Source organism: Lepidochelys kempii, chromosome 13 (assembly GCF_965140265.1).
Source record: "Lepidochelys kempii isolate rLepKem1 chromosome 13, rLepKem1.hap2, whole genome shotgun sequence".
Classification (NCBI taxonomy): Eukaryota; Metazoa; Chordata; order Testudines; family Cheloniidae; genus Lepidochelys; species Lepidochelys kempii.
Genome location: NC_133268.1, coordinates 4271999 through 4389684, shown reverse-complemented (window position 1 = coordinate 4389684; position 117686 = coordinate 4271999). Strand labels below are relative to the sequence as shown.

The window sequence follows — 117686 nt, the reverse complement described above, 5'->3', positions numbered from 1 at the left end:
AGTGTAGACACTGCTAGGTCGCCGGAAGAACGCTTCCATCAACCTAGCCCCTGCCTTGTGGAGCGGTGGCTGAACTCCAGTGATGAACAGTTGACTCAAGTTGCAGTGGGGGAGGTTTAGATTGGATATTAGGAAAAACTTTTTCACTAAGAGGGTAGTGAAACACTGGAATGCGTTACCTAGGGAGGTGGTAGAATCTCCTTCCTTAGAGGTTTTTAAGGTCAGGCTTGACAAAGCCCTGGCTGGGATTATTTAACTGGGAATTGGTCCTGCTTTGAGCAGGGGGTTGGACTAGATGACCTTCTGGGGTCCCTTCCAACCCTGATATTCTATGATTCTATGACTCAGGCTTGAGGGGCTAAAGATAGCAACACAGATGTTTCCAGCTGGGCTGGAGCCTGGGCTCTGAAGGCCAGTGAGGATGTGAGAGCCCAGGCTCCCACCCAAGCTATTTTTAGCCCAGCAGTGCAAGCCTGAGTCAATTGCCTTGGGTGCTGAGACTCGGTGCCGTGGGTTTTTCTTTGCAGTGGCGTGTTTGGAAATGGGATTTAGGCTGCTAAGTCACTGAGGCACGTTGGACAACCTTGCCCCTCCTTAATAATAGATGTAGCCCTCATCTAGCCCTCAGCCCAAGGGCTCTCCCAGTTTGGCGCTGGTTCGCTTACAGACACCCCCAGCACTCCGGCTGCAGGGGAGCCATTATTCCATTTGGTGACCAGCAGCTCTGCCCAGCTGGCAGCTGCGAGACCCCAACTGCTCCCTGGCAAATTGTTCATTTGAAATAAAAGGGGCTGGAGGCCCAGCCTTCAGCTGCAAGAGCTTTGCTGGCCTGCAGCAGCTGCACCATTGTGCAATTCGGAGTCACAGTGACCCCCAAGCTGCAATGCACCCTGCTGCTGAATGGGGGCTAAGCACAGCAAATGGTGGGCGTCACAGCTGGTGGAAGAGCAAGGCAGCACTTAGCACTGCCATAGCGGGCTCTCAGGTCTAGATCGCAACATGCGGTCAGTTATGCGAGTGCGCTGTAAGAAGCGCGGCCCGTAGCACGTTAGTTAATACAAAAAGCACCATCTGCTGGCATGCAAGAATACATAGCGTTGCCCATGAGTTAGTATGATCAGTAAAGTTGTTGCTGTACATGGCAAATGCAGCTCTCTGCACTTCTCATGTGTGGGCAGGCATTGTCCCTGCTTTACATGGGTAAACTGAGGCACGATGTGTTTAGACGGCTTGCACAAGGTCACACAAACTAAACTCAGCTGGTTTGGGGAGATATGATTGGTCAAACACATCACGTGGTGGTTCGTCTGGGCACAGATTGGGTGACGAATCTGGTGCAAGCTTTTATGGCCTATGAATTTAGCATGTGTTTTCCAGAGCTACTTGTATAAGTGTCTTGAAATGCGCTTTGAAACAGGGTGGAGATCCGGGAAAGACCAAGCACTGCGGGCTCCTGAGGGCCTGGCCAGTGGGAATGCATCCCAGAATTCACGGGCCGGGCCTGTCATTTTTCATCACAATATTCCTGTCCCCAGCTTGTTGCTGATTGTACGGTACATAGGGACCTGCCCTAGCAGAACCGTCAACGTCACCATTGACCAGGCCTCTCTAACTCATCCTGACAGAGCAGGGCTTGCTTTTAAATAGACGGTCCTGCGGGAACAGCCACCAAGCCAGGTGAGTTCAGACAGGGGCATGGCAGTTGAAAGGCTGCTACATAGCACGAGGTTAGCCAAGTGAGCAGCGCTGCCCCTGCCAAGGTGGAAAGAGGCCAGAAACTTTCTCCTGATAGGCAGCCTTTTGGAGTCCTGGAATTGTCTCCTTCGCCTGCGTTTGGCCCAGGAGCAGTGAAGATTTCCCCGGGCAAGCTGGGAAAGTCGTCTCCAAAACTTCAGCACCCAGAGCCTCAAAGGTATTTAGGTTCCCAGCATGCATCGAAAGCCGTGAGAACCAGGCACCTAACTACCATTAACGAGCTGGTCCCATGGGTCTGGGTGTAGGTTTTGTGACTGCCTTTGCCCCTTTGATCATTCTACCCCTTCCCTCTCCTACTTCCAAAGTGTATAGGGTGTCCTATGTTTGGTTACTGAGGGGACCAGTGGTTTGGCCTATATTCGGAGCGCTGCCTTCTATTAGAGGGCTGACACTAGTCTATAAACCAACTCTTAGGCCTGCTCTGCACTTAAAAAGTTTTACAGTCCTAACTCATGCACGGGTACCGCTCCTCGTGTGCCCACAGCGGGAGCTAGCTGCATGTGGTTTATGCTGCTGTTTGGCTGTAGAGGAAAAGCTCTGCTAATGTAAAGCACCTTCACGCCGCTGTAACTGCAAGCCCACTAGGCAGGTCCTACCACTTTAGGTTAAAGCTGTATCACGTTCCAGTGTAGACAAGCCCTTAGTGAGGCGTGCAAGAGTGTACACACACCTTTCTCCAAGGGACAAAGAGGGAGCTACCAGCATCACTGGACACCCTCTAGGCGTTAGACAGGGACGCCATTTAACTTGGCTTCCTTTATAGGGTAAATGACGAGGCCTCAGCGATGGAACCAGTTTCCTTCTCATTTCTGCAACTGAGTGCGACTTGCTCGCTCTGGGTATATCTACACTGCACTGTAACCCTGTGCTTGAGGCCTAAGCTCAAACCTAACCCCTCTTTGTGTCTACGCTGCAACTGTGCTAACCCATGGGTTGGAGCTAGGGTCTCAGGACCCCACAGGGCTGGAGGGTCCGAACTCCAGTTCAACTGGGACCCAGGGTCCCAGCCCCATTGCTTTGCAGTGTGTAGACAGCCCCACTTGACTCGGGTCCTGGGAGTTAGCCAGAACTATCCCACAATTCCACGGGACAATTCCTTAGTCCTCTCTGTCCCAACGATATGCAAAATCCATTCTGTTGAAAAAGGATGCCAGCCACCCCCTTTTCAAATGGCAGCAGCTCAGTTTAGCATAAACCCATTCTCTTTTGATGGCTGATCTGCATGCACGCTATCAGAGAGCCTCCTGGGTTTGCAACAGAGAGCGAATCTATCAAGCCTTTTGCAAAGCGAGCTGCTTCCTGGTACCATACAGGGATGGCAGTAAAGTTTTCCCACAGTGCACCACAGTCCTAGGTCTACAGTGGCCGCATTTCGGGCTGGGTGGCACTAGGGACTCAGGGACATGGTTAATTTTCCTCGGGTCTGAGCACTGCAGGTTCAAGCCCAGGTTAGAAAAGTCTGACCACAGGGTTAAACTACAATGTAGATGCTCAAGCCCAGGGTTCCCTAACATGGGTCAGCTGACGCGAGTCCCAGTAACCCTGGCTTTACTGTGCAGTGTAGACGTACCCTCCCTTCCTCCTGGCCTCACCCAGGTGAACAGCTCCCTGAACAGGTGGGAGCTGGGGCAGTAGCGGTGACAGGAGAGGCAGGTACAGCTTAGCAGGGCTGGGGTGTTTCATAAGAAGCAAAGGAGATGGCTTGCTGAGGCTTCTGCTGCAGTTTTCAAAAGCGATGCAGGGAGGCAGGTGCCCAGCTCCTGCTTGATATAGGCACCTAACTACGCTCCTTGGAAATTCCTGGCCTTTGCCTTTTCTTAAAAAACGTAGCTAGGAAACTCACCTACCAGGCCTTGCTCCCATGGGGGGGGCCCTGCTCAATCATGAAAGCAGCCAAGGGAGCGTTCCCCAAGTTGCTTTGGTGTCAGCTAGGAGAGGTGCGAGGAGACGCCCACGCTTTGTATCAGGACCAGGGGGACGTTGGACTTGCCCCCAGCTCCCCACCGAACTCTCACACCTCTCGGTCCTCTTCCACTATCAGGCCCATGAGTCAAACTAGGCGTATGCTGAGCCAGTGCACCCCAGCTAGGAATGCCATGCTGGGCTCTGAAGGGGGCCCCCGAGGAGCATGCTGCCAAGTCACAACACAGAGTGGCCTGTAACCCTCAGGAAACAGAGAGCAAGTGGACAGTCTGCAAAGAATCCCCTTTTCCCCCAGGGCTAGCCCCAGCCCCAGGCCGGGCTCATGTGTGCCACTTATGTGAGGCCCGCCGCAATCAGCCAGAGAGCGCTGGCCCCTTCCTTCCAGCGGGCCAGCACATAGCTTGTCCCAGGCAGAGACCTCCAGGGAACCTGGGCTCACCATGTTCTCCTCTTGCTGCCCAGAGCAGCACGCCCACTGCTCAGACACCGGCAGCTCCATGCACAATGCCTGCTGTCAGCATGCCACGCGGCTCAGTTCCTTTGCTGGCACAGCGAGGGCAGGGCGGAGCTACCGCCCTGAAACCATTGCTGCCAGGAGCCCTCTCATTGTGCACGTCCCCGCCCTTCCTTTTTCAGCCTTTCAAGAGCAACTTTCTATTGTTTACAGCAAACTTCTGGCGGCAAAGCCACCACATCGGAAAAAGTGCGTGGGAGGCCGTGTTAACCCTCTGTCTCTGCTCGCTGGCCAGACACCAGCGTGCACACGCCCACCCGGCAGTGACCAGAAAGGCTGAGACACTGACAGGCTACGGCAGCGAAAACAACAACTCGGCTGTGCTGAGATACCAATCTTACAGAGCCCCACAGACCCCCTGCTTCCTTAACTAGCCTTGCAGAAAGAGCTGTGTCAAATGAACGGGCTTTAACAGCAGGGGGGCGCATGGCAAGGCAGGTGGGGCTGGTCCCAGGCCATTCGTTTAGTCTTTAAAGAGTTGAATGGGCTCCCCGGAGGAGAAATCACCTGTGCCTGCCAGCTCCAGATTGCCCTGCATAGTAAGATTGTTCCAACAACCCTAAGAGACTGGGGGGAAATGCCCTTTTCTGACCAGAAGCCTGGTCTCCTAGGTCAGGTTTGCCCACTTCCCAGTGCGCTCCTAGAGAGCCTTGGTCACTCAGAGCCACACTCTGGGTACGTATCTGTTTAGAGACAACAGTCGCAAGAGAGTAAATGTCACCCTCCCCCCATCTCATGGAAGCAGCAGCCAGTTGAGACTGGGGATCCCCTGTTTAATGCATGATGCACGCTGCCAAGGAACAAGCTTTATATCACCTTCCCCCTACCCCTTGATCTTCAGTATTGCATACGGCACGACTGTGCATTAACAGTATTATAACTACAGTGCTGCAAAGCGTGCTGGGTACGCTGCAGCCAAGCTGAAAGACGAAGCCCCTGCACCAAAGACTTTACAGTGAAATCTGTCCTTATTTCTGAGAGGGGAGGGCTGCCCTGTCCCCGGGCTGCAGAGTGAAAGTTGTCATTGTGAGATGGAGGGAGGAATATTTGAAAAGTTAGCACTGGCATCTTTTGGAGCAGTGGGCAGTGCCTGGAATGGTGATGAGATGTGTCAGGATATATTGAATCAGTGGTCCTCCTAAACCTGAGGTATGAATTAAAGAAAACAGTTGTAGTGACACACAGGCTTCCACACAGCTCCTGTTCCAGCTTTGTCTCCGTTGTTTACCAGGGACTGCACCCTACTTATTTGGGACTGAAAAAGCACACAGAGACATCCAGTGGCTGAACAACACACTGCAAGAAAATACAGTATTACAAGGTAAAAGGCTGTCAGACAGTAGTCTCCAGCGGGCCAGCAAATGCCTGCCCTGTGATTACTGTAGGCCAAGATATCCCCCCCCCCCACTTACTATATTAAATAAAGGGGTTGCAAAAAATAATCCCCTGAAAAAACTGGGATGCTCCTGGTAATGAGAAAAGCATTTACCAAACTGAAGCTACTGCCCTACTTACACACTGAGGAAATGTTACACTATTGCTTCCATGTCTCCCATCCCCCTTGCCACCTTCTACCCATTGATTAAATTAGTCCAAAGCAGCTTCAAAGCACTTGATTTATTCCCATCACCTTCTATCAAAAACCCCATCAGGCAGGGTTCAGGCTGACTGCTCCTGCTCTCTGTCCCTGAGCAGGAGACCTCCTCCCACCCCAGTAGCTTCTGCAAACTCAACCGAAGCCCAGGAACTTCTTGTCTGACTTCCTGCCCAACACCAGGAGCTAACCAAACCACAAGTAGCCTGACCAGCAACCTAAGGACTTGAACCTGGGCCCCTCGCAACTAAAAATAGACAAGAGCAGTAAAAATTAAATGTCTGCTTGAATATGAAAGACAAAGTCGCTCACGCATTTCAGGCAGCATACTCTGGAAATGGTAGTACTTTCTGATGGTAGTTTCTCATGCTACAGAGCAGGAGACAGGGCCCTCTTAAAGATGTGCAGTACTATCTTATTAGCATACTGTAAGCACCAAGCTGGGACATCTCCAATGCACTGCTTGTAGCCACTGGTGTGTGGACGGAAGCTCGGAGGGGTACGGAGACTTTTTTATAAACGCTCAGCTCAGAACAGTAAATTCATTTTCCTTTTGACCTTTCAATCCATGTGTTTTCTACTTTTTCAGAGAGAGAGGGAGCCACAGCTTTTAGCCTGAAACACGAAGGTGCTATACTGTATTCGTCTGAGAACTCGGGCAATTTACTCCAAAATTGCACGATTCTGAGGAAACAGACCAAAGCCCTGGATTTTTCCCCTTGGACGCATGGATCTGAAATAGAACGACGTGGCAAAGTCGTCCTGTCCCGGGAATCCGCTGGCCCGTAATTTCACGGGATGCAAACGCAGCCAATTAAAATGACTGCCTCACTCCTGCTGACTGCACACAATGAAACGTGTCTGAAGCAGCCACCGAAAAGGTCGGCAGTAAAAATGGTCACCTAGCAGCGACGGGTCTTTAACTAGAAGTTGATATAAAATTGTAGCGGAAAATGTGGGGATATTTTTAAAATGTCTAAGGGGAGGAGTATAGTGCAGCAATCAGTGTGTGACATGTTTACATACACAACAAGGTCAGATAAGATGCAAGATACTGAATTAGTGGAAACTATGATTCACCGATACCGAAAATTAAATTCATATTGTCTGTCATTTCGTATATTTCCCAGATTGGGATCACTTACCTGGCAGCCATTTACATAAGCCAAAGAAAGTGGAAAGAGTTTGTTCTCTCCAGCTCTCAATGGCATTATACCAGGAGAATTAATGTGGATAAAAGACATTTACCATGAGAAGAATAAAAAGCCGGTAAAAGAATTCAATAAAATAATCAAAAGAGTCAACAATTGTCCTGTGTCACCCCAGAGATGGCTACAATTCAGTGAAGTGTTTCAGGCTGTCACTTTGTAAAACAGTCGCTTTGGGATCTTTCAGGATATAAGACAATCATCTCAATACTTGGGCTGGATGAAAAAAAACCTTGAATTGTCCAAATGTTAATGAATTCTTTCTGCAGGGGAAGATCACATTTGACCATCAACCCACATAATTCCAACTTTATGCTGGGATTATTTAATTTTAAAAACCCACTGCTCTTCCACGGGGTGGGGGGGGAGAGGGTGAGTGAGACATATATATTAATTACATTGTGGGAGGTGCAGGAATTTAGTTAAAGCAATTAGATACAGTATATTATTATCCATACATTTAATATATTTGCTAACAGTATAGCCATATAGCCAGCTCAAGTGCATCCAAGTGCCTTTCTCGACATTATATTTTAGTGGTTTGTAAAGCTCATTAACTCATAACATTTTGATCTAGATTGAGATTTTACCACTTTCCCCCCGCCCCGGGGGACGGGGGGGTCTTTAAAAAAAGAAGTTATCTGGCGAATAAAAACAGTTTTCAAATTCTAGTTAGGATTTTTAAATAAAAAAAACTTGCAATATAAAATTATTTTAATAGTCCCATTTTGCTGAGCCTTAGTCCAAAAAGGTAGCACTAGTGTCTTGAGAATTACACACACACATACACGTGAAATAAGAAATAATTTGGCTGATTTTATTATATATGTACCCACCCACATAATTAGCCAGGGTTTCAGGCAGGTTCAAACACCCCAAGCTGAAGTCCATGCTGCCGTATCTTCACTATCGATCCGTGAGCTAACTAGATTAAAGTTTAGATCATAAAACTAGATTAAAGCTAGCTCAGGTATGTCTTCCCATGCTGCAATTGCATCTCCCATTGCCGTGTAAGACACACCCTGAGCGTACCCAAGTTTGCTCGACAGTGACAAAGCTATGGGTCTTTATGGCGTGTTGTGTCCATGATCTGTCTATTATGGGAGTGTCTCATGCTAAGGTTAGGATCACAATGGCTTTGAGAGAGGAATAATAGTTCTCTGAAAGGGCCTCAGAACCTTATATACTGTATACAAAGCAGGATCTAGAGGCAAAATAGGGTGAGTTCAAACTGGAAGGAGAAAGCTAAAATACTAAATATTATTTTACCATATTTGTCTGTCTTTGAAGGAGAAAAGGCATCCAAAATATACACGTATTATTCCCCAGCCCTTTCTTCATCTCCTTCCCTCTGTGATTACTGCTGCAAACAGTGAATTTAGTGTGCAATGTAATGTAAGGTGTAAACTTTGAACACCCACCATTACCAAGAAGCCCTTTGAAGCCAGGCAGTGTTAGTGTCACTAATGGACAAGCAAATACATACAACTGCTTTTACAATGGTACACTGTCTAATGCAACCCTGGACGTTTGCAGCGAAACCAACCGTCCTCTCGCATGGGGATGCAGCCGCATGGTTCAAGGTTTTTTTCATAATAATTTAACGCTTGCAAGGCACTTCGCCCAAAGAGGTTAAACCACCGTGTCCACCCCAGCCAAGGGAATGGCTTTCAAGAGCGCCTGGTCAGAATGTACCAAGCAGATAAAGAGCTTGCAGGATGCACGCTAGAAACTGGGACTATACTGAATATTCCGGGCCAGATTCTGGCACATTTGAGGGGGCGGGGGAGGATGTAATCACCTCCTCTAAATATACACTACAAAATGAGTGGCAACGTGCACCCACATCCCCATTGTGAGGAGCCCCCCCGCCCTTTCTCTTTGACAGCTGCTCCCCACTAGTACCAAGAATAGCCGCTCTGAGCTAGTGTGCGGGGTAGCTCCCCCCGGACTGTGGGGCATTCACCATGGATCACACTCTGCACGTCTCAACCCGGGGGGCCCACAAGCAGGTTTTAGAGGGTCGGCCAGCCAGAGCTGGCGTTAGACTGGCTGGGGGCCGGGGCAGAAAGCCTAAGCCCTGCTGTGTGATGCGGAGGCCTGGGGCCTGAACCCTAAGCAACTGAGGTAATTGCCCGGCTTGCGACCCCCTAACACTGGCTCTGGCTCTTATATGCAGAATAACAATTGCACAGGCGGGCACAGGCGGGCCATGGAGTTTGTATAGCAGGGGGAGGGCGGGGGGAGGAGGGGCTCCGAAGGACAAATGTTACGAACCCCCAGCTCGAGTGCCTTGCATCCAAGGATCTCAAAGCACTTTGCAAACAGTTCTCTCAAATAGGGTCTGTCAATACCAGGGACATTTGCACACCCTCGGGGCAGAGGCCCCCGCCCTGGTGCTGCCTGCGCCTTGCGGTGGTGCCGACTGGGGATGGCACCAGTGCAGACAGGGGCTAAGGCTCCCAGCACCTTTCTCCCTGTCTGGTGGGTCCTACCCCCATTCTAAAGAAGGGGAAATTGAGGCAGGAAGCGGTGACTTATCCAAGGTGTTGGGCATAGAGTCAGGAATAGAACAGCGGTGACCGAGCAGTTCTTTAACCACAAGAGCACTTCTCTTCCCCAGTAACACGTGGCCCTCACAACTCAACGCCTCGGCCACACTGTGCCCTTCTCCAGCTTCTACTGCAGAGAGTTTGCAAAAGCAGCATTTCCATGCGGTTTCACAGGAGCCAGAAAAAGGCAGGTAACATTCCCCTCCACCCCTTGCCCCATGTTTGCCCGCTCACTGCTATGCACATCACCAGCCGGAACATAGCCCAGGCGTGGAGACACAAATTAGGCAAGGAGCAGCCAGCATCTTGGTCTGGAAACCAATGTGCTCCAGGAAGCAACGTGATCTAATGTGTCCGGGACAGGCTTGGCTCTACTCCTGACTCTGCTACGGGCTAAGTCAGGCCATCTCTCGGACCATGGGCCCATCACGGATCTTCTCCGTACCACAGCATCCCCGTCTTCTCAATGGGAAAATGCTAGTCAATCTCTCTTGTAAAAAGACAAGGAGTACTTGTGGCACCTTAGAGACTAACCAATTTATTTGAGCATGAGCTTTCGTGAGCTACAGCTCACTTCATCGGATGCTTATGCTCAAATAAATTGGTTAGTCTCTAAGGTGCCACAAGTCCTCCTTTTCTTTTTGCGAATACAGACTAACACGGCTGCTACTCTGAAACCTCTCCTTTGTAAAGTACTTTCAAATCCGCTGATGCAAAGTGCTCCGTAAAAGCAGTGTCTTTTATTGCACCCCGTTTTTCACCTCTGCCCTCATTTGCTTTTTAAAGGCCCACATTTCTTTAGCAAAATGTGTTTTCTCTGCTTCTTTCAAACAACAGAGGCTCTTCTAGGCTTAGAAAGCGATGATGTAAAAATCACTTCTCACTGCACAGCCCATTCTTTGGGCATGGCCATGCCGGCTCTACTGCCCTTCGTAAGGAAAATACACTTCTGTGTCGTGGTGCTCTTCTCTGCCCTGCAGAGTCAATACAGCCCTGGGAGAGGGAGCTAGGGTCTAATCTGGATCATGCATTGTCAGAAGGGTTATTAGCTAAAATCCCACTTGCAGATCCGAGCCAGCGAGCTGGATACTGGAACCAAACCTCAGCTGGGTCAGAGGTTCCTGGTGCAGATGCAGACGCTACCTTGACTGTCAGACCCCAGGCTGAGTTTGCAGAGTTGGCAGCTAGAAAAATGCACGTTTCTTCTTGTAAACGGAGCACATTGTACCTAGGTTCCTTGAGTGGGGACGTACAGAGAACCTCCTGGTAACATTTGCACAGAGTCTCTTCTACCTGTGAAAGTTTCCATTCTAACAAATGCCCCAGTGACCCAGTATCGTGTAGAAATTAAACCCAGGGATCCATGAAGCGAACACAGATTTTCCCTGTTCCTGGGGGCACCAGACCTCTGGTCTTACCACTAAGGAAACCCTCTTTTAAGTCTATTTTAAAAGCTGAGTGGCTCAGAAATGTTCCCTTCCTTAATTTCGAGTAAGCTTAAAGAACCTCTTCATTGTAAGCCTTTTTTGTTCTTCTTCTTCTCTGAGCAATTTTGCCGCCTCGTCTGTCCAGTGGTGTAATGGAAATTTTACCACAGACGTAAGCAATGAACAAACAGGAAGCCCGCAGAATGTGTGGCAATTTGCTACTAGCTGGCTCAACTCAGCCTAGTGCCGAGGAGGGCCATAAAAGCAGGCGTGGGGGAGGCAGTGGAGGAGTGAATGTGAGAGGCGGGGACCTGAGTCTGGGGCTGGGGAAGCCAAAGAAGAGAGACCAAAAACCATCAGCTCTCCTCCCAGAAGAAGTCACAGTTTCACAGGTAAGACAAACACTGCTCTGCACCTTCTTCTCCCCCCCCCCCCACACCCTCTTTGCAGAGGTAATTTCTAAGTATCCTTTGGCGTCCTGCAATGTATTTAAATGTCAAACCATTTTTATGCAATGGCTCGTTGCTCAGGAATTTGCTCAGGAATTTGCAACTGTTTCATCAACGCTTTATAAACATATTAAAGCTTCACACTGCTGCTGCAAAGGATATGGGAGAGAAGGGCACAGGGCGTATTCTAATTGATTAAATGTACCCTTGCCTTTTGGCCTTAACAAACCAGGGCATGGGAGCTAAATCAGCCTATAGAGCTTCGTGCATTTAAAAAACTTGTTGCTTAGAGATCTGGCACCCTTCAGGATAAGCGCATGGCACAACTTGGCGATTCTCATCACCCCCGGGAGCCAGCTGTTGCTTTCATTGGCGTTGGTGTGAACCCTGAGTAACACCACTGAAATCCGTCAAGTTCACACTGGGGGAGCTGGGAGGTGAATTTGGTTCAATGCAGAGTAGAGAGTGTGAAAATAATCCAATCAGGGAAACTAACCGGTAAAACCAGTCAAGGAATTGAGGACAGACAGCAGGTTCCTTTATGCATTTTTTGAATGAGTTACTGGACCTATTGGGGTTTTTCATGAAGTATTGTCAGCCATACAAAAGAAAAAAAATCTCTCTTCTGAGATGTTTCAAATAATTCACTTTTTAAGTCTGCAAAACTTAACTAAGCAGTTCCCCTGCTTGTGACAAAGTGCCTTATGATAAGACTGTAAAATGAACAGATCAAAGAGAGCATGTCTGTGTGCTGGCCCAGGTATAACGCAGCATTGCACAGAGTTAAGAAAGTGAAAAGGAGCCTTTTGGGAAGTGTGCTGGTGAATGGATGGGTGACCTCTCAAATATGCAGGAGCTCTTGTGTGGCTGAATTTCAGACTCCAAGGAGCCCTTCTAGAAATACACTGCAGCACGTGGCAGCAGCAACCCAAATGCCCACGGCTTACAAGAGTGCCACTGTGGTGCTTTGGACCACTACTGTGCTGTTAAATATGTGATCAGGAAACCCCCAAATTTTGCTCCTTTATCCGCGCTCGATGCTGCACAAGCTCGCACCAAAGTTTGCAATTAATGGCTCAGCCCCACAAGGTGGTTGGTGGGCTCTCTGGCCCTTATCCAGCACAGACCTTGCTTAACTTTAAGCGTGAGAGTATAAATAGTCTGGTTTGATCTCAGTGCGCACACTAGTTGGCTGGAGAGCTCCATCTCTATACAAGGAGATCTTAGGCTGCTGCCCTAAATTGTTCTTAAGCACTGCCTGACACCCAGCCTCTGCAGAAATTAGCATGCTGGTTTTATGGTGTGCATTCATACATAGGCACAGAAATAGGAAGAAGAGTCTACTTCTATCTAGCCCAGATAACCATTAGTGCAATCCATGTATATCTATGTCACACACACAGAGGGAGAGTACATCTCTGTGTAAGCCATAATGCACACACCTTTATGTAAGCCATAACACATGACAGAGCACGTAGTTAATATGCAGTAAAAACCACACGGGAGACATCGTGGGCCAGAATTTCAAAGAGTCGGGCACACACCACTACCACAGTGGGAACTGGGTTCTGCAGTGCTCCCCTGAAGGTGTTGGCAAACCTCCCATTGACTTAAAATAACAGCAGATTACCCTGCAGCCCTGCTCGCCTTACCTAGAAATATCTGGCCCTGCAAGTCCATCCTGCGTGGGACAGAGCCCTCGCTGGCCTCCATTTGGATTAAAAATGCCAGCCTACCATTCCACTGTCTGCTCGCACATGGTGGGAAGCTCTGGCTTGCCCTCTTTGTGGCCCGGCTTGTAGAACCTCGTGCTAACCATGCCATTGCACCCTAACGCCCTGGGCTGACTTCCACCCTGAACCTCGGCTGGTGTCTAGCTTCTAACCCGGCACCTTGTCCTGGAAATCTGTAAGGCATATTTACAACATTTAGAAATGTATATTGTCACACGTTGCTAGAGCACGGGGGTCACAGAGTAACTCTTGCCCTTCCAACGCAAATGTCCATTAACAGCACGCCCCCTCCTCAGTAGCTATTAACAGACGACACAAAGCCTTCCTCTCCCCAGCCTACATGTGCGGGTGTGACCTACCTATCTGCACCTTAGCTTTGCCGACGCAAGCACATGTGCTTTGCAAATTTCTTGCAGGTGCAAGGACGGGTGCAAAGTCTATGGGACTGCCCATATTGCAAAGCTGCATCTGGTTTAACTTCAGGTCAGAATTTAAAACCGTGCACAGCTCTTTGTGGACACTGAGTTTGGTTTAAAAGCGGCTTTCTTTGGTTTAGCTTTAGTCAGTTGGGAACAGGCTCGACCACAATAAGTTGCTTTTAAACTGGAATAAGAGTGTCTATACAGGGGTTTGCACTGGCCTAACTAAATCAGTTTCAAAAGCGTGTGAAGTTAACCAGTTACAGTGTTCCCCTGTACAGTGGCACGGGGGCCCTTGCACCTACGGGTGGGGGCCCCAGCCGGCCACGTTTGCCAAAATCCCCAATGCACAGGCGGGTAAAGTGCTGGAAGGCCTGCAATGGCAATCACACAAACACCTTGCTGGAGCACAAACCAAACTGCCACATGCCCGTTCAGTGCTCTGCCTCGGACGCCCACGCCGGGAGCTGCCAAGCCTCTCCTGCAATCCCTGGACTCCACAGCGTTTTACATTCTGTGCTGGGTTGAAATGAGCCCCGCTGAAGGGGAGGTAGGCAGTGCTGATGTGCCATTCCCCAGCCCAGGGGCTGACCCTCTCTGCCCCTCCCCGCATTAAGACAGGGGGAAAAGGAACCTGTGGTCACAGCCCGGAAGGCCTGGGGTACTAATGGGGGGCCATTTAGGGATCTGGGGCAAAAATTGGTGATTGGTCCTGCTTTGAGCAGGGGGTTGGACTAGATACCTCCTGAGGTCCCTTCCAACCCTGATATTCTATGATTCTATGATTCTAATTCCACATGTGCAGCAGTGCACAGCCCTATCAGGGAAGCACGCGGAAGCATGGCCACTTATAAGACTGGAGTTAGGCATTAGACAAGCGCTTGCTGCCCAGGCTGGGGGCATCATGGAGCCAACGGTCGCCATCCCAACGGAGGAGGAGGAAGGGTCACTGCTCTCGACACAGTCAGCTCTGTCTCTCACAGCAGTGACAGCACATGGAAAAGCTTCCACAGGAAAGGGAGGGAGAGAGGGATAGCTCAGTGGTTGGAGCATTGGCCTGCTAAACTCAGGGTTGCGAGTTCAATCCTTGAGGGGGCCATTTAGGGAGCTGGGGCAAAAATTGGGGATTGGTCCTGCTTTGAGCAAGGGGTTGGTCCTGAGGTCCCTTCCAACCCTGATATTCTATGATTCTAAGCTACCCCAGGCCCAATCAAGCTGTTCTGCAGGCCCATTTGATGGCGATCATCAGCTGCCCCAGCCTCAAAGTGATATTTACCCTTGTATGGTCATAATGCAGGTGCCTGTTGAACGAGCGAGCAATGCTAATGTTACCAAAGGGGCCTTCCCTGGGGTGGGCAGGGTCTCCAATCGCTACGTTCGCCACTAGGCCAAACACAGTGTCGTGAGGCACTGGCCAGGCATAAGTACAAGGATGCCAGCAGCAGGAGAATCCCAGCATCCTAAGGTGTATTTTTGCTTTGCCAGATGGTACCCTCCCATCTATCTGCTTAGGCCTTGCCTGGCCCAGAAACCCACTCCCGGAAGCCAGCCCCTGCCCAGCCCTGTGAGGGCTTTAAGAAGGTGATATTTTACTGCATTACAGGCTGGTGTGGAGGTGAAGAAGCTGAAATGCCTGGCTGGGAATAGAGGGATTGTAACTAGGAACGTGGATCAAAGGAATGGTTCACGAAATGTTTCCTCAGCTCTTCCACCCCAAACTCACCACGTGCAAGAACGCAAGCACAATTGCAACTCTCTGTCAGTGCTCATGCAGTTCCCATGACTGCACACGCTGTAGCCATGGGCAGGCAAGGGAGTTGCACGTGCTCTCAGGGTAACCCTCTGCACGTTCTCTTTTGCATATGGACCTTGGGTTCTGAATCCTTGATCCCCCCACAAATGCAGGAGACCAGTCTTGTGATATTTCAACCATCATCCGCCGTGACAGCAACAAGTTGCCACTGAGTTTAGGGAAGGCCTAAGATCAATACAATACATCCACACAGGCCCCCCGCTGCAGTAGGGAGAGGTCAGTAAGGGAGCCCCTACAGCACTTACAAGGGGGAAACTTTCCAGCGCAGGTATACGACTGAATGGCTGTCACAGCAGCCACTTCTGGCCTAGACCATGGTAGACAGCTACACAATTTGCTACCATTAACTCATGCCGTTAACTCAGCTGGCTGCTGTTTCGATAACTAGCCCCCTGAATGGTTATTAATACAGCGCAGTAGCCGCAGGTGGCATTGGGGGTGAGGGCTCTAATTCACTCTCGTCCATGAAGAGCTCCGACACGGTGAGCAGACATGGTGTGTAGACATTGTTGCCGGTACGTAAAGAGGGAGGGGGAGGTATAACGCTTCTCTCTCTCATCTCTACTGCAGGGGACAGGCGGGGGAAGACGTCCCACAGGCGGAGCCTGGCCGCTGCCCAAGTGAGGGGTGTTTCGAGGACTGTCTAACCTGAGAATGGTGAAACATGAAGGTCAATCTCAGGTTCGTCAGCCCATGAGACGCCTTCTCCAGAGCTGGAGAGGCAGCACAAAACCTGCACGTCGGGCTGGCGGCTGGACCCATCCCAGGGATAAGATGTTTCCATGCGGTTTGTGGGGGGTCACCCTGTCCCTCTCAGAACGGGGCACAAAGCAGCCCCACGCGGCCTTCCAGGTGAACCACAGAAATGTTATGGGTGATGCTCAAGGCACTGGTGTTACCCTATAAAGCCCTGAGGGAACCCCTCTGCCTATGGCCTACACCACAGCGAGACCAGCACCGATTCCCTTAATATAAACCAGAGGGCACTGCTGGCAGGGTGTTCTCCGGGAGGGGGTACTGAGTTGGGGACTCACTCCCCCGCCCCCGCACACCTTGGCCCAGGTGTGTAATCTTCCCCTGCACACTGCAAGATCCATCTCTCCCCCTCGTTGCTAAGGCCGCTGATGAGGGTGTGGGCTGAGGTGGAGAGCTGGATGGGCCATCCGTGGGTGTGGGGAGGGCTGGGCTTTCTAACGTGTGGGCTGGGCACCTAGAGCACTGGCTGGCGCTCAGAGGGGGAATTTTTTTTAAAAAACGGAAAAACAAATAAATGAAACTATGCCTGTTCCACGTCCAGGCGGCTGAATTGACGCACAGGCACTCATAGAGGTGCCCCAAGCATGGGAATGCATGAATTCTAACCCCAGGGTAGCCAGCCCAACAGAGGGCATTGGAGCCAAGACGTTCAGCACGAAAAATATGAACCTGTCACACCCAAGCTAAAGGGCTAAGGCCTAGATCTGCAAATGTGACTCGTCATCTTGGGTGCTTCCGGTTTAGCTGCCCAACTTGAGGCGCCTGAAAGGACTTGATGCTTCAGAGGGTGGCTTCCCAGCAATTCCTGAACATCAAACCCTTTGACGTGCCTCGAGTCAGACACCCAAAAACAGGGGCACCTAAACGTAGCTGTCCCTTCGGAAATGCGTGGCCCGAGTCCATAAGCATTAAGCAATAACAGAGTTGGAAGCCTTCTTGGTTAACCATCCACTAGATGGGGCTAAAGACTCACATTCATCTCGTTGTGGGGGTCGCAACAACATTGCCACTAGTTTGGCATCTGACCTTGGATAAGTCATTTCACCTCTCTGTGACTCAGTTTCCCCACAGTAAAATGGGGATGACACCGCCTCTGTCCCTGGGCTGTTGTGGGGCTTACCATCAGCAAAGCCCCAATGGAAGGTGCTGTGTAAGTGCAGGAGACTCCTCCAGTTACAGTGAAGGGATGTCTGCGTCTCAGTGGCAGAGTTTCCACAAGTGCAAGTTCATTTCAGTCTCTCCCCAGAGGCTGAGAGCAGCGATAAGGGCATTGACTCATCTCTTCCTTTATATCTGGCCACCCTTCAGCACTCACCAATGTTATCAGCACCGACCGCATCTCCCCCAGGGCTCGGATGCAGTCAGTGCTGATCCTACCTGGCTCATCCCTGCCCATTGCAGAGCTTTATCTGTACTGCTTTCTGTCCAGCCATACATGCCAGGGCTTGCGCCAAGCCAGGGTGGCACCTTACCAGCTCTTCTCAGCAGGCTTCAGCTGGGAGACGGGAGAAACGCGGTCAATGCCAGCTCCACCTAGCTCCACCCTTTGGCCTAGTTTTTAATCTCAAAGGGGTGAGTGGGGTTGTTGTTCTGGGGAGCAGGGAGAGGTCTCTCATTTCTTTCTCCCCACTAACTGACCAAAACCTCCCGTGCCCTTCTCTGAAAGCAAACCTTGCTGCCGAAGGCCAAGTGCCCTGGAGTGTTCCACGCTGGTCACCCAACTCCTAGTGAAATAGAGCTGCCTCAGCCTCTCCTTTGGGCTCACTGCAGCCATGCAGATCTGGGAGAGACCAGACATAGAAATGGGTTCGGACCCTGCTGCAGGTTTAATGAGACCAGTCACAGCTGTGCCCTGTTCTGCCTCCCCTCATGCCCACAGAGAACATTCCCCTCTGTGAGAGCACCCAGACTGCCCCACAGGCAACCCATTGACCAACCCATGCCCTTGCACAATGTGGCGAACGCCAGCCTCCAGAACAGAGGCGAACCTACATGACATAAGCCAATGAGTCTGCTGGGGAATGAGTGCTACAAATTCCTGAGCCTCTGTTTCCGGATGTTCTCATTGCTCTGAATGTTACACAGCTAGTTTATTAAAACTTTCTGCGAGACAAAGTTGCGACACTATTCCCCCATATTCTTCATCGAGATGTTGTTATGGTATGATTATGGCATGACTATTATGTATTTTCTGCAAGATGAGGCATGTGAGGTGTCATTGGAAAGGTTCTGATTTACTGAAGATGAGTATCCTAGTTGTATGCATGTATCATTTTTGTAGCTGAAGTTGGGAATATTGTCTATGCATCTATTACAAATGTGTTTACACCTGAGGAACACCCACTAGACAGAAAATGAATCAATCTGGTTGGCTCACTGGGAAGGGACATTAGGGAAAATAATACATCTTTGAAGATGTCAATCTCCCACCAGGAAGCCTTCCTGAGGACACTGAAAGCAGCCCCTGAGCTATGACTGCAGGGACATATGACCAAGTCACCTGGTACTGGATTTCATGATAATACTAGTGTTTTTCCACTGACCAGGGGTGGGAATCAAACTGGGAGACAAAGGATTCCCACCATATGCAAAGACTATTTATAGCAGGGGAGTGACATCATCGTGATTCATTCTTCAGTGACTCCCTGCCCAAGAAAGAGGATTGCTGGAAACACCTAAGAACAAAAAGACTGGACTAGGGGAGAAGGGCTGAGCCCAAACTGGGAAGGTGTCTGGCCTTTGAAAGATATATCTGGAGTTTTAAGCTGCAAGCAGGTGCTGTTTGCCTTCCAGAATCTCTGCAATCTGCCTAAAATGTTTAGGGTGAGAATTTGCTACTTATAACCAGTTTCTTTAGTATATTAGCTTAGTTTGTGTGTTTGTTTCATTTGCTAGGTAATCTGCTTTGATCTCTGTTAGCCCTTATAATTACTTAAAATCTATCTTTTATAGTGAATAAATTTTCGTTTGTTTTGTCTAAAACCAGTGTGTGTGGAAACCATAACTGGGAGCAGAAAGCTGTGTGTATCCCTCTCCACATTGAGGGAGGGGGTGAATTTCATGAGCTTACACTGTACAAATCTCTGTGCAGCACAAGATGGTACAATTTTGGGTTTACCCTCGGGGGGGGTGCACCTCAGTAGTGGGCAATTCCTTAGCTGAGCCTTCCCATGCAGAGCTGATCTCAGCATCTGTGTGTATAGCTGCAGCTGGGTGTGTCCCTACCTGTTTGCATGCTGGTTAAGTGCGTCTGAAGCCTCAGGAAGGGCTTGACAGGCTGCATAGCAGTACAGTGGAAAGGGAACACAGGCTGGTGAGTTAGGCAAGCTCAGTGGTACCCCAGTCCCAGGTGGCACCCAGGGGGGGGGCATCACAAAAGTATTGTCTCTCATTTGGCTGTATGGATCAGGTCTCAGCCCGGCCCCATCATGTGTAGGAAGAATCAAAACCACTTGGAGCCTCCAGCCTAAAATGTTAGTAAGGACTAAGGAAAGGAATTCCTAGTGGAGAAAAGTTTTCAGTGCTGCTAGGAAACACACGTTTGCCAGGAGAAAGAAGTGAAAATTATCCATGCTTTGCTGGAGCTGAACTTGTCATGTTCCCTAGTTCAGAACTGCCACATCTAGCTGTTCAAGAGAGGGAAAGCTCCCATGACAAGTCATCCCTAATTGGGAGGCTCTTTGAGTCCCAAGAGCCATGGGACGGACCGCTTGGATGATCCAATGAATGGAGCTGACTGATGAGCTTGACATCACTGAAAGCTTCATGAACACTTAGCTGCCTTCTGTTTTTACTAGAGGAAAACAAAATGGCATCCTTAACAATAAAGCCATAATTAATCCCCAGGCTGCCTGTCTGCATGTGCTTTTCAGCTATGAATGTGTCATTGATTCTGTGACAGAACAAAAATGTTTAAAAAATCCTGAGACGAGATCTCTAAATACTATGCACACCACTTATTAGACTCAGCTGTTGGTAAAGTTTTAAATGTCTCTCCTATGATTAAATGACTAATCCTAAAACACCAGGGGCAAAAGAAAAATGTTCCAAAGCACTATCACGCAGGATTTGCCATAAGGGAAACAGAGATACCGAGGGACAAAACTAGCTTTACAATCCTGAGGCAGCTCTGCCTGATAAATGTAATCTGCAAAACAATCTCTACTCATCGAGTTAGGATCTGACTTTCAAATTGAGCTGAAACCACTCACACCATCACACAGAGAAGGGCAGGGACGAAGGGTCTTAGCAGCTCAGTTGCTGTGTGACAGTGAGCTAGGGGTGTTTGATCTTGCAGCTAAGGCACAGGATCAAGACTGGGTTCTGTTCTCTGTCCTGCCACAGACTCCTGGGAGACTTTAGACAAGTCTCTGAATTACTGTGGCTCAGTTTCCCCTTCTCGACCGGACTGGGGACAGACCCGGTGCTGATTTTCAGAGCTGCAGGACCCACAATTCCACTGAAAGTCGTTCAGCGCTGCAGGTGATGAGCATGATGAAAATCAGGCCCCTGGCATGTTTCTAAAACCAGGCCCTGAAAAAAGGACAGGTCTGAAACTTTGGGCCCGCGATATAAAGGTCTTATGGGGGTAGATCCTCAAATGGTGAGCTCTCTGGAAGTGCAGAGCTGTTCTTAGTGCAATGCCAAAGTAAAGAATTCCACAGCGTGCCTTTGGAAACCTTAGTGTCTCCAACAGATGAGACTAGAGAGAGCTTTACAGCGAGTATATAACAGAGCAATGCAGGTGTGACGAGCTATGGTCACAAATGAATTCTGGAGGGGACAAGAGAGGATGCTGGAGGCGGACAAGCTATTTCATGTAAATACCTTCCGGTGCAATGTGGCGTAGGCTAAGCTGATCAAACGAACACATTCAGACACTTTAACAAGACACAACCTGAGCCATTTGCTTACCCTGTAAGAGATCCGGGGTCTTCAGAGTGGGGGGAAAAAACAAATCAGCCAACCTCAGGTTGTAGCTCACTTCCTGCCCTTCAGCAGCTGGTGCTGTTTACTCCACCAGTATGGGCAGGCAGAGAAGCTTGTACTCCAGAGTGGTTAGCATTGACCCCATAGCCCCAGTAAAAGGACAGAAACCAGAGGCTTTGAATTGCTGAGACATGTAATGCTGCCAGGCCCAGGCTGAAGTGTCTGCATGAGTTAACTAAAGCAGAGGTAACAGGAAATGTAAATCAAGGGGCGTAAATGATTTAGTGCCCAAATCCCATTGAAATCCAATAGCAGTTTGCCCCCAAAGCCCCTTAGACCAGGCCTGCAGGAAAAGGGTTTCCAGCATAGTTAGCCCTTTAGACAGCAGAGCCTAGACAGGTTCCCGAAGTGACATAAGCTAGGCCAGCAAAAGCACTTGCATGCTGGGGAAGCTTCATCTACCTCAGGGCTTTTGCCAGGATAGCACTTAGGGGTGTGATTTGTAATGCCGTTGCTATACTGCTAAAAGCCCTAGTGTGGATGCAGCTATACAAGCCTAAAAGTGCTTTTGCTGGTAGATCTTATTGCACTCACTGAATCAGTATAAGCTGCACTTTTGTCTGGAATAAGCTGTTTTTACCCTCGGTGGGTTTGCTGGTATAGCTAAGCTGGCAAAGCTTTTCTAGTGTAGACCTGGCCAAACACTCCTTGCAAATCTGACACTAAATTAACAACCTTTGCACTTCCCCACAGCCTGCACACCGGATCCAAAAGGAATCCGTGCTCTCTCTACACTTTAGCACTCAAGCAGGGCTACGTCTGAGCTGATTACCTGCTCCACATGCCACCAGTGTCTCCCGCCAAATCTACGTTCTAGACAGATTTGGCTGCATCTATTCACAAAGCAGCACCAGCCAGCTGGCTCCCTTTTGAATCTGGAGCGATGCTGCAACCTGACACCCAGGAAAATTCATCCACCTCCAGAACCACCATTTAAAAGAAAAAAAAATTTTTCAACTTCCCCACTACTCACTCTGCAGGAGCTGCACTGCTTCTCATAAACAAGCATATGAATGAAACACCAGGCCTGCAGTTCGGTGACTGCCTTCACACCCCTCCATGCCAGAGCTGTTCCCCAAAGAGCCAGAACATCCTGAGGTGCAAGCTAGAGCAGGGCTGAGAACTGCTGTCACACTCAGAGGAGGACCCAGAGCCCACTGTCCCAACAGTCAGTTCCCTGCTGGTTTTAATTCCATGTGCAGTGCTCACATAAAGTGGGGAGAGAAGGAGAGATAATCACATCAAATAGGGAAATGCTCCAAAACTTTAGTCCTCCATCTCACACTTATGGTTTCAGCAGGACCATCTGTTAGGGAACTAATTTAGGGCCTGATCCTGCACAGAGGTCCACTGCTGCCCATCATCTTCTATGCAGCTACAGGGGGTCGGCCTGTCCGGTACTCATTGCTGGGCCCTTAGGCTAGCTCATTCCTCTCAAAAAGGAGGGGAAAATATGATGGTTTCATTTTAGACTCAGTTATAAAATGTTCTCATCTGGACAGCAATTTCTTTCCCACAAAGGAATTTGAATGGCAAAAAAGAAAAAAACAACCCAGTGACCCACAATTACAGAATTAGAAGATATTCTGACACTTCTTTCTCAGGATAATAGATGGTTTAATCATCATAATACTTGTTTCTTCACAGTTTTTGAGCATATACATAAAATAAAACCTAGAAAATAAACTTGGACTTCAAGTATCACTATGTACCACCCCTTGGCAAATGTAACTACATCATACAAACTAGGACCCTGAGTCTGCCAATGTTTATGCATCTGAGTAACTTTACACACACAGGTAGTGCCATTAATTTAATTGGGACTGTTCATTTGAGTAAAGTTACTCACGTGTGTGTGTGCAGAATCAACCGCTGTCTGACTGCAAGTGACTCTTGTCTATGGACATCTTCATTCATTTATGACACTAAAAACTTGTTAAATGTTATAAATCTGTCATGGGTGCATTCGCTCTCAGGAATAACCATCCATATCAATTATTTAACGTTCGGACCTCCTCTGTACCATTCTCAGAATCAGATGTCATGAAAAGAAAAAGGCAAAACATTATGAAAGACATGGGCAATCTGTACTGAACAGCGACTTGCATTTGAACCAGGAGGGAAAATGAAGATTAAAAGCGTCTATCACCAGATCTTCCTTTTCTTTAGGTAATGATAGCTGCAAGATGCCATTATGAATGATTGCTCAGTTCCATTATACTAGGAGTTACTATAGATGATGCCTTCACACAGTAGCAGTTGTTATCTGTGTCTGTTACTTGTCATCACGTCTACCTAGGGAGAATTGCATTTTATAAGGTGTAATCACTGTAGATTGGCCTTTATTATCTGAGTGAGACATGGTGCTACCCATAACCAAGTAAAATGTGTTCTCTTGTTAACATTTTCCATGTTCAGAAGATCCATCAAAGCTTTCACTTGAGTTTACAATCCTGATCACAACCCAAATGGGACTCAGCCTCTCTCTCACTTCCCCACCCCCACCCCACACACACACCATTTCTAGAGCTCTGAGCCTCACGTTCAAACAGAAAAGGGAGACATTCACTTTTTTTTTACTAAACTTACATCAGATCCTAATATTGCTTGACAGGAAAATGGATAGGGAACTGACAGGCTGTATCAGACCTACAGTCTAGCCCAGTATCCTGTCTCTGGCCAGCACCAGATGCTTCAGAGGAATACCTAAGAACCTCACAGTAGCAGTTGTGAGATAACCTGCTGGCTACATTAGGTCTCATTCTGGTCCCCTTAAATTAGAGATTGTCTTAATCCCTGAAGCACAAGGTTTAATATCCCTTCCAGAACTAAGGACTCTGTATACTATCCCTATATACCTCCAAATCAGAAAGCCACCATTTGATCACCTGGATTGTGGTCCATGGAGAGAAGGCTGGTGATACGGTCCTTGTTTCTAGCTGTTAAATGCCAAAAAGAAGCTGAAAAGACATTAAGGAGGAGATTTTTCAATGGCAGGAAGGGCAGTTCCACACCCACTCCCCCGGGAGTTGAGCGCCTCGCTCTTCTGTGTGTCTTTGAAAATCTCTCCCTAAATACTTTCTTGAAGTGACTGTGCCATGTGAGCAACTGTTGTAGTTGCCAGAGGGATGTTATTCAGCTGCCAGTGAGAGGGGAGATGGCCACAAATGGGAAGGGAGGCTTCTGTCTTCTGGCACGTGGTCCACACCAGAAAAAACATGACAATCCATGGTACATCTGACTGCCTGTCGCCCTTATAAGGCCGCCCTCTTTGGACCAGCAAACAGAGCTGCCTTTGGCCTCATCATTGTGCAAGGCCAAGATTTTCAAATGTGACTGGTAATTTTGGGTACCAGACTTGAGACACCTTAAAGGTGGGGCCTGATTCTGGGGGAAAGGGGCCATCCAGCACTTTCTGAACATCAGTCTCAAGCTGAGCACCTGAAATTACAGCCCTGGGTAATAACTGAAACCAACAAAGGAGCAGATACCAAAGAACTCCAGTAAAGGGAAAGTGGGGAAGATGAAATGTACATTGCAGTCTCAGTCCCTGGCCAATTATACTTTTTGCTGTTGCTTTAAATCAATTTTCATTTGAATGGGTTTCAGGCAGCAATGCTCAGGCTGGCTGGCAGGCAAACGCTGCTTAGAATATTTTGAATGAATAGCAAGAAAGCAGCCTCCCTTTTGTCTTCAGAACGAGCCTGCACATAGGGTCACCTAAACTAAGGATGGTGCTTCTTTCCACGCAGCCAAGCTCTGGCCTGGCAGAAATCTCTTTACCCTTGAGCTGTTTATTGAGCAGAATCTTAATTCTACAAGATCACCATAATAACTGAGCATTTCACTCCAAAACCTGAATGATGTAAGCACCAGTGGGGGGGGGGGGGAGGAGAACCACCCCGCAAGCCACAATTTGCAGTAAGAGGCATATACCTTGGTGGGTGATTAGGCAAAGAAATGTATTTACCTCTGTACTCAGCCAAAGGAGGAAAATTGCTTTCAAGAGCGTAAGTGAAGTTTTAATCTCCATGAGCTCATAAAATGAATCACTCTAAGAGGAGAATTGCAGACAGGCTAGTCAGGTAAATCACTTCGCTTCCCAACTTATGAAAGAGACACTGCCGCTCACATTTTTCACTCATATAAACCTGCAAGGCTTCATTGCTCAGGCCAGTGGTTCTGGACCCACTGGGGGGCCCCTTGCAGCCCGGTCAGCGCCCAGCTGCAGGACCATGTGACGTGCTCAGGGCCATCCAGGTGATATAGCTACTGTGTGAATAGGGCCCCCGTAACACAGAGAGAGCTGCACACGGGGCCCGCAAGGGTAAACAGGGTGAGAACCACTGGCTCCTTCCAATGCAGGCCACGTTAGTGGCCAGTCGCCAACGTCCACCGGGCACATAGGCGGAGAGAGAAATAGAAATAATATTGATCTTTTGTCCTTTCGCACAGCACCCACCCCCCCCACCCCCACCCCAGGCATACGCCACACATGCATTGGCATATATCAGCGTGTGTGTGGACCTATATAGGTACCGGGTTTTTAAAGAATGCCTAAAATAAGCCCCCACATCCTTAGCCGGGCTCCTTCGCACTAAGTGGCTCCTTTGCAAAAGCCCTGCACACCCAGCCGTGTCCACTGCGGGGCGGGAACCCGGGCCACTTTCGGGGGCCTGTGTCGGGAATTCGGGGGCTGACCTCCGGCTCTGAATTTTGAAAATCGGGGGCGGGGGGGGGAGAGGGAGAGCCGCGGGTGCCTGTGTATTTGCGAAGGAAAGAGGGCTACACAGCCGGCTGCTGGGCGTGTCAGACAGAGGGAGCCTGCCCCCCCCACCCCCCTCCCCAGCCATACCGGCCGAGACAACAAAAACAAAGGGCCAAGTCCTGTCTTTTCGGCTACCGCCGGTTTGCTCGGGTGGGACAGGCGGCCCTGGCCCCGCGCCCCCGCCTGTCCCTGCCCTGGAAGCGCCCGCACCAGGCTCCTCCCGGGAGCAAGCCCCGCGGCGTTTCAGCACCTTGGGCAGCTCCGGCGCCCGAGGCCGGCCCCAGCCTGGCTGCGCCCGCAGGGATGGGCGCGCTAACGAACCCCCAGCCCCGGCTCCCCTGTGCGCAGCCCAGCGACCCAGCCCCGCTCCGCGGGGAGCCCAGCTCCCCTTCCCCAGCTGGTCTCTAGCGCGTCACGATTCCAGCAGCTCCCCGATCCGGGGCGCTGATCTGTGCCCCCCCCCAGCACACGCCCGAGCAGCCCGTCACGTGGTGGGGTGCCTGGCAGGCTGCCGGGGGTATATAAAGCCCTGCCTGTATGGCTCGCCATGGTGCTCATGTGTGAGGGGCTCCTGCCACCTGCTGCGCTTGGGACCAGCGGCTGAATTCTCCAGAGAACCGCAACTGTGAGTCCCCCCCCAGCGCTGCGCCCGGGGCGAGGGTCCTTGGCGGGGCTGCAGCCGTCCGGCCTCTCCAAGGGCGATGCGGGGCGCTCCTTGGCTTCCCCTCCGCTCCCGGGGCCCCTAGTCCAGCGGCTGCCGCTCAGCAAACTTGAAAGCCAAGCGGCACCGCTCTCCGGCAGATGTAACTGAAGCTCCGGGGTGGCTGGTACCCCCCTCCCTCCGCCCCCGGAGCAGGGCTGGGGATCGGGCGGGGACAGCTCCTTTGCCCTGGCTGGGGCGAGCCTTAGGAGCCTGGCTTGGAGGGCGGAGAACGGGGGGAGTTTCTATCGCCTCCCTGCCATGTGTTCAGGGGACAGGGCTGGCTCCTGGTAACCGCCCCGCGGATGGATCCGGCGGGGTGGGGTGGGGGGCTCGATGCTGCTCGCCCCGGGAAGGTGCCTGGGTCGGGGCTGCCCGCGGCGGAGGCTTGCAGCGCCCCGCTGGCTTTGGGTAACCCCTCCCGGGCTCTCTTTGCAGGCGCCCAGCCCCAGAAGCAGAAGCTATGAGGATCCGGATGATGTCGGCTGCCTTCGTCCTCGTCCTGCTGTTTCTCCCGTCGGAGAACGGCTCCCCGCTGGAGCTGCCCCGGGGAGCTGCCCCGCAGTTCGCTCTGGTCCCCGGTCCAGCCTGGGAACTGTGGCCGAGGAGACCGGGGCTGGGGGCCAAGCCCCCGCTGCCTTCAGCGGGCACAGAAGCGGGGCTCCCCTCTCTCCACAGACTGCTCGGTCCCTGCGAGGCCGGGGGCGCGGAGAGCACCCCGGAGCTGCGAAGGAAGGAGCGGTCGCCCTACTCCTCGCGGCGGAAAGACGGCAGACCCAACTCCCTCGACCTGACCTTCCACCTCCTGCGGGAGTTCCTGGAGATGTCCCGGGAGGAGAGACTGGCCCAGAAAGCCCTGAGCAATCAGCTGCTGCTGCAGAACATCGGGAAGTGAGGGCGGGCTGGGGGGGGCGTTTTTAGGTTGAACATTTAAATATATTCTTGTAACAAGTGTCAATGGGGGGATCGGCCCGGCGCCCCTGAATCGCTGGGGCGCGAAGCGGACCCGGAGCGCGGGGCAGGAAGGGAGATAAACACCCCGCTCTTGGGGCAAGGGGAGGGGGAGGGCAGGGGGGGCGCTGCCAGGTATGCGTCCCACGGGGCCAGGTGTGTTCTCGCTCCGTCCCGCGCCGCTGTTGCCTGTGTTCTGTGTGTGCCGTGGAGTAAAGCATGGCAATGCCCGAGCTCGCAATAAACTCTATTTTAACAAGCCTGCTTCTCTTAACGCCCGCCGGCCCCTTCCTGGCCCCGGCTGGAGCCTCCGGGCTGGCGCTACCCGGCCTGCTGCAGGCACGATGCCAGGGGGATGGCCGGGTTCTCACAGCGGCGCCCTGATGGGCTGGGGACGCACGGAGGGGGGGGCGCCCCAGAGCTGCCCCCCCCAAGGAGGTCAAAGACCGAGGGAGGCCTTTCCCGAGAGGGACAGGTTCGAACCTGCTACAGGGGCTGGATTTACACAAACTTGTTTGTTGGCATTTCGGACCCGGCTTGACTCCGGTGTTCCATTGGCTCCACACGACGCTTGTTCAGAACCAGAGTGAGACGAGTCCCCGAATGCATCCCAAGCAGGCAGCGCTGGCCGGGGCACGGATCCCCCTGGGTCCCCGTTGGCAAGCTGGGACTCAAAGGGCTTTTCAATCAGCATCTTATTCCATCTGATCCCCCTGAGCTTTCAGGTAAAATCCTGGAGGTGATGCCAGAGGCTCATGCCTTGCTGAAACCCAGGGGCTGCCAGCAAAGCCACCTTACAGTGGCAACATATCTTCCCTCCCCTCCATGCCAATTTCTCCAACGCCGGGGTGTCCAAAGTGCAGGAGCAAATGCAACCAGCAGACGCCTGGAGCCCTTCACTTTCTGTTCCCTCACTGTGCAGAATCAAGACAGCTGCAACAATCCCTATTCACCGCCCCAGGCACAGATACAAGCAGACACTAGGTGAGCGTGCGGACGCTTGGGGTTTTATTTATTTACAGGTACATTTCTTTGCGCATTCTATGCAGCCCTGGGGCTCCCGGTTAGTGACCATCCTGGCCTTTGCTATTCTAAATGTAGGCAGCCCTGCTCCTAGCAGTCCCATGCCACCTTTCCACTTGCTCCCATGATTCAGTCTAGCCGCCTTATCTTCTTCCAAACAAAAATCCAGATGGGTGGACGGGGGGTTTCAGATCAGAAAATTTCACCAGGAAAACAAGAAACTATAACTCTGGTGGTTTTCAGCTGTTGAGCTTGGAAGGTGGACCTGGGAGAAAAACCATTACAATCGTGTTAGATGTCTGACCTGGTTTCTCTAGTGTCTGAATGAAAGACATTCAGGCGGTAACATCAGTGTCCACAGAGTACATTTCACTGAAATGGAGTTCAATGCTTAAAAAAAAAAAAAAAAAACCACACACCAGTACTGGGTGTCTAACACCCTTTTAGTCTTCCAGACACTCCTGCTACACCAGGGCTCTGAAATGCAGGGAGGAAGACTGTGCATGGCAGAGGCAGACACACTAAATAGCTAAGGATTTTACATGGCTTTCCCAGGACATATTTAATGAGGATTTTACATTTTTGCACATTTCCCTCCAAAGACTTCTTGATGGAGAGCACACATGGCAGATGTTTGGAGGTCAGAAGGGGCCCTTCTGATTGGCTAGTCTGATCTCCTGCACTACAGGCCGAGAACTTCAATACAAATTAGAAACAAAAGGCCGGACTTTCAGCTGTGCTGAGCACCTACAGCTTTCGCCGGATTTGTAGGTGTTCGGTGCCTCTGAATATCAGGATGCTAATGTATCAGTTACTATTACTGAGGTAAGAAACCAGCGCAAGTTATCCAGTGTGTCTCTGCCCAGTCTCAGCCAAGGGTGGCTCTACCTATGAAAATGAAAAAGGAGGGCAAGGGATTGGGGGCAATGGGGAATTGCCCACCCCAGGAAGCAGAAGGAGCCCTGCACCCACCTTGTCTTCATCTTGACATCACAGAGCAGGACTGAAGTTACTCCCAAATGGAGCTTCACTGCTTTCTTCACTCTTCCCATCCACCACAGAGGGGTCCTGGAGAAGCGGGAAGGAGCATATATTCAGTGCCGCTCCAGAGAGCAGGGGCAAGCTCCTCATTTCATCCCTTGTAACTCTCTAACCTGCTCTCTAACAGAGGGAGAGGGAAGGAGGAAGCTCAGTAACCATCTGTGGTTCAGGGTATTATACCTGGCTTGAAACGCCACACTCCCATCCCCAGAGCAGTCACATGGCCACTGAGTTCCAAAGGCATGTCAGGATGATCACCCAGGCCAGCACTGAAAGGGAGAAAGCTACAGCCTGGTGGAGAATCTCTCACGCACACAATGCTGTGATCAGATGGGAATGCAGGCAAAGGAATGGGGATGTACAACAAACAGAAAGTGGTGTCCTCTGTGTATAAACATAGAAGCCGGCAAGGCAGGTACTAGTCCATAGGCTCCTGTCAATACTGTAAGCTCCTTGGGGCTCTTCGTTCTATGTTTGTACAGCAGCACCTAGCACAATGAGGTTGTGGTCTATAAGTAGGGCTCCTAAGCGCTGGGGTAATACAATCAATCAATCATAATATACCATTTTCCCCAGGCCTCTGAACTGCCCTTCGTTGTGAGACAGCTCTCTCATTCCAACACCAAAGCCCCCTAAGTCTCATAGAGATGTGAAGACCCCTCTCGTTGACTGCTGAAAATTGCTTACAGCAGCATCAAAGAGGCCTTTAGAAATCTCACCCCTTTTTCAGTTTTCTGCAGGAATCATTCTGATGGCGACCTTCATTGTGTGTCCATATCGCCCCCTCCGCTCAGCTGGGATCTAAACAACCCCAGGCTGACAGTTCATGGTGGAATGGACTTTCAGAGGGGTTGGGGGCTTAATCTGTGAGTGCAGGTGCAGTAACTTGGTGCAAATCCATCCAAATAGTGATTTGCATGAGCAATTACCTGGTGCATGCACAGGCCCCTGTCTGAAAATCTGTCCTCTCAGTGCTTCATTATCTCCATTACAGAAGGGGAAACTCGCACCCATCTCTGCAAGAGCCTTTGAGATGAAAGGCACTGCACAAGTGCAGAGCATCATTAGATCACTACAATCCTTCAGAAAGAGGAGGACGGGAACAGATTCTCTAAAAATACATTTAGTTGGAGCAGGCAAGGGCAGTTCAGGTTCCCCAGCCTAGAAGGGAAAAAGCTTGATCATGGCCGAAGCAGCAGCTCGCTTTGCAGGGCTAATGCACGTGGGTTATTCTGGGGTATTTTTTTAAAAGTACATTTTTCCCCATCTGTAAAATACAATGTAGGAAATACCTAAACCCTGCTATTTCTACTGGGGATGGGAAGAATGGTTTCATGGTTAAAACAGGGCCATTTATGCACAGTCTGTGCTGGCAAAGAAGTTGCTGGTGATATTAACCCTTCACATGAGTGCACCTCAAGTTCTTAACAGCTGTAGGTGAATAGTTACATAGACTCTGGTCCAGTATCTCTCAGTTGAGAGAGGGATGAAAGGGGAGCCAGTGGCTGCTTCCCTGGTCCTGGATGGGGTTCTCTTTGAACAGGCTGATCTTCAGAAAGACCTGAAGTGTAATAACCATACCAAAGTGAACAGAGGTTCTCCAAATACATTAAGAGCAAGAGAAAGATGAAGGAAAGCGTAGGTCCTGGAGTACTGTATTCAGATCTGGGTGCCACTCTTTAAGAAAGATATGGACAAATTGGAAAGAGTCCAGAGGAGAGCTATAAAATGATAGAGAAGCTGACTTATAAGGAAAGGTTAACAAATCTGGGGATGTTTCATCTTGAGAAAGGAAAGCTGAGGGGAGATCTGATAGTCTTCAAATATGTTCAGGGCTGTTGGAAAGAAAACAGTGATCAATTGTTCTCAGTGTCCATTGACGGTAGGACAAGAAGGAATGGACTTAATCTGCAGCAAGGGAAAATTAGGAAGTTTACCTAACTATAAGAAAAGGAGGACTTGTGGCACCTTAGAGACTAACCAATTTATCTGAGCATGAGCTTTCGTGAGCTACAGCTCACTTCATCGGATGCAACTGTAGCTCACGAAAGCTCATGCTCAAATAAATTGGTTAGTCTCTAAGGTGCCACAAGTCCTCCTTTTCTTTTTGCGAATACAGACTAACACGGCTGTTACTCTGAAACCTAACTATAAGGATAGTTAAGCTCCGGAATAGGCTTCCAAGGGACCCCATCATTGGAGGTTTTTAAGACCCAGGTTGGACAGAGATTTGTCAGGGATAACTCGATCCTGTCTCAGTGCAGGGGGGTGGACTTGATGACTTCTTGAGGTCCCTTCAAGCCCTACTTTTCCATAACTCTATTATTCTAACAGTCAGAGGATTGTTTCTGGCATTTGGAGAACTCTGCCTGCAGAAGTGCCAAGTGTGAAAACAGGGAAGACTAATATATGAAAGGTGACCAGCGATGGGGGGCAATTCACGTGCACCAGTGGGCATTCTGTTCCCTTCTCCCTTCTGCAGGGATTTACTGCTGCCGCTTGGCCAGCAGCATTGTCTCCTCTGGATCTAAAGGACACAAGTTACACCAGGTTTTGGAGTCAGCCGCACCACAGCTGCTGCAGTGCAGCGGTAGGGGGGTGCTGAACTGGCCTCAGAGCCTTCCATGGGTAAGGCATTGAATCAAGATCCCACCCACCCATCCCTGTTGACTATCCAGAAATGAAAGATTCCAGAACATTTCCTGAATAATAAAGGAACCCCCACCCCCCACCACTTACATTGAGAGCCGTGAGACTAACAGGGTTTTCAGTTCACTGGTAATGCCAAAAAATTGGGGGGCGGGGTCAGACTCGAGGGAAAAAACTTTCCAAAATTTTCAGTGAATCAAGAAGTCCATAAAAAGATCATATCTGGTCAAACTCAATGTTTTCCTTCAACCCAAAATGAAATGTTTCATTTCCATGTCAGGCTTCTTTCAGAACCTTTCGGTATTGTTTCTTTACCAACATGGGGGAGGGATAGCTCAGTGGTTTGAGCATTGGCCTGCTAAACCTAGGGTTGGGAGTTCAATCCTTGAGGGGGCCATTTAGGGAGCTGGGGCAAAAATTGGGGCTTGGTCCTGCTTTGAGCAGGGGGTTGGACGAGATGACCTCCTGAGGTCCCTTCCAACCCTGACATTCTATGGTTAAAAACCTTTTCTGGTCATTTCAGCCCCAAACCATGGGGACATTTCCATTTGAAACTGCCCAGATTAAATGTTTGGATTATTTTAGGGGGGGCGGGGGGGGACATTCCAGCTGCCACAATTGAGGTGAAACCGACACAACTTGGCAACATGTTTCCTTGTTGCCAAATCTGCATTCCCCCCCCCCCCCCAACACACACACACTAAGAAAGAAAAATGTGGATGAAACCTTGTCTCCAGCTCCCTCTCCGGGTGTAACAAACTCGGGAAGTCGCTCCCCGGCTGGAAGGCTTCAGGGATTACTTCCCAACGGCAACAGGCGTTGCCAACGCACCCACACCTCCTGGGCCATAAGTGGACCCTGCCCAGCCCGAGGGCCCCTAACCAGCCGCAGGGGCTCACTGACCTGGCCGGAGGCAGACGCCACAGCGAGGCCCCCCTCCGCGCTGTCTCTGGCGGGACCGGTACCGCCCTGGCTTGGGTCAGCACCCTTCTTGCTCCTGGCTGAGCTGTCCGAGGGGCTGAATGTCTCGGCTGGGACAAAGCAAGTGGCTTCTTCTGCCTCGATAGTTCCCCTGCCCTGGGCTGCGGAGTCAGCTGGGGCATTTTCCTTGGGGTTATTTTGCAGGGCAAGATTTGGGGCGGTCATTTGCCAGGCGTTGCTAGACTCGGCAGCTTCGGCCCCGGAGCCCTGAGAGTCTGAAGCAGTCCCACCCGGAACAGCTGCATCCTTCGAAAAAGCAAACACCAGAGAGGGGCAAAGGGGAGGCAGTGAGAACACCTGTAAGGGAAATGCTCGGGTGTGGAAGGAATTTATACCAGATGCCTTCTAGAAACCCTGTCCAAACGGAGCCCTTCCTGGGGGAGATGGGCCTAATGACCGGACTAGGTTTGTCCCCTCTCGAACACCTCTGACACTCTCTCTGGAGGGTCCAATTTGTGTAATGACACCATCGATCGCTCGACCAAGCGTGGGCTGGGGGCAGGATTTCATTAATCCTGAGCTTCTCCACCCCCTCAGCTCTGCCACTCCTCTGTGAAGCACTTTCATGATAGCATAGGATGGGGCGGGGGGGGGTCAAGTTGGAGGGTGCAAATAGGTCTCAGGAGAGTCACAACCACCATGTGGCTAAAGGGGGATGGGGGTTCTGGTCTGGAGAAGATGGGGGCCATTGGCCTAGACCACCCTAATGGGGATTATATTACACATGTCCGCACAGACATGTCGTACACGGCTCGCTTGTATGTCATGCATGAGTGTATATCTTTGGCTTTTGAGAGGACAATCCTACCACAGCAAGTGTGGGTCCCGGGTGCTTCTGCATCACTGCTGTAGAGATCAGGAGAGTCCTGAAGCCATTACCTGCTGGGCAGTGCCCGGCTCTCTCTCAGATCCCTCTTTGCCAGTTGGGACATCCAACTCCGCAGCTTGAGCTGAACCTGGTAGTTTAGCTTTGGCATCAGCTTCCCCAGCAGTCTCACTCTCAGCCTCCTTTAACATCAGGGCTTTTCCTTCTGCCTCCTCTTCCTTTCCATCTGCAGGGACATTCAGGGTCTCCTCTCTGCCCTCACTGCTGGCCACTTGCTCGTCTGCCACAGACTCTGCTGATGCACCTTCAGCATCTCCCCACACAGCATCTTCCTCTCCTTCCTCTGCCCCTTCTTCAGATTCATCAACTACAAGGATAATAAATAGGCCTGGCAATGTGAAAGGGATGCAGAAAGCACCTAGTCCAGATGGGCACAGACACCTAGATTTCATAGACGCTGACGTCAGCAGAACTGTCAGCTGAGGAAGTCTCAGAGCAGCCGAACCCCGCAGTCTATCAATTTACAGGGAAATAGGAAAACTACAGAAAATACCTGGATGTTCCTCCCCAGTGTGAATGGACTCTGGGGAAGAACAACTCAAATGGGGATTCTGCTGAAGGGGAAGGAGCTGAGCTGGATTCCTGTTTCCCTCTCAAAGGAACTTTGGGGTCAGAGTAAGCTGAGCTGGATTTCCGTGCCCAGAATGGAATAGAAACTGGAATCCTGATCCAAAGCCCATTGGGGTGAATAGGAACCTCTCCACTGACTTCAGTGGGCTTTGGATTCAACCCTTAGGAGGAAAAGGTTCCCCAACTGAACAAAGCACAAAGGTACCATGAGGTGCTGGTTTTGTGGCATCCTACACCATATGTTTCGTTCTTCTCTTTGCTCACCAGCTGTCTCCCTCCCTCCCTGTCTCTTTCCTTCACTCATTCATGAGAAATGCACCCAGTGAACGCAGCACTGCACCTCCAATGCTTCCATCCCAGGACACAGAGTAGAGAACCCCAAGGAGGCGGCTTCCAGAGGAGCAGCCACAGGCCTGTGGTAGATGTAACAGGGATAAACGTCCAATGCAAGGAGAAAGGCTCTCGGCTCCTCCCCCACATAAAGACAGGATGACGGCTGGATTCTGACACCTGTGCTCACACTCAGGAGTACACATTGTCCCACTGAAATCAGCGACCAGTGAAATGGACAAGGTGGCAGAACTGGGACACAAGTGACATTAGAATCAAAAAAATGAGGAAGGTTTTTATGCTGGTTGAAGTAGCCCCAGATACCACAGTGAACGGAACATTGTGAGCCCGCAGACAGACCAGCAAACCCTCCTCTCCAAGGCCCCCATTTCTGACCAGCCCAGACCATTTCCTCTCACCTTTAATGAAGTCCAACTGATAAAGCACCCGCTCCTCGGCGTTGAAATCCACAGCGTAGTGCTCCATATTGTCATAACCAGACTCCAGCGCCTCCACTTCACAGCTCTGGGTCACCTCGGAAATTCTGGGAAAGGGAAGGAAGATACGATTCCACGTTATCCAGTCCCTCAGATAAATTGGGGTCAGAATGTGAATGTGAAAATAGGGAGTTCTACTTACTTCTGTATGAGAACTTTGGCATTCTGAGTAGCCAGAAAAGGAGAAGAGAAGAAAGGTGAGATTATGGGAATAGAACAAAAAAAATCAAGATAAAAACATGTGGCGAGCGTGTGCGCATTTGTGTGTGTGTGTGAGACAGACAGACAGAGAAAAACAGGTGGAGTTCCCACATAAGAACGGCCATACGGGGTCAGACCAAAGGTCTATCTGGCCCAGTATCCTGTCTTCCGACAGTGGCCAATGCCAGGCGCCCCCTAGGGAATGAACAGACCAGATAATCATCAAGTGATCCATCCTCTGTCACCCATTTCCAGCTTCTGACAAACAGAGGCTAGGGACACCATCCCTGCCCATCCTGCTCCTTATAAAGGACACACACTGTATATAAACCCAATACACCACCTTTGGGGTTTTGCTGAATTGTGAACCCAAACAACAACAAACAAGCACAAAGCCCAGCCCAAGTGCTCTCCTCAAGCCTGGCTGTCCTTAGGGTTTTCCCTACAGAAGCTGTCTGCCCAAGAACCTAGTTTCCTCTGCCTTAAAAGTGGTGACAACTCCTTATTCCAGAGCCACACCTTCCTGGACTTGAAGGATCTCAAGCAAGTGGGAGACTCCAAGCTATCAAGGTGTTGGTGGGAAAGGAAGATATGACTCCATTCCCATGGCACTGAGTTACAAGTCTGCCTTGAAAAGCAATGGTTGCTTGTATTTTAAAGCCAGTCTTGTCCTACTCATGACTTCCCCCTACCCTGTTCATCTCTTGGCTCTGGGAAACAAAGCATACTGGTTGGCAACAGGAGACCCAAGGTTGAACAAGATGACAATGGCCACTCAGCCTCCTGCCACGTTACCTGCACAAAGACTGTCATCTGCAGCTCCTCCATGGACTGCAGCGCTGCATCCACCAGCTTGGAGGATGACTCAATGTGTTCACTGTACAACCTGGTGAGGGCCTTCAGATGCTGGGTCTTCTCCTCCTGTTCATAGGTGATCCTTTGCAGCATGATCTTCCTCCTCTCCTCCAAGATGGCATACATGCGGTCAAACTTCTCACACAGAGCCTGCTTCTGGGCCTTGCTGTTGTCCTGCTCGAAGGATGCAAAGAGCACATTCACTAGCTCAACTGGCTTGGCTTAGACATAGGTTTGGACAGCTGATTCATGAAGTGAGGGGCAGGGGCTGAATATACTTTTTCATCAGTAATATTGGATCATCTGACATTTGTATTGAGCATTTCAAAATAAGAGGATTCCAATGCCCCTCAAAGCTATATAGGAGGCAGCATGATTTCATAATTAAACAAAGATCTGGGTAGATTGGAGTGAAAATCGGAATTTCCATCCCATGGGAAATTCTGATATTTTGACATTTGTTTTAGTTGGGATGAAGTTGAAATCTCAAAAAATTTCACCAAATGCAATATTCCAAAAAATGTCAGTTTGGAATCATCATTTCTGGAGTTCATTTCCTGTACCGTGGTCAAGTGACTCCCAGAATGCACTATGCTGCTCAGTCCGTTGAAATCAACATGCATCATGGGAGATGCAATCCAGACAAGGAGCCTGCCCCGTATGAGAGAATGGGAGCACAAAACACCCAAACTACATCTCCCATGAGACTCCACAGTTCTATAGGCAAATACAGTCTAATGTTGGACTGATTCAAAATGAAATGTTTCAGGTCAGCTCACCAAACCAAAATATTTCAAGCTGGATTGACTGGAAGCAAAATGAAGTATTTTATACTGTTTATCCCAAGGGAAAATTTTAAAAATTGATCAAAAACAAAAATCAGCAAAGACCTTTGAATTTGCTGAAACTACAGGTCATTTTGACAAAAAATTCCTGAGCAGCTCTACCTGTGGGAGTCAGGACTCCATGGTTCTAGTCCCAGTTCTGCCACTGTGTGCTCAAGATACATCCCCGCTGCTTCCCAGCTTCCCCAACTGTCTAAGGAGTGAATGAACTTCTCTATGTCACAGGAGGCTGAGTTCATTATTGCCAGTAGAGCCCTTTGGCAGCCTCAGATGGAAGGTACCTTAGAATGGTATAGGCACTTGGCCACTGAAATGCAGCCCCAGAGCAGCCAGCCAGCCAGTCAGGACTCATTGTATCCCAGTGCAAAGGAAAAAGGACATCCCAGCAAACTTCTGCCCTGGAGTGTCCACGCAGGGCAGACAGGGACTTTGGTTTCCCAGATTGTCTTCAAATGCAGCCAACTAAAGGAAAATGCATCTGTGCCAACAGCAGGAGCTTCCAAACTATCTGGGCCCAAAGAGCTGCCCCTCTCTGAGCTCAGAAATGTTTTATGGGGCTCCCCCTCCTCCTCCCCAAAAAGGATCCTGAGAACCTGCATGCAGTACCTCGATGTTCCTGCAAGTGCCTTGCAAGTTATCAATGAAGGCCTGGATTCTGTCATTGGTGGCCACAAGGGCTCCAATCCCATCTGTCAGAGCAGACTGTGGGGGGGCGGGGGAGGGAGAAAGAGAAAGAGAGAGCTCAGATAATTTACCATTCAGCACCGAGAACATGGCCAGCAATGCACAAGACACCAGGAGATTAAGATGGTCCAGGCTCCAAAGAGCCTGCCGCTGTGACAGACCATTCCCTCATTCACTACCACCCTGGCTCCCAGCACAGGTGCCTGCTGTGGTGGAAGGCAAGCTTCACGTTTTCAGAGACAAGAGGGAATGGCTTCATGTTGTCACCATTTGTGTAGTGTTCCCAAGCACCTCTTCCAGGGGGTGCTGGATAAATAAGACATCAGTGTCTTCCCACCCCACCCCAAGACCCATCTAAGTCTCTGTCCATCTGCTGACAGCACTGTCCCAGCAAAAAACATACAGTCTGGCTTTAAATTTATCTCACCAAGTACAAGTTAGAGTGTAGGATGGGAATCAAGAGACCCACAGCATCCTGATCCCAGTGTGACCTTGAGGATGTCACGGGCTTACCTCCATGCCTCAGCTTCTCCATCTGTTAGGAGGAGATAACATGTGCCTGACAGGGGTGTTGTGAGACTTAATTAATGAGCATCAAAGTCTTTGAGATCCTTAGGTGGACATTGCAGGCATACTGTGTGCACCATCTCCCTACCTCCACCCCACCCCAATGAACCTCGGGTCTATCTTGTTGCATGTTCTGTATAGTCCCTATGTACCAGTGGTGTGAATGAACAGTAACACTGAACTCAGCACCTGAAGCTTCTGAATGGTCTTCTCTAGTGGACAGGACCTACACTGATGCAATGGGAGAGCGGCTGGTATGCATGCATCATTTTAAATCTTTGTTTTGTCTAGGACCCTCGTAGCAGAGCCTGGAGTGGATAAAAGGCTGCGCTCTGTAAGAACAAGATGCCCAACTTTCTCCCCTCCACCCTGGTAGCAATGATCCAGGTACCGGGCACCCCATGAGCAAATGCCAGGGAGAAGCCAACCTTCTGTTTCATGTAGATGTCCGACAGGGGAGCTACTTCACACTCCTTGTGCTCTCCAAAGACCTTGCAGAGGGAGCAGGTGGGCACCCCACATGTCATGCAGTAGATGTTGATCTTTTCTTCCTCATGCTCTTCGCAGCTTGGATGTTCTGTCTTTAACAGAGGCCTGGAGCTACATGGGGGGAGAGGGCATGTGAGAGAGGGAGGCGGAAAGTCAAGATGGGGTTTTGATTTTTCTTCCCCCTACCAGTGCCAAGACTTGAAGCCCAACAGGGCAGATGCTACATGCTGAGAAGTCAGTACTGAGACCCAGGCTCTGGGGCAATGGAAACCAACCAGCTGCAAGCTCAGGTGAGCAGTGCCATCTGCTAGGAGTTCTGCACTGGTGTTAGCACCAGAGAGGCTCACCTCATTTCCTTCCTACCAAAACCAGCAGGAGCAGGAAATGAAATAGGGGAGGCAACATCCAGTGGACTGGAGGAGGTCAGGAGATCTGGATTCTCTCCCAGCCCCCAACTGAGGGCCAGTCACTTTCAGCTCTGTGCCCCTCTCACCCTTGGTCTGTCTCGTCTACTTGCGCTGTAAGCTCTTTGGGGCAGGGCCTGTCTCTCACGCTGCGTACATACACCTGCGGGGCACTTGCATAAATGACAACTTCTTACTCCACCAATCTATCCCGTCAGCAGCCCAGCTCTGCTGATGTTAGTAGGGAAGCTTCCCCCACTTTTTTTTACTTCTGTTAGCCCTGCAGAGCCAACCCAGCTGAGAGCGGGGGGACCAGGGTTCTATTCCCACTCGTGGATCAACAGCAGAATTGTTTGCTAAGTTCTACTTGCAGATGTGCAAACGCCCTGGAGGAAAGGGTGCTACAGAAAGCACAGTTTGGCCTGTAAGACCGTTAGTCCGAGGTGATGATGCACGAAAAGGAAAGACCCAAGTTTTTCTCTTAGATCCCACAGTGAGTTAACAGTTAGAAAAACTCTTTTTTTGACTTATAAAGTGGGCACGTTTGATCTGGAGTCGCCCTCTCATTTACACAGAGGCAGAGTCGCGTCTGTCGTAATCTATGGAATCAAAGCTCGTATGCAGGAGACATTGATTAAAGAAAACAACGACAACTATAGACACAACCAGGCTTCCACACAGGTTGATTTTTAGCTTTGACGTCTGCCTTTACCAGGGGACCGGAGCCTGTCTGGAACGCTATACAGTACACAGAGACCTCTAATGGCGGAATAATATTTTGCAAGAAGACACATTATAGAGTCTGCAGGCTGTACTGATGGATTCTCTCTCTCTCACACACACACACACACACACACAAGAAATGAACGGGTTGGGACACCTTGCCGACTCCTGTTTGTAAATATCAATGATGTTCTCCACCAGTAGATTCCTCTGCAGGCCATAGACACCGTGCCTGTCCAGGACCACTTCATGGCGACAGGATGGGCAGCGAAAGCGGCCTGCAGAGCCCAGGGTTGTCCCACGAGACTGAAACACAAACAAGGATCTTCATTAGATGCTGCTACAGGGGGGTTACTCAGCTGACCACAGACTGGTTTGATAGGAATCACATGACCCTAAGTGCACACTGCAAACCTGTCACATAGGAAGCAAAATGAGAAGAGGGTGTACTGTTAAAGAGAGGGATTGCGGTGCAGCAGCGAAGTGTAAACACAAGATATTTAATAGCCCAAAGGCAGGTGATGAAAATCCCCCAGGACAACAGAAGGATTGGAATCAGAACATGCAGAACCCCTCAGCTATGCTGAGCCATCTGCACATGACTCAAGAAGATAAATCTGGTACTGCTACCGGAAGAAAAGCCTTCTCTTGAAACGTTAAGTTAGTGCCCTCAGTTCTTCTCAGTTAATTTCAATCAAATAAGGAATTAGCCCTTCAAAGTCAGCGGTGGTCAGCAGCAAAGAGCCATGAAGGAGTTAAAAGCTATTAAAACTTCAGAGTGTATCATCACCATACCCAACATTCCTGCATGATGTGATGTGAGAACATGAACACTTCATGCTGAGGGAGATCCTGATCCAATGGCCCAAGCACAGGATTAAGAGCACCTATATTGTGATCATGGCTCAAACAGGCTCCCAGCACAGCCTTGGGCATGACACTTCACCCGTCAGTGACTCAATCTTCCCATCTGTAAAATGGAGACAGGAAGACTAACAGACCTGTCTCAGGTGTGGTGGTGCTCCTTAATGAAATGCCATGTGTTGCTGTGAATGCCCAGATTGCCACAAAAGAAAATGATGTATTACTGAGCTGCCAGTATGCCAGCCCATTCCTTATGAACACACTAGAATAGTTTCTCCTAACAGGTTTGGCATGAGCGGCCCCTCAAGTCTGTTGACAGCTCCTCCACATTTAGGCTAACATTTCTCACTCTTGCTCTGCATAAAGACGTTGCTTGACTTTCTGGGAAACTTGAGTCATTTTGTTAGAGGTCAGTGAAACACACACTTCTCTACAACACTGCTAGGTGTGTGTTATAACAGCCCGGAGCAGGCAACCATCAGAGCTTCATGTTCGCTTGCCCCAGAAATGGAGCACTTAGCATTTTCATAAGTTTAAAAAGGACACTGGCCCTGTAACAGGGGAATCAGGTGCATGAGTAACACTAGCTGGGTCCCTCCCAACTTTCTGCTCAAGCTTTCTGTACATTAACGTTACAAATAGAGGCTATTCCTTGTTGGGGGTGCGGGATGGGAAAACATGGGACAGATGTTAAAGGATGGTCTCGTGGGCAGGGCACTTGACTGGAACTCAGATGATCGGCATTCTAGTCCTGGCTCTGCACACAGGCTCCCCGTGTGACTTTGGCCAACTCATTTCACCTCTCTGTGAACAGGGGATAGTTCACTCCTACCTCACAGTAGGCTGGGCTGTTAATCGTGAATGTTTCTAAGGCTCCCAGGTCCCTTGACAGAGCGAGCGGTCGGCCCTGACACTTGAACCAGCAGGAAAGGAGTTCAGTGCATTACTTTCCTTTCCTGAGAGGATTGTGTGTGAGAAAATTTAGCAGAAGCTGGAAAGGGTTGACGACTAGGACAATTTGGGGGCATTCTCCTTTCCTACCCAATTGACCAATCCATATTTCAATAGCATGATCTCTTCCTGCCTACTTAGAAACACAGACACAGGACCCTGCAGTATCAATTGAATTAAATAAATAAAAAAAACCTCTCCCCACGAGCGGAAGCTGCAACTCGGATTACTCACCTGAAATATGTCATTTGCGCATTTCCGGCACAGGTTGTGCTGACAAGGCAGGATTACCACAGGTTTGGTGAACACCTCCAAGCAAATAGGGCATATGAGCTGCCTCTCCAGGCTGTCGATGGGGTGATCCCGCCGATAGGAGTTGTATTCCATTTGGATGGACATGACAAGAAAGCCAATGCAGCCCTCGACTCTCCCTGCTCCCCCAACTCCCAGCAGCACTCAAGCAACAGAACAAGGAAGCACTGTGTGGCTCGGCCTGTTTGGCTCTGGACTGTGGTGCCGAGGAAGAGCACAGGAAGATTGGATGGGGAAAGCAGCCTGCCACACAGATTAAGAGCTGCATGCAGCTGTTGGCCTAGTAGGTCTCTGGGGCTCTGCTTCAGCTCCACTTTAGGACTCCTGGAATTTGATGGCTGAGGCTACTCCCCTCTCATGTTACTATTAAGGTTCTTGCTCATCTCTGGAGGGAAAGAAGGCTCATTCAGTCTGAATTCATAGCCCAGTGTCAGCAGATTACCCAACAGAGACATCCACTATAGGTGGTGAAGCTAAAAAGGACTCAAGCACATTTTTAGTTCACACAGAGCCAGGGTGCACACATCCAGGCACACAGTACGCATAAGCTCTTTGGCACAGGGGTTTCCCTAGTGCAAGGAAAATCTGACTAGCAACCTTTGGGTGCTGCTGAAATATAAACAAATGTGAGATTGAGAGCAGTTAAAAGAATAGTCAGGAGAAAAGCTCAGCCATTTGATTATGGGATGGAGAGAGGGTTGCACAATGGCTACTCCCGACCACAGCAGCAGTCAACTAACTAGAGGATAAATCTTGATCTTGCACAGCACTCATTACTGGGACTTACATAAGAGGTTGCAAAGTGAGGAAGGATGATCCAGTGGTTAGAGCACTAGCCTACAACTTGGGAGAGCTGGGCTCAAGTCCCTGCCACAACCCTCCTGAATAACCTTGGAAAGTCACTTAGCCTCTCTGCCTCAGTTTCCCCATCTGTACAAGGGGGACAATCGCACTGCCCTACCTCACAGGGTGTTGTGAGGATAAATACATTAAAAGATTGTGAGGTGCTCAGATAGTATGGAGTCGGAGACCATGTATTTACCTGAGACAGAAGAAACCTCTCCTTTTCAATGTGTTCTTGACAGACAGGCAAACTTAACAGTTTTCCACACCCTATGAATTCTTAGCTCTATCAAGGCAAAGATATGATGTGCTAGCGGACAAGCTTCACATGATGTATGCTAGTTCCCATTTTATTCAAATGGTCTCTTGTTATATGATTAACGGAGTAATCCTTCATGAATTTTTTTTTAAGATTAATAGAATGCCAATCTGATCACATGTACAAAAAATTCATAAAAGCAAACAAACTTGAGAATAAATGTGTGTCAAGGGGTTTATTTTCATATGTAATTCTGGGAAAACCAACTATGTATTGGTAAAGCCTTATAAGTATATGCAACAATTTTGGCCATTTATGAGAGGTTTTGCATTTTTTTTTCCTTTTGAAAATTTAAGTTGTCTTCACGTATTTTACATGTTCAATATTTAAATTTGCCTACTTTTTGCATGTATGACACAAGGAACTAAAATTTAACGTTGCATTACATATCACAAAAGCCTTTTGAACCAAAACAGCACAATAGATGCTGGAATGTAGAGTTACGGGAGAAAAAAAATGGTGATTTGGGGGCCAAAGGTGAGGAAAATTGAGAAACACCAGTGTAAGGGAATCCTAAACCAGGTTATTTTAAGGAGGAGATTTAAATATTCACAAGTCAAGAGCCAACAGGTCTGTGCACATTCAGTAACGGGAAAACCTTTAGTGAAATCAAGTACAAACAAAACTCCACCTTCACCTGAAATCCAACCTAAACACCCCTACTATTCCAGTCTCTTCTGAGTAGCAACCACAAAGTGTGTGGTGAGGTTCATGATGTGGACAAGTGTTCAAAGGTGCTAGGTAACATCCTCTGTGCTGTGGTTGACATTGCAAAGTGATGCTCTTGGTAGCCAAAGAAGGCTGCATTAAAGATGGAAAGAAAAAACCCAAACAAATGTTTCTGCATTGAAAACATTTATTTTACAACAGTGGTTTCAGATAATTTAGCAATCTTTATTTTAGTTTATACTGAGACATACATTACACAAATTACCATGCTAAAACATAAAATAATTCCTTCTGCTTTAACCGTATGTATGTATGTACAGGAGCTCAGTAGTATCGAGTGTTACAATCCACAAAGTTCAGACAGCCACATTTACTTACATACAATTCAAAGTATGGTCCTTTAGTTACATAACAAAATATATATATGTCTATACATATATAATTGCTTTTCAGATGCTTTAATCCTTTGTTTTTACAACTGCTAACATTTTTTAAACAAGGGCTTTTCCCTCACCCCACCAGAGCTGAAAAACAGTGCAAATGTGAAATGCATTCTCTCATTACATCTTCAGCTCCCACAGGCTTCAGAAGAGGCTGATATGACAAACCCATAGTGAATTGCTTATCTCAGGTCCTTGCTCACATGCAAAACAAATATAAACCTTGTTGGATGTCAGTGACCAGGCAAACCAGTAGCCTCTCCTCTCCTACCTCAAAAAGGAGAAGAAGGAGGGGATGTGGCAGAATGAATGGAATGACAGCAATTGGCTTAAGTGGCACACATGCACCAAAAAAGGAAACCTCAACAGCAAAAGTTTTCTGAACTGGGCAAATGTCAAGGTCCATCTATTGTGACAGACACATATGTCAGTTCAAACATTTAAGTAGCAAAAGGAACCCCTCCTTGATCCCTATAGATTTTCACATTTGTGCTGATTGCCATTAGCAAATAGAAAAACCAAATGTGATTTGTGCATGTACTTTGTGTTCATGCTAAGCAACACCTTCAGGGACATGGGGCCCAAGAAGGACCACCTGGCATTCTCTAACCAAGATGACTAGAAGTAATTTGGTGGTAGTAATATGAACACTGGCCACAATCTGTGTGGCTTTCAAGTCACCACTAGTTTTACCTCACAATTCATAATGAATTCCATGCCACCCTTCTGAAGTCAGTCTGTCTGTAAGCAACAAAAAATGGGATTCCTCAACCAGACAGTGCAAAGGCATCTTATTATTCAAGATACAGCCAGTCATTCTAGCAAGGAGGGAAGACTTTGTGGACACACAGAAGCTGAGAGGATTTTTACCCCCCTTACATATGGCATGACATTCTTACTCAAATACTTTACCTAATTCTATTTATACAACAGGATCTGTTCATTTTTTTCCTTCACCTGTCATTCACTCACAGATCTATTTCTTTTTCCTGCAGCTGAAAGGAGAAGTTCTGATTCTGGGCACACAAAACTAACTTCTTCACTTGTCTGGCTGAGAGTTCATAAGAGCAGTGCTGGGAAGCAAATTTCGTGTTTTACCACCAAAGAAAGACAGCAGCAGTACCAGGTGCACACACGTTGTATAAATATATACATATGTGCATACACACACACACACACAATATTGCAATCCCATACTTACAGCACAAGGTTTGGACCTCCTTGATTTGCAAACTACATTGAATCCCACACTGCACAGGGTACAGTGTAGCTAAAACCAGCACAGGAATCAGGAACTATCAATGTTTTTTGTTACACCTCCAGTCACACAGTCTCCTGGGACAGGATCAAAGGGCAGTTGACAGGGTTCAAATAAGTCAAGTCTTTTGGAAACCCATGCTGCACACAAAATATAATCAGCAATCATCCACAAACAACAACAAGGAAACATTCTTTGTTGGTTGTGAAAATGTAGTAGGGAAGAAGACAGCCATTAATTCTTGAGCAATCTATTCGGGTTACAGCTGAATGTAACCTACCAATACCCAGCATTTCCCTCGAGGAATAAACAGAATGGTGCATGGAATATTGGCATTTTTCTTCCAAATGAAAATGTGTCTTCCCGAATTATGGAGTTTGGCATGGCGGGCAAGAGACAAACAGTTGCCCTGATGTAGCTTAGCCTTTGAGGAAAGCACCTTCTTGGAATGAAACAGGGACTTCAGGCTTGTAGTCTCTCATTTAGATAACAGTGAAGTCTCCAAATGCAGTATGTGAAACAGACTATCAGTTCTCATAGGACTTGAACACTGACAAGATTTCCTGTCTTTTCCCTTCCCAATATAGCCAACAAAATTAAACTTTCCAAGCTATCAGTGGTATTTCTTTTAAGGTGTATAAGCAGTTCAGTGGTACACTACAAACTAGAAGGCCCCCTCTATGGAAGGGAGCAGTGGCGTTCAAATGGTTATGCATGTTCAATTCATACTAACCTCACACTATAAACATCTGTACAGGAGCTGGGTTTCAGTGCTCCAGTCCAAGGATTAATGCAGGCTGAACAGCACCCAGAGGGGTCAGTAAGATGGAGGAACTGCAAAGCGGCAGAAGCCTATCAATCTACCTAGCCAGGATCCTGTGTAAAAGCCAAGCCAATATCCAGTTGCACTAGGCAGGGAAAACTGCAGCACGAACACATTTCCTAAATTATTTGGAAATGTCGAGAACACTGAAGGGGATCAGACAGATTTTAAGGGCACAGGGCACCTCTTTCAGGGCCGGTGTACACTACCAATACTCAAAGTCTAGCCCTGTAAAAGCACACACAGGTCCCACCACACTACATAAAATGACCCTAGTAAAAAAAAAATGGATCAGGAACAAACTTCAATCAGCTCCCTAACTTAGTTATATCTGTAGTGTAAACTGGCTCTGACAGAATGGGTTTTAAAAATTGTTGTCCCTCTACCACAACATTGTTGAAAGACTTAGTACCTTGTTCTAGTACCACATTAACATCTTCTTTCTGAACAGGTTCTGCACATATAAATCTCAAAAAGCATCATACATTTTAAACACTGAGCACTAATATCTAAAGCAGTTTAAAAATGTTACAAATCTAAAAATAAGACTGAAGATATGGCTCTAAAATGTTACTGCATGGAATTAGCAGAAATCTACATATCAAATGCCATTAAGACGTTTACATAAACAAATTTAAATACAGATAAATAGTTAACTTCCTACATACATTACCAATGAAATTAAACTGGCATTTAACAGGCACAGTGCCCCTTCATTCACTTAAAGTGAAGATTTTGACTCATCATTTGTTGCTCTAGATGAAGTTTGGGGATTTCCACATCCAGAGGAAGAATGGGGTACAGTAAATCCATCACCAGCTACTTCAATGGCAGTTCTGCCGTTATGAAAAACTGATGGTATGTAAGTATTCGCTGATACTGAAGAGCTGCTTTGTTTACATATCCTCTCTAGGAGTCACAACAAAACTTGGAAGTAAAGTCAGTGGTCCTTAATATCACTCATTAGGGTACTCCCCAGACTGGGCTGTCTCAAAAATCCCACCTCCTAGATACCAAGCGGTTATGTTTCTATCTACTAAGGGAGCTAGTGCTCTGAATAGATTTTATGAGCTGGATGGGAACGACTAAATAACCGAAACAAAGACCTCAGGAAACAGAGAAACTTTCTCTTATAGTGTAACTTTTAAAAAAACCTTAAGTTTAAGTCTCTGGCAATACACTTAACACAGAACAAAGCTGCTTAGGTTAAGTGTTTTGGAAAGAAACATTCTGCATCTAAGCCAGTAACAATGGCCTTTAAGTTGACTTCCTTTTTTATTTCCCAGGCTTTGGTGCCTGTTCTAGCCTTCAAGTGAAGCTGCTATTCCAATTCTGGTAAGTATAATGCAGTCATCCCATAAAGTTTGGAAATGTTTGCTGCTGCTTAGCATGTAAGATTTTAGCTAAGGAACCACTATTTACATTTTGTACTCCCTGGGTGTGTGTACAAACTTTGGCCATTTTGCAATTATAAAAGTGCAAGCAGTAGTTTTAGACTTGTGGTGTTTATGTATAATGTATATGTCAATTAAAAATAAATGTGGCAAGTTATTTATTGGCAGGGCCCTTTTTTAAATAAAAAACAAAGATGAAAAGGAGAATGGATAACTTTCAAGTCTTCTGGATACATAATGCAGTTTAACATCCTTTTCTGAAATAACAAACTACATTTAAAATAACCACGTGTTTCATATAAAAACTGAGCAGTCAGGGAAAAAAGGGATGACACTCCTGCAACAAATCTTACGTTGAAAAGATTTAAGATGTTAAAAAGTAAGGGAGGGAGTGCACTATGTCCTGAGATCAGAGTTCTGGTGTTTCCCTTACAACATAAGCACATACAATGATGCATGGTCTGCTAATTTACTGTAGATGGATGTGGACACATCAACTGTTGAAAGGAAACTACCACTTTCTGAATTTGGGTCTTGCTAGGTAATTAGAAAGGAGGAAATTATGGACTTATGTAGTGGATAATCAAGTATATATAAATGTGTTACAAGTCTGAATCTTGGGTTTTTTTTCCTCCCCTAACACCATTGTGGTGCACTTTTAAATGTACCCTTTCATGGCTCTTTTTCCAAACAGTGCAGAACATGAACTGAGGTGTCATCTTTAACTTCGATTTTCTGATCTTCCTCAATTTCAGTTTTAAGGTTAGTTCGTATTTAAAAGTACACAGGGCTCCTACACTGTGACATTGTTTACAAAGAATGCAGCAAGTGACTTCAGTGGAGTTTGAAGCTAGAGTTAAGAAGCCTCGTCCTGCATTTAATTCTTACATTGCACATGGAAACATCCTGATGATGTTTACTGACGCAAATGAAGTGCTACGGAAACTAAGAAATAGCATCTGTAATTTCAAAACTAACTAAAGATCAAAACTAACTTGGATCCCTGATACAAGGAGTCACAACTTCTTCACAATAAAGTGACAATTCAAATGAACTGATGTTTTGCATCAGTTGTTCTAGACCAGAGGAAGGAAGAATATTCTGCAGTGTAATTAATATATGCGGAAAGAGTCTCTCCCTCATTTTACCAGCCCCTTTTGTCAGCTATGCAGATAAATGTATAGTTAACGTCTACCCAGTAGCATTCACTGAGATGTTCAGACCACAAAAGCAGCTTTGGCCAGTAAGCTTTTAGGGAATTAAGTTTGCATATATATCCTAATGTACTCCAGAGTAGAACATAACATTAAGTACAGGTTTAGGTAGAGTCTATACAAGGCCACTGGGACCCTAGTTTTGATCTGGAAACTTAATTTATTCCCCATCCAAAGCAGTTAAATAAAGTCTTTACTTAAGCAAGGATCTAAGATCAGTTTGTGACTGATCTCTTGAAACAGCAACACAGGCCTTTTCCTGATACTAAGTACTGAAACAAAGAGCAGAGCAGTAAATCACTGGTAGCCCAAGATATGCTGGTAATAGTGTCCAAGTAACTTCAAGTTTGTAGGATTACCAACTTTACTCAAATGCTACAGGGGGAAATGGCTCATAAATGTCTATGGTAGCTAAAATCTGTTTAGTTAAGTAGAATGACAGATTCCCTTTTGATACCACACCAGGATCCAACATAGTCAAAAGCACACTTTTGCTTGCATCAGACTTCCATGCATGCAATTGTGTTCATGAACCAGCAGTTATTAGGGGGGAAAAGTCTGCTTTTAGAACAACCTGATTCAGCATGGAGAGTTGAAATCTTTTTTGGCTAATATGTTTGGCAGGATTTCAAGCCAGAGGTTTTAATTAATCTTTCACTATGTGCAAGGTTATAGTGAAGGATATTCACATGGACATTTCTGCACATCTTTACAAGGCACAAGCTACAGCCTTCAATAACAAAGAAACTATGCAAGGTTAGCCCAATTGTAGTGCTTTCCCTGCTATGGCAAGAGACCTTAGTTCAGTTCCTGGGCTCTTCTTCTTTAGGCTGGCAGGGAGACTTGAGCAGTGCTAAGCACTTTCTCCAAAGTGACCCCTCTGCCTTGTGAAAGAGCAGAATGGAAGAGTCCCAAAGGGAATGTTGGCTGGAAGGATGTCAGTCACTTTGTAGGGCCTGAAAAAGTGTGTGGTGGGGGCATGTGATGTGAAGAAACAGATGCAAAGGGAAGAGAGGAGAAGTGATATAGACATAAAAGATCAAAGCAGAAGAGGCATAACTAACTACCGAAAGCTCCCTGTGTATAAGTTTACTAGTTGTTCCCCTAAATCCTTATTCAACATTTTCTAAAGAGAAATCTGTTAAAATCAAAATATATCAGCTGCAAAGTAAATGCTTCTGTGACAGCTGAGCAAACCTAAAATTCACAAATTAAACTACAGTTTTAAACATTATTCAGACATGATTTGATTTCAAGATAGCACAGGAAACTGTTTAATAGTTTCCACAATAATTTATGTGAAGAAAAATAAAATGTGTAAACAAACAAATCTAAACAGAATACTGTGTGCAAACTATTATTTGAGATAAACACAAAGTGAGGTGTTTTGTTCTTAAATAGCCATTTACATATTCCAAAAAGTTGTTCATGACAAAGTTAAAGGGACATGGTCAGCTTAAAAGCATTTTTTTAAAAAAGTGTTCCTAACGGTCTTACTAATAGCATTTTAGATTATTAAAAGAGCATTTTAAAAATCTAATTTGCTTTCCACCATTGCTGCTATTTGTTTACTTTGTGTTTCCTTCACTTGGATAATGAAAACGGACTAATCAGTTTCACTTTAAGATTCTCATGCACTAACAAGAGGCTGAAATAAATACTGCAGGGGAATGCTTAAACTCAGACAAACAGCTTCAGCTTGAAATAAAAAAAGTCCCTAAAAATAATTCTAACATTTGGTTTTTGTCACAACCTACATTTTGGGCCTATACTATCAGAGAATTCCCATTATGCATAAGGAGCTGTCCATCAATTTAATGTCTGAAGAGTAAAAATCATAAATAAGGGAAGCATGTCCAGGGCAGTTTTATTTAGGCTGAAAACCGGCATTAAAGAATTCCTGCCCTATCATGTTGGTGTTTTTTCAGTTCTTTGCATTGTAAACTTGCTTAGATAGAGGTGCAGGGAGAGACAGGAAGGGCTAGAAACAAAAATCTTAAGATCTTTGTGGCACTCATAAAAATGATGAGCTCTATGGTCTTCACAGTTCAACTGTATGGAAGCAGAGCAGCTTGTGACTGATTTTACTCACTTTTAAAAAGATCTTGTTTTAGGCTGGTATCACTGCTTAAAATGCAGAATGTCTCCATCATACTCTTATTGTGAAAACTCCTCAATACATAACACAAACAGACATTTAACATAACTCCATACATGCTATAAAAAAGGAAAAAACAAACAAATAAGACCATAGCTAAACTGCTTTAAATACTGCATGCTACAGCACTTCATGTATCATCAAGATACGACACTGAAGGTGACAAAAGGCTGAAGGGATTACAAAATATTCTCAGCAGGTTGGAGGCTGCCTTCTTACTCTGGCAAAACTTTTTTTCCTCCCCATTCACTATTTCTAATGTTCATGATTCTAGTGTTGAGTTGGCCATGTATTTATTTATCCATTCTAAATCAGTGTTTCCTTAACTTAGTTAAATCCATCAGTGTGGTAGCTGGGGTGAGAGTCGGTTGTGAGCTGGGTCGTCTCTGAGGCTGATGCTGGTTGTATCACAATAGGTGTGTCTGTGGCCTCTGAAAAGAAGTGAAAGCAATGTTTTATTGCACTGGGGAAAATAGTTTCCATTAATTTTTGGCAAGCAGCAGGCAATCACACTTCTCAGCAACAGTATCAACAGTACACTTCCACACCCTCTCTTCTGAAGCACTATCTTAATTCATTATTTTCAGTTGGAGTTCAAATCAAATGAGAACACCTGCATGCTAGGTACTTTATTTGAAGTAATGGTGTTTTAATTTACCTATCAAGAGCCATGCATGCATAGAGCAGCCATTACTGATTTCCCTCTTAAAAGCATTAATTCCAGACTAAGTGAACTAAATCATAATACCCAACTCAGGCTATTTCCTTTTAACTCAAAATCATTTTCTTGCCTCAAAGAAATAAGTTTACATAGCACCATGCACTGATCAGCTAAAGACTGAAAGATAATATTTTCACTCATTAACAGCTGCTAGGGTCTCTGGCCCATCCCTGGAAGATAAGCAACCAGGTACTTTCTGTTCCCCTCTCTGGGCCTAGAGCTGATATCTGTGGGAACTGGGTAGAAGAGTCTAAGCCTAGTGAGGAGAGGAGGCTGCAAAGCAGCAGAAAAGGTGGAGTGAGGTAGATCATCCGCCCCATAGCTCCATGGTAGTTGGAGTCTAGAGGAGCTAGGAGCCTCAGCAATTCAACAGAGGATGTTAAAGCTGCTCCTTCATTTGCTCACTCTGTCCATAATTCAAGAAGAAAGCGGTACACAGCCCAGCAGCTGAGGCATCAGTAAAAAAACATGAACAGAACGCAAGGTTTGCACGGATATAAACAATTTTAAAATGAAAGCTCAGATTTTGTGTTGACTGATCATATTGGACATGCTTATATGGGGAAGAATCCTTCTTCCCACATGCCTGAGGCGGTTTGCACAGCTGCTGTGACATTTAACTTAATGTGCTTTCCGTGTAAAGGGCCACTACACATAAGCACAAGAATCTGTCTGGTTTATTACTTCAGCTACCCCATCTCCAATGACCTATTCCTCACCTGCTGTTAATGAAACTTACCCCTTTCGTCCGACTGTAACTGTGCCTCCAAGTCCTCTGGAGAGACATAGTATTCCTGCTCGCTGCCTTCAGGAGGTTTAGGTTTACACTTTCCACAGCAACAGTTACAGCAGCAACACAGACAGCAACAGCAGTAGCAGCCTGTGATGAGCCCACAGAACACAAACAGGGCCTGCAGAAAGGAGAGGAACAGAAAGAATGTACACAACACATAAGCTGCATCTTCTAACAAAGTGGATAGCTCCTGTTACCTAACCTAGAGCTCTAACTACAGAAGAGGTCAGTTTAAATGGGTTAATTATATAAACAGAGATCCAGCTGCTTTGGACATCAGGCTCGTCACTGGAACAGAATCAAACAAATACGAATATGCAGTATTTTATTTCCTAATTAAGAAAATAGTCATTAACATTCTAGTCCAGTGTGAACACTGGGCTGCTGAGAAGGACTGGATACACAGGAAGAGGAACCTGAGGAGAAGCACTCTAGAGGCAAAGCAAATTAAAGGAATCTTCTCCTCTCCACCCCCTCCCCAAAGAGGGCCTAGGGTCAGGATACAAAGGGACAAAGCAACACTACTTAAAGATAAGACTCGTACATTATTCACAGCAGAATACTGCATCCTGAAAAAAAAATTCCTGAAATTGGAGTATAATGAACTACTGTTTCAGCTGCATCCTAAAGTGTAGATAAGGCTAAGAACCACTCATGAAATACTAATAGGAGTTCGTCTTGTCTTGCCCCTCTCCAGGTGCCTGTGGTGTTCATAGTGGCACCCACTGATGGTAAAATGCAACTCTTTTTGCATTGCGAACCGAGAGGGTTCTTTTATTTCAGCCAATTATCCAGTCACCGATCCATCAGTGATACAACTATTTTCTCACCCCAAAGGAGTCAGGAGATGAAGGTGCTGGCAACTACGCAGGAAAACATACCCAATGCCTGAATCATCAAGACTGGAAAACAATCTTAATCAACCACGTAGAATGGTAAGTAATGTCACTGTACTAAAGCACAGTGAGCTAGAAGAGTTCAGATTCCTACTAAGAATCAAGTGGCTCCTAAGAAATATAATTAATCATGATATATTTGCATATGACAAACATTATCATCCGCCCTCCAAAAAAAGAGAATGATTTATAGATTATATATAACTCACATCTCATATTTTCTTTTAAATGCTCTAAATTCCTGAGTAGTAAAGATCTCACAATTGCATTTCAGGGTTTGCATGCATCTGAGTGCAGCAATATAAACATGAATCAAGTAAAATACAATGATTCTTGGAAACTGGCAATGTTTATTGCCAGAAACTCTCCACATAAGATTTATTACATCTCCTCTTCAATGTGCATATAAGACTATTAAGAGTTCAGGAGGACACGAGCTACAGTGTTACTGACTACAACAATATTCAGCTCTGTTTCCATCACTTCAGAACTGGCTGGGTGCAGCAGAATAAATAAATAATCCATTGTCTATGAAATTGAAAAGTGGATTAGAGCAAACTGGCTGAAGAAATGGTGGGTGTTGAGGGAGAAGATGGGAATACTTAGTGAGCTTGCCTGTTTAAGGGAGTGTGTTTCTGATTTGTGGCTCAAGTTTGCAATCTTGGAATTTACTAGGTCCAGGGATATTTTTGTAAAGTCTAGTAGCAGCTGTTGCTTAAAAAAACAAAAACAAAAAAATAAACAAAAAAACACCACCCACAACCAAACATCGCTTCTATCTGCATCTCACTATGATGCAGAACTGGCTACTGTTATTTGTGCCTGTGTCACTTAAGACAGATTACTGTGATAGGCCTACCTGCAGTAGCACACTGAGACGCTGTGGAAGATCAAGATAGTGCAGAATGCTGTCGCCTAGCTGTTGAGCAGCACTCAGGAAGTGCACACCACCAATATGCAGACAGATACTGATGAACAATACATTTCTGGGCAGTTATCTAAGTGCCTGTTTTAGTCTATTAAACCTTAAAATGTTTCGGAACCTGGTTGCTTAAAGGACCCCCTCTCTTTCCTTGACCACGTTGTCACAGTTAAGATCAATGCAGATGCCTAAACTAGAGACCTCAACACAAATGGAAGGGCATTCTCCATGGTCTACGAGAGCTCAGATATGTTAATCTTCCTGGGCACACTGCTTATTTTATTTTCTCTTAATCACTTAGGGAGGTTGAGGGTTTACAGGCAAAGGAAACTGGAGGGTGACTGAGGTGTGATTCTATTAAATGACTAGCTATGGTGTGCAGTTCTTTGTGGGAGAGTCTATTAATTGGGAATTTGTAACTGGAAAATTGATGGATAAAAAGTATTGCATAAAAACAGATTTTCTAATGGTGTTTTAAATGTTGGGATCTGTCTAAAGTTCTGGATAGGTGCCAGATATATCAAATAAATGAAATAAAATACCACGAATATCCAATTACCAATATTGGTACAGTACCCATTGAATGGCTAAGCATCTGTTCAGAATAAATGCAAAAAAAAATCTTTATTTCATTTACCTTTGCCCACCAGCTGGATAGGACGAAGTATGTGTTCACATTCTCCTCTCCAAACTGCTCTGCTACGTACAGGCCCAAAGAGCCATACTTATCATATATGTTTCGTTTTGTGGCATCAGTCAATATTGCATGTGCATTGTTGATCTCTTTAAATTTATCTGCAGCCTCTGGATTATCTGGGTTCTTATCAGGATGATATTTCAATGCAAGTTTCCTGTGGAGTGGGGGAAAAAATTCTCAGGTGCTTTTTTGCAATTCATCCTACTACAAGAGGTAGATTGACCTGTCCATCTTTCCTCCCATCAAATCTGACAGGCTCTCCAGTCTCAGGAAAGAGTATTTACAGAATTATGATTTACTTCACTTCTACCTTTCCATTGCCCCACTGAGTCTCCTTTAGATGGTAACAAAACTGTAATCTTTCTACATGGTCTATACCACTAGCCTAGTGGAGCTCACAGGATGAATTTCAGATTGAGACTTCAGTACAAAGACAGAGGAAGCTTTCTTTTCTGCTCATCTGATCTAGCAATTTGTACTGTTAAGTTCTCAGTAGCAATGCTCCAAATGAAAGGGGGCATACATAACAGAATAGAATGCGCAACAAATCTAAGACAGGGTTCTGAAGGCCACATCTGAGAATGCTGCCACATCTAACCTGCAACGTCTAGCAAACTAAAAATAGAACTGACAATTATTTGGGATCAGTGCTCAAATCACTGTGCAGAAACAGCCTATTGTTCAATTCAAGATGTCCTTGTGGTGGAATTAACTTTCACAGTTAACAGATATCAGAAAATTATAGACTCCATTAAGTTTTCAGCAACATGGCTTCAACGGATCTGGAAGTGTATATAGCCTGTTGAAGTCACTGAATTCAGGAACAAAAGGTTCTTTTGATCTTTGGGTTCTGTTTAAATTTGAAAGTTCAGACACTCAGAAGAGAATAAAAAGAATCTCTGAAGAAAAACCGGTAAAATAACCTATTAATAGACATGAAAAGAGAAACCAATCGTCCATACTTTATTTGGGCCATTGTAATTCTGTGGTACAAAATTAGGGTAATGCCACCAAACTACACTTCAAAAAGAAAAGGAGGACTTGTGGCACTTTAGAGACTAACAAATTTATTTGAGCATAAGCTTTCGTGAGAAAAAAGGGACAAAAATAAAAGGAAAACTATTTTCTCTCAAGAGCACTCACAAGCCAAGATTACTACTGACCCCTAGTGTAATGTTCAAACCACTGCCATTTGTTAACTATAACCATACTGAACTGTAGCACAATATTTATGAGTAGCAATTAAATACAAGAACAGTATTGTGATTTTTTTCTCCCCAAAAAAATAAGATTAAAAAAATTGGACAATGCAAAGCAGTTTCAGGTTTTTTTTGTTTTTTAAGGTTAAAAGTCAAATCTGGATTTTAAAAAATTAGTATTTAAAGTTTAATGTGAAAAAATGTTAACTGATTTTCACTGATACTGATAATACATTGCTGACACAAGTATTGTGTAAATATAAGTATTATATTTAGTAATATAATAATATGAGGAGTATTGATAAATATAAGCACAGACTACATAACACACTGAACGTGACATTCGGACTATCTGAAACGGTTAGTAAACATGCTCTGTGAAGTGTCAGGGACCAGACATTTGAACCTTTACCTGTATGACTTTTTTATATCATCGGAAGTGGCATTCTTATCCAGTCCTAGGACATGGTACAATGATTCTCCGGAGGTAGACAGCGAACGTTGCCTCTGGTCTGCCATGTTGAACTAACCTGAGTGGAAGAAACCCCCCATGCATTAGGGCAAAGCTATTGAAAATCCCATCTAAAACAAAGATACTTATAACCAAACAAAGTCCAGACCTCTGACTTTGTTCAATGATCAACCGCCAACTCCACTAGAGTTTTTATATGAACTTTTATCTTTCCTTTAAAAAAATTATAAGTGGGCTTTGAAGAGATGCTAAAAGTTCCAAACAAAGCTATTTACCTTGCTTTCTTAGATCTTCCAGCTTTGCATTGTCAGGGGAAAACAACAAACTATCAGGATAAATCTAGGCAAATCAAAACCACTACACATTTCTGGAACTGGGAAAAATTAGAAGCTGGGGCTCAACATAAACATTATGATAGAACATAGACTCAGACTCTACTTAAACACATTCATTTATAATCCAGGTAATGAAATGGAAAAGTCAGATGCTACAGAACCATGAAACGAGTTGAGGTAAACAGCTGATGTGCATAAATTAAACGTTCATAAAACTACCTCATTAACTTCCTCCAAATCTCTCCTTAAACACTCTCCTTTTCCACAATGCCTACAAAAAAACTTGACAACAATTAGGCTGCTTGTGTGCTGAGACCATCTTTTTGTTCTGGGTTTGTTCAGTTCCTAGCATAATGGAGTCATGGTCCACGACTAGGGTTCCTAGGTGTTGACAGTACAAATAATAAATTACTTGTCTTGGTTAAATGAACTTTAAAGACTCAGGAAAGGTGTCAGATAGACAGCTTGAACAGAGGAATTCCTCTGGTCACCCACAGCATGCACGGTGTAGTGTAAGCTTCACCACATCATTCCAACAACGTATGTCAATCCTCACCCTGATTACACACACAAACACACACACAATCTCTCTCTCTCTCTCTCTCACTAACTATAGTATATATATGGCTGAGAGCAATTCAATCTCTTCCCTGCTCACTAAATCCCTGGCCTCTCCACTGAGATCACCAACAAGGCTTGCAGTTGTGATAGTGGTTTAGCCAAAAAACCAACACCACTTTTGCTCAGGTTAGCAAACAGCCATTAGACAGTAATTTTCCACCACTACCAAATCTGGGCTGTATTCAATAGGTGATCTAGAAACAAAAGGTTCTGTACCTCATTACCAGCTCTCTCAGCCATCCAGTTCACCACATAGTATTTAACTGAGAAGTATTGTACTGAAGGTTTCTTCTGACTTTTAAAACTAAATTCTAAAGTCAGATGTTTAATTAATCATAATCAAAATACCGTAACAGATTTTGGGAAAAAACAAGTTGGAGTGCAAAGTTCAAGAGAGACCTTTTGTTTAAACAGTTACGTTATTCAAATCTGAACGCAGCATAACTACTTTATGACACCGACCATTTCAAATCTGCTTACTATTGGATTAGGAATTTCAAATGCTTAGATATACAATTACCATTAGAAAAAAGTGACTATCCAAAAGATCTGCTCCATTCATGTATTGACTTATGACTGCTTACTTCACTGGCAAATAGAACAACTCCAAAATTTTCCTTTCCTCTAATGGGGAAGTCCACAGACCTCTTACAGTGGTTTCCTATTGCAGAATCAGATCCATCAGGACAAGATGGGAGTGGCTATCCCCTTGCAGGCTCCATCAGTTCAAGATGCTTTTACAGCTGTTGCTCATGTATTAAATTCTCAAAGGATTAGCAGCTTACTGAAACACCAGAAACTTAATATTAAAATTTCTTACAGCAGAACAAGTATTAATTCTGGCCTAACGCATGGCAACTGAGAGCAAAAGGAAATTAGTCTCCTGGAAATGAAAAATGCTTGTCACGGGCAAGACAAGTCTGCAGAACTTCCCACTAGAACAAAAGAAACTTTCAGTAAGTTAAAATACATTTTCCTATTCTTCTGTACAAGGGAGGTCTACAGATCCCATAGAGGTGGTACATCCAATATCAGCAAATAGCCAAGGATCGTATAGTATAATTAAGAATATGCAATTGAGTAAGACTCCCTCCCGTCTGGTCATTGTGGTACCATGGCATGCAGAACCACTTGATCGAAAGCCACACGAGGCTTGCACATCCAGCTTGTAAAACTTTGTAAAGAGGGGTACCGACAACCAAGTGACTGTTTCCCCTCTTTGTAGGATGCATATGACCTTTCAGCCCCGGAAGTAGCCATTACTGAGAGAATAAGCATGGACATTTGCGGGAGCAGGAAGGCTTCTGGCCTTGTAAGCTTCTGCTATGCACCATTTTAGTCACTGGGGATATAAGAAAGCAGCCAAGGTATCAATTCACTGATGAATAGTATAAAACAAAAAGCAACAGTAGTATTCTGAAAAGGCTAGTGCATTCAAATTAGATCTGCAGTGGTCTCCTGACAACCAGTGTATGCCATAATTTTTAATAGTGTGACTTGGATGCTGACAGAAAGATGAAAGGACCTGCGCCTATGGAATACCAAATTTACTGTGGGAATGAAAACGGCATTAGTTCTTAAAACAACTTTGTCCTCCTGAAAAGTGCAGTACTGTGGTTCAGCTGATAAAGCTTCTAGTTCTGAAACTCTTCTTGCTGAAGCAGTGGCAACTGGAAAAAACATTTTTTGTGGAAACAGATATTTGGGACAGAGGTTCAAGTGGTTTATTTAGGGTATTTAACACTAAATTTAGATGCCAAGGAGTCTGCTCCAAAAAGTCTTCCAATGTCCTGGTGGGACACCATCTTGCATTTGTCAGTAAAATGCTGGAAATTACAGCCATTGAAATTTTTGTTTGAGGTTTAAGCCCAATATGTCCTATTTTTCAATCCTTTCCTGGAAGCTAAAATGCTCTTCTGAGATCCTCGGACTATCCTTGTTTTAGCTGCCTGCAACTGAAGATCCTTCCTGAGTGGGAAAAGTAGCAGATATTAAGATGCCATCTCAATTACATCTGAAAACCAGTGAGGGGCTTATTTACCAATGAGAGGCCACTCGAATTACTCTGCCCTTTCCTTTCTCCTTTGAATTGCCTCGAAGAGTACTGCAAACAGGGGAAAGTATACAGCAATCCTTCTGGCCATGGACAAGAACGCATATATGTGGCTATGGGGTTAGCGGTCCCTTCACCTAGAGAAGAAATGGGAAATCTTCATGTTGAATATGGAAGCAAAGAGGTTGAGTGATAGGTGACCTAGGGCTCTGATTATTGAGTCAAAGACCTCCAGATGAAAACGCCACTGCCCTGGTCCTATCCTATCTGCTCAGCCAATCCACTTAAGAAAATAGAGAAGGAGTTGTTTGCTAGTACTTACAATGCATGTCACACTTATATAAACCTGCAATGGATAAACAGTAAATATCTTCTTTCAGTTATTACACTGAATATGCAAATGCTAGTTTTAAATATTACAGTCTTCCCATCTCTTACCTCCCTTGGAAAAAAATTAACATTCACTTATTTCACGCGCTTTGTAAATTTTTAGTAATAGCATTGGAGCTACTCACTGGGAAAGAGACTGCCCTTCTTCAAGTGGTATTGCTAATGCTATTTCAGATTGGGAAAGTTGCATAGGAGAAGTCAGGTGATCAGAGGCTGATATAGAAATGAGATAAACAGAGGTGCTGCAGTTCCAACTGACTAAGCTCTTTGCAACCCGAGGATACCACTAACCACCAGATGACTCATTTAAGTAAAGAAATAGAAATTAGTCCAACTGAGGTTCCCCCCACTTCACACCCCCTTGCCCCCAAATACTTCATGTACATTAACAGGCCATGATATAGTTGCGGTTGAGTTTTTTTGTTTTTTTACTATTTCCTTTGAAGGATTTTGGAAAGGAGTGGGGAGGAGAGAAAGAAGAGAGACTGCCTGACCATTTAGGTAGGAGGCAGTCTCCCCTTTAAGGGTTTACATTAAAGGGCCAAACCATGTAATATATCTTCTAGTTGAATAAAAATATTTGAACTTGAATTAACCTCTCAGTACACATACAAATATGAAAAACCCCAATGGAATTCTACCCTGTGGCAAAACATTGACAAATACGTCATGACCTTAACATTAGGAGATGAGCATTTGCCATCTTTTAGCTGCAGCCCTGGAACAAGGATGAGCATAGAAAGGAGACTTATTTTTGGATTATCTAGTTACAACTAACCCACACCAGATTAAATAGGCCTTTGAAATGAGTATTTAAAGCCTCACACCCTCTTCTAGTTAAACCCTTTACCTTCTACAGTGAAAGGAGTAATTTCAGCTCATAGAAGACAATCTAAAACAAATACCCTTTGAAAGGTTGCAGCTTTCATCACTTGGTTTTCATGGTCAATTCCACAGAAAGGACTGGATGGATTTCCGTCCCAGAGGCAAAATCATCAAGCCTGCCACCACAGCAGAGGATCTCTTAGTACCCTCAAATCATGTTCTATTCCACTCCAGAGCATTGTGTCTCTCAGCTGAAGCATCCAACAGAGAGAACACAAACACTTGAGACAGCAGAATTAAAACAAAAGCACAAGAATTCTGCAAATTCCTTTCTCTGCATACAAACCATCAAAAGTTAAGATATGAGGAGAACAAAAATAAGGGACAATGAACAATCATCCTGGTTTTAAGTAGCAGTGAGAAAGGAACCCAATGCTCAGGTGGATAGTTTCAGGGGGATAGCTCAGGTGGACAGACGCAGGGTACTGTAATAGCTAGTTAAGATAACCACAATTAAATTTCAGTTTCGCTGTTTAATTCAGGAGTGGACAAACTTTTTGGCTTGAGGGCCACATCAGGGAATAGAAATTGTATGGCGGGCCATGAATGCTTACAAAATTGGGGTTGGGGTGCGGGGGGGTGGGTGCGGGCTCGGAGGTGGGGCTGCGGATGAGATGTTTGGGGTGCAAGAGAGTGCTCTGTGCTGGGATTGAGGAGTTTGGACAGCGGGAGGGGGATCAGAGATGGGGCAGGGGGTTGGGGCGTGGGGAGAGACTCAGAGGCGCAGGTTCTGAGCAGCGCTTACCTCAAGCGGCTCCCGGAAGCAGTGGCCTATCCCTTCTCCGGCTCCTACACGTGGAGCAGCCCCTGATCCTGCTAGAGCGCTGGAGTGGGGCCATGCGGCTGCTTCTGGGAGCCGCATGGTGCGGCCCCTGACCCAGCTGGAGCGCCGGAGCAGGGAAAAGCCTCAGACCCTGCTCCCCAGTGGGAGCTTGCAGGCCGACTTAAAATGGCTCATGGGCTGCATTCGGCCCGCGGGATGTAATCTGCCCATCCCTGGTTTAATTAGTATCAGTGGTCATTAATGTTTTAGATATGTTTCTTAAAGACTGTTGAGGCAATTAGTCTTGATCAAAAGGTCTCTAAAAAGCTGCTTCTGAACACTCATTGAGTTCTTATTTCAGCCTCACTAATCTAGTTTACAAATTTCTGTTAGTCTACTTCAATACAACTTCTTTTCCGCTCCATGATTACAATTATGAGTTACAGATGAAGAAACAGAAATGTCCACTTTCAATGTGTCTCCTGTATGCATTAGTAGGAAAATGTACATGATATGCTGGTAGTAAAGATTTACTTCTGATCTAGACATTTCACATTGGAAAGAGACTGAAGACATAAAAGAATTTTAAAAATGGTGTGAACAGAGCAGACATTTTAATTTTGAAATACTTCCTCCACAGGCAAAAATTTAAAAACTTTTTCCTCTCCAAACTCAGCGACCCCCAAGAAGTACTTTGAAGCCAAAAATTATGGTCTGCTTCCTTCTTGGGCTAGATATCATGGCACAGCAAACAAAAAAGCCTCACACACAGCAAATGCTAAAATATTTAGGGTTCTCCCCTTGCTGCATACATAACTACTATTGAGATTAACAAGAGTCATGCATGAGTATCGATGGGGAAATGGCAGCACAGCTCCAATCGTAAATCTGAAACAGCTGCATTAGAGTCCCTCCTATAAACTGTTGTGTACAGCAAATCTGAAATTCCGTACCGTTGAACAAAGACAGAAGGACGAAGTCATATTATTACTTTACAAGTGTATATTAGGAATGTAAATAAGCCACTTTTTGGGTATTCACCAGACACCAAATACTAGCTGCCATTGTACTGATCAGGCAGTACAAATACAGCCAGTCTTGTGTCGCTTAGCAGTAACTCTTGCTAATTTGCGTCACAAAACACTAGATCAACTGCTACAAATATATAGGTATGCTGAAGCATGGGAATAATTGACTGACTGGCAGGGACAGAAGAACTCTCCCTGATTTCTTGACAGGCAATTTCAACGCTACCTGACTGCAGCATGGACTCTGCCAAAAATAGATATAAATGCCATTCTCCCTCTCTTCTTAATTCTTTAAATATCCTTTAGGTTCTCACTATGGTAATTTAGCTGTTCCCCTGCCACAGATGCTGGGTCCAGAGAAACTGAAATAAGAATGAGTATTTCTCTACACAACTGAGGAGACCTCTCAAGAAAAGACCTCCCACAACATCACTGCGACAGGAAGCCTGAGAACAGGATCAAAGACTTAATGTTTTCAAGATGTTATTTGTTGTAAGTCACCAATAAGTTTTAAAGAAGTTATTTACTTCATTGTTTCCTGGGTACTTTTTTGGCAGTCCCTTTGAATTAACTGAGATAACATTGGAATTCTTTTAAGTGTTATTCAGACAAACGCTTCACATAAGAAAACAAAAAGTTAGATGTTAAAAATATGTTACAGTTTTGCACTTTGATATCTACATATGCTATTTTTATGAAAAATCAAAGGGAAAGATTATGGGAAAAAAACACAGATCATGTTAAGAATCTCGCTGTTCTACAATAAGCATCCCTTATAGTTTTCTGAAAGATGAAAAATATACAAAATAAACAATGCTATATATTTTGTTGACAGTTTGATAGATTATTATTTACAAACTGATAAGATTTATGTGAAAATTTAATCCAATTCCAGTATTAGTTACATCCTTCCTTATCTAACTACTTTTCCAGTAAGAATTCAAATGCCATTCACAAGCATAATTAAAGCACATATGTAACCTGAACCAATCTGTCAGTCAATGACCACAAGCCATTTGGGGTTTTAGACCCTGCCTGGTTATGTCAGTGTCAAGGGTTAACTACTGGTGTCCATTTGGTCTTTCAAACTTGCCCTACACCTCATTACACTATTTTCAGGGCAATTTCTCTGTGTTGATCCTCTCTACTAAACCAGCAAACGTGACTTTTAATTTCCTTTACTCTAATTATTAGCAGCTTTAAGAAATTAACAAATGTATTGATTTCTAGCTTCCTTGATAGACAATATTTAATGAGTAAAACACATCCATTCCTAAAATATTTTGTTTAAGAAACTGGGATGCAAGAGATAAACACACAGAAGAGTGAAATGTGGGTGCAGGGAAGGAGAGAACCCTTAATTTTCTGAAAAAGGGTAGTGGTAAATCATCAAAGGTCTCAAATGTGTGAGGAAAATTATGAAATGCTTGAGCATAAAGTACAGCAGATTTGTGTATTTGGGCATTATCTTAAGCTGAGTGAAAGGTATGAGAAATTTTCAGGAAGAGTATGCTATATGGCATGCTCAAACATACCACAGACCTTTGGTGCAGCTGCTCCCCATCTGTAGGCACTAGCCAACCTGGCTGTAGCCTACCCTGCCCCCCCAGCACACTGCAACCAGAGATATAATTGCAGCTCATTTAGGTATACCCAGGTCAGCTTTAATCTAGCTAGTGAAGCTAAAAATAGCAGTGAAGATGCAGCCATGGCAGAGGCTATATAAGCCCACTTGACACACACGCGCCCCCCCCCCCCCCGTATGTACTCACGTTCCTCACTCATGCTGCTGCATCTTCTTGCTATTTTTAGCCACATTCGCTAGGTGAAAGCTAGCGCAGATATGCCTACACAAACTGCAGTCACACCAATTGCAATGTAGACCTATCCTAAGAATGGTCCTACTGCCAAGGTCAGCCTGCTGGTCCTGAATCTATCAATCTGGTAGCTAGCTAATCACACTGACCAGTACCCCATTGACCGTAAGGGATTCTCCTGCCCTTTTCACCTAAGGACAAACACCTTCTCCTTGCACCTGTCCTACAAGTTCCCCTTATGTCTAGTTACTTCTGTAGTGTAATCATCAGTGAGCACTTTCACCTTAAGTGAAACTTCTTTACTACCTCTCACTGTTTCAATACCTATTTTACAAACTTTCCCCCAGAGATCTGTGGGATTTATATCTGAGTGTCTCAGGAAGGTTTGGCCTATTAAAATTTTAAACACTAATTTAGCTCTTGAAGGAAACTGTCTATCAAGTAGGTTTTTGCCTTTACTGACAATCTAAAGATGATGAATACATGTGGCACTTTAAAACAAAACAAAACAAAAACAAAAACAAAAAAAAACCCCACTATGACTCATCGGGCAAGGAGAGAGAGTTAATAAAGTTGAAACAAATCTGAATCCAGCCTATGCGTGTTCATTTATAGCCTTGCCTCAAGAATAAAGAAAAATATTGGTGTAGAAATAGAATGATAATTTATCATCTTTAAAAGTTTGGCGTTGAAAATGATTAAAGCATCTGAAAATTAACAAAGTTCAGAGCCTGGAACGAATGACTGCTATTTGAATTTATTTTTCAAAATTGAAATGCAATTAACATGCAGGCCTATAAATGAGGTATTAATAAAGTCAGCGATAAAGTGTAACCTGATTACTGTAATTACAAAATTACTTACTAGTTACAAGTAACAGGTTCTTTATTCAGATGGCTACTTGGAGTTAATTAAGAAGATGAGACTGGTGAAACACAGAAACTTTATAAACTTCAATTAAACAGAGACAAGTATAACTGAAATCATAATCAATACACATCAGTATAAAAAATAAGTTAAGTCAAGCGGTTTCCTGCAGTTTGAACTTTTTATTTGCAGCCTAACGGTGGTCAAAGACTTTTGCAGGCATCACAGCAAGAGTTTTACTTTTTAAAGGCTGAAGACCCAAGTATAGGTTACAATACACTGTAAAACTGAATGCACCAGGATATTGTCTATTCTACAGAATCTGCTCTTTCAAGTATTCTGATTAACAATATTAAGAGATGCTGTGTACCTTTAAAAAAAGTGTGGCATACCCACACACTCACCCGCCATCTGCTACATATTCTAATCAGACAGGATTCCCTGAAGAGGTTTCGCTCAGAAGGTTATGAAGACAGGTAATCCCCTGGATTAAACACCATCACTTTTAACCATCTGCACACCAAGTACCAAGAACATCATCATCCGTTAATCACCTCTACTGAAAAGTGTGCCTATATATATTTTTGCTGTGCTAAACACATTTTGGTTGAGGATTTGTTCATTAAAAATTCTTTATGTTAATTAGGTATTTTTAAATGTTTTATGTCAGATATAAATTTAGATAAACAGCCATTTCAATTCCTCACTGATGCCTTGATGGTTAGTTAGATCCCTACAGGGACTCAAATATTATTTTTTTAAAGCAAATGGCCAGCAGACCATCTGTTCTTTTTTGTGAAAGCCCGTTCCCATTCCCTAAAAGACCCACACAATATAGCAGGTACTGAGGAGAAAACTAAGCAAATCAAGTTTCTCATTGTATTCAAATTTTTAAAATTTAAAGCACTAACAAATCAGTGCTGTTAGAATTAATCCCTTAAAGCGCCAACCAAGCAATTGACAAAGTTAGTACATCTGGTTTAGAATCCAGACTACCAGAAACAGCTCTACTGTTGCTGCAAGGTAAATTTTTGCACTTATAGTTCTACTTTTACAATTCCCACATAAATCAAAAGGCCAGTTACACGTTTACACCACAGTCAAATCCTGAAAGGCGCAATCTCATTAACACAGTTAATCATCCATCTCAATACCTTTAATATATCTAACTCTAGACTTGGAGTCCGCACTATCAAACTGAGTTTTACCCTTTGCATACCAAATCTTGGTACCTTTGATCACCATCTTTGAAGTCCAATAACCTGGCAATACTTTATTTGTATCAGAGTCTCTCCTATAGCATGCATGAGAGTAAGTTGCTCAGCCAAAAGTGAATCAGATTCAGACAGCAAGTATGTATTAAATTTGTGTATATATGAACGTCTTCAACTACCACCATACCAATGCAAATCAAACCTTTCCTTCACAGATTCTGGATTACTGCAGAATGATTATCTAAATCATCAGTGATTTAGATAATGGCATAGAGAGTACACTCAGCAGGTTTGCGGACAATACCAAACTGGGTGAGTTGCAAGTATTTTGGAGAATAGGATTAAAATTAAAAATGATCTGGACAAACTGGAGAAATGGTCTGAAGTAAATAGGATGAAATTCAATAAGGATAAAATGCAAAATACTCCACTGATGGAGAAACAATCAGTTGCACACATAGAAAATGGGAAATGACTGCCTAGGAAGGAGTATTGCACAAAGGGATCTGGGGGCCACAGTGAATCACAAGCTAAATATGAGTCAACAGTGTAACACTGTTGCAAAAAAAGAGAACATTCTGAGATGTATTAGCAGGAGTGTTGTAAGCAAACCATCTTCTATGAGGGAAGATTGAAAAAACTGTGTTTAGTCTGGAGAAGAGAAAAAAGGCGGTTGGGGGGAGGAAGAGATGTGATAACAGTTTTCAAGTACATAAAAGGATGTTACAAGGAGGAGGGAGAAAAAAATGTTCTCGATAACCTTTGAGGGTAGGACAAGAAACAATAGGCTTAAGCAAAGGTGGTTTAAGTTGGACATTAGGAAAAACTTCCTGTAAGGGTAGTGAAGCACTGGAATAAACTGCCGAGGGAGGTTGTGGAATCTCATCATTGATGATTTTAAAGAGCAAGTTAGACAAACACCTGTCAGGGATGGACTCTAAATACCACTTAGTCCTGCCATGAGTGCAGGGGACTGGATTAGATGACCTCTCAAAGTCCCTTCCAGTTCTATGATTTTATGTTTCTAATGTAAGTGGTCCTTAGTATGAATTATTTTAGTGCTGTGCTAAAACCTGGCCATGTTATTACCACAGTAAATCTGTTACACAGCAGAAGTAATTTAAAGAGTTCTCATGTCCACCTCTTTCCACAGCTGCCTGACTGATGGACAGTCCCTTAGAATGTGCATCAGGGTTCCAGGTTTATGATTGTTTTTGCAGTTTTGACAAGTTGTAAAGTGTTGTAATTTCATAATTCTATTGGCAATCCTGTGAAGCATGCAATATCTAGAAATATATACAGGTTGTAAGTAATTTACCTTTTTGTATTTTTTATTCTTTATGAAAATCAAAAAAAGTTCTCCAACACTACCTAGGATTCCAAAAAGATAAGATGTCTTGGTTGCTTTTGCAGAAACTGACAGTCAAACAAAGGCTGAATACCTTACAAATCTTCTTTGTACCATGCGTTGGATTCTTCATATAATGTCTCTTTGGCCAGGCTTTCAGAAACATAAATCTGTTTTCATGTCCAGTTCATATACCATATGTAATCCAACTAAAAATTCACTTGCTACTACAATTTCACTCTCACAGGCTGCTGAAGCAATCAGAATTAAACAGCAGAGAATTCATAAGTAGTCAGGTTAGAATTGTTCAAAACAGTGATGACACTGTTATGCTGGGAAGTACCGATGATTGCTTGAATCACAAATTAACATAACTGTCAGGATGAGTTAATCAAAAGCCCTCACCTAAGACAAAAGAGATTGTGAACCTGCCCAGGAGTTTGGACTGAATGAGCAGAGTACTTTCACTGTTTTGGGTAAGGAGTGTGTGGGTGCATATGTGTTGTGTCTTTTCCCCCCCCCTCATACATACATACATAAATACACACACACGACCCTGGAAAAAGCGAGAGTGCAAGCTTTTGGGTTTGGTGTTGGCTGACGAGGCTTGGAGCTGTAAGCTAAGAAACTGCTCCTTTTGTTCTTGGTTCCTCCTGAATTCAAAGAAGCAGCTATTTGTAACCAAGCAAAACTGCATCAAAGAAATACCTGATTGTTACAATTTCTACTTGCGACTGGAAAATCCCAAGGGCCCCAAACTTTGACTAGCCATTCAGGTCAAAAAGGGGAAACCATACCTATAAGATGACAGCCCTCCTTACCTCAAAAGTTAAACTTGAGATTTCAGCTGTATTTCTGAACAGCCTAGTTGCCACCCAAACAAACGAATGCTTCCTCAGCTCTCATCCCCTAATGCCCCTACTCTCCTTGCGCTACACTGATGACATCTTCATCATCTGGACCAATGGAAAAGAAGCCCTTTAGGAATTCTACCATGATTTCAACAATTTCCATCCAACCATCAACCTCAGCTTGGACCAGTCCACACAAGTGGTCCACTTCCTGGACACTATGGTGCTAATAAGCGATGGTCACATAAACACCACCCTATACCGGAAACCTACTGACTGCTACTCCTACCTACATGCCTCCAGCTTTCATCCAGACCACACCACACGATCCATTGTCTACAGCTAAGCTCTACGATACAACCGCATTTGCTCCAACCCCTCAGACAGAGACAAACACCTACAAGATCTCTATCAAGCATTCTTACAACTACAATACCCAAATGCTGAAGTGAAGAAACAGATTGACAGAGCCAGAAGAGTACCCAGAAGTCACCTACTACAGGACAGGCCCAACAAAGAAAGTAACAGAACGCCACTAGCCGTCACCTTCAGCCCCCAACTAAAACCTCTCCAGCGCATCATCAAGGATCTACAACCTATCCTGAAGGACGACCCATCACTCTCACAGATCTTGGGAGACAGGCCAGTCCTTGCTTACAGACAGCCCCCCAACCTGAAGCAAATACTCACCAGCAACCACACACCAGAACCACTAACCCAGGAACCTATCCTTGCAACAAAGCCCATTGCCAACTGTGTCCACATATCTATTCAGGGGACACCATCCTCGGGCCTAATCACATCAGCCACGCTATCAGAGGCTCGCTCACCTGCACATCTACCAATGCGATATATGCCATCATGTGCCAGTAATGCCCCTCTGCCATGTATACTGGCCAAACTGGACAGTCTCTACATAAAAGAATAAATGGACACAAATCAGACGTCAAGAATTATAACATTCAAAAACCAGTCGGAGAACACTTCAATCTCTTTGGTCACTCGATTACAGACCTAAAAGTGGCAATTCTTCAACAAAAAAACTTCAAAAACAGACTCCAGGGAGAGACTGCTGAATTGGAATTAATTTGCAAACTGGATAAAATTAAATTAAGCTTGAATAGAGACTGGGAGTGGATGGATAATTACTCAAAGTAAAACTATTTCCCCATGTTTATTCCCCCCCTCCAGCCCCCACTGTTCCTCAGATGTTCTTGTCAACTGCTGGAAATGGCCCACCTTGATCATCACTACAAAATGTCACACCCCCACCCCCACTCTCCTGCTGGTAACAGCTCACCTTAAGTCATCACTCTTGTTACAGAGGGTACGGTAACACCCATTGTTTCATGTTCTCTATGTATATAAATCTCCCTACTGTATTTTCCACTGAATGCATCCGATGAAGTGAGCTGTAGTTCACGAAAGCTTATGCTCAAATAAATTGGTTAGTCTCTAAGGTGCCACAAGTACTCCTTTTCTTCCTAGATACTGTAACACTGTGTTTCAGATATGCAATGAAAAACAAACAACATTTTAAAATGGATACAGAATTGAAAGGAAAATTTGGAACATGTCATTATGTAAAATCAATACTATGCCCTTCCCTGTGTAATATTTACATATAACACCTCAAAGGAAGTAGCCAAAGTTCGAGATCCTGTGATCTGTATGCCTGATCGATGACTTTTCATTTGTTAGCAGACTGAGAGCCGGACACTGAAAATTTGAGCTGCCTGGCCATCCATGCAATATAATCAAAAAGCCCAGATAAGATGATGGTTGGCAGACAACTGATCACTGAATACAGGTTTTTTAAATCAGGGCTTTTTTAGGTTTAACTCTAATTCTGACATTTGGAATTTGGGATAGAAATCACATGAGGTTTTTTTGGGAGGACAGGGTGGTTGTGATCCAAGCACCTCTTGAGGACAACTGGTAGGACAGGGATACACAGAGAGTCCATGGGTTCACCAAAAGGGGTCATGAAAAATCTCTTCTGAAAGCCTACGTCATACTGGTCATCATAATCATTGCAAGATGTATGTACGGAAAATATATGAGGAGTTAGATATACATATTTAAAAATGTGTTCTTTATGTCTGCGGTTAAAAGCAAGTCACTCAAAGGTAGCATCTCTTGAGACAAACTTCTCCAGACAGGGTGTGGTGGACCATTGTGTATTGTATGTCATACAACTGTAGTCTACTAGCATACTAAGTCAAATGCTAATGAAAGCTGGCAGAGACTTCCTGTTAATTTCCTTCTGAAGAGGTAAACAAGTGGAGGGAGCCTTATTTACAAGTGAACATCAAAGGTTTGTTCTAGTATATTTGGGTATGCAGAGAGATACCCTGGTATTTCTTCAATCTGTGAGGACAAGCCACCAGCAGGTTTGCTCTTATGAGAAGGGATTTCAGCCATACTGATTAAAAACACTGGGGAAAAGGACTTGGGTAAGCTATCTTGTAGGGGACAGGGAACGTCTTGTTAAACATAAGAACAGCCATACTGGATCAGACCCAAGGTCCATCTAGCCCAGTATCCTGTCTTCCAACAGTGACCAATTCCAGGTGCCTCAGAGGGAACGAACAAAACAGTTAATCAACAAGTGATCCATCACTTGTAGCCCATTCCCAGCTTCTGGCAAACAGAGGCTAGGGCAGGGGTGGGCAAACTTTTTTGCCCAAGGGCCACATCTGGGAATAGAAATTATATGGAGGGCCATGAATGCTCACAAAATTGGGGTTGGGGTGCAGGAGGGGGTGAGGACTCTGGCTGGGGGTGCGAGCTCCAGGGTGGGGCCAGAAATTAGGAGTTCAGGGTGTGGGAGGGGGCTCCGGGCTGAGGTGGGGGAGTAAGGTGCAGTGGGAAAGGATGAGGGCTCTAGCTGGGATTAAAGGCTGTGGGATGGGGCTGCAGATGAGGCGTTTGGGGTGCAGAAGGGTGCTGTGGGCTGGGACTGAGGGGATCGGAGGGCAGGAGGGGAATCAGGGCAGGGGGTTGGTGCACGGGGAGAGGCTCATGTGTGCAGGCTCCGGGCAGCGCTTACTTCAAGCAGCTCTTGGAAGCAGCAGCCATGTCCCCACTCCGGCTCCTACACAGAGCTGCGGCCAGATGGCTCTCTGCGCTGCCCTGTCCACAGGTGCTTCCCCTGCAGCTCCCATTGGCTGCAGTTCCCAGCCAATGGGAGCTATGGAGGCAGCGCTTGGCGCAGGGGCAGCATGCAGAGCGGAGCCCCCTGGCTGCCTCTTTACATAGGAGTCAGAGCAGGGTCATGGCGCTGCTTCCAGAAGCGGCATGGAGCGGCCCCCGACCCTGCTCCCGAGTTGGAGTGGGGCAAGCCACAGACCCTGAACGCCAGGGGGAGTTGGAGGGCCGACTTAACACGGCTCGCAGGTCAGATCTGGCCCATAGTTTGCCCACCCCTGGGCTAGGGACACCATCCCTGCCCAGCCTGGCTAATAGCCATTGATGGACCTATCCTCCAGGAATTTATCTAGTTCTTTTTTTAATCCTGTTATAGTTCTGGCCTTCACAACATCCTCTGGCAAAGAGTTCCACAGACTGATGGTGCGTTGTGTGAAAAAAATACTTCCTTTTGTTTGTTTTAAACCTGCTACCTATTAATTTCATTTGGTGACCCCTAGTTCATGTGTTATGAGAAGGAGTAACTAACACTTCCTTATTTACTTTCTCCACACTGGTCATGATTTTAATAGACCTGTCAAGGTTCCTCCCCCACTCTGAACTCTAGGGTACAGATGTGGGGACCTGCATGAAAACCTCCTAAGCTTACTTTTACCAGCTTAGGTTAAAACTTCCCCAAGGTACAAATTAATTTTATCCTTTGTCCTTGGAATATCCACTGCCACCACCAAACTCTAACTGGGTTTACTGGGAAACATAGTTTGGACATGTCTTTCCCCCCAAAATCCTCCCAACCCTTGCACCCCACTTCCTGGGAAAGGTTTGGTAAAAATCCTCACCAATTTGTATAGGTGACCACAGACCCAAACCCTTGGATCTGAGAACAATGAAAAAGCATTCAGTTTTCTTACAAGAAAACTTTTAATAGAAATAGAAGTAAACAGAAGTAAAGGAATCACCTCTGTAAAATCAGGATGGTAGATACCTTACAGGGTAATTAGATTCAAACATAGAGAATCCCTCTAGGCAAAACCTTAAGTTACAAAAAAGACACACAGACAGAAATAGTTATTCTATTCAGCACAGTTCTTTTCTCAGCCATTTAAAGAAATCATAATCTAATACATACCTAGCTAGATTTACTAAAAGTTCTAAGACTCCATTCCTGTTCTATCCCCAGCAAAAGCAGCATACCAACAGACACAGACCCTTTGTTTCTCTCCCTCCTCCCAGCTTTTGAAAGTATCTTGTCTCCTCATTGGTCATTTTGGACAGGTGCCAGCAAGGTTACCTTTAGCTTCTTAACCCTTTAAGACCTCAGTCATATCCTCCCTTAGCCGTCTCTTTTCCAAGCTGAAAAGTCCCAGTCTTATTAATCTCTCCTCATCTGGTAGATGCTCCATGCCCCTAATCATTTTTGTTGCCCTTTTCTGAACCTTTTCTAATATATCTTTTTTCAGACAGGGCGACCATATCTGCACGCAGTATTCAAGATGTGGGCATACCATAGATTTATAGAGAGGCAATATTATATTTTCTGTCTTATTAGCTATCCCTTTCTTAATGATTCCCAACATTCTGTTCTCTCTTTTGACTGCCGCTGCACATTGCGTGGATGTTTTCAGAGAACTATCCACAATGACTCCAAGATCTCTTTCTTGAGTGGTAACAGCTGATTTAGACCCCATCATTTTATATGTATAGTTGGGATTATGTTTTCCAGTGTGTATTACTTTGCATTTATCAACATTGAATTTCATCTGCCATTTTGTTACCCAGTTTTGAGAGATTCTTTTATAGCTCTCCGCAGTCTGCCTGGGACTGGACTATCTTGAGTAGTTTTGAATCATCTTCAAATTTTGCCACCTCACTGTTTACCCCTTTTTCCAGATCATTTATGAATATGTTGAATAGGACTTTGCTTAATAGCCTTTGGTGAGGGACCTTGTCAAGGCTTTCTGAAAATCTAAGTACATTATATCCACTGAATCCCCTTTGTCCACATGCTTGTTGACCCCCTCAAATAATTTCAGTAGATTGGTGAGGCATGGTTTCCCTCTACAAAAAATATGTTTACTATTCTCAAATATGTGAATTACGGTGGTAAGATCCACATCAGAAACAAAAGTTTGCAATCTTCTAGAGAGATGCATTTAGATTGTAAGCTCCTTGGGACAAAGACTGTTTTTCTGCCAGGTGCTATACAAACACAGAACAATGGGGTCCTGGTACATGATTAGGACCCCTAGGCACTCCAGTAATACAAATAAATAATAAATGATTAAAAGTAGTTGTGTGCGCATGCACCTTGATTTTTTGTTAAAACCAGGATTTTTGTGGTTCATTTTAGATAGTCTCTGTAAATTTTGTGAACAGAACTTCAAAGCAAACATTCTAGCTTCTCAGGAAACACCAAAGCCACCATCATGTTCTGTATCAAGTGACAGATCTCATTTTGAAGGCCACAGAGAATGACAGCTTTGTGAAGTAGTCACACAGCTCTAAATTAAACCATCTCCAAAACATTGTGTGCTCTATCAAAGGAAGCGCTGGAAACATTATCCTCAAGAATTACTCACACCTGACCCTAAGAATCAAGGACCTGAGAACTGATGCTGTACCTGGAAGAGGCTATGCAAGTTGTGGACAAGCTCCGAATAATATTTTCAATTTCAAAAACTGTGAAAGACTAGAACTGCTACAAAATCAAATCAAAATAATTCTTTGTATTACCATAGGTGTCCCTATTGGGAAAGAAAGGCCTGACCTAATTTTATTTATGGAAGAGCTATTGTCAAAATTATTAATATTACAAACCAGCAAGAACACTATACATGTAATATAGTGTGGGTAATGCAAATAGCACTCATTTTGCTTGAAATAAAGAGCCTGCTGACATATGGTCCAACCAGTTTAGCTATGCTCTTTGATAGAATCCAAACACTCTCAGTCCCAGCTGAAACCTACCTTGTCATCCTAAGCTAAAATGAATAAAAAATCCTCTCCTCAGAACTGAAGCACACAGCCAGCTGGAAACTCATACTTTCAGTGGTTTTAGGGTTGTTGTTTTTTCTCCTGTCTCATCCTAGTTACACAGCATTTTAAAATACATATATTTAACAATATAGGACTCATGAGAGCCAGATCATGGCTAGAAACAAACAGCCTTGAAGCTCTGCATCAGTTCATTGCTAACTCAATGGACAGCATTGTCCATGTGTCACTAGACCATTAAGCTTGAATGCACATTCTAACAACGGTAGCTTTTCCTTTAGCTTCCAGACTTATGCATTAAATATTTATTAGTGAAATATTTTCAAACTGGAGAGCACAAACTTGCCTCTAATATTACTTTACACACTTTAAAGATGAAAAGAAATACAAAACTAATTTGAATTAGCAAGGGTCCAGAGCAGAATAACCAATGGATTGACTGCTTTAGTCCAATTCCCCAGATGAGATACTGCTTTATAGCACATTCAAAGAGAGTCAAATGGAACTGAGGATGCTCAGCACCTCTGAAAACTTCTGCCACCCAAATTTTAAAATTTTGGGCTTGGCTCATACTGTGCAGTTTTTGCAAATAAAAATGGTGGTGTATTGTTAGTGATAAGATATTTTAGGAGTAATTTTCTGGGCATACAAATTACACAGAAACACCGAACCACCACACTTGGCTTATACATCTTTTCTTAACTTTGCTAATTGTGATTACTATGATACTTATATAAATTGAAGCTCTCTCCTTTCTGATCAATCTGCTCCTCCTGCATGATTTGTTGAGTACAGAAATTCAGAATCATTTCAAAGAAGAACCGTGATGTCACAAACACTGGACTGACATCACTGAACAAATCAAAAAGGGATGTGGAATATGGATGAATATGCAAGATAAGCCATATATCTGCAGACAGCCGATTCCTCTCGTGAGGCTGAAACACATCTTACCTATCAACCAACGTTATGTGGGGCAATTAAATTCTCCCACAGCTCTGCATAAATAACTCAGATCAAGGGTCCAACAGGGAAAAGAGCAGTTAGCATAAGCTTTCAATGAGGAAGAAACCTCTAATAAGCATTTAGTTGTTCAATGTCCTATAGATCTGGGTCACAAAAATGTCTATCAAAGATACACAACTGTTCTTCACAATTAAGTCTGCATAAAGGGACTTTTTCCCCACAATCAAAGACTGTCCTGCTTAACCAACCTGCCTTGGTATTAAGAACTAATTTAATGTACACTGTTTGGATCAAGGTGACATTTTCAAGCAACTTCCTTTGCATGTCTTCCTTAAACACTTGAATATTTCTAGTACCATTGCTTTTTCAGCTAGGCTACAGATATAATGTTGTCTACCACCACCATGCAATAAGGTATTTTAAAGATATGTAATAAACTATTCTAAGGCCTAAAAAGTTTATGCTGGGTTGTAGATCTATTGGACTCTATGGGCATGGCTACACTTGCAGATGTAGAGCACTTTGAGTTAAACCAGCTTTCGGAGAGCGCAGTAGGGAAAGCGCTGCAGTCTGTGCACATTGATAACTTCAAGCGCATTGGCGTGGCCACATTAGCGGCACTGGGAGTGGTGCATTATGGGCAGCTATCCCAGCATGCAAGAGACTGCAAAGTGCTTTTCAAATGGGGGTGGGGGGCTGGGGTGGAGTGTGACGGGGAGTGTTTTGTGTGTATGTGGAGGGAGAGAGAGACTGGGTTTTTGGGGGGCTGAGAGCATGTCAGCATGCCGTCTTGTAAGTTCAGACGGCAGCAGACCTCTCCCCCCCCCCAGCATTCCACACTAGCAGTTGCTTTGTCTCGGAGCAGATAAGCAGCCAGCTGTCAGAAACGGAGCTTTCAAAGGACATATTTGCATTCCTGCAGCGATTCTAAAACAACGACAAGAGTGGTCACTTGACTTACGGGGATTATGGGACATTTCCAGAGGCTGATCAGAGCGCAGTAATGCAACACCTCGTTCACACTGACGCCCAGGTGTTTCAGCCTAGGCGCACCAAGCGTTGATCTTCTCGCCGAGGTGGAGTACCAGCAGCGCTCTAGCCGTGAAGTCAGAGCGCTCTACATGCCTTGCCAATCTGGACGGGTAGTGAGTTAGGGCGCCCAGGGCTGCTTTAATGCACTCTAACTCACAAGTGTAGCCAAGCCCTATGTTATCTGGAACTGCATAAGCTTCAAAGAGTTGTGAGAAATGAAAAATAATCCTGTAAAGGATATTTACATACCAGAAACTAGGAGTTCAAAATTTGTGCCTCAGCGGATCCACACTGTAGGATTAGCATGCCATGGAAGCATCTGAATCATTGACAGAAGTAAAAATTGACAGAATCCATGCATCTCACTCAGTCTCTAAGCCTTTTGGAACTAAAGGCCCTTCCACCTAACCAGCTCAATTACTTCCAACCTCAACAGAATCTAATTACAAAAAACCTGAAAGGTTCTTTGAGAAAAACAAGTCTCTTGGAGGCAAATATCTCCTTGGGTGGGCGTGGATAAACAACATATCCAGCATATGAAGCTGAAAAGCAAAAACATTTCTCTCAGAAATGCTCTAGAACTCATTGCTTGCTTGCTGACAGATTTTATTAGAGGAATTCATATTCTGTCCTAACTAGGTTTTTCATGGTACTAGGTAAGTGACTTGTGCAGATCCTTAAAACTACTGTGGAAAGAGGTTTCAGAGTAACAGCCGTGTTAGTCTGTATTCGCAAAAAGAAAAGGAGTACTTGTGGCACCTTAGAGACTAACCAATTTATTTGAGCATGAGCTTTCGTGAGCTACAGCTCACTTCATCGGATGCATACCGTGGAAACTGCAGCAGACTTTATATACACACAGAGAATATGTAATAAACTATTCTAAAAAGTTTATGCTGGGTTGTAGATCTATTGGACTCTATGGGCATGGCTACACTTGCAGATGTAGAGCACTTTGAGTTAAACCAGCCTTCGGAGAGCGCAGTAGGGAAAGCGCTGCAGTCTATGCACATTGATAACTTCAAGCGCATTGGCGTGGCCACATTAGCGGCACTGGGAGTGGTGCACACAGGAGAATAGCTGTGTGTATATAAAGTCTGCTGCAGTTTCCACGGTATGCATCCGATGAAGTGAGCTGTAGCTCACGAAAGCTCATGCTCAAATAAATTGGTTAGTCTCTAAGGTGCCACAAGTACTCCTTTTCTTTTTGTGGAAAGAGGGAGTCCTTTAATAACTTCTCTCTCTCACCTTCAGAGGGAAAACAGTCAATGAATTTAGAAGAATTTTTTATTTTTTAAAAAAGCCTCTCATCCTAGCCTTTATAAGGCTATGCTCTCTGCAGCTGATTCATAGAAAGAAGAAGCAGGGAAAGGAATAAAGAAGAGCTCTATCAAAACAATAGGCTGGATACATCTCCTTCCTCTGGGTCAGACAGCAGCTCTTCCCCCTGCAAGATAGTTAGGCCAAGTGAGGAGCCCTGAAGCCCTAAGGACCTAACTATGACAGTTTCCCTTCTCAGTGAAGAACCTCCACTCAATTGCCTCCAAGAGTACAAGAAAAGGATCCAGACACCAATCAAACCACCAGAGGATAAGAAGAGAAAAGAAGTCATTTACAGGTGCTGAGGTCATCATCAGTTTCTGGAGTAGGAGAGTTCAGACACAGATGCTGAAGGGAGCATCTTACCACCAGGCGGCTGCTCAGGTGGATTTGCAGTTGAGCCATGAAAGAGGAAGCTAGGTAGTTCCTGTAAAAATGGCAATACAACCACTCTGGATAATATTTATTGAACTCTGCTAGCGGAAAGGACATAGTTTAAGACAAGGCTAAAGAGAGTACACTTCTTGCCTTCCTTTCTTTCTTTCTTGGGTTTGTCTGGAGACGGGCACACTCATTGTGTAAGAAAAGCCAGGAGAGAGTTTTAACTACTCAAAACAGAGAAGGGGTTGAAAATTAAGCACCCTCAGCCTTTTATGTGTCAAGGATCTTAGCATCAATATCAACTATCCATCTTCTAGAATGGAGTCCAAGAATTCTTATCTTTTCCTCCACTTAAAGAAAAAGAATCCCACTGGCAAGATTAACAGATACTATGATAAATGATCTGATGCAAATGGTAGAAAATCATCACAATAACAGAGTAAAATAAAGAAGTGCTATCCTATGGGAACTTTTAGCACAGCTTGTAAAACTGTCATGAAAGTATCCGCCCTCACAAAAAAAAAAATCTACTTGCCGTCCTTTACAATGATCATCATGAAAATGAAGAAGCTATCCCAGATACACTGTCCTGGAAGGCTGCTTTAGCAGATGAGCATGGAGACTGATCTGGGGCTGGGATTTTACCAGCTATTACAAACAGTACCTCAAGTGGGTGCTTTTTGCAAAATAATTTAGTGATGCTCTAGATTTTTGGGGAGGGTTTTTTATCCCACAACTGAATCCTGGCACCTGACTGCCTCTGTCCTGGTAAAATCTAAATGTCAATTACATATTAAAAAAAAGTAAACTTTCCAAATGAAAAAGAAAGTGAAATCTCAAGTTTTCCAGTGCAGCAGATTATGTAGTTGAAAACTAACACTTGCAATTAAGTGTTCTGTTTCAACCAATGTTTGCCGGTAAAAGCCTGCATAAAACCCCGAACGATCAGCACGCGTATTAGTAAACATTGATTTATACCATAAGTGTAATACCACTACTAGCCTCCACATCCAGTCCATCTGCTTCATGCTAATTAAGAGCAGTTATCAAGATCTGGCATCTTTCTAGGGAACTAAATTCATGTATATTTTCTAAAGGAAAAACCCACATGTCCCAGATCGTAGCACGATTTACGGTGTTTGGAAGGAGTTCTAAACTTCGGTTTCTCCTTCCACCCTCATCAAGATGTTGGGAAATTTCTCTACCCATGAAATGTGAACCATCTGCTCCTTCTGTAGTATTTGCCAATTAAATGAGATTTGCAAACTCTGCAAGAAATCAAAAAGACATTACTTACCTTAATAAATGGTCAAACTAGATCCTAGGTGTCTAATACCCGTTTCCACAGAAATTAAACTGAATCCTCCTAAGGGAAGAACACAAGCAAACCATTTGTGTATTAGCATGATGCTACAATACTGTTCTGTTCCTGTGGTTTTTTTTAAATCCCTGAAACCTTTAATAAAAAATATCACCGTCACCCTGTTACAGTTACCCTTTGTGCTATACTAGAGACAACAGATTTAAGTGAAATGCCAAAAGAGGATTTTATACTTCACTTTTGAAAAAAAAATTTTTTCTTCTGACCGTTTAAATAGGATAACAATTGAAATCACTATCTCAGTATATCCTTACTGGATGTACAACTACGTAAAGTCAGTAGCAAATAAGTGACTGATTAAAAGGGACATTATCAGAGTATTTAAACACAAATGTTAGGTTTTGCATAAAAATGGTTTACAAAACCCAAGATACTCTATCTGCATGTTTATTAAAATGAATTAGTTTCCATTTAAACATTCCCATTATGCTTTGATCTAAACACTACCTCACTGTGGCAGGCCATAAAAAAAGAAAAGTGAACAGATTAATTTATTTTCATTGTCCAAGCTTAGTGAAGCACAAGTTAATGGCAGCAAATGGTGAAAAAAAAATTAAAAAAAAAGAAACAAACATTTTAAAGAAACACTTAATTTTTTAGAAAGTCAGAGAGGTATCTGCAAATACCTTTAACTCAGACCCGTCAATATTTGTGATTTTTTTTTTAAAACTACATTTTTCTTTAAAAAAAAAAAAAAGTTTTTTTCTACCCAGTTGCTACATAAAAGGCCTGCGTGCGCGCACACGCACACACATGGAAACCACAATAAAACTGACTAGACACAAAATGTTGTGGAATGCACAAAGGAAAACATTTTCTAATCTTTCCATAATTATCATTTAAGGTGTTATTTGTAACACCAGTAGCTAAAAACTTTCAAGTAGTATGATTTTTAAGTTGATGATGCCTTTTTAATAGTCTGAAATGTTTTTAGAAAGAACGTAAAGAAATTTGTTTTAAAAAATGAAAACAAAATTTTATGACATATGGTATGACCTGTTAGAAATAAGTGAACTTTAATTTTTAAATTTCATCCACAGTAAAATCTATATTTTATTTGTGGTATCACCCCATTTTTGGCAGTTTATGTACAACATTGTCCGATTGAAATTAAAGGGACTCATGCAAATGCATGGAGTAACTGAATTTCAATATGCCAATTTTAATGCCATTTTACATGGCATTAGCAACAAGAAGTTTGTAGCTTCATGCCGTGGGGACCACACTGACTCCACAACAATGTAGTTATGCCAGTGCAAATTTCCTTCATTTAGATAGGGCTTCTATTAACATAATTCCTGGAGCAGATTACATATAGCGGAAAATGAACCAGTCGCAGCCTTGGTCCACACTACAAACTTATGTCAGTTTAAGTAGGTCGCTCGGGGTGAGAATTTTCTACACCCAAGTCACGTAGTTATACCAACTTAACCCCCAGTGCAGACAGCATTACGTCAACAGGGGGACTTCTCTCATCGACATAGCTACTGCTTCTTGGGGAGGTGGAATACCTACAGTGACAGGAGAAGCTCTCCCGTCGGCATAGGTAGCACCTTCACTAAGCGCTCCAGCTGTACCATTGCAGCACTCTAAGCCCCGGTCTACACTACGAGTTTAGGTCAAATTTAGCAGCATTAAATCGATTTAACCCTGCACCCATCCACATGACGAAGCCATTTTTGTTGACTTAACGGGCTTTTAAAATCGATTTTTGTACTCCTCCCCGACGAGGGGATTAGTGCTGAAATTGACATCGCCGGGTCGAATTTGGGGTAGTGTGGATGCAATTCGACAGTACTGGCCTCTGGGAGCTATCCCAGAGTGCTCCATTGTGACCGCTCTGGACAGCACTCTCAACTCAGATGCACTGGCCAGGTACACAGGAAAAGCCCAGGGAACTTTTGAATTTCATTTCCTGTTTGGCCACCGTGGCGAACTCAGCAGCACAGGTGACCATGAAGTCCCCACAGAATGTTTCTACGCTCCCCCTCCGTCCCTGAGGTTATTGCAGATTAGAAGGCGAAAAAAACCGCACTCGTGATGCCATGTTTTCCGAGCTCATGCAGTCCTCCTGCACTGATAGAGCACCGCTTAATGGATGGAGGCATTCAGTGGCAGAGGCCAGGAAAGAATTGCCGTGTTTGCTTAACAGCAAAAGTCTCATGCCTTGCTAGCGATCCTGCCCGAGCCAGGTCGCTGTGTCACATGCACTCCACGCTGTGTCAGCCTTGGGCGGGGTCATGACCACTTTGTGAGCAGGAAGGCCACAGATATAGACATTGCATTAGGTAGCTTCTGTGGCTAGAGAAAACATTCCTGTGAATTCGGCAAAGTCTGTGGCAAAAAAAAAAGAAGTCCCGTGACACACCAAACTATTCATAATGCACAACCACGTGTTACATAAAGTATAACAGGGACCACATGAGGGATACATTCAAGTTGGGTTTCTGTAGTGTAGTGGTTACCGCTTTCACCTAACACGCAAACGGTGTTCGAAACAGGTTCCTTTTTCTGACTTCCCTCCTGCATTTTTAGTCTTAGAACAGACCGCGCTGTGAAATTTTACTTTGAATTGTATCAATTATGAGTTAAATAATATGGAAGCTCTCTCTAAATTACAATCCCGGGTTCCTTACCCTTTCAGCTGCTCTGATAAATTAACATTTTTGTTAGGGGTGGGGGGAAATTTTCATAAAGCCTTTTATAGGGACTAAACGCTATCTAGGACTCTGAAATAATCTTAACGTGGCCCACAGAGTGCAACCCTTCGTTCTCGATTTGTCATTCCACAAGTTGAACTGCTCCTTACTACTCTCCAGGCTTCATGAGCCATGGGAGCAAGGTGCAGGCTGGGGCAAGCACGGAGAGCAGCCTGAGGCAGAAGCCTCCAGCTCGCATGATATTCCAGGCAGGACTGAATCTCCATGAGATGAAACTTAAAGAAGAGAATGACCTGGAGTCACTCCCATTCGGTGCTCTACGAGGAGGATAGCCATGTCTGTCCAGGCGCCCCGATCAACCTCAGGAGCACTTCTATAAAATCGACCTGATTTCGTAGTGTAGACACACCTTAAGTGTAAACAAGCTCTCAGTAACTCATGCTTTAGCATACAAGGAGAAAAAATGTGCATCAGCAACATAAGCTGCTCCCCTCTCAGTGTTCTAGGTGAAAGGTGCGAAGATTGCTGCTCGTCACTGGTCACACATAAGTGATAAAGAAGAGAAAAGTCAAGCACCAACTACAGTGAATGGATGTGAGAAGCTGCAGGGTGCTACATAATGTGACAATGACTCAGGAAAATAAAAATGGGATACAGAGTTTTTTTGAATAAGAGGCCTTTTCTAGGGGCAAATCTAGTCCAAGTCAATAGTGACTGAAAGTTGTTGCCATCCGAAAACTGTATAGTAGTTTTAGTTAAATGACTGAAAGGTGGGGGTCTCAGTCCAATTTCCAACAGGCAAGAGTATACATCTGAGTTATTCAAAACCAAAAATTCTTGTTGTCAGACACCAAGAAACCAAAAATTGAAAGAGCTTGAATGTGAACTACCTACTCGCCCCAGAGGTGGGCTCTCTACGTCAAACTTGGAGTTTATTAGTCAAACAACAGAAAGAAGCTTACACCACTGCTGGGCATGCAGCATCTATTCTACTGTAAAACAGAAGACAATTTCTCTATGGGTGTCAATCTTTCACAAACACTGAGTACGGTTAATGAAGAAAACTGATGCTAATTAAACTCAGTAGCACCCCCATACTAAGGGAAGAATGAAGAACCCTAGTAAACATCCATCCTGGTCTTGATAAATCCCCTTGCTCACCTGATAGTTGTGGGTCGGAAACTCTCTCTGGGACATGGGGGTGTTTAAGCCACCACTATCAGTAGAATAAAAAACTTTCCTTTAGAAAGAGTTTCTAGCCTGTATTGTTGCAAAGCCCTGGCTTACACTCAAAAGTTAGGTCGACATAGCTACAGCACTCAGGGATGTGAAAAATTCACACCCCCTGTGCAACATAGCTATGCTGACCTAAACTCTGGTGTAGATGTGATTAAGTCAAAGGAAGCACACTTCTATCAACCAGGCTACCATCGCTCAGGGAGATGGATTACCTACAGCAACAGAAAAACCCCTTCCATTACTGTAGAAAGCATCTACACTACAGACTATAGCAGCTTAACTATGGTGCCAGAGCAGTGCCATTGTAGCACCGGTAGTGCAGACATGGCCAAAGATAACCTTCCAAATACAAGTGGACATAGTGTCTCCTTTAACCTGCCAGCAGTTCTAGTGCCTCTGTTCAGTTTCCTCCAGCAAAAGAGTGAATTGATAAGATGGATGTTTCACAGGTGCTATTCAGAAATTTGCAAAGATTAATGAAACTTGATAATGTTGTCAATTAGGGTTGGGGTTCCCGGGATCTTTAGGAACTGGGATGGGCTTCTCATTAGGCCACTGGGCCTGGACCTTGTATGTGGTATACCCCAAATCTATCGTACCAGCCTCTAGCTAGGTGTATCTTAAGATTTTTCCAAGCCCTGCTCCCACAAGTACTGTAATTAGTACATCTGTTTCAACCTGAAACTTAAGTTTGGTGAATTTAGGAGATCAGGTAAAACTGCAGTACAGCACTAATACACAGTTGAAAAAAATCTATGAACAAGCCAAGCTAGATGTGTCAAACTGATGTCTATAAGGGTTGTTTTCACTCTTCTGCCTCTGACGAAAGTTTCACCACAGACAAGAGTGCATGCAGTGTTTGACTGTCAATAACAAGTGGAGGAGTACTAAGCAAGGCAAGTACAAGATACCAGCACTGAGCTGCCCACGTGCTGGCAACAGGAAACATTTTTCAGAAATAAAACATACAAAAAAAGCTAGCTGGGGAAAAAACAAAGAGAAAAAATGTGTGAAAGAGAAAAAAAATTTTCATGGTCTTTCTTTTCTTCAAGAATTAGCTATGGAGCTTGTTTGCTAGCATCAATTCTATCTACATCCAGAAAAATTCTTTAGCAGCAGAAAAAATAATTTGCAGCTGGAAACTACTTATCAAAACCAACATAGTAAATTACTAACAAACTTAATTCTGTTAAAATACAAACATATGAACAATCCCTGTCCCGGATATTCCTTACAATCTTCTCTTTCCAGAAATCGTATCACAGGGTCCAGTCTCACTTATTCATAGCATTCTCACAAACAATCCATTCTCACTTATTCATAGCATTCACTGTTCAGTTCAAGGGCCATCTGCAGTACAGATTTCTGGGATTTTACTCGCTTGGTTTCTGTTGCAACTGGCAACTCTAATTCAGTGATTCAGGAACGTTTTGATCCACATGTACAATCCAATTATTCATTATTCAACAGGCCAGATCCACTGACCCAGAGATCTACATAATACCCAGCCTGTAATCACTTGTAAATACCTTCCCTCATTATTACATTGTGTTCAGAATAAAAACAAATGGGGCTGAAACAGAAGGAAGGAACCCCGAAACGAAACAGAAAATGTTCAAAGACAAAATTAGCATATGCTCCAGGGTTGTCTGTCCCATTTAAAGACATAGGAGGAGCAAGAAAGGCCAGTGAGGATAAACAAGTGCTTGAAAGGCATGTGATAGATGAACAAAGCCCTGGCTGGGATGATTTAACTGGGAATTGGTCCTGCTTCGAGCAGGGGGTTGGACTAGATGACCTTCAGGGGTCCCTTCCAACCCTGATATTCTATGATTCTATGAACAGGTATATAAATCAAACAAAAAGATTAAAGAATGCCAGAGCCAAGCAGGTTGCAACTGAAAGCAAGAGTACAAAATAGCAAAGCAAAATTCAATAATATACTAATATTAATGTAAAAAGTTTTTTAAAGTCTACATGAATTTTGGTTGTGGAGTATCCTTGTCCTGTTAACTGTGTGTATTATTTATTCAAAAAATTTCTGCCTGCCTCATTTGCTCTAATTCTTTGAATCAATGCAAACTATCGCATATTAAAAGATAATTTTCTCTGCTTCCCCTCTATGCTTTGCCCCAATTAGTGTTTTCAGCATCTCTTCTTTGAAGAAAATCAAGCAAGCCATATGTTCCCAGTTTTTCTACAGATTCCTAACTCCATCAGTTTTCCTGCCATGTTTCTGATTCTCTTTAGTATTTCCACTTCCTTGTGAAAGAAAAAGTATGCCTATTTCTGACACCTGCGCCACTCTCCTCCCACACACAAGAAGAGCGGTTTTTTAAGTAATTTCGTCTTTCAATAAAATACTGTCATCAATCTGAGTCCAAACCCTGATCCTCACTTTTTGTTTATGTATCATTAAAATATCTTACCCTGTGATGTGATATATCAGCACAATGAGAAATGGATAAATTCACAAGGATTCAAAGAATCAGTGCAAATAAGGTGACTGTATTAACTATTTAAATAATTCTAAGAGTTGTATACAGGGAAACTCCAAACCATAAACACGGATTTGGGGGGAAAAACTTTTCATATAACACTGCACCGATGATCAGTCTATACCAGCAAGCATGATATGCTCACAAATTTGATTAGCTAAAACTATTACTGTAACTAGATATTGTTCTGAGGCGACATCTGTAAATGTCAAAAGTTTGATGAAAAGATTAAAAAGGTTGACTAATGAAGTGTAAAAAGGATTAGTATTGTCAGATGAAATAGACTACAGATGAAACAAATTGCTAAAAGCTAACCACCATACACAGGAAGGCTTACTGTTAAAACACTCTAGATACAGACTGTTTTATCGGTCTTAAAATGGTAACTGCAAGTATATTGATAAACAGACGGAGAAGATGGCTTGGTTCATTGCAACTTCAAAGTGCAGTACTTCCACATGCTCTTCTGTAGTCCTACTTATAACTTCCCATAGCAGTGTCCTTTTCCAAATCACAATACAAAGTCTTTTGGCTAAGATCTAGTATTCAGTCTGCTATCTGATATGACCTTTATCAAGGAACAGATGCTGCCCTTGCAGGAGGATGCAATGTCTATTAGGTACTTCCAACTCTAAGTGCTATGTTCCTGTGGGTTAAAGAGGATAGATCTTAACTATATACACAAGAGGAAACTGATGAAGCAAACAAACTGCCAGCCAACACAGCACGGCTTAAAGAGAGCCCAGCTAGCCCCACACCGCTATAACGGCAGCCAACGCCAGGTCTGGAGTGGGGAGAGAAGGAGAGAACCTGGGTCACCTTGGGGCTGCGTGGAGAAGAGGCAGGAGCTACCCTTCCCTACCTGAGGGGAAGAGATGCTAGCCTGCCAGCCAAGGTAGCCATATGGGAGTAACTACTGTCTCCTCAGACAAGGGAGACTGCAAAGGAGACCTAGGAGACTCTGGCATCTAAGGTAACTAAGTGAGAAAAGCCCAGAGACATTGTGGGGTTTGGCCTGACCAACTTGCAGCTGCCCCGCCCAAAGGAGCCAGGGACCACGGCAGGGCACTGCCCAAGATCGATGAAAGGGTGCTATGGGAGACAAGACACTCAGCAAATTGGACTAGAGGGGCCACACCACAAACTGAACAGAAAGTGGTAGGAAGTAGCCCAAGGCAGTGGATTTAGACTCCCTGCTAGGATGACCCCACAAGGTTCAGGGGTCGACACACACAGGGCCCTGGGCTGGGACCCAGTGGAGAGGGAGGACCTGGTTCCCCCAACCACTGCTGCCTAAAAGACTTAGGATCCTCAACCAAACAGGGAGCAGAAAGCTAAGCATGCCAACCACTAGGCCACCCGCCCTCCAAACCACCTGGTAGAGAACCATTTTTCCTTTTTAACCAAAGGGACACTAGTAATTTGAAGCATTGTGCTTCAAGCCACTAACTGACCTAAGTGTAAGTCTGAACTGAAGTTTGTGTTTTAAAAATTAATGTGTAGACTATTTTTGTGTTATAGAAAGTGAAAAATAAATGCCAGTGACTGAGCCAGACATAGCTGCAACAGAAATCCTCCACTTAAATCCTGATCTACAACTACCCTACTATTCTGGTCATGAACTTCTCAACACAGTCTCACTGTGTCAAATTTTGTGATGAAAATAGAGGGACCATGATGAGACCAAACTCATTTTTCACTTGGAATAGAACCTAGGTCTCCAACAGTGAAAGACTATTGTTCTAAATACTAAACCACTTCTCTGAAGTGGTATGAGTTACAAAAGTGTTTTAAAAGAAGCAATGCAAACGACTAAATAAATAAATAAATAAAACACAATACTAAAAACAAGGCCCAGGATAAACACAGCTCCTCTGATTAAATTTAAAGTCTGGATTGATTTTTACAGACATGAACCCATAAAACAGGGGCTATGTTGAAACTTAACTACAACAGTACAAATGCCATCTCCATAATAAGCTTAGCGGATTAAAATTTAGCCATTTAAGGCTGATTGACCAACTTGTTATAAAGACTTGTGACCTTGTACAATCCATTGGTGATCTATACAATCCATTGGTGATCTTCCAGAAAACATCATCCTGGCCACTACGAATGTGGAAGCTTTCTACACCAACATTCCGCACAAAGATGGACTACAAGCCGTCAGGAACAGTATCCTCGATAATGTCTCGGCAAACCAGGTGGCTGAACTTTGTGACTTTGTCCTCACCCATAACTATTTCACATTTGGGGACAATGTATATCTTCAAGTCAGCGGCACTGCTATGGGTACCCGCATGGCCCCACAGTATGCCAACATTTTTATGGCTGACTTAGAACAATGCTTCTTCAGCTCTCGTCCCCTAACGCCCCTACTCTACTTGCACTACATTGATGACATCATCTGGACCCATGGAAAAGCCGCCCTTGAGAAATTCCACCATGATTTTAACAATTTCCATCCCACCATCAACCTCAGCCTGGACCAGTCCACACAAGAGATCCACTTCCTGGATACTACAGTGCTAATAAGCGATGGTCACATAAACTCAACCCTATACCGGAAACCTACTGAACGCTATACTTACTTACATGCCTCCAGCTTTCATTCAGACCACACCACACGATCCATGGTTTACAGCAGTGGTCTCCAAAGTGGGGTGCACAAGACGATCAATTGGGGGGGCGCAGCAGGAAGAGCGCCGCCAGAGCAAAAGGGCGGCGCGGCAGGAGGAGCACTGCTGGGGGCGGGGGAGGAGGAGGCAGCCCCGAGTCCTCCGGCCCGTGGAGGAGCGGCCGGAAAGAAGCAGCACTTCCCCCTTCAAAGCTGGCCAGAGAGAAGTGGCGCTTTGAAGGGGAAAGCGCCACTTCTCTCCAGCCGCTGGCTGCGTGGCTGCCCCTGCTGAGTCCTCCAGCCCATGCTCTCAGGGCCACATTCCGAAAGGGGCTTTAGAGCTGCAGGCCAGGGCCCCAGGGCCCCCTTAGCCCAGGGCCCTGAAGCCCCTGCGTTCCGGGTGGCCCTGCCTGCCGGGAGGTGGGGTGGGGGGACGGGACGGGACGACAGCTCCCAGAATCGTGGCCATGGGGGTGGTGCTGTGCTGCGTAGAGCCACCTGCACACCCCTGCAGTAAACAGGAGCTGCCCCAGGTAAGTGCTCTGCACCTCCTGCCTGCCCCAGCCCTGAGCCTCCTCCCGCACCCCCACCCTGAGCACCCTCCCAGACCCCGCACCCCCACCCTGAGCGCCCGCTGTATCACAAAGTGTTAAACCAAGATTTTCAAAAATAATAAAGCATATTCAATCACATTGCTCTCACTAAAAAGATTAATAATAATTTTTTTTAGTGAGAGCAAAAAGGTTTTTTGTACCGTTAATAAAATAAAAAATTTAAAAAATATTGTTTATTTCATCTTTATCTCATCGTTTTTTAATTTCTATTTTTTGTGTATGTTTTATAATTTACACAATATATTAGTACAGTAGTACATGTATATAATTTATACATAAATAAATATACATATATTGGGGGTGCGTGCTCAAAAAATTTTTACTAATGGGGTGCGCGATCAAAAAAGTTTGGAGACCACTGGTTTACAGCCAAGCTCTATGATACAACCGCATTTGCTCCAACCCCTCAGTCAGAGACAAACACCTACAAGATCTCTATCAAGCATTCTTACAACTACAATACCCAAATGCTGAAGTGAAGAAACAGATTGACAGAGCCAAAAGAGTACCCAGAAGTCACCTACTACAGGACAGGCCCAACAAAGAAAGTAACAGAACGCCACTAGCCGTCACCTTCAGCCCCCAACTAAAACCTCTCCAGCGCATCATCAAGGATCTACAACCTATCCTGAAGGACGACCCATCACTCTCACAGATCTTGGGAGACAGGCCAGTCCTTGCTTACAGACAGCCCCCCAACCTGAAGCAAATACTCACCAGCAACCACACAACAAAAACACTAACCCAGGAACTTATCCTTGCAACAAAGCCCATTGCCAACTGTGTCCGCATATCTATTCAGGGGACATCATCATAGGACCTAATCACATCAGCCACACTATCAGAGGCTTGTTCACCTGAACATCTACCAATGTGATATATGCCATCATGTGCCAGCAATGCCTCCCTGCCATGTACACTGGCCAAACTGGACAGTCTCTACATAAAAGAATAAATGGACACAAATCAGACGTCAAGAATTATAACATTCAAAAACCAGTCGGAGAACACTTCAATCTCCCTGGTCACTCGATTACAGACCTAAAAGTCGCAATACAACAACAAAAAACACTTCAAAAAACAGACTCCAACAAGAAACTGCTGAATCGGAATTAATTTGCAAACTGGACACCATTAAATTAGGCTTGAATAAAGACCGGGAGTGGATGGCTCATTACACAAAGTAAAACTATTTCCCCATGCTTATTTTTGCCCCCTACTGTTACTCACACCTTCTTGTCAACTGTTGGAAATGGGCCATCCTGATTAATAGCTCACCTTAACTGAGCACTCTTGTTATAGTGGGTATGGCAACATCCATTTTTTCATGGTGTGTGTGTGTGTGTGTTTTCCTACTGTATTTTCCACTGCACGCATCCGATGAAGTGGGTTTTGGCCCACGAAAGCTTATGCTCAAATAAATTTGTTAGTCTTTAAGGTGCCACAAGTACTCCTCGTTCTTTCTGCTGATATAGACTAACATGGCTACCACTCTGAAACCTATAGAAGAGTAAGATTCAAATCTACTAAAGAAGAACTTTCACATCTTGAGGAAAGAAATACCTTAAATGTAGTTCAAATTCCCATTTAGGTGCTCCATCCTGACTCTCACCTTTTCCCCAATTAAATCAAATATACAAAAAGCTTTGTTTTAAATTTGCATTCATTGTTTAAAATCCCATTCCTCCTATTTAATCCCGCAGGAAAGTTCAATTATTATTTATGACATTACTGTAATTTCCACAGCAACATAATAGTGGCACAGATAGGATACTGCAGCAAACCCATAATTAAGATGGAGAAGAAAGCACTTGATCTGAAGTGGGGGAAAAAAGGCCAGAGGTCCATGAAAAACTGCAAAGTAACTTGTTTTTTGTATTAAGGTTTTGGTTTGCTAAAATCCCCTTTTAAAGTTTCCCTATATTGGTCTGCACAGTTTTGTACTAGTACAACTATTTCAGTCAGAACAGAATGTGCCAATTTTTACTTTTCCTGTGAAGAAGTGAGCAAATTACACTGGAAGTTGTCAAAACATAGCCAGACCTTGAAAGTGCTCTCCCAAACTCTTCTCCCACTTGCAACAATTTTGCATGGGATTCCCAAACATTGAAAGAAATGAAGCTAGATCAGAGGTGGGCAAACTACGGCCCAGGGGGACTGTCCTGCCCAGCCCCTGAGTTCCCGGTCAGGGAGGCTAGCCCCCGCTTGTCCTCCCTTCCCCGCAGACTCATCTCACCCCGCCGCCAGTGCTCTGGCCCGCTGCTCGCAGCGTGGCTGGCTCTGGCTGGGCTGCGAGCTCCTGCTGCTCTGAGCAGCATGATAACAGGGCAGAGAAGGGGGTTGGAGGGCTGGATAAGGGGCACAAGGTCCCGGGGGCAGTCAGGGGGGATGGGGTTGGATAGGCATGGGAGTCCCGGGGGGGCTGTCAGGGGAGGTTGGATACTGGGCAGGGGCCAGGCTGTTTGGGGAGGCACAGACTTCCCTACTTGGCCCTCCATACAGTTTCGTAATGCCAATGTGGCCCTCGGGCCAAAAAGTTTGCCCACCCCCGAGTTAGATGGAACGCAACATCCAATATGCAAAAAAGCAAAACACAAAATCCATTCCAACCTAGCCTTCCCAAAATAACATCAGACCAAACAAAAAGCCCAGTCTCTATTGACTGGAGGAGACAGATTTTTGCATGTTTTGGGACATGCTTCAGTGGAGGGTGCCATATAAAAATCTAGAAGAAAAAGACTGTAAGCATCTGGATCTTTCCATTTAACAAACTGCATGTGTCAAATTATGGCTATACTAGATGAACTGAGTTATCTGGGAAGAACAGAGGTTAGTCCAACAAGCTTCTTTCCCCAAAGCCAGTTTTGAGTAGTCAAAAATAATTGCAAACAAGTTATAAGCAAATTAAAATTAGTGTTGTAGAGAAAATCTAAAGAAAAACCACCACCACCAGAATGGACTAAAAAAAAATAATGTCATCATAATATTCCAGGATATTAACACATACTTTAATTAATGTTAGTCTGCCAAGTAAAAGCAATTACTTCACCAGGAAAGGCACAGATTTACTGGAAATTCCCCTCCCTATCTACCTCCTACAATAGTGGAGAACAGAAAAAGGAGACAAATGTTTTATCTGTCTTCATAAATAATTGTTGCATTCATAAATAATTATTGCAGATACTATAAAGTAACAGAGAATTACTGAAAAAGTGGATTTACAAAAAAAAACCCCAAATAATGCTAAATGGCCTTTACAAACATAAACAAAGGGATCCTGTCAATTCACTTTTGGCCCCAAAATTAGATTTTTATGTAAAAGCTTCTCTTTACAAAACTTAAACCCAAAAGAAATGTTTCCATGATTTAGTTACTAATTCCAATTGTAACAGGCTTTTAGTTCCCCCTCTCCGCCCAACAAACATTGCCTTGCACCATTTCAATCTGAGCATTGCAGAACTAGTACAAGAGAACCTGAAAGCAAAACTGACTAGACTATTTTAATCGATCAAGCTGAGAGGAAAGGAAGAAATTAAATCATACTAAACAGTAAAAATACAAATATTCAAATTCTCAGCTGTATCTACCCAAGATCTTATTGGTAATAGATGTAAGGAGGTTAGTCAAGACCATGACTGTTCAAAAAAGAAAGTTTCTTTGTGAAGAATTAGCTTTGTTTGTGTTCAGTTTCTTTTCTCTAACATTCAGTTCTGCACTTCCTTCAGCCATGTGAGCACACATCCTTACTTATGATGAGTCTACTCTGACATCCAAGAAAGCAAGAAAAAGATCCATCAGAACCCTTTGGGATACTGATGTCCCTTCTTGAGCAGTTCAACGCATTATCAAAGAATGCTGCATGTAATTCTGGTCACCCCATCTCAAGAAAGGTATTAGAATTGGAGAAAGTACAGAAGTACAATAAAAATGATTATGGGTGTGGAACAGCTTGCACATGAGAAGATATTAGAAAGACTGGGAATGTTCAGCTTGGAAAAGACAACTGAGGGGGGATGTGATAGGGGTCTATGAAATCAAGAATGGTGTGGAGAAAGTGAATAAGGAAGTGCTGTTTACCCCTTCACAGAACACAAGAACCTGGGATCACCTAATGAAATTAACAGGCAGCAGGTTTAAAAGAAAGTACTTCTTCACACAATGCACAGTCAACCTGTGGAACTCATTGCCAGGGGATGATTTGAAGGCCAAAACTATAATGGGGTTCAAAAATAAGTTCAAGGAGGATAGGTCCATCAATGGCTATGAGCCAAGATGGTCAGGGACACAACCCTATGCTCTGGGAGTCCCTAAACATTTGACTGCCAGAAGCTGGGACTGGACAACAGGGGATGGATCACTCAGTAAATTGCCCTGTTCTGTTCACTGGCTCTGAAGCATCTGACACCGGCCACTGTCAGAAGACAGGGTACAGGGCTAGATGAACCATTGGTCTGACCCAGTATGTCCATTCTGATGTTCTTACGTTCAGAGCAACAGAGCCAATTTTAAGCATAAGCAATGCAAGCAATTACATCCCCGTCCCCTAATGCTAACCTAGAAAAGGTCTCCCCACCTCATGAAATGATATGCTGTAGTGATCCTCCCTTGATACATCAAGTTCGAAGAGAGAGACAACCCTTGGACTCAGGAAAAGCTACTCACCGTCCAACCCTTCTCTGCCTGGTAACTTGGTCCCATAGAAACCAGCTCCAGAAACAGAATAGCTTAAGTGTCTTTAAGAAGTCACCAGGAATCTACTGCAACTATTCATGCACAGACCATGAGTTTGCCCCCGCCCTCCCTCTCCCACACAAACACTTCCTATTTCATAACTAGTATTAAGCCGTTTGTGTTGTAAAAAGGCAACGGTCAAAAATGATTCCTGGATGGTAGGACTAAGTCAATTTTTCTGAACAACAGTTGCATTTTCAACAATCTTAAAGATGGTCTGCAAAAGGATTATTTTAAAATATGGCTTATTTTCAGTTTTGCTTCTTCATGATTAATAGAGGGAATTAAAAGTGTGGGTTTGGTTTTTTGTTTTTGTTTGGGTTCCCCCCCACTTTCTTTTACCTCAGAAATACCTGGTAAATCAAATCTGGTCTTCCCCAAGGTCTCAGAGGATGTATATTTAATTCTCACACCTTATATGAAGGGGTATGAATGTTGAAGCGTTTCTTTCTCCAAAATTTTAATTGATCAACTTAACCAGTGTTAACAAATACCAAAAATCTAACTTTTGAGCAGTATGTCTAAAAACCCATCCTCCTCTCAATTTTCACTCTCCCAGCTTTTGTAATGTCACAATTTCACTATATCTCTAGGCACTAGAGAGACTTCCAGAAAAGACCGGACTTGAATTTCTCATGCAAAGTAGCCCAGGGAAACAGAGCAGCAATTAGTAAAGGGACACAGTATGAGGCTGCTATACTTAAAGGGTCCCTGCGTTGGGACCCGGAGCAACGGGTGGGACAGGCCCCCTTCCAACCAACCACTGGGCAGAAGTAGCTACACCCTAAGGAAGGGAATTAGAACTGTGGCACTCCACAGAAGGGAACCACACTACTGGGACTGACTTAGCGGGGAGCTGTGGTTAGCAAACTGAGTCCAAGCAGGAATGCTGGGCTCACTGAGGCCCCAAGGAGAGACAAGGAGTCCCCAGGGATGCTGTTCAGTACTAGAGGAGGAACCTTGCAACCTAGCTGGACCAACTGAGGGTACTGTGATGGGTTAAAGACTGAGCCCAGGGAGGGCTGCAGGACATTTTAGACTCTATACCCCGGAAGGAGTTAGTTTGTTTCACACATGGACAGAGTGTGACTCGGCTGGAGGGCTAGGTCACGGAAGACCCACCTGACAAGTGCAGAGACCGGGGGATACTGCGTGAGGAGAAAAAGCTCCAAATGAAGGCAACTATGTTTCACAGTGTAACAAAGGGCACAAATTAAAAACAATGGTGTAGCTGAGAATCTTTATTACTGGTGATAATTAAGAAATAGCACAGCTTGAATTTCAGATCCCAGTTTCAGTCTGCAAGCTGGGTAGTTAGAAAAAATATTCTGCATCTGAAATGAGCAAAACTGATATAGAAATCATTGGGACAGTAAGATGGAGAAACCTTCAATTCCACTTTTATAAACTCAGTTTTCAGAGCAGAACCACACTTAAAATAATCTTCAGGGGTTTATAATACAAGTACTCATATTACTCTACTGCATCATTACAAGTCACTCCCATTCTCAATGTATATTGGTTTTAGTACTGTAAGGTATCAAGTTATTAAATGTAAACTTTTATTTCCCTAAAGAAAATAAGAGAGATCACGCTGCCAAAATGATGACTGGTCTGAGACTAGTTTGAGTGAGAGCAAAATTTTGGATCTACTTTTTTGGTGTTGACCAACACTAGAACATAAAAAGCATCCTATTATTCCTCATGCCATACTGCTCTCCACAGAATACAAGCATCACCCCTATATATTAACCTACTGCTAATCCCCCTAAGAAGAGTAATACCTCCAGAGAATCCCCGTCAATTTATTGTTTATACAATGTTTTGCGATCCCCAACTGAAAGGTGCCACAGAAGTATTATTGAATTCAAACGGTCAAACTAGGGAAGGAGGGAAAATGATATAGATCAAACATATTGAGGGAAAAATACAATTCACAACCCACTTTCCCCCACTACTCCTCTTCCAATAGTATCTTTACACACCCTGACATTTTATTTATTTATTTTTAACAAACCCTGCCACATGACAGCAAGGAAGGAAGAGTGAAATCTCTTTTGCAGGATTTGTTTAAAAAAAAACACTCAAGGGGGACAGCTAAGGTACTACAGTAAAGGGTGCCAAGAACAGAACGTAAGGAAAGGAACGTGGTTTAAAATAAGAAAGGACACAGGAGGCTAGGGTGGGGAGGTGCACATGAGATGACAGCAAGAGATTAAGGGAAGGAGAGAAGTTGGATTTTTATCATTTCAAATGTACACAAATTAATGTTACAATTCTCTCAGAGATATGGTGACAGGAACAAAACAAGTTAACTTTGCTCACAGTTTATACTGTTCCCAGAATCCCTTAATGCAACTACACTTTATGTGTTGTACAATTGTAAACATATTATTCTTCAAGCAATGGCTGACAAAAATCCACTTGCCTACTCAGAGTTTGCAAGTTAAAATCATGAACTAAGTGTTGTAGCAAAATGGTACTTACAAGTATAACAGGAACTCTTCCCAACAAGAGAATGGAAATCAGGAGTTCTATGGGATAAGACAGAAGGAATAAAGCATAGTAGGTCAGGTATAAGGAAGTGAAATGAGAAATCTAGTTTGTTAGTAATTAGGGATGGGACATTTTCTTACAGTTTACAAAGGGCTAGGATACCGGAAGGCAATGTGGATGGTGATTTTACATTGACTACAAGAGCTCCTTGCAGGCTTTCATAGACACGTGAACATTTAGCTATTTTTGTTTTCCCCTCAGATCTCTTGATCATCACATGCCTTCCCCCATAGGAAGTAGACTGCCACTCTCCAATACAATATTTGAGGAAGATCTTACATGTTCACTTTGTCTGCTGACAGCACTTCTCCCATGTTTCTATCAGAACTGAGAACCAAGCAAAATTACACTGAATCCATGACTATGGAGGAGGAAAAGGACTAAGAACCTCTAACATGCTTCCCCCCACCACCCTCATAAAGATTTGCTTTAACTCTTCATAGTACCTTAAATACTGTGATTTTTTTTAAAAGACGTAAGAATTATTTTGGGAAAGTTCAGTGTCCTGCCGTATATAAGGGGTGACACTAGATGATCACACTGGTCCCTTTTAGCTATGATAGCTGTAACTTTTATTTATAAAAGCATCTCACTGGAAGCACTTGAGGCTATTAAGTACTAGCAGTATGAATTTCCTGTACCTGACACATTTCTAGATAGTTACATACACTCCTCTCTCTACTTACTGCCCTTAGCAATTTTTGTATGTCAGCATTTTTTCCTGCAAACAGCTGATTCAATGGTTAAAAAGCAAAAATGAACACCAACTTTTCCTTTTTACCTACAGCTTAGTTTCTTCTTATGGCATTATCAACTGATTTGAAAGCAAAAAATCTTTTGATGAGTGTAACAATCTGTGCAAAAGCTCAAATATATTATAGAGTATGGGTCAAATGTTTAATATTTCAAAGCCAAGAGAAATATTGTTACAAGATATCAATTAAGAACAGTAAAAAAAAAAAAGCCTAAGACAGAAAATAGCATTTGGCTTCGTGTTACAATACGAAAAATGGAGAGGAAAGGAATATTTTGTTGCAAATGTGATGTGTCATTCCATATTCTTTATGAAAATATGCTTATGACAAGAATATAACGTAACTGAGATGTACTTCATGCAAGACAGCTCATGTGAGATATCATTGGAAAGATTATGATTTACTGAATGCGATTATCCTATTTGTACGCCTGTATCATTTCTGTATCTGAAGTTAGGAATATTCACTATGTATCTGTATTTCAACTATGCTACTTTAGGTGACACCCACTGCTAACACTTCAGGTACAACAATGGAAAAGCCAGACATGGCGGAGGGCCCATCGATAAGAACAATGGACTGTGAAAAGTTTGGCTTTCCTGCAGAAGCTCCATGCTGCCAGTGACTCATGGAAGCTATGATACTACAGAGTCACGTGGTCTTGTAACCTGATACTAAACATTACCTGGAACTTCTAGTAACTTTTAAAAAATAAAACAGACTGTGCTTTTGTCAGTGATTACATTAACAGAACCAAATAGCTTGAGAATAATATGAACTTCATCATACATTTTATTTTTACTGACACATTTCAAATACAAAATTTATTTAGAATTCTGTTTTTTGGGTATTTTCTTGTAATAGATTACTTCTGATAGCAGAATTTCTTTCAATTCCATCCTTATCTGATTCGTGCTTGCAGTGTCCTTTGGTAAGACACAAAAAAATAAATCTGTACAGCTTAGTATTTCTGAAGCAACTAAGGAAACCAAAGTTGTTTTTGAAACATGCAATAACCTTGTTTAGAATAAAAGAAGGAGCAGAACTAAATTATTTATGTAGCTCACTCATCCAGTGGAGATTTGACATAATGGGCCTATACAAGGAGTGGCACCTAGCTTCTCAAAGTGAGGCTTGGGCAACAGAAAACCAAGAAACCTGGAAGGGTACAAGCTAGTTTTCCTACAAATTCCTTCCTAATCTGATTTGAGGAAATTACACACGACATGTCTTTGCATGAGATCCACCCAGGCATACAGACTCAAGGTAGGTCTACACTTAAAACACTGTAGCACTTCAGTGCAGACACTCACTAAAGTGATGGGAGAGATTCTGCCATTACTATAGGTAATCCATCTCCCAAAAAAGTGGTAGCTAGGTCACTGGAAGAATTCTTCCACCCACCTAGCACTGTCTATACCGAGGATTAGGTTGGAATAGCTATGTCTCTCAGAGATGTGTATTTTTCATGCCCCTGAGAAAGGCAGCTATGCCAATGTAAGTTTTAAATGTCAATTAGCTCTCAGGAACTGACTTTTAAATCTCAAGAGCTCACCTGAAATACAGGTTACAGACAGGTGTCAATAGATCATCATCATCAAGGTAAAAAGTAAGTCAAGCAAAATTTACAGATATCTGTTCCTTTCTTGTTAAAATAGGAACAATAAGGCCAGGTCTACACTCAAAAATTAATTAGACCCAGCTACGTCGCTCAGGGGTGTGAAAAATCCACACTCCTGAGCGACACAGTTAAGACAAACGAACTCCTGATGTAGACGCACAAGGTCAACAAAAGAATTCTTCCATAGACCTACCTAGTGCCTCTTGGGGAGCTGGATTAACTACACGGATGGGAGAATCCCTCCCACCACCCTTGTGAGTGTCTACTCTGAAGTACGGCAACTGTGCCACATTGGAACTTTGTTGAAAGCAAGAAATATTTAAAGGGACACTGCTTAAAAATCAAACTTCAGTCTGAAATTACCTGTTATTGCTACACAAATTAGTTAAGGATATTATAAATGAAAGGAGCAAAACCTTTCTACCAATGCGATATATGCCATCATGTGCCAGCAATGCCCCTCTGCCATGTACATTGGTCAAACTGGACAGTCTCTACGTAAAAGAATAAATGGACACAAATCAGACGTCAAGAATTATAACATTCAAAAACCAGTTGGAGAACACTTCAATCTCTCTGGTCACTTGATTACAGACCTAAAAGTTGCAATACTTCAACAAAAAAACTTAAAAACCAGACTCCAACGAGAGACTGCTGAATTGGAATTAATTTGCAAACTGGATACAATTAACTTAGGCTTGAATAGAGACTGGGAGTGAATGGGTCATTACACAAAGTAAAACTATTTCCCCTTGTTTATTTCCCCTCCTACTGTTCTTGTCAACTGCTGGAAATGGCCCACCTTGATCATCACTACAAAAAGGTTCCCCTCCCCCCCGCTCTCCTGCTGGTAATAGCTCACCTTTCCTGATCACTCTTGTTACAGTCTGAAAGGTAACACCCACTGTTTCATGTTCTCTGTGTATATAAAATCTCCCCACTATATTTTCCACTGTATGCATCCGATGAAGTGAGCTATAGCTCAGGAAAGCTTATGCTCTAATAAATTTGTTAGTCTCTAAGGTGCCACAAGTACTCCTTTTCTTTTTATCGATACAGACTAACACGGCTACCACTCTGAAACCTTAGTTTATTATGATTATTTAAAAATTGATTCTAATCTTTGGGTTCTTAACAAACCGTTACTATAAAACTTAAAATATTATGCACACAATTAAACGAACAAATTATTTAATAAATTGCCCAGAACTCAGAAAACACCCATCGTCATTTTTAAACTAAGGGCTGGAGGAAAGCCAACAGGTGCAGAGGAGGTTCGGACATCCCTTAGGGGAGGATCTATAAATGGAGATTCCCTATATCCTAATAAGGAGGAGACAGAGGATGGAAGATGATAAATTACAGGTAGGATCTGATGAGAAACAGTCAAAAGAAAAAGAGTCCCATTCAATTACATCATGTAATGGCGGACAGCTAAAAAGTGACAAGTTTTTAAAGTGCTTACATATCCGTGCTAGACATCTAAATAATAAGATGGGTGAACCAGAGTGCCTTGTATTAAATGAGGATATTAATATAATAGGCATCACAGAAACTTGGTGGCATGAGGATAATCAATGGGACACAGTAATACCAGGGTACAGAATATATCGGAAGGACAGAACAGGTCGTGCTGGTGGGGGAGTGGCACTATATGTGAAAGAAAGCATAGAATCAGATTCTACGACAGGGAAGTTTGGGCACCACTGACCTAGAGGATAACAGGGTTCTGAGAAATAGCCAGCATGACTTGTCAAGAACAAATCATGCCAAACCAACCTAATATCCTTCTTTGTTACTGTTACTGCTCCGGGGGGGGGCTGTAAACATGATATATTTTTATTTAATACAGCTTTTGACACAGTCTCACATGGCTTTCTCATAAGCAAACTACGGAAATGTGGTCTATATGAAATTACTATATGGTGGGTGTGTAACTGGTTGAAAGACCATACTCAAAAAGCAGTTATCAATGGTTCACTGTCAAACCAAGGACGTATCTAGTGGGATCATGCAGGGGTTCAGTACTATTGAATATTTTCATTAATGGCTTGGATGATGGAGTGAAGAGTATGCTTATAAAATCTGAAAAATGACACCAAGTTAGGAGGGGTCACAAGCACTTTGAATGACAGGATTAGAATTCAAAACAACCTCAACAAATTGTGGAATTGGTCTAAAATTAACAAGATGAAATTCAATCAAGACACATGCAAAGTACAACATTCAGACAGGAAAAAAACAAATGCACAAATACAAAATGGGGAATCACTGTCTAGGCAGTAATACTGCTGAACAAAATGAGGGGGTTATAGTGGATCACAAATTATATGAGTCAATGTTCACGCAGTTGCAAAAAAGTTTAATATCGTTCTGGGATGTATTAACCAGGGTGTGGTACGTAAGACACAGGAAATAACTGTCCCACCCTGTTTAGCATAGGCGAGGCTTCAGCTGGAGTACTGTGTCCCACTGTGCATGCCACACTTTTGGAAAGATGTGGACAAACTGGGAAGTCCAGAGGAGAGAAATAAAAATGATAAAAGTTTAGAAAACCTGACCAATGAGGAAAGTTTTTAAAAAATTGGGCAGGTTCCGTCTTGATAAAAGAAGACAGAGGGGGCACCTGATTAGAGTCTTCAAATATGTTAAAGGATATTATAAAGAGAATGGGGATCAACTGTTCTCCTTGTGCACTGAATGCAGGACAAGAAGTAATGGCTTAATCCACAGCAAGGGAGATTTAAATTAGATATCAGGAAAAACTTTCTAACTATAAGGACAGTTATGCACTGGAATAGACTTGCAAGGGAGATTGTGGAATCCCTGTTACTGGAGGGTTTTAAGAACAGGTTGGACAAACAACTGTCAGGGATGGTCTAGGTTTACTTGGTCCTGCCTCAGCGCACAGGTCTGGATTAGATGACCTCTCATTATATGACCCGCCCTACGTTTCTATGATGCTACGATTTTTGTTACCTATATTTGAAGTTTACAAAGAAAGCAAGTATGATGATCAAAGGCACAAGCATCAATTATCAGAAATACTATCTGCCGAACAGGTTAAACTGCAATAATTCAACTAGGTCAAGATTTTCAAAACTAGAAACCTTAAGCTAGGATCCCCAAAATCATATTTTTGGTACCTCCCTAATTTTCCAAAGTACTAAGCACTCAATAACTCCCACTGATGACTTTATAAATGCTTTAAATACAGATACAGGAATAAAATCTTGGCCCCATTCAATAAGTAATTTCATTCTCTCTCTGATTATAGTTGTCCAGAGCAACTATCTGCCTGGCTGCTAATCATCTTTGGGTGATGAATCCTCAGTGAATGCTCTGGTATGACAGCCTCACCATCTCATTTACAAACTCAGTGAAATTACCCCAATTACTGTACTTTATTTTTGTAGCTCAAGTGCATTAACTTATCAAAATATAGGTTTCTTGGTATTTTAACTATGAAAGACTGCAGGAGATGCACTGATTAGTCATATTCTTTTGAAAGGCCTTCTGACCCCTGCACAGCCAAGGCATGTGTTAATGACCTAGTAAAGTGTGTTTTGTCTCTTGCTGTTTCTTTCAAGCACACATTGATAAAACACATATATTAAACTACAGAGCATACATACACCATGCATTTAGGTCACCCCTGTGTGGGGCATCAAGGTACTTAGACACTATTACCTAGGACTTGCCAATATGATGTATCAAAAACATGGAGCAGAAAATAAATGGTGTCAGACTAAAGTGACTCATCTACAACATGTAGTTTTATTTTCTTCACCACCACCGCCATAAACAGTCTTTTGCTCAGATTGTGCTTACCTTTAACAGTAAGATGAAATATGCAAGGAAGGGGAGGATATTTATTTACTTAGTGCTCATAAAAAGGAGCTAGATCAACAATCCTGAAGCCCAAAGACCGACTTATCCACAGAACAAATACACCATGGACATCGGTAGCACAAGTTTCCCTACACTGCTTTCTTAAAGTTAATTCTACCTTCTGTGTCTTAGTTATGATTTCTTCCCAAATCCAGCTTTGCATTAAGAAAAGCAGCACAGTTATAATTCTTACAGAACCCGCTCATCAGCATCGCTGGTATCTATCCCCCAGCACTAGTTACTCTGTCTAAGACCAGGCCACTTCTAACAACAAAATATATGTACACAATGACCCTGGGCAGTTTGAATGGTCGATATTAAAACATGAGCTTGTTCTTACAGTTTAACTGAATTTCTCCGTTGCTTAACAAATCTAAAACAAATGCTTCTTATGCACAACTGACAATATCCGACAGCCATTTGACCTGCCTCAGTGCACTTCACATGAAATAAAAAACCCTTGGCTCTTTTTAGATTTGCACGCTTATCATAGCTTAATATACCCAATGAGATGGCTAAAATGTTGCCAAAGCCAACCACTAAGTTGGCTTCAACCTAAAAGTTTTAGCTTCAATGGTAGCAGATTATAATAAATGTCAGATATACTATAATTTCACTTTTTCTTTTCCCAAAAGAAACTGTCGTAATAAAACACCATCGACTGAAGAGACAGATATATGCTATAAATTCATGCTCATCTTTGTATTTCTCCAAGAAGATCTTTTGAATTTGTCATTCACACTTACATACACATTTTATTACAGATTACAACCTCAGAGAGAGCATTAAATACACACAGACAAACCCATAGCAATGACTTTCTGCACACTCTGCAGACTGATGCTTCACTGAATCAAATGCAAGCAAAAGCTGAAAATCTCCTTGTGTGTCACACAGCAGCAGCATCACACATGGATGGCTTTCACCTTTCTCTCTGAGGGAGAAATGGCTCCATCTCTATATTATACGCCAGTAATAAACCAATTGCCTTGTGTTACTATGCATACAATTGCAAGATCTAGATAAAGCATAAGCAAAAAACCGAAGTATGTTAGTAAACTGACTACCCCATCCACATTGTTACATCCAGACAGAATACCATTGGAATCAAATTGTCTTCATTAAAGCATCACAAAAAGCAGCACAAAATAAATCAGTTCTCCCTTCTCTCCAAATTCCTGTTTCAAAAACTAGGTTTCCCGTTGGTTCTAAACGCATCATTTAACAAAACTCAAGTGTGTAATACTCTGAGCAGCCACTAATTATAAAAATCCCAAGCAGCAACATAGGGGGAGACAACATCTGAAATCCCGAGCTGTCATTTGTCATTAGGAGTCTCAGTTAACACAAGCCCTAAATCCAAAGTTATTATTTATATAGTCTTTGAGGACTTTTTGTCATTTTGAAGTCCAAAGACAGAGGACACAAGCACACAAAAACATTGCAAGTCCCCCTGGTACCAGGTATGCAGGAGTGGGAGGAGGGAAGGGGAAGCTGGGCTTTCTTCATCCCCCGCCCGCCCCCCCCCCCCAGCAAGAGGTTCCCAGGGAAAACACAATGTCCATAATTTTTAATACCTTATTATGAACAGGTTCCATAGCTATGTGGCATTTATGACAAATTGAGATAATCCCTTGTCCCCCATACACACATATTGCTCCTCAACAGCTAATCCCCCCCCCCCCAGTACAAAGACAGCTAATGTTTAACAGTCTCTGTTTCATGATCCAAAACGCAGCAGAAAGCAAAGGGGGTGGCAACTGGGGGTGGGATGAGGGATATTCCGCTTTATGATGAGGTCCCCTATTCTATCCCCCCCGCCCCGCCATTCCCTCTCCCCCCACCCTTCCCTCTCCCCCGCCTCCCTGCCCCTCTCCTCACGCCCCCCCCGCCATTCCCTCTCCTCACGCCCCCCCTGCCCCTCTCCTCACGCCCCCCCTGCCCCTCTCCCCCGCCCCCCTCCTCACGCCCCCCCCGCCATTCCCTCTCCCCCCGCCCCCCCGCCCCTCTCCTCACGCCCCCCCCGCCATTCCCTCTCCCCCCGCCCCTCTCCTCACGCCCCCCCCGCCATTCCCTCTCCCCCCGCCCCCCTGCCCCTCTCCTCACGCCCCCCCCGCCATTCCCTCTCCCCCCGCCCCCCCGCCCCCCTCCTCCTCACGCCCCCCCTCCTCACGCCCCCCCGCCATTCCCTCTCCCCCCGCCCCCCTGCCCCTCTCCTCACGCCCCCCCCCCGCCCCCCGATGTGCTGCAGCGTCAGACCCTCCCCCTCAGCAGCATCAGCTCCATCTTGGCCTCCAGCCGCCCAGCCGGCCCTGGGTGCGTACGAGGCTCTGAGGCGCCACAGACCGGTGGGGGGGGGGCCGGCGGGGCGAACGGACCCTGCTCCCCCCTCATTTACCTGCGCCCTCCGCAGCGGGCCGGCGGGTGCGCAGCTCCAGGGAGGGGGGTGTCGCCGGGCGGGGGGAGGGGCGGCTCTCGACTCCCCCGCGGATGGTTGCGGGGGGGGGAGGTGCGGGGCGGCGGCTCCTCCTCACAGGCCGGCCCGGGCTCCGGCGGCGTCTCCTCAGCAGCCCCAGCCGCCGCCAAGCGACACAAGCGAGCGGGACCCGGCGACGCGGAGCGAAGGGGGGAGGAGCAGGGCAGAGGGAGGCTGCGTGCGCGCTCACACACGCGCGTGCGCGCCCTCCCAGTTCCGCGGAGACGAGCGCGCCACATCCCAGCGGAGCGGGGCGGGGCAGGGAAGGGGCGGGGGGGGTACGCCAGGGGGCGGGGGCGCGCGCCGGAGGGGAGCCGTGCGCGCGCGCGCGCGCGAGGGGCGGGCTCCGCTCTGAGGGGCGGCGTGTCCCTGCGGGGAAACACCCGGGGACCGGGACCAGCGCGGGGGCGGGCGGCTGCTCCCCGTGCTCTTCGTCCGGGCGGCGTTGCGGAACCGGGGAGCCGGTTTCGCCGCTGGCCCGGCCCGGCCCGGCCCATCGCTGCGGCGAGCCCCCGTCCCGCCCGGCTGGGAGGGAAGGCCGGAGGCGCCCCGGGAAGCGCTGCCGCGGAAGCTAGGGGCGGGGGTAAAGCTGCGTGGGGCAAGGAGGCAAATCAGCGCGGCCGATGAGGGTTTTTGAACGGGGAAGCGTAGAGGGGACCCTTAAAAAGAAATCACCTTCCCTGACCGGGAATCGAACCCGGGCCGCGGCGGTGAGAGCGCCGAATCCTAACCACTAGACCACCAGGGAGCGTTAGGGAGGGTTTTTCACACAGCCTTAACTTCCTATCGGTGTTTCACTTTCATTTTCATAGTCAATACGCCATGGGAGAGAAAGTGGGTGAGGTCATATCTTTGACTGGTGCAGTGTCTGTTGGTGAGAGAGACAAGCTTTGGAGCAGGCCCTGAAGAAAGGCTCTGTGTAAGCCCCAAAGCTTCTCTCTTGCACCAACAGAAGTTGGGCAAATAAAAGAGATGACCTCACCCACCTCCTCTCTGTAATAGCTGGGTCTAACTGCAATACAACATAGCAAAGTGAATGCCTAGCCTGCATTTAATCTGCTATATCAATGCAAAAAGAAAAGGAGGACTTGTGGCACCTTAGAGACTAACCAATTTATTTGAACATAAGCTTTCGGGAGCGACAGGTCACTTCATCGGATGCACAGCTCACTTCATCCAATGCATTCATCCGATGAAGTGAGCTGTCGCTCCCAAAAGCTTATGCTCAACTAAATTGGTTAGTCTCTAAGGTGCCACAAGTCCTCCTCTTCTTTTTGCGAATACAGACTAACAGGGCTGCTACTCTGAAATATGTCAATGCAGTATTTTTAAATAAGTGAAAGGTATTATGATACACTGAGTGCTCCAAAGAGCAGCACCTTTCTTTCAACTATTGTCGGATCCTCCAGCCTCAGACTTACATATTAAAAATGCCCAGCATGTTACTGATAGTAGTCATTTGATCTATTTCTCCGCAATTCCATGCATGACATTTCTCAGCAATGAAAAAGTCACCAACGCCACCATCCCCAGCCAAACAGAAGGTGAGAGGGATGGCAGGAGCCTTTCCTCTGACGCCTCCCCAGAAGCAAGTGGGGCTAAGCTGCAATCAGGAGCAGCTGTGGTGCTGGGACAGCCGGGCACAGAAGGGAGGCAGTGCCTGGCAGAAAGAGGGTAGGATTTGCTGGGAGGTAAAGCCAGGGTGCATCACCCTGCGTGGGCAGGCCAGGGTGAGATTGATGGGGCAGCAGGAGTTTTGGGCTGTCTCCCTTGTTCCCCATTCTGCCCTGTCCTTTTTCAGCCTCTGCCCCCATTTTGTCCCATGTCCCCCACTTCAGCCTCTTCTGTCCCTGCATCACATCCCCTCCCCCTCATTCTGCACTCACCCTGCTGTGGGGGTGGGGCCTGCAAGCACAGGTAGGCGCATAGAGACCCCTGGCCCCTCTGCCTCGGACAGGGGTGGGAAAACTTTTTGGCCTGAGGGCCACATTGGGGTATGGAAGCCATGAATGCTCACGAAATTGGGGGTAAGGATGCAGGAGGGGTTGAGGGCTCTGGGGTTGGGCCAAAAATGAGTTCAGGGTGCGGGAGGGGGCTCCGGGTTGGGGTGCGGGAGTGTGGGCTCTGGGGATGAGGGGCTTGGGGTACAAGAGGGAGTTCTGGGCTGGGATCGAGGGGTTTGGAGGGCGAGAGGGGATTGGGGTGCGGGAGGGGGCCTCAGGGGTGCAGGCTCCTGGCGGCGCTTAGCACAGGCAGCTCCCAGAAGCATATCCCCGCTCCAGCTTCGAGGCACGGCCAGGTGGCTCTGTGGCCCTTCCTGGTCCACAGGCACCACCCCTGCAGCTCCCATTGGCTGGGAATCGCGACCAATGGGAGCCGCAGGGGCAGTACCTGAGGACAGGACAGCGCAGCGAGCTGACTGGCCACACCTCCGTGTACTACGTAGGAGCCGGAGGGGGGTCATGCTGTCTTCTTCCTGGGAGCCACGTGGAGTGGGGCAAGCTCCTGACCCTGCTCCCCAGCTGGAGCTGAGGGCCAGATTAAATGGTCTGACAGGCCAGATGTGGGCTGTGGGCCATAGTTTGCCCACCCCTGGCCTAGGAGCTGCAGGGACATGCTGGTGGGAGCTGGGGAGCCCCCCAGATAAGCACTGCCCCACACCCAAACCCCCTGCCCCTAGCCATGAGCCCCCTCCCACACACCCAAACTGCTGCTGCTCCTGCTGCCCACTGCGGAAGTCATGAAGATCACGGAAAGTCACGGAATCTGCAACTTCCATGACCTCTGTAACAGACATGCAGCCTTACTTATAGCATGGGAACATAGGAATTGCCAGACGGGATCAGACCCCAGGGCCATCACATCCAGAATCCTGTCTCTGACAGCTGCCAACACCTGATGCTTCAGAGGAAGGTGTAAGAAGTCTGCGGTAGCAGATGTGGGATAATCAGACCCCCACATTGATCTCATCTTAATCTCTAATAGAGATTGGTTTAAGCCCCGAACCACAAAGATTAATATCCCTTCCAGAATTTTTGTTAGCGTAATTTATAAGAGCTCTAGATATTCTTGTGATCCATATAAATGTCCAGTCCCATTCTGAGTTTTGCTAAGTTCTTGGTCTCAACTTTGACAAACTTTAACTGTTTGGAACTAATATTGCATGCTTCAGCAGGGATTTCATTTTTTTAAGTTTGAGCAAAAGTGATTCAGACAGTTTTGAGAAAAGAGATCAGTGAAATATATCATCGGCAATCCCTCAATTCGAGGATGATCTCTACTACAGATTTACATATGGGTCTGAGATGACTCAGGAGTCTGATCCTGGAACCACAGATCTGCCCACAGTAGATACAGATATTTCCTGATGGGTCAGCTGCCTGCTGGGAGAAATTCTTTCTTTTTCCTTCCTTCTCTCTCTTTTCTGCTTTAAGGGCAAGACGCTTCTCCTCAAAGTGGGCCACTGCCTGATGGAGGATGTGGCACCAGTGACATATATACATATCACTCTCAAGCCTCCCAAAATCACACCAACTGGTTCCATTTAAGTCTGCTTTAATGGCTCAGCATTCACCATATACCAATGTCATATGGAGTTCAGATGGAGAACACAGTAGAGGAGCAGGTAAAGTGAAGACTTTTTTACTGGAATATGCTTTATTTACTATTCTGTATCACAGCAGATCTATGTTTCTTGCAAAATCACTTTGGATGCTAAAAAAAGTGTGTATCTGATCTCTCTGAGGCCACATCCATGCTCCACTAGGGCTCCCTGATAGCTCACGTCAGAGCATTAGAGTAGAGCTGATTGACATGTTGGTTTGGTTTGTATTTTAAGTCACCCAGAGACATTTAAAGTTAGTTATTTCTCAAGCATCTGCCTTACTTTTTTGGCATTTGGCGCACAAAAATAAATGCAGCTAATTCTAAACCATATTTTAAGGTATCTTTAAAAGCATCCTTTTTTACTGTAACCAACCTTTAATCATGACTGTCAATTTGTGGTATGTATTTTATTTAAAATTACTGGAATGGTAAGATGAAAAGATGGCAGCTATAGCACAGACATGCATTACTTTCATTTTTTTTTTTTTTAAACACACACACACACACACACACACAGGCTCAAAGTCTGGGTGTTTTTCCCAGTAGCTTAAATTTCCAGGATTCTTCTGTTTATTCTCCTGGTGGTGATATCATTGTCCATGTAGTATGCTGAACTTGTGAACTCCCTTCAAGCTTATGCATTTGGAAATATGAGTTGTCAAGGTTCCTTCCCCACTGATCTGTAGGGTACAGATGTGGGGATCTGCATGAAAACCCCCTCAGCTTATTTTTAGCAGCTTAGGTTAAAACTTCCCCAAGGTACAAATTATTTTACCTTTTGCCCTTGGACTTTATTGCTGCCACCACCAAGCGTCTAACAAATATATAACAGGGAAAGAGCCTGTTTGGAAACGTCTTTCCCCCCAGAATCCTCCCAAACCCTACACCCCCTTTCCTGGGGAAGGCTTGATAAAAATCCTCACCAATTTGCATCGGTGAACAAAGACCCAAACCCTTGGATCTTAAGAACAATGAAAAAGCTATCAGGTTCTTAAAAGAAGAATTTTAATTGAAGTAAAAAAAAATCACCTCTGTAAAATCAGGATGGTAAATACCTTACAGGGTAATCAGATTCAAAACATAGAGAATCCCTCTAGGCAAACCCTTACGTTACAAAAAGACACAAAAACAGGAATATACATTCCATTCAGCACAGCTTATTTTATCAAAAAAAGAAAAGGAGTACTTGTGGCACCTTAGAGACTAACAAATTTATTTGAGCATAAGCTTTCGTGAGCTACAGCTCACTTCATCGGACGAAAGCTTATGCTCAAATAAATTTGTTAGTCTCTAAGGTGCCACAAGTACTCCTTTTCTTTTTGCAAATACAGACTAACACAGCTGCTACTCTGAAACCTTATTTTATCAGCCAATTAAACAAAACAGAATCTAACACATATCTAGCTAGATTACTTACTAAGTTCTAAGACTCCATTCCTTTTCTGTTCCCGGCAAAAGCATCACACAGACAGGGAGACCATTTGTTTCTCCCCCCCCCACCCCAGCTTTGAAAGTATCTTGTCTCCTCATTGGTCATTTTGGTCAGGTGCCAGCGAGGTTATCCGAGCTTCTTAACCCTTTACAGGTGAAAGGGTTTTTCCTCTGGCCAGGAGGGATTTTAAAGGTGTTTACCCTTCCCTTTATATTTATGACATGAGTCCACCATTGTTTAAGCAGGGAGCCCTGGATAACCTTTCCAATGTTTCATTAAGCACTGCATAGCTGGGTTACAGCACCGGGTCTCAAACAAAAGCCCTGCAGAGTTGAGTAATCTTTCAAAACCTAAGGATCAAACGGTTTCACTTGCACCAACACCTTTCACATTCAGTTCCAGTTTGCCCTTTATTACCCCTTAAGAGGTCAATTAAGACAAGTGCACAGGTGCAAAATACTACAGTTAGGAAGGAAAAATCAAATGCACAAACACAAACTGGGGAATAATTGGCTAGGAGCCATACTGCTGAAAAGGAGATGGGGCTGTAGGAGAGCACAAATTGAACATGAGCCCAACACTGTAATGCAGTTGCTAAAAAGGCTAATATCATTCTGGCATGTGTTAAAGGAGGGCCATATGTAAGACATGGCAGGTACCTGTCCCACTCTACTAGGCATTGTTAAGCCTCTGCTGGAGTCCTGTGTCCCATTCTGTGCGCCATAGTTAGAAATAGGGGAATACTTTCTAACTATAAGGATAGTTAGGCTCTGGAATAGGCTTCCAGGTAGCTCGTGGCGTCACCCCACCAGTGATTTTTAAGAACAGGTTGGACAAATAACGGTCAGGAATGGTCTAGGTTTACTTGGTCCTGCCCAGCGCATGGGTCTTGACAAGGTGACCTCTTGAGGTCCCTTCAAATGCTATACATCTTTGATTCTCTGATATCTGGGCCTTGTGAGATCTCCACATTATATGCATTAGCACAGCTTCTGGCCTTTCACAGTTCTAACAGGCCTTTTCCCATTTGACTACTCTGACCCACATTTTTAAAGGAATAAATTATAATGCATTTACTAACAGAATAATCAGGCTGAATCCTGTTATACTGCAGTAGTGCCATTCATTCAATACATCAGTGGGCACATGCCCATTATCTTGGTGTGCACTGAAGAGCCACCAAGCAAAATTGAGCTACTTTGTCACCTTATAGTGCCCCAAACAGGTGAAGAAAGACATATACACACTTATTAGTATTCCTTGAATTGATCACATGCTGGGACAGATACATGGTCCATCCTGTCTCCAACTGTGGCCTGCTCCTGAATGGAAGATACTTCATTATTATTCAGTGATGTTTCTGTTCCTATAGCATCCAGAGACTCAGAAAGAATCAGTTCCCCAGTGCATTAGGGAAAACAAAACCTGTACAAACAAAGATATGATCCTACTCCAAATTGCTTACGTTCTAAAAGTTTTAATTTCATCCTTGCTCCCATTGTTGATCCATTTTTTCAGAGTGAAGCCTTTGTAATTTTGGTCTCCCTAGTCTAAAATAGAGTTGCTATTATTTATATCAAATTATTTTTTCAAACAATATTTGCTTTAACATTAGCATGGAGTAGTAAATTCCACAACTTAATTGCATGTTATGTAAAAAGTAGTTCCTTTCAGCTGCTTGGAATTTGTTGCCTTTTAATTTCAGCGCCTGGGATCAGACAAACAGGAGAAGCACTACCTTTGTAACCTTCACTATTTTATATACAACAGTCATATCCCCCTTTACTCACCTAACCAGACTAGTAAGGGTTATTTATTTATTTTCCACCCTTTAATAGACATTTCTCATTGATGTCTCCAAATCATTTTTTGTGCCTCTCTCTGGTCCTTCGAAACTGAACACCATGTTGAGGGTAAGGGCCTAGATACCTTTTATCATCTCTTATGACTGCAGAAGACTTCGCACTTGAAAATTAAAAGAAAAATCAGATCTCTTGGTCTGCGTTTTGCTTAATTGGGACCGTTGCAATATTTGGTGGAGTTTATATATAAATTACTAATGTCCCCGTGTTTCAATTACTACAAATATTTTCAGGGTGGGGAGGATTTATTGAAAACAGATAAAAACTGAAGTTACAAATCAGCTCCATTGAAATCCCGCCATACCCTAGTTTGATGGTTCACTTTTCCGTTTCCCATCTCTGCAGCCCTTGGTGGATGCGTGTTGTAATTCCTGGTTCTATGAATCTCCATTTTGACATTATGAATTTTCGTACTGGCACAGGGAAGAAGCCAAGCCTTGCTCTCCTGAGTTACTTCTCTACGAAAGCTCAGTTCAGACACTGCAACTGTATTATTATTTTTATGAAGTACCTACTTCTCCTGGTTGAGATGAATCTTTGATCCATCTTTGTTATATGAGTGGTTGATCTTCGCAGCGGCGTGGAGCAAAAATATTTTCCATCCAACGACTGTAACCTTGTCTGCTTTTCTGGCTGCACTGATGGAGGCCCAAGATCATGACTCCTGACCAGGGGCACACAGTAAATAGATACCACTGCATTAATGCCCCAATGGTAGGTGCTTCAGAAATACTACACATTAGGTTGGGTCCCAGAGTTTTGCATCATGAACAACATCTTCCTTGCAACAGTGAAGTGATGCAATGAAAAAAAATTACCAACTGCTGTGAAAGAAGAACCTTCTCAGCAGTGGAAGGGGGTCCAAGATGCAGGCTAACTGCTGCACAGTCAACAGCACCAGTGTAGGAGGAAATGTCAATATTAAGTAAAAGGCGTCGAACCTGGTAACATTAGCCCCAGAATCTGACAAGCAGTGCTGGGAATACAGATCTTATAAATTCAGAGCAACGAGGAAAAATAATCAGGTTTAAAAAAAAAACCAGAGGAATGGGAAGGAGGAGATTCTGAAAGAAGTGATGATGCTCTGTAATAATTTATGAATACTGTATGGTGACCTGATTATTGGGATGTTTGCTGTATGAATATATTGATTTAGATTAATAAAGGAGTTGTCAGGGAGGGAAAAGGGAACAATGGCTCAAAATAAGCCACTCCTCAGAAAATGGTTGATGGTTAATGGTTGATAAGAGACAAAGGCCTGAAGTAGCTTTGAAGATTCTACTGCCTAGTTCCAGCTAATTTACAGAACTGGTTTGGGTGACTGGGGCCAACGCCCGAAGTCACAAGAACAGAGGAGCTCTGGTTGGATTAAAAGGGAGAGAGCAGAGAGTTGTCAGACCAGACTGACAGACAGGTCCTTACGGGGGCAGGATGTCTTGGCTGCCATCAGTGGGTGACATGCCATAATGTAAGATAGACGCGTGTAGTTTGTGTTCTAAAATCCTCTAAATGCTTTGTTCCTACTGTTAAAACAGTATTTTGGCTTTAAGACGACTGTTTTGTCACTGAATACCACTGGTCACAGACTGGCACAAGGAAGAACGACAGGTACCACACCCAGTCAGACCTATTAGGAAAGCAAAGTTAGTACACAGGGTATGGTAGCCGAGGGCCTGGTCTAAAAGTAGGATAAATGCAGATTTCCACCCCAGGGCATTTAGATTTGAGGCCTGCCAACTGAGTGCAGGGTGCACACCGACCAGAAAGGGGGCAAAGATGCAGCTAGCACTGTAATGGTAACAGGGTATAGGTATGTGGTCTTGGGTATTGTACTTAACCCTTCAGGGCCAGAGTTTTAAAAGGCAATTAGGTGCATAACTCACATTGAAATCAATGGGAGTCAGGTGCCTAAATACCTTTAAAGATGTGGCCCTCACTCCCATTTCCTCTTCTGCAAAAGGAGGACAAATTTCCTAATGACAGCTGTAATCAGACAGTTTATTAGTGTTTGTAAAGCACTTTAAGATCCTTTGATAGAGGTATTTACAAACACAAATCTCTTCTCCCATCAGTGCTAGCACCTACAGCAGCTGTCTGGGGGTCTGTACTTTCTGCTTGGAACCTGCCTCCTGCCCTCACCCTGACAGTCCAGCCTTGCCATAAAATGTCTTCAACTGTAATCCTTGAGTTAACAGCTGTGGAAAAGCAAACATTCTTCCCTTATTGCTCAGCCTGCAAGGAGATGTGCCAGGGACTGACAAGTTCTCTGCCTGACCGTGGATGAGGAAGATATATTGATAGTTCATGGCTAGGTGGGGATATGGAGAACTGGAGACAATAGGCCAAATCCTGTTCACGGAGGAGAGCCATTGCCCTCCTCTCATGGGACCAGCTGAAAAGAGATGCATAAGACCATGCACCCACTGCAACAGAGAGGCTCTTTCTACTGCAGTGTCCAAAACACAAGGGAGTACACGATATTTCCTCAAATTACCACCAATTCAGAGAGACATTGAAGAGCAATGGGAAAAGCTCTGCTTGACCCTGGGAGAAAGGAGATGGCACTATATTATGTACCAACGGACTACCCGATCAAATATAAGTAGTCGTGACAGACAGACAGGATCAAACCCCAAATCCAGTGTATCCATCCTGGGCAGGTCATAACCACATCTGACAACACAGGGCTGATGTTCTTATTCTTTTACCCTATGTGAAGCTGGTCAAGCCATTGAAAACTGAGTTGGTGCTCTGGCTCTCCCCTCCACCCACCTTTTCTACGCCACAAAAGAATCCAGCATCTGCGGAGTGAAGTGCTTTCAACAATATTATGCCTATGATTGTTGCTCACAACTCATGTGGATGGCACTGGGAGCTGCATGACCGGATCATGATAGACTGCGGCCTCATGTTTGGAAGTGAGGCAGCAAATATGAATAAAACCAAATAGCTTTTGTGGTCGGCCAGTGGAAGTCTCCAGTTCAGCCACCTGGCTGCCCTCTGAAAGGAGAAAATATTTCCCTATGAGGTCACAGAGCTCTGCTGTCTTTCCCTGAAACATATGTCTACTCCATATTCATCCTTCTCCAAATGTTGTGCAGCCTTTGGAGCAGTTCCAGACTAATCAGAGTCAGAATTTCCCTTTTCCTTGCACTGCTTTAGTCACACATGACTGTCAACACAGTTTCCAAGAAGCTATTTTCCAGGATTATCATGCTAAAAATTTAAGCCAGTGTTTCAGCTGCTGCTTTTCCATATTCCAAGTTTCTCTGGCTTGAAGAGCTTCCAGAATTGTTGCTGCTGCTGCCACCAAAGCTCATATATGGGACAGAAGCCAAAAATAAGGTTGAGGAGGAATAACTGGAAGGAAGCTTACAGTCAAGTTCAATTAATCTTTCGCATACATTTCTAGCAGAGTGATGTATTTGAGATAAATTTCCAATACAAGCAGATCAATGAGATGGAAGCAATGATGAATCAATGGCTAGGATGGGAAAGAACTGACACTCCCCATGCAATGACAGCACCACAGCCCGAGCAGCCCACTGGCACGGAATGTTTTCATTCAAGACCTTGCTGTTTAAGAATTAAAATGAGGGGCTTTTTAGGCGGTGGGGTACACAGCAGGTTAACTTTGGTTACTCTGGCTCATTCCAGTGGCGAGAACAAGAGGAAGTTTAAAAAACAACACCTCCCGCCCTTTTCTAAACTATTCCCAGAGGGAATGAAAAAATGCCCACGTACAACTGAAGGCAGTCTGCAAGGGTATGAGAGTGACCTGACTTTTCTGAAGAACTAACCTGGGGCTCACTCCCCTCAGTCACTTTTTGGCCTACAGCTTTTTAACCACTTGCCAGCATCGCCTACAGCTGTGGCTCTCAACCAGAGGGACGCAGAAGTCTCCCAGGGGGTACATCAAGTCATCTAGATATTTGCCTAGTTTTATAACAGGCTACATAAAAAGCACTAGCGAAGTCAGTACAAAATAAAATGTCATACAATGACTTGTTTATACGGCTCTACATACTAGACACTGAAAAAATCTAAGTGCAATTGATTCATTTTATAATTGTACGGGAAAATGAGAAAGTCAGCAATTTTCCAGTAACAGGGTGCTGTGACACTTTTGTATTTTTAGGTCTGATTTTCTAAGCAAATAATTTTCAGGTGAGGTGAAACATGGGGGTATGCAAGAAATCAGACTCCTGAAAGGGGTACAGTAGTCAGGAAAAGTAGACAGGCATTGATCATTTACACATACATTATTTTTAATGCAGCACTAGCATCCTGCAATGCTCCTGCATCTTTTCCCTTCTCAAAACTAGGCCCAGGGTTTCCCAAGGGAGTTGTACGAGAAGAGTGGTTCCCAAACTGGGGTTCGCACAACATTACAGGGGGTTCGCCAGAAAAATTTCACTCATGGCAGCCAGAGGACCCCGGGCATTGGAGGCAGCAGGTGGGACCTGGTTGCAGGGCAGACAGCCCGAGCCC

The 117686-nt window shown here is 44.7% G+C and overlaps 3 protein-coding genes and 1 non-coding gene across 8 annotated transcripts; 1 reads left to right on the top strand and 3 right to left on the bottom strand.

Annotated features, from left to right (window-relative positions):
* The first annotated feature begins 14478 nt into the window (after nucleotides 1-14478).
* Nucleotides 14479-27495, top strand: LOC140897149 (uncharacterized). The gene is made up of 4 exons (XM_073309520.1): nucleotides 14479-14537; nucleotides 15958-16007; nucleotides 26060-26525; nucleotides 27039-27495. Exons 1-4 carry the CDS (start codon nucleotides 14479-14481, stop codon nucleotides 27493-27495), a joined length of 1032 nt encoding a protein of 343 aa, XP_073165621.1.
* A 6766-nt stretch (nucleotides 27496-34261) lies between these two features.
* On the bottom strand, nucleotides 34262-42498 carry LOC140897148 (tripartite motif-containing protein 55-like). Its single transcript, XM_073309519.1, has 9 exons — nucleotides 42346-42498; nucleotides 40454-40602; nucleotides 39109-39274; nucleotides 38036-38131; nucleotides 36525-36758; nucleotides 35671-35693; nucleotides 35451-35575; nucleotides 34344-34438; nucleotides 34262-34297 (listed from the first exon to the last, which is right to left on the bottom strand). The coding sequence occupies exons 1-9, from the start codon at nucleotides 42496-42498 to the stop codon at nucleotides 34262-34264; spliced, it is 1077 nt and encodes a 358-aa protein (XP_073165620.1).
* A 1925-nt stretch (nucleotides 42499-44423) lies between these two features.
* Nucleotides 44424-106990, bottom strand: DNAJC5 (DnaJ heat shock protein family (Hsp40) member C5). Of its 5 annotated transcripts, XM_073308936.1 has the most exons (7): nucleotides 106218-106478; nucleotides 97484-97530; nucleotides 80554-80622; nucleotides 57182-57299; nucleotides 55511-55724; nucleotides 53002-53173; nucleotides 44424-51972 (listed from the first exon to the last, which is right to left on the bottom strand). In XM_073308936.1, exons 4-7 carry the CDS (start codon nucleotides 57286-57288, stop codon nucleotides 51869-51871), a joined length of 597 nt encoding a protein of 198 aa, XP_073165037.1. In that variant the 5' UTR covers nucleotides 57289-57299; nucleotides 80554-80622; nucleotides 97484-97530; nucleotides 106218-106478; the 3' UTR covers nucleotides 44424-51868. The 5 variants fall into 5 exon arrangements, with proteins under 5 accessions (XP_073165037.1, XP_073165041.1, XP_073165039.1 ...); XM_073308940.1 differs by lacking the exons at nucleotides 80554-80622; nucleotides 106218-106478 and adding an exon at nucleotides 106971-106990; XM_073308938.1 differs by lacking the exon at nucleotides 80554-80622.
* Nucleotides 106972-107043, bottom strand: TRNAE-CUC (transfer RNA glutamic acid (anticodon CUC)). Its single transcript has one exon. It is a non-coding gene; the product is annotated as a tRNA-Glu (tRNA).
* Nucleotides 107044-117686: the final 10643 nt, after the last annotated feature.

What these genes read in the sequence shown, in the direction of transcription:
- LOC140897149 (XM_073309520.1), top strand. Translation starts at nt 14,479, where the DNA reads ATGGAGCCAACGGTCGCCATCCCAACGGAGGAGGAGGAAGGGTCACTG. An exon ending in GGAGCCTGGCCGCTGCCCAA is followed by an intron (nt 16,008 to 26,059) that starts GTGAGGGGTGTT and finishes CGGGTGGGACAG; the next exon opens with GCGGCCCTGGCCCCGCGCCC. An exon ending in TTCTCCAGAGAACCGCAACT is followed by an intron (nt 26,526 to 27,038) that starts GTGAGTCCCCCC and finishes CTCTCTTTGCAG; the next exon opens with GCGCCCAGCCCCAGAAGCAG.
- LOC140897148 (XM_073309519.1), bottom strand. Translation starts at nt 42,498, where the DNA reads ATGGAATACAACTCCTATCGGCGGGATCACCCCATCGACAGCCTGGAG. An exon ending in GCACTTGCAGGAACATCGAG is followed by an intron (nt 36,759 to 38,035) that starts GTACTGCATGCA and finishes TCCTTCGAGCAG; the next exon opens with GACAACAGCAAGGCCCAGAA. An exon ending in TCAGTTGGACTTCATTAAAG is followed by an intron (nt 34,439 to 35,450) that starts GTGAGAGGAAAT and finishes TTATCCTTGTAG; the next exon opens with TTGATGAATCTGAAGAAGGG.
- DNAJC5 (XM_073308940.1), bottom strand. Translation starts at nt 57,288, where the DNA reads ATGGCAGACCAGAGGCAACGTTCGCTGTCTACCTCCGGAGAATCATTG. An exon ending in GATATAAAAAAGTCATACAG is followed by an intron (nt 55,725 to 57,181) that starts GTAAAGGTTCAA and finishes CCCACTCCACAG; the next exon opens with GAAACTTGCATTGAAATATC. An exon ending in GTTACAGTCGGACGAAAGGG is followed by an intron (nt 51,973 to 53,001) that starts GTAAGTTTCATT and finishes ACTTCTTTTCAG; the next exon opens with AGGCCACAGACACACCTATT.